Source organism: Dama dama, chromosome 26, assembly GCF_033118175.1.
Source record: "Dama dama isolate Ldn47 chromosome 26, ASM3311817v1, whole genome shotgun sequence".
NCBI lineage: Eukaryota > Metazoa > Chordata > Mammalia > Artiodactyla > Cervidae > Dama > Dama dama.
In genome coordinates, this window is record NC_083706.1 from 48,416,646 (window position 1) to 48,526,929 (window position 110,284).

Genomic DNA, 110,284 nt, shown 5'->3' on the forward strand with positions numbered 1-110,284 from the left:
CTCAGTGGTAAAGAATCTGCCAGCAATGCAGGAGATGTGGGTTCAATCCCCGGGTTGGGACATCCCCCTGGAGGAGGAACTGGCAGGCTGCTCCAGGATGGGCAGAGGAGCCTGGTGGGCCACAGTCCATGGGGTCCCAACAAGTTGGACGTGACTGAGCGACTAACAAACATGATGATAATAGCTGTAGCCCACACAAAAATTCACAGAAAACGCTTTAGTACCCTATCCATTTAACACCTCTTTGTAGAAGGTGACCAGTTAAATTTCTAGAGATCAAATAGAATATTTTCGAGAGGACAAAATTTGACATGAACTGTACCGCTTTCCTCGCTTGAAGATGATTTCTGATAGTTGCCTCTTTTATGAGGTACATATCCCCGTGATAAAATAAAATGCACTGCAATAATATTTCCATCAAGAGATGTCTTTCAGTCACATCTCTCGTACTTGAGTGAAAATCTTGCTATTCAATTTAATTAATTCATTTATTATTGATAACAAAGGCCACACATCCAACTCTGAAGAAAAATGTTTTGACAAGAAACATGGAAATTTTTAAGGCTTCTAAAATTCCTATTTCGGGAAACCTGTTGGGTCTCTCCCAAACCTCTGGGGCCCGGAGGAGTTTTTTTTAATTTATGGGGAGTCCAGAAGGAAGTTAACGGGACGCCTCAGAACGAAAGCCCAGAAGCTCCGGGCCCCGGACCACAGCCCGCCGGCAGCTCCAGGCGGGCGGCGGGTCTTCCGTGAAGGGCCAAGTGGACCTGGAAGCCATTGCTCCGATCCGTGCCGGCTGCGTTCTCCACACTCATTTCACTTAGCCCCGAGCACGACCGGCCCCACAGCCACGCCGACGCGGGACAAAGATCCCGTCCGCGACTCGAGCCCGTCCAGGGGGACGCTGTTGTATCTCCACAGCGAAACACTTCAGTCGCGGTGACCGGCTGAAGGGCCGCTCGGGACTCGGCTCCCCCGGCAGGCGCTCCTCATAAGCGTGTCCCTCACTCCCGTCCACCGTCCCCACGGCGGGCGGCCAGGCGGGACGCGGTCGGTGGGTGGGGGGACCGTGATCCGGCCCGACCCCGGCCGCCGCTCGGGGGACGCGGCCCCAAGCTCTGCGACAAAGGGCGCCGGCGGCGCGGCCCGAGGCGAAGGCTCCGGGCGGGGGTGGAAAGTGGGAGAGGAGGCCGGGCCGGCCGAGAGCACCGGGCGCGCTTCCGCCGGCCGCGCCGCGCACGCCGCGGTAGATGGGAGGCTCGGCCGGCGGGGGCGGGGGCCGCGCAGCCGGGGAGTTTCAGGAACTGGAGGAGCGGGGCGGCGGCTGGAGTCGCCCAGAGCCGAGACTCGGGGCCGGGGCGGAGCCGCCGCCGCCGCCGCGCCGGGGCCCAGCCGTAGCCGCCGCCGCCGCCGCCCTCGCTTTCGTCCGGCCGCCTGGGGCCGATAGCCGCGGCGCGGGAGAGGAGCCGACCGTCCCGGGCCGAGGGCGGGGGGGAGATCCGCCCGCCATGGCCACCAAGGTGAGGGGAGCGCGGCCCAGGCCCCGGGCCGGCCGCTCGGCCCTGCGGCGGCGCGGGGGAGGGTCGCGGCCGGGGGGGGCGCGGGCGGCAGCGCCGCCGGGGAGGCCGAGGGGTCGCGCCGGGGCCCACCCGGCCCCTGCCGGGCTCGGGGCAAGCGGGGCGGACGAGGGGCCGGGGCCGGGGCCGGGGCCGGGGCGCGCGGGGGCTCGGCTGGGGGGCGCGGGGCGGGACTCCGGCCGCTCGCAGCGCCGTCTGCAAAGTTTGCGCCTGAGCGTGTGGGCCGCGGCCGGGCGAGAGGGAGGGAAAGTTCCCGCAGCTCCCCGGCGCCCGCCCCGAGGAGCCGCCCGCCCGCCTGCCTGCCGGGAGAGCCCCCGACTCGGTCCCGAGTGGAGTCCACTCTCCGCCGCTCCGCGCGTCCGGCCGCCGCCGCGGGAGCAGCGTTCCCTCCTCCCTCCGTAGAGGGTGGGACCCCCCCCGGCGCCGCGGGCCGCTTTCGGGGGTCCGACCCGCGCCCAGCCCGACTGGGAATTTAAAATGCAGGCCAGAGAGTCAAGGCTCCTGAGGAGGGGAAAAAAACGCCAGTGAAACGTCCCGCGCGCTTCCACTTCCCTCAATTTTCTTGTGTTTTTTTTTTTTTTTTTTTTCCTCTTTTGTTTTGCTACCTTTTCGATTTGAATGTTATTTCCAGCATGAATATAATACCAAGAGGCTGCTTTCAATTACCTTGTTTGCTTAAAAAAAAAAAAAAAAAAGGTCCAGGCCCGAATTACGTGGTGGAACTTTGACTCGCGCTTGGTTAATTGGCCAGGAGCGGTGGTTTGCTTATTTTACAGTATTGTCGGCGAAATTACCGTTCACCCTTCGCCACCTTCCTCCTCCAGCTCCCTGGGGCTGGAGCGTTTCGTTCTCTTTGGCCACTGAAATGGGAAAGCCACGTTCCCATCCAGGAGCCAGGGGTGGGGTTTGAGTTGACTTTTTGTTTGATTTTGGAAATAGTTTTAGTAATGTCCCTTTTATTAACATCAGAACCCTCTACCGTGTTTATTTTTGAAACCTCACTTCTTGGGTTGGTGAAAGCCTTAGATTTGTTGCTGTTGGGTTTTTGGTTTTGATAGAGAAAACTTAGAAAACTGATAAGTTTAAAACCCCTTTCGAAGATCATATTCATATTTCAGTCTGTGAAGTTTTGTGTTCTGTTACTGTCTAGGTGCAGTGTGTTTTTTGTTTTTGATGGAGATTCTTCTCCAGGGAACCTGTTGCCTGCTGTTACTGAAATAATTACTTTCTTGTTAATATATTATTGGCTAAGCGCTGTCTTCCCTGGTGGCTCAGCTGGTAAAGAATCTGCCTGCAATGCGGGAGAACTGGGTTCAATCCCTTTGTTGGGAAGATCGCTGGAGAAGGGAAAGGTTACCCACTCCAGTATTCTGGCCTGGAGAATTCCATGGACTGTATAGTCCATGGAGTCGCAGAGTCGGACACGACTGAGCAATTTTAAATTCACTTCAGACTCTATCTTGGTTTCCTTAGATGTGATAGAACTTTGCTACCTTTTTAACATACATTATTTCATGTTGATCTTTTTAGAAACAAAACTTAGATCAAATATTTCTAAGGAAATTTGATTTTGAGGTTTGTTGCCAAACATTTAAATTACCAATTACACGTTTTACTTTGTGCTCATCTTACAACCTTAAAAGCTGTTTATGGTAGATATCTATTCCTTTGATGGTCAGTGTTTTGCTATTTTGCACCCAGATCTACTGGCCCATATTAGACTGTCCATTCAGTGGGACTCAGCTTAGCAACTAGTGCTGGTATATATAATGAAAATTTTATTTGGTACTTAAACCTGAACTTGCATGCTCTTGTATGCTCAGTTGTGCCCTACTGTTTGCAACCCCAGGACTGTAGCCTGTCAGGCTCCTCTGTCCATGGAATTTTCCAGGCAAGAATACTGGAGTGGGTATTTTTCCGTAAAATTAGAATAGTTTTTGTGCTAAACTTGAATTGTGTATGTCCTCACAAAGCACAAGCCTTAAAGCATGGGTAAACACTTCCTACTTTATTGCCTTCGCCACTGAAGGCAGGTAACAGTCATCCTGAGTTCGTTTCTTTCACCTTTCTAATCACTATTCCACATGGTACTCCTTTCCATGTTTACATTGTGACAAACCACTTCTGGTTTCAAAAAAAAGGAGAAGCACTTATATAGGAGTCTTCCTCGGTTTTCCTACTTCCTGGTGATTCTTACATCAAACCAAAGTTTCTTTTTTTAATTGTTCCCAAATTTTGTTTCCCACTCCCTTCCATCCATACCATTACCAGCATCTGAGTAGTTTGAGGGTTTTCCTTTCCTTTCTTTAATTTTAATTGGTTAGGTTAACTTTTTAGTAAGAGTGAATAAGAATATACTTTTCAGTAAGTAATACTGTCTGACTTTTAAAAAATTGTATCAGATGGCATTCAGGTTCCTGCCACAAGCATTAAGTGATGAGAAATGAACACAATATGTGGATATTTTAGGTAGTGTCAGAAAATGCCTTCAGTTGTCTTCAGATATAATTTTCTGATGTAATGCTCTTATATGTTTTCGTGAAGATAAGTCATCTTTAAACTATCGTGCTTTTTAGAAAACTACACTGGTATATTCACAATAGAAAGAAATTATCTTTTAGAAGAAAAACTTGAATTAGCTAGTTCTTAACTGCCAAAGAAAATTAATCAGTAACTGCACACTTGAAAGAAATGATCTGTTCTTGTTTCTAATCATTATTCAGAATGTTGAATTCACCTTGAGTCCCCATCTTGTCACATTTAATAAATACAACAAAAGGCTAATATGAGTGTGTAGCCTGTACTTCTAGGAACTCCAGGTTATATTTTTACATAGTCATATGGTGGACTTAGGAATAAATTATTTAAGGGAAAGAAATTCTTTTTCTCTCTTTTTCTTCTGCTGGGATATAGCAAAAGAGACATGAAATAGTTAATGGAAGTTAGTCCATAGCTGTGTAATTTAGCTGTAATTTCCATGTCACAGTTAGCCTTTGGAACTAATCTGAATCCTTTTGTGCTTATGTAGACACCTTTTATGTTGTTATATGTTTAGTCGCTAAGTTGTGTCCAACTCTTTGCGACCCCATAGGCTGTAGCCTGCCAGACTCCTCTCTGTCCATGGAATTCTACAGGCAAGAATACTGGAATGAGTTGCCATTTCCTTCTCCAGGGGACCTTCCTGACCCAGGGATCAAACTTGCCTCTCCTGCATTCCAGGCGGATTCTTTACTGCTGAGCTACACTTTTAGGAGTAATCATTAGAACCAAATTTGAAGAATCCCTGTTTTCGGGGGTTTTTTTTTTTTTCAGTTTTGTTTTTAGTTTTTCTTTCCATCTCCAGTATCTGAAGTTGTATATTTGTTATAGTGCTTGTTTTGTTGAATGGAGTGAGGGTGTAATATTGAAATTACCGGTATTGCTCAGGACTGTTACATGATATATATTAGTGAGAAGAGTTTAGAAAGCATACTTTGTAGTCTCTCCTAAGCAAAAACCTGTTTACTGTAGAAGTTTATTGAAGAAGAGAGTAGAAATAGCTTTCGAAAGGGTCTTAAAGATTTAGTTGTTTGTGATAGTTTTTTTTTAAACAGTATGGAAAATGGTAACCATTCAGTTTTGCATGACAGTACTGTATTTTAAAATGTCTTCATAAATAGAGTATCTAGACAGTATTTGTATAGTCGCAGAAAAATTCCATGACTGTAGGAACATCAACCAATTTCTTTTTAAAGAAGGAACAGCTGAGAAAGCATAAAAATTTTGCAGAATTTCTGCTGTACCCTGCTTTTATGTTGACCATCCATCTGAAATTTTAATTGCAGTTTTAGTTTGATTGCCCACCGGAACTTTGTACCTTTGCACATGCTGTCCCTCCTTTCTGGAATGCTGTTCTCTGGCCTTCTCACTTATCTGCCTCCTTTTACACATTATATCTCAGCTCAAAGCATTACTACAGAAAGCTTTCTGATCTCCCCGACCCATACCAGGGTCACCTCATTCGTCCAGACAGGCGTTTTACATGTGTTTCTCTGCCCACTGCTCCTTTAGGGTGCTGTCAGCCCCTGGAGGCTGGACTGTGTGTTTGCTCATCTGTGTATCTTCTGTATCAGGCACAGACCAGGCTTTTAGTAAACTGTTATTCCACGAATGAATGTTGAATTTTCTTGTCTCCATTCCTCCCTCTCCAGTTTGAAAGAGCAAAAAGATTTTTCCAGTGAGATAAGTGGCTATTAAAATGATTTATCTCCACCTGTAAACTTTTTTCCTTTCAGTTGTGCATTTTAGTAACAAATTTTTAAAAGTATGCATGCACAATGGAAAATACTTATCTACAGCTTAGGTATTGGCCATGTCTTTTAAATAAAAGAAATCAGTTTTTACTAATTATTACATGAGAAATTTATTCTTATACTTTAAGGTAATTGAAACAAACTTCACACTTTTGAGATTTTAAAAAGAGATATCTTTAACCTGTGAATTGTTAGAAATGTCTGGTTTCCAAAAGTATAAGGCTTTTCTATTTATCATTTTGTTAATGATTTCAAACTTAATTTCATCATGATCAGGGAATCTGATTGATACTGATAACCATACCTGAAAATTTGCTGATGCTAACTTTATACGTAGGGTATAGTCGGGTTTTGTAAATGTTATACCTGTGCGTAAAAAGAATATATATATTCCCTAATCGATGTATATAAATGTATTTTCTATATATGTCCATACATACTTGTTAACTATGCTGTTCCCATCTGTATCCTCACTAATTCTACTTAATCTGTTGTATCTAATGTCTTTTGTCTACTTGACAGAGATGCTAAAATGGTGGATTTGAAATTTTCTCTTAAGGTTAGGATTAATATTATCTTCCAGATAAATTGAACCTTTTATTATTAGGAAGTGACCCTTTTTATAATGCATTTTTTCTTAAAGGTGATTTTTTCTGAAGTTAATGATTTCACTGGCTTTCTTTTGATAAATATTTTCCTGATACATAAAAGCCCGCAGCTGAATCTTACCTTTTCATCTCGTTTGGCAATCTTTGTGGCTAGAGGGTTTTGTTTGCCTTATTTGAGTTTATTCTGTGTTTGGATTTCTGGCTACCATATACAGATTGACTGAGGACTCCCCCCAGCCCCTCAACTTTTTAGAAGGTTTGTTCCTTACCTTCAGAAGGTTTGCTCCCATACCTTGGAGATATTGTGGGTTCAGTTCAGCCCTTCAGCCATGTCCGACTCTTTGCAACCCCATGAACTGCAGAATGCCAGGCCTCCCTGTCCATCACCAACTCCCGGAGTTTACTCAAACTCATGTCCATTAACTCAGTGATGCCATCCAACCATCTCATCCTCTGTCATCCCCTTCTCCTGCCACCTTCAATCTTTCCCAGCATCAGGGTCTTTTCCAGTGAGTCATTTCTTCCCATCAGGTGACCAGAGTATTGGAGTTTCAGCTTCAGCATCAGTCCTTCCAATGAATATTCAGGACTGATTTCATTTAGGATTGACTGGTTGAATCTTCTTGCGGTCCAAGGGACTCTCAAGAGTCTTCTCCAACACCACAGTTCAAAAGCATCAATTCTTTGGCGCTCAGCTTTCTTTATAGTCCAACTCTCACATCCATAGAGGACTACTGGAAAAATCATAGCCTTGACTAGATGGACCTTTGTTGGCAAAGTGATGTTTCTGCTTTTCAATATGCTGTCTAAGTTGGTCATAGCTTTTCTTCCAAGGAGCAAGCGTCTTTTGATTTCATGGCTGCAGTCATCATCTGCGGTGATTTTGGAGTCCAGAAAAATAAAGTCAGCCACTGTTTCCACTGTTTCCCCATCTATTTGCCATGAAGTGATGGGACTGGATGCCATGATCTTTGCTTTCTGAATGTTGAGCTTTAAGCCAACTTTTTCACTCTCTTCTTTCACTTTGATCAAGAGGCTCTTTAGTTCTTCTTCACTTTCTGCCATAAGGGTGGTGTCATCTGCATATATGAGGTTATTGATATTTCTCCTGGCAATCTTGGTTCCAGCTTATGCTTCATCCAGCCCAGTGTTTCTCATGATGTACTCTGCATATAAGTTATATAAGTAGGGTGACGTACTCCTTTCCCAGTTTGGAACCAGTCTGTTGTTCCATGTCCAGTTCTAACTGCTGCTGCTTGTCCTGCATACAGATTTCTCAGTAGGCAGTTCAGGTCGTCTGGTATTCCCATCTCTTGAAGAATTTTCCACAGTTTATTGTGATCCACAGAAAGGCTTTGGCATAGTCAGTAAAGCAGAAGTAGATGTTTTTCTGGAACTCTGTTACTTTTTTAATGATCCAGCGGATGTTGGCAATTTGATCTCTGCCTCCTCTGCCTTTTCTAAATCCAGCTTGAACGTCTAGAAGTTCACGGTTCATGCACTGTTGAAGCCTGGCTTGGAGAATTTTGAGCATTACTTTGCTAGCATGCTAGATGAGTGCAATTGTGCGGTAGTTTGAGCATTCTTTGGCATTGCTTTTCTTTGGGATTGGAATGAAAACTGACCTTTTTCAGTCCTGTGGCCAGTGCTAAGTTTTCCCAATTTGCTGGCCTATTGAGTGCAGCACTTTTACAGCATCATCTTTTAGGATTTGAAATAGCTCAACTGGAATTCCATCACTTCCACTAGCTTTGCTTGTAGTGATGCTTCCTAAGGCCCACTTGATGTCACATTCCAGGATGTCTGGCTCTACGTTGGTGATCACACCATTGTGATTATCTGGGTCGTGAAGATCTTTTTTGTACAGTTCTTCTGTGTATTCCTGCCACCTCTTAATATCTTCTGCTTCTGTTAGATCTATACCATTTCTGTCCTTTATTGTGCCCATCTTTGCATGAAATGTTCCCTGCTGCTGCTAAGTTGCGTCAGTGTGTCCAACTGTGTGCGACCCCATAGACGGCAACCCACCAGGCTCCCCCGTCTCTGGGATTCTCCAGGCAAGAACACTGGAGTGGGTTGCCATTTCCTTCTCCAATGCATGAAAGTGAAAAGTGAAAGTGAAGTCGCTCAGTCGTGTCTGACTCTTAGCGACCCCATGGACTGCAGCCTACCAGGCTCCTCCGTCCATGGGATTTTCCAGGCCAGAGTACTGAAGTGGGGTGCCATTGCCTTCTCCAGAAATGTTCCCTTGGTATCTCTAATTTTCTTAAAGAGATGTCTAGTCTTTCCCATTCTATTGTTTTCCTCTATTTCTTTGCATTGATCACTAAGGAAGGCTTTCTTATCTCCCCTTGCTATTCTTTGAAACTCTGCATTGAAAGGGTGTATCTTTCCTTTTCTCCTTTTCCTTTCGCTTCTCTTCTTTTCACAGCTATATGTAAGGCCTCCTCAGACAACCATTTTGCCTTTTTGCATTTCTTTTTCTTGGGGATAGTCTTGATCCCTGCCTCCTGTACAATGTCATGAACCTCTGTCCATATTTCTTTAGTCACTCTATCAGATCTAATCCCTTGAATCTATTTCTCACTTCCATTGTATAATTGTAAGGGATTTGGTTTAGGTCATATCTATTGTGGGTTGGTACCAGGCTAATGCCAGAGACCTTCAATTGGTAAAAAGCAAAATATCCGAACAGTGCAATAATGCAAAGCAAATAAAAGGAGGTATTCTTGTATGTCAGTTTTTTCATGTGTGTATGTCATAAACATTTATGTTACTATTTCTGCCTTAAAATAGTACTCAGTTTCATTACCCTGCTCCGGAATCACAGAGACCTCAAGAGGCCTGGCTGCAGGCATCTCTCTCAGCACGCTTTGTTGCTGCCTCGTGTTTTAGTTGTCTTTTGTACCACAAATTAGACGTTATTTTTGTTTTTTTTTTAATACAGTTAGTGTTTACTTAGATTTAATCAACTTTTATCTTTGCTTACTATTTCTTTTCACATTTCAGTTGTTTCTGGGATAATTTTCCTTTTTCCTAAAGTGACTTCTTTGGAGTTTCCATTAGGGAGAGTTTGTTATCAGTAAAAATCTCTCATGTGGGAAAATGTATTTTGGCTTGTGCTTAAAAAATAGTTTTCTAGGTGCAGAGTTCTGTTATTTCCAGTTTCTTACTGGATTTCAAAGATACTGCTCAGAAGTCAGCATTTAATATTGTTCCTGAATAGATGGTCTGACTCCTCTGTCTGCCCGTTTTTAAGACCTTCTCTGTTTCTTCAGAATTTTGTGGTACCACCTTAGTGGGTTCACGTGTGGATTTTATTTCTTTAGCTTGGGATTTATTGGGTCACTTGAATCTGAGGATGGGTATTTCGGTATTTCTGCAACAGTGCAGCACCGTAGAACTTTCTGTGATGATGGAAATGTTCTACATTGGTCCAGTCCCATGTGGTAGCCTCCTGCCACGCAAAGCTCAGGAGAACTTGAAGTGTGGTTAGTGTGACCGAGGAACTGTATTTTAAATTTTCATTTAAATAGTCACACGTGGCTACTGGCTAGCACAGTGGGGAGTGCAGCTGTAGAAAATTCAGTGACTATAGTTCAGGAATATTGCCTCTTTTCTGTTCTCTCTTTCTGGACCCCTAATTAGCATGAAGAGGTCCCACAGATGTCTGGCTTCCTGACTTTCACCTGTTGTGTTTTAGAGCCGCATCTGGATGATTTCTCTGACTCCTGCCTTCAGTTTACTGTTCTTTCTTTGCTGTTGTTCAGTGGCTCAGCCGTGTCCGACTCTGCGACTCCATGGACTGCAGCCCACCAGGCTCCTCTGCCCATGGGATTCTCCAGGCAGGAATCCTGGAGTGGGTTGCTGTGCCCTTCTCCAGGGGACCTTCCCCACCCGGGATCGAACCCACGTCTCCTGCCCTCGCAGGCGGATTCTTTACCGATGAGCCGCCCCAACCTGTTGTGTTTCTTAGTGCCTCGCTGTAGATGATTTCTCTGACTCCTGCCTTCTGTTTACTAGTCTTCCTTTCATTGGGCCTGATCTGTTCTTTTTCCCATTTGTTTTTCAATTATGTTCTGTTTTTAGAAGTTATGTTGTTTGGTTCTGTTTCAGATCTGCTTGATCATTTTTTATATCCCCTAATTGCTTATATTTTTAAGCTTCTCTTAAGCATATTACACATTGAGAGTTTGTGTCTGTTAATTCTCATCAGCCAGTCAGTTCAGTCGCTCAGTCGTGTCCGACTCTTTGCGACCCCGGGGGCAGCAATACGCCAGGCCTCCCTGTCCATCACCAACTCCCAGAGTTTACTCAAATTCATGTCCATTGCGTGATGCCATCCAACCATCTCATCCTCCGTCGTCCCCTTCTCCTCCTGCCTTCAGCCTTTCCCAGCATCAGAGTCTTTTCCAGTGAGTCATTTCTTCCCATCAGATGGCCAGAGTATTGGAGTTTCAGCTTCCGCATCAGTCCTTCCAATGAGTATTTAGGACTGATTTCCTTTAGGATGGACTGGTTGGATCTCCTTGCAGTCCAAGGGACTCTGAAGAGTCTTTTCCAACACCACAGTCCAAAAGCATCCATTCTTAATTCTGATACCTGAGGTCTAATTCAGTGATTTTCTTGTGCAGGTTGTGATTTTATTTTCTTCTGTGAGTTGCTCCTTTTCCCTGGAACTTCGCCTAAGGGTTTTGATAACTAAATTGAAGTTTCAGTCTTCTACGGAGAATTTGCCTTTGCTTATGCCAGTCTCTCAGGGATGCTGCATCCTGGAGGTCACAGTAACTTCCTGGCTTTATGTTTTTCCACCTCTACTCTATAGCATAAATATGGATCTCAGATCTCAGGGGAAATCTCCCTTATTCCCCTGCTCTCAGTCAAAGATAAGACACGTTTCCTTGCTGTTTCCTTTTGTACAGCAGGTTCCTTTTCCCTCTTGTGGAGGTCCTTTGGGGGTCCCAGTTTCAGGTTTAGTACAGGAGCCTTTATGTCTCACTTCCTGCCGCCCCAGGACAGTGTGCAGCGCCAGCTGCTGTTAAGTCGCTTCAGTCATGCCTGGCTCTTTGTGACCCCATGGACTGTAGCCCACCAGGCACCTCTGTCCATGGGATTCTCCAGGCAAGAATCCTGGAATGCGTTGCCATGCCCTCCTCCACAGGATCTTCCCGACCCAGGAAATGAACCCATGTCTCTTGCGTCTGCAGGCGGATTCTTTACTGGTAGTGCCAGACCCAAACTCTGGCTCCCCAGGGCTTGGAGGAGCCTCCTGGGGCAGAACCCTGTCTCAACATGCTTTCCTCCCAGGGTTTCTGCTCTCACGTCCTCTGACCTCTCTAGAGCCTTTCCTTTTGTGCTGACTCAGCATTGTGTTTTAAAAGGTATTTATTTGTGTGTGTGTCGGGAGGGGGTTGTCTTTAGTTTTTAATATTTTATTCAGCACTTCACTCTGGTGGCAGTTCAGGGAATCAGCCTGCCCTGAGTGCCAGAACAAAATCCAAGTCAGAACATTTTTATAACAGGCTGTGAAGTGAAGGAAGTGAGTATCTGCACACAGAGTGTTCATCTGTTCTTTGGGGGGAGAACGGTGGTAAAGCAGAGGTGTTAAGCATTTTACTTGAAACCAAACCTTAAACCATCAAAATAACAGACTGGGCATTTCACTTCCCAATTGGTATTTTCTTTTTTTTCCCTCCCCTTCTGATTATCAAAAACACATGATAGATTTAGCCCATCTTGTTCATTTTTAGGTGTTGTAAATACAGTGCCTGAGGATGTTATTCAGTATGACTCAGTTTTTCTAAGCTATTTTTAGTATCAGAAAACTGAGTCGTATAGTAAGTAGTGTTACCTGCAGAGGCAGGATTCAAAAGTCATCTGTTTGTGTCAGGTGGGACATTTAAATCAAGGGGACACAGAACTTTAGACATTAGTTAATGAAACAAAAAATGTGCTTTGTTCTGGGAACGGTCATCATTCACCGACTGCTTCCTCTGAGCGTAGAGTGAACTCCGTGCTGAGTTCTGTGCTCCACCTAGGGCGTCAGGCTGGAAGGCCTGGCCTTGCCTGGAAGTGATACTGTCTGCACATGGGGCTTCTGCAGCTTCTCAAGCCAGTAAGTCTTGCTTTCCACGTGGCGCTAATGGTAAAGAACCCACCGGTCAATGCAGGAGACATGAAAGACACGAGTTCGATCCTTGGGAAGATACCTGGAGTCGGAAATGGCAACCCACTCCAGTATTTTTGCCTGGAAAATTCCATGGACAGAGGAACCTGACGGGCTACAGTCCATGGGATCACAAAAGAGTCAGACACAGCTGAGCACACATACACGTAACTCACTCTTGAGAACTTCTTTTTCATCTTGTTTGTATTCTCAAGATTTTGAGTAATGAATATTTATTGTTTTTTGTAATAAGGAAGAAAACAAGTTAATTTTTTTTAACTTAAGAACTTATTGTCATTAACCAGAACCTCTGAAACTGACTTCCAAATTTATCCACCTTCTGTTAATTTGTTTTCAATTATGCTAAGATAAAAAAAAAGTTTTTCAGTTAATGCTTATACATAGTAAGTGGCACTTCAGTAGGAAAATGCTAATACATTCAGTATTACAAATAGAAACTTAAAATTTATTTTTCTTCCTTAAGCACCATATTTTCTTCTTCCAAAGGAGAAAAAGTATGTTTCTTAAACTTTTAAAAATGGCTAAAAATTCACTGACTAACCAGCACTGAACCTGAAGTTCTTGGAAAATTGCTCTTCTTGTTTTACCTGCCTCTCTGAACTCTTTCCCTCAGGAGCTCAAAGGACTCCTTTGTGAGTCAGCAGCAGTTTCTTCACTCCCCACCTTCGTAAGATTTGAGAGTGAAGAGCTGAATTTAAAATTTTAGTCTTTTTGTTGACATGTCAGGCTTCCTTTGTCTCATGATTGCCATTTGTGTGCAGTCACTAAGTCGTGTCCCATTCTTTGCGACCCCATGGACTATAACCCGCCAGGCTCCTCTGTCCGTGGGATTTTCCAAGCAAGAATACTGGAGTGGGTTGCCATTTCCTCTTAACAACTATTAAGTAAAGTATATTCAGTTTCTTGAAACCAGAAAACCTAGGAAACCAATAGACTTTAGACTATGAAATCTGTAGTTACATAAGATTGACCCATCTTAATCATTTAAAGCCATGATGATAGCAAAAAATTATGGGGATTGTTTTTGAAAATTCTGATATTTAAGATGGTTCTAATCTTTACTACAGTATCTATAGTATTTAAAAACCCATTCCCCTTTCTGATAAATAAAAACATCCCATGCTCTTCTTATAGTTTATATTACAAAAGTGATAGATGATTGTTCTCTAAAATGCGAGTTCTCTAATCTTTACTATGGTATCTGTAGTATTTAAAAGCCCATTCCCCTTTCTGATAAATAAAAACATCCCATACTCTTCTTATAGTTTATATTACAAAAGTGATAGATGATTGTTCTCTAAAATGCGATTGTTCTCTAATTATTTTCCCCAAAACTCCCTTCTTCTCTGACTCGGTAGGAATCTCTCCTGTAAAGAAGATGATGGCAATGGTAATAAACTTCCATCTAAGAAAGAAATTGGACTCTCACGAAAGTGCATACATATTTTATGAGTGGTGATCATGTTTAGGCATTAATGGTAGAGCTGTGGTATCTGAACTGCATCACAGCCCTCCACCTGTAATGTGAAAGTGAAAGTATTAGTCACTCAGTCGTGTCCGACTCTTTGTGACCCCATGGGCTGTAGCCCGCCAGGCCCCTCTGTCCGTGGGATTTCCCAGGCCGGAATACTGGAGTGGGTTGTCCTTTCCTTCTTCGGGGGGGAGGGGGGGTCTTCCCGCCCCAGGGGTCAAACCCGGGTCTCCTGCATCGCAGGTAGTTTCTTGACCATCTGAGCCACATGGTTCAACAAGTGTCCCCACCTGGAGAACTCCTCAGATCGCAATTGCTGTTTGATTTCTGAGTTCCTGATTCAGGAGGTGGGACCTGAACATGTGTTTCCACCAGTTCCAAGGTGATGCTGCTGCTGCTGGTCTGGGGACCGCACTTAGAGAAGCAGTGTTGCAGAAGATGGAAAAAGCAAGCAAGAACCCGGGTTCTGTCCTGGGTTCTTCTCCAGAACTGTGGACCGTAAAGTAGGTGGGCTCTAGCGTACTGTGTGCAGTAAGTGTGTGTTTCTTGCTTAAAGGATTCTAATCTGATGAGTTCAAACGAGGCTGAAAATTTTTAAATTGGTATTCTCAAAAACTGTTATGCTTCTCATCAATTTGTGGTTTTCAGTAACTTTTCAGCGTTGTACTGATTGGTTATTTGTGTTTTGTGCAAAATGGCTTCATCTGTTAGAGTCTCTGATTATTATGGTGGTGAAGTGACTGTGACTGGTTGTTACTTTTCTTGTTGCTTTTTGGTTAGCCAGAAAACATGCCATACAGTTTTGAATATCATTATAGTTCACAGTAATCCGTCCAGATTTATTTGCTTTGTATCATATGTTCCCAAAGTGGTTGTATAGTGATAATGATTTTTAATTCACTAGGGGAGATTACTATGTAAGAGGATCCTGTTTTTTAATTATTTTGTAATTGAGATTATATTTGTGTAAATACAGTTTTTTAATCTTGGGTCATGTGCACCTATACTTAATTTTGATGAATTTAAATTTCACCACATTAAACTTTTCTGTTTGTCCACGTCGATGACTCAAAAGAGATAAAGATGTTTTTAAAGTCAGAGAAAACAAAGAATATCGTCCCTAACTAGAAAAACCTACGTTTGATAATTAAGTTGGTCTAGGACCCACACGCATGAACACAAGAGTTTGCTTCAGAAGGTAGCCTGCATTCATGCAACTTGCCTATGCACCATCAACAGGAATTCGTGTATGTATATGAACAGTGCAGAAAAATGCTGTGAAATCCTTGTATTTCCAGATAATGTGAAATGGCATTTATACCATTCAGTCTTCTTGCTGGTCCATAAACAACATACACTATTAGTTATGGGAGGAATACATTTGATTTTCATATTCTGTGGTTAGCATTAGAATGTTATTGTACATAAGTATCAAGGGGTATCTCTGGGATATATTAAGTATGCTTCCAGACATCAAAAACTTGTTATTTCATTCAACAGTCTTTCTCCAGAACTTATAAATTCTGTAAGTGAACGGTGCATCCATTTTTCTACTCTCAAAGAATTTACAATCTAGTAGGGAAAGCAGACACTTGAATCTCTTCAGTTTAGAGTTCTCGTTGTTGTGGTGGAAGTGCATGCAGTGCCCAGTGATGGCACAGAATCTGGGGTTGGAAGTGAGGCCTTCCCTCTGTTCTGCTGCACTTACTGTCATTGGAAATGTAAAACTTGAGTTTATATCGGTAAAGAGGCTACAGTTTGAAAAAGTTTATGAGAAAATAAAAACTAGTGGATTACTCCGACATACATCAGTCATAATACAGATCATTTCTCTGCTTGAGATGAGGTTAAATAAGTGAGAACACATTTATTTTGAGGTCCTTTAAACAGTTCCTTATTAGAGCAACTGCTCTTGCAGGACAGAGTACTTGTCAAAGAAGGCCTGCATTTCCAGCATGCCTAGTTGTGACCTCAGTTTTATCTGGGACTAGACAATAAGCCACTTTTGCAGTCCAGTGAACAACATGTGCCCTGCAGATAATCTTTTTCTGTGACTCGGCCCCTTCTAAATCCCTAATGGCCTTGGACACAGCATCTCCCAACGGTTAAAACGGATCTGCTCCTTTTGATTTCCACGCTAGCAGATCAGTTAAAATACTTAGAGTGTTCATGTGCCTGCTTTGCATCACCTAGAGTTTATTCTAGATTAGAGATTCCCAACTGGTGAGTTTTCAGGAAAGTGAAGAAGGTGTTAGTTGCTCAGTCGTGTCAGACTCTCTGCAACCCCATGAACTGTAGCCCTCCAGGCTCATCTGTCCATAGGATTCTTCAGGCAGGCATACTGGAGTGGGTTGCCATTCCCTTCTCCAGGGATCTTCCCAGCCCAGGGATTGAACCTAGATCTCCTGCATCGCAGGCAGATTCTTTACCATCTGAGCCACCAGGGAAGCCCATATGTATGTGTGTATGTATATATGTAATGAATTGATCTTGAGGTTGTTGGCATTTCTCTATGATTGAAGTTAGCTAGTACATAAAAAGGTAATTGCTAACAGCTTATTGCCCTTTGATTTCCCTTGAATATTATCTTTAGAAGAGACATTGTGTCATGTCTCCTATTAGAGATGCAGTGAATGAAAAATGAGTTCTATGTGATTGTGAAATTTATGTATTTCACTGTAGTATTGGTGGAACAGCAGAGAGATTGGGAGGCTGGGTTCAAATCCCAATCAGATCCACCTGTATTACTCTGGAAAGTTCCTTAATGTTTCATTTTCTTATCTGTAACATACAAGTAATAATAGGAACTCAGGTGTGAGTTCCATTGCACGATCCAGGTAGGGGAAAAAAGCAGAACTTCATTTCTCTGTAATAATTTACAACCATTTATGTCCCCATCCTACTGGGAGATTCAGCTATAATGTAATCCGTAGCTCACATTCTTCTCCTCTTGCCCAGGGTTAGGTGTAATTTGAAGGTGGAAATCTTCCAGTATTCTTGGGCTTCCCTGGTGGCTGAGTCAGTGAAGAGTCTGCCTGCAAGGCAGGAGACCTGTGTTCAATCCCTGGGTTGGGAAGATCTCCTGGAGAAGGGAAATGGCAACCCACTCCAGCATTCTTGCCTGGAGAATTCCATGGACAGAAGAGCTGGTGATTCTTTTTGCCATTGCCTTGGTGTACCTTGTTATTTCTAGTCAATTACCTTGCATATGTGAACATAAGACAAAACAAGGCAGGATGTTAGAGGCTTAGAGAACAAAAGTGTGAATGAGATTATAAAGACTTCCCTTGCTGGAAAGTCTGTTATAAAACCACTGCATGTGTTTAGCAGATCTGTTTACTAAGTTCACAGATAGTACATCTCATTGGATCCTCATGTGGTACATCATTGGGTTATTTTATTACCTTCAGTAAATCGTTGAGTACCAGCCATGGGCCAGAAACGGTTGGAGCATTAGGAATACAACATTAGAGAGACTAATTTTTTAAGTGTCTGTGCTCAGACAAAAAAAATCCCCGCTCTCCTGGGCCTTGCATGCTAATGGAGGAGATGTCAGTTAAAAAAAAAAAAAAAATCAGAAAAATTCAACTGGGAGAAAAGAACTTGCTGAGTGGTGAGAGCATGTGCGTGTGTGTGCACACAGTGTGGGGTGGGGTGACCGAGGAAGCCTCTAGGAAGGTGACCCTCAAGTCCAGATCCCAGGGAAGGCTCGAAATTTCCATCTCTAAAGGAAAAGGCATTACCCTTGAGGAGAGTGTACCCAGAGGTCCGGGAGGTCACGTGGCCAGCTGAGCCGCGGGCGTGGCCCAGACCCTCAGGTCGCTGAGTGAGTGAGTGATGAGGAGGGCTTTGGCATGCATTCTGAGAGGTGAAACCACAGGAGGGTTTTCAGCACTTCAGGAACAGCTAGCTGACTTTTCTCTTTTCCTCTCTCTCCCTCCTTGCCACTCTTTCTCTCTCTCTTCTTTCCTTCTCTCTCTTTCAGTTGAGCTTGCCTTTTTGAGGGCTTCCCATGCGGCTCAGGGGCAGAGTCTGCCTGCCAATGCAGGTTTGATCCCTGAGTTGGGAAGATCCCCTGGAGGAGGAAATGGCAACCCACTCGAGTATTCTTGCCTGGGAGATCCCATGGACAGAGGAGCCTGGCAGGCTACAGTCCGTGGGGTCACCAAGAGTCGGACATGACTGAGCATGCATGCCGCATGCCTTTATTAAGCCCAAAGCATACTGTAGGGAGTTAATGCCTTGTTCACTTTTATATTGGACTTAGGTCTTACTTGATCCCCTCTCTAAGCTGTATTGACTTTATCTAATTAAAGTCATACTAGGAGAATCCTATGCTCCACTTAAGCCAATCAGTGCACGGGAGAATCCGGGGATTACCCTTTTCTATATGTGTGTGGACTATCCCAATCCCGTCGCCTGAAAATAATTTTGAAAGAAAATTTAAAGCATCTCTAACCTACTGAAATTTCCGTTCTGTCTTTTCTCCTGGATATGCTGAAAGTAAATGCATACCCTTCTCAGACCATGTGCCCCTTTGGGCTATGAAACAGTGGGTTTGGCTGTCACCATCCTGTGGACTTGACTGGTGTTCACCCAGAGAGTAAGTAAAATAGCTCCAGACTGGCAGATTATAAACAGATGTAGAAATATTTATGACCAATTACAGCCGACTTCATTCCTTTTCTAATTGGAATCACTGCTTGCTAAAGCAGTTTCTTATGTAAACTTCCTGAAGCCTCAGCAGTTTTGAGAACAGTAGTGTAAGAAAGCAACTGGTACACTGAGAATTGGGTCAGAATGTTCTCATGGGCTTAGACGAAACAGAGTCAGCCCTGCCTAGGAGCTTGAGATTCGGTAAATCTTTATTCTTTTTCTGGTTCCGTTGTGTGTTTTTGTTTTTTGTGATTCTTTTTTTTCTTTCTGGTGTGCAATATATTAATGAAATTTCATATTATTTGGGCTTAAACTCCACATCTGGCTGATTCATGTCAATGTATGGCAGTAAAATTTAAATTAAAAAAAAAAAAACCTCACATCTGAGAGTTTTTAAGATACTATCTAAATAGTTTGGTATAATTCTTTATTTTTAAATTTTTATTTATGAAAATCCCAAACATAGGCAAAAGAAGAGTAGTATATAAACCCCCTATGTATGTATTGGCAGCCACAGCAATTACCAGCTCCTGGCCAATTTTGTTTCCTTTAGCCTTCCTGTCCCATTTTCCCTTTCCTCGATTATTTATTTTTTTAATTGGAGAATAATTGCCTCCCTGATTATTTTGAAGCAAATTCCAGACATACTGTCTCATGATAAATATTTCAGTGTATACCTCCAAAATGAGATTTTAAAAACATATAACAATTCCTAGTATTCTATTTAAAAATTCAGAATAAATCTTTAACATCTTGAGATATCCAGTCTGATGGTATGCCGTGTAAACACGTTCATAAATTGTCTGCTAGTAATCATTAAGATGAGGACAGTGCCATCTAGTTTAGCTAGATGCTTAGGTGATGATATTTAAAGCTATCACTGATTGGCATTTGTGTGACTCTGCCAGTGTTAATTTAAAATGGATTTTGCCATAGGTAGTGTGACTAACCCTAACGCAAACGTTTCGGGATAGGTATGTTGCTTTCCTCTTGTCAGCGCCACGCGTCACAGAATCCTCAGCAGACGGGCCCCCTGCAGCCTGTGTGTCCACTGTGGGTGGTGCAGGCCCCAGGAGGCTGCCCAGGACTAGCGCTGAGAACAGTGGGGTTACACACACATTTATCAGGGGTGAGAAAGACAGGCCTGGCCTTCAGCCTCCAGATGGTACCTGTAGTTGATTGAAAAGTGGGTGAAAATAAGATTGAAAAGGAAATACTAACCATCTTATTGTAACTTAAAATATTTAAATATCCATTTATTTGCCAGCCCTTTGATAGAAAGCCAGGGTCTTTTCTTGGGAGTATGTGCCTCTGATTATAGTTCCAAGTGATCCATCTTGTATAAGTGGTCCATCTTCTTTTGAAGAACTTGAAGAGTTCCAAAGCAATTTCAGAGTATTGTGAATTCAGAAATTTTAGATTTTTAAAAATTGTTACTTCCCATTTAACTGTTGTTTCTGATGTGCTTGCTTTGACAGAAAGCTTTCTAACAGCTTTTTTTAAAATCAAGGCTCCTCCTTCAACTTCGTTTTCTTAGAAATACTCTTTTTTTCTTGTTTCATTAGCTTATGTAATAATTCGGTTGCTTATCTACAGGTACAGCTTCAGCTGGTGGGGTCAGAACAGCCCCTGTATCTTAGGGAGTAGCCTTTCAGGGCAAGAGTTCATTCAGCATGCCCTGTGTTTGGGGCTTCCCACGTGGCGCTGGTGGTAAAGATCCCACCTATCGGTGCAGGGGACGTGAGAGAGGTGAGTTTGATCCCTGGGTCGGGAAGATCCCCTAGGGGAGGGCATGGCACCCACTCCAGTATTCTTGCCTGGAGAATCTCGTGGACAGAGGAAGCTGGTGGGGTCTCCCTGGGGTCACAGAGTCAGACATGACCTAAGTGACTTAGCATGCACACACGTCCTATGTTTTATACAGAGCACATCAGTAAACCTGGTAGATTGGTCCTGTGGAACACAAGCTGCATGGTACTCTTATTAATAAGTCAGATTGTTAAGATTTGTGGCTGGTTACTTGGGATTGCTTAGGTTAGACTATGGATCTCATGGACCCGTCACACTTTGAGGAGAATTGATGGTGGGTGAGGAGGAGAATTGATGGTAGTAATAAGTTCAGTATTTTTTTTTTTTTAATACTACTTTAACTTGATCAGCTACCTTTAGTAAATCAGTATCCTAGTGCCATATCAGGATTTAAACAATTATCAGAAGTGCTTTTCAGTATCGTTTTCAAAGAAAATAGATTTTAGACAATTATCTAATAAATAACAAAAGTGTAGTTTACTTAAGTAATGTACCATTTTCTCTTTTACCAAGAAAATGGTATCATAACTCTTTAAATTTAGAGGATCTTAAAAGTATGGGGAACTTAGTAATTAGTTTCTGCATTAGTCTTTCCTTCTACTCTAGAAGTAGGGAAGACTTAATCCTTTGGAAAAAATATTCTGCTGATGGCGATGGGACATGATCTTTCTTGGCATTTTGGTTTTGCTGGTGTACAGTGCTTAAAATAATTTGCAACTGAGGTAATTAGGTTTACCGCAGAGGATATGAAAGAAGTAAAGACATACAGCTTCTGTTCTTGAGGCCCTCGTGCCTTTATGGATCACAGCCTCGTCGAGGTGAAGGGGCTTGCGTAACTCAGTGATGCTATGAGCCATGCCACACAGGGCCACCCAAGATAGACGGGTCATAGCAAAGAGTTCGGGCAAACGTGGTCCACTGGAGGGGGAGATGGCAAACCACTCCAATACCCTTGCCACGAGAACCTCATGAATAGGATACAAGACCATACTCATTGGGAAAACGAAAGATACTGATCAAATTACAAAGGCCCAGCATCCTCTCTGATTCTTCGGTAACCTTTGGTCTTTCCCACTAGCCTTTGAGGGCGGCAGCTTGTTTTCATAGCCTCTGGGAATGGATCTGTTGTGGATGTTCAGTGGATGACTTCCTGAGTGAGAGCTGGGAGCCTGCTGGGTGTCCTGGAGAGGACAATCCTGGGTTGCACTTCCAGCTTTGCTACTTTCTAGCTCCGTAACTGTAAGCAAATTAGTCATGCTGGGCTGTTGGTTCCCCCTCTGTAATTGTGCATGTCTTATCCCTCACTTGTATGGGGAAGCTTTTTATGACTTCCAGGGTCATCACAGTATAGAGAATTGTCCTCCCCTTGCCCAGCATTAACTGTACCACTATTAAGAAATACTGGGTCCTTGGTTCATCAGGCCTAGATCAGTACCTGGAGCCAGACATGGGGTTACCTTACCTGGCTCACAAGAGGGTGGGATGAAAACTTGAACAAAGTGGTGGGGGGGGGGGTGTAACCCTCAGTGAAGAGGGGCGAGGAGGGCATGAATGTTGTGAGCACTCCACAGTGCTGATTCCAGCGACGCCTTCTGTGTGAGAGAAGAAAGGTGATTGGACAGGACTTGGTGTTGTGGAGTGGGGGACAGGACTAGATTTTTAGGGTGGTGTTAGATGTTGGAGGATGGTAAACACTAGGGAAATGGATCTGAGCTTGATTGCAGGGAACAGGGTGTTATTGGGACTTTTTGATATGTGATGCGATGCTGGTTTTACCGAGAGGGCCTCTGGCAGCAGTGAGCTGGGTTGACTGGCTGAGAAGAAAGATGGGGGTAGGAAGATCCCACCTGCTGCAGGGTAACTGACATCATGGAAGGCGCGGGGCAAAGAGCTGGTTAAAACTCTAGTTCATTGGTCAGGCGTTTTGCCTCAGGGCAGGTTACTTGATGTATGTAGTTGGTATGAGCTGCTGTTTCTCCTGCAGAGCTGAGTAGTACCACCATTGGGGGTTGTTTTGAAAATTAAGGAAGGACACATGTGAAGTGCATCCCACCTAGAAACAGTTCCACTTCACCTTTCCTCATCTGCTTGGTTTCCTCTTTTTGTAGGGGCTTTTAGTTGCATGAAGGACCAACTAGAAAGAGAAAAGAGGATGCTGACAAAAACTTGGTTGGAGGTCCATTTCCTGTGTTGTAGGAGGTGTCTGGTTAGGACCCACCAGGGAATTTTTCTGGCTTCTCCATCTTTGCATGTGATGACTCCCTCATTCTGAATTTTTCCGTCTCTTGGTCCCTGTTTAGTCTAAATCTCTTATTTGACTAAGTATGATTCATTCTTCCGTTTTTTGGTGTGTGTGTTTTTTTTTGGGGGGGGGGTGTAATAAACATTGTCAGCTCTTCAAATTATATTGTATTTCCCTAACGTAATTCTGTTTGCTAATCTTACTTTACTGTATCTTTAACTTTATACTTCTGATACGATAAACAGTAGTTGTATTTCTATGATGAGTTATAGTAGCTATATGAATTTAGAAGAGAAAGTGCCCTAAAGAGGAACCACCGATAAAAATAAATCATAGTTAAGAGTACTGGCCTTCATCCAAGTGTCAGTTTAAAACGGCCATCCCTTCTCTTCCTGTAACCCTGTTGTGTGTGTATTTATGTAGATGGCTTTAAGGAGAAACGTCATTTTTGAGTAAAGATGTATACATTTCACTTAAGTATAGTGCTTGCGTGCATGCTCAGTCACTCAGTTGTGTCTGACTCTTTGCGACCCCATGGACTATAGCCCAGCAGGTTCCTCTGTCTGTGAGATCTCCTAGGCAAGAAAACTGGAGTGGGTAGACATTCCCTTCTCCAGGGGATCTTCCTGACCCAGAGATCGAACCCACCTCTCCTGCATTGGCAAGCGGATTCTTTACCACTGAGTCACATTAAGGAAAGTCCATCCTTAAGTATAGTAACATCTGTTAGCATCATTTAAATAGATTAATGTAAGATATGACAAATCTAGACAGTGTATTAAAAAGTCGAGATATCACTTTGCTGACAAATCTCCATATGGTCAAAGCTCTGGTTTTTTTGGAAGTCATGTACCAGTGTGAGAGTTGGACCATAAAGAAGTCTGAGCGCCAAAGAATTGATGCTTTCAAATTGGAGAAGACTGTTGAGAGTCCCTTAGATAGCAAGGAGACCTAACCAGTCAATCCTAAAGGAAATCAGCCCCGAATATTCATTACAAGGACTGATGCTGAAGCTCCAATACTTTGGTTTCCTGATGCAAAGAACCGACTCATTGGAAAAGACCCTGTTTCTGGGAAAGATTGGGAGCAGGAGGAGACAGCCGCGGATGAGATCGTTGGATGGCATCATCAAGTTAATGGACATGAGTTTGAGTAAAACTCCAGGGATAGTGAAGGACAGGAAAGCCTGGTGTGCTGCAGTCCATGGGGTCGCAAAGAGGTGGACACTACTTAGTGACTGAACAACAACAGTGTAAGATAATTGATTTAAATTCTTTAAATAGGCCCAAAGGGACTTGCAGGTCATGCTATCATTTTTTCATGTGTGACTAGTGTGGTCTAGAAATCAAGTATCTGACATCTTTTATCTTATCCAGTAATACATAGTTATGATGGAATTATGCTTTTAGGGCAGTCTTTTTGAGACCAGGAAAACGTGTCATACTTATTAAAGCAGTACCATGAGGCATATATTCTATAGGAGTTTTCTAACAAAATTTTTTTAAAAAATTTATCCATTTTGGGACTTCCCTGGTAGTCCAGTGGTTTTTCATGCCTCCACTATAGGAGACACGGGTTCAATCCCTGGTCAGGGAACTAAGATCCTGCAAGTGTGGCCCCCCCAAAAAAGTTACCCATTTTGATTATTGCACTTTTAGGACAGAGATGATAGGCAGAGCCTGCTAGGAGGGCACTGCTGAGAGGGACTGCGGCTGTGTACAGACCGTGCTGGTCGATTAGTCATTTCTACCACGGGCCCAGGAAGGAGGCGGGAGGCCTGCATAATACACTATACAGCTGCTGCTCTAGTCTCAGTAGTGCTTAATTCCTGTAGCTCATTTTCAGCCTGTTTTATTCATAGGTTATATAAGTAATATGCTCTTTTTTCTTTTTTTCTCCTGAATGCTAGTTTATAGACACAGTGGAGAAGCCCTGCTAAAAAGAAGGCTTGATTTTTTAAAACTGTTTTCGTAAATGTACCTTTGTATTATTTGACCTCCAGTTTGTACTTTGACACTGAGCTTTGCACGGCGCTTCCTCTGGGCCTTCGCCCTTGCTCCTTCTGCCATAGCTGGCCTTGCGTCCTCCCCCAGCCCTGCTTGCCACACACTGGCGCCCGCATTCACAGGTGTCAGCTCAGATGTTGTTGTCCAGTTGCTCAGTCAGGTCCGACTCTGCGACCCCATCGATTGCAGCACACCAGGCCTCCCTGGCCTTCCTATCTCCCATCATGCCTCCTCAAAGTGACCTTCCCCAACAACCCCTTTCAAAGTAGCTGCCACCAGTCCATTACTCTGTCACATCAGCTGACTGAGCTCTTTACCAGCGCCTCCACCACCTGCTTCCCAGGTGGCTCAGTGGTAAAGAATCTTCTGCCTGCCATGCAGGAGAAAAGGGTTCCATCCCTGGTTCGGAAAGCTCCCCTGGAGAAGGAAATGGCAGCCCACTCCAATATTGTTGCCTAGAGAATTCCATGGACAGAGGAGTCTGGAAGGCTGCAGTCCATGGTGGCACAAAAGAGCTGGACATGAATTAGCGACTAAACCACCACCACCACCTCCTAAAACAAACACTTCTGAGGGAATGCAGCCACCTTTATGCTTTTCACCACTGTGTCCACCTAGGACGGAGCCCTGCAGTAGTAACTGCCTGTTACATATTTTGTTGACGAATGAGTGTGTGTCTGCCCCCTAGCTTTGGTCTAGAATCTGGTCATCCGCTCTAGTAACCACAGAGGATCCCAGGGGAGTGCAGACTTTAAATATGGTCTCTGATGGGTTTAAGCAGAAAAGCCTAGAATGCTGTGGGGAAATTCTCGCCCCACAGTCACAGTAGAGATTCAGGAAAAGTATAATTAAGAAATGTTCGGGATAAGCGTTGGCACTTTGCGAAACAGCTTTAGCTTATACACATAAGAGATGCATGATTGCCTATTAAATGGTTTTTGATTCTTTAGCTGGGGCAGTAAACCTAGACTAAACGAAGTTTTTCCATATCAAGAGAACTACTTTCTATAACTGCAAAACTGAAATAGGTGAGATTTATTGGAAATGGCAATGAATTCATTAACTTGAGCATCAAACAGCTGTTATGTCGTAGATACCAAACTGTGCAGTACATTGATTAATCATTCATTCCTTTAACAAACATGTATTTGAGTGCTTGCTGTGTCAGGCACTGTGCTGAGCACAATAGAGAAGGAACTTAGAGTTCAGTAGAAGATGCACCACAGGTCACAAGCAGGAATAACACTGTGTAAGTACCACAATGGGGAAGTACAGTGTAGGCCCAGAGGCAGGCTGGGGGAGACCCAGCAGGTTTCGGGGGTCACAGGATGTTTCCCACAAGTGAAATCTCTGCATTAAGGGGCTCGAAAGACTCGCAGGATTTGATCAAGTCAAGGAAGAGGGGAGGTGTGTTCAGATGTGGGATTCATCAGGATAAAGATGGCAGGGGAAGTTGTCAGGGCGACTGTCACCTAGGGAAAGTATGTCCAGTGAGAAGAGCACCGGATCCTGGGAACGTGAGCTTTTTACTGGGTGACCTGCCTCCGAAAAGAAGCCTAAGAAAGGAGAGAAGACAGTCAGAAGAGGTCCCACATGGTGAAGCAAAGGGAGGAGTGTTTCAAGAAGGAGGAAGTGGGAGGCAGCGTGAGCTGAGGGCCCTGCAGGGCCACTAGTTTCCCTGCAGGAGGGTTGCTCTCGGCCTTGACAGAGCCATTCCAGTGTCATTACATGAGCAAAGCTCAGCTACTGTGGGTTGAAGAGTGAGTAGCAAAGGAGGTAGACACAGTGAACCTGAACAACTTGTCTTAAAATTTAAATTTCTTTAGAATGGATAAAGAAGATGTGGTACATATATACAGTGGGATACTACTCAGCCATGAAAAAGAATGAAATAATGCCGTTTACAGCAGCTTAAATGGACGTAGAGATTGTCACACTAAGTGAAGTGAGAAAGACAAATATTATAGACTATCACTTATATGTGGAATCTAAAGTAAGACACGAATGAACTAGCCTATGAAACAAAAACCAACTCACAGACCTAGAGAGTAGACTTGCGGTTGCCAGGGTTGGGGGAGATGGATTGGGAGTTTGGGGTTAGCAGATGCCAACTATTGCATATAGGATGGATAAACAACAAAGTCCTACTGTGTTAGCACAGGGAACTGTATCCAGTATCCTGTGATAAATCATACTGGAAAAGAATATAGAAAAGATTATCTATATAACTGGATCAATTTTCTATGCAGCAGACATAGATTTAATACTGTAAATCCAGCTATACTTCAGTAAGAAAGTAAATTGATTAAAGTAGTAAATTCATATTTCTTAGAGAAGTTAAGAGAAGGCATTGGTCAGAGGGTCAGAGGAGTATTTGGAGTTGAGGCTTCCCAGGTGGCACAGTGGTAAAGAATCTGCCTGCCAATACAGGAGACCTGGGTTCGATCCCTGGGTTGGGAAGATCCCCTGGAAGAGGAAATGGCAACCCACTCCCGAATTCTTGCCTGGAGACTTCCATGGACAGAGGAGCCTGACAGAATACAGTTCATGGGGTCACAAAGAGTCAGACACGACTTAGGGTGCATGCACAATAATTTCAAATTTCTTAGAGATGTTAAGAGAAGACATTGGTCCAAGGAGTATTTGGGGTTGAAGTAGGAATTCTCTAAAGAGTGGTTTAAATGCTAAGGAGAAGGAGAGAGCAGAGAAGTTTAATAAAATCATGGAATAGTTAGAAAGCGTAACTGGCTAAGAGCCTCTGAGCATATAGCGTAGGGGGCGGTTATCTTTGTAGTCTGTGAGAGTTTTCTCCTGGCCTCTCCTCTCTCTTCCTTCCTTCCTTTCATTTTTTTTTTTTCCACACTGCAGCTTGTAGGATCTCGGGTCTCATAGGGACTGAACCCGCCCCCTCACCAGTGAGAGAATCCAAACCACTGCATCTCCAGGGAAGTCCCTGTTTTTTGAAATTACAGCTGAGGTCATGTATTTACATGTAAACCCCCAAAAGTGCCCTAAAGCAAAAAAATTTAAAGTGGTTTTACAGTGTGAAGCTCATCACGTCTGCTTTGTATGCTTGGTATCCACGCTGAAAGAATTTTACTTTAACACTTCTGGCAGGCCACTTTTGAGAGCATATCTTTGTTTTCTTTGACTTTTAAACCCACATTACTGCTAGCTTGCTGGTGGCTGTCCGTGTGTTAGGGGGTGTACCATCAGCCACAGAAAGCTAATTCCATAGAAGGAACACAGTGCAATTAGGGTAACATTAGTTGTGTTCCCCTCCCCCCACAATTGTACTATTTATTTGCATGGACTTTTAAAAATCATGGTAAAATATATGTAACATAAACTTACCGTTTTCCAGGCAAGCATAAATGTCTTGATTTTATAAACTGAAGTCGATTTTGCAAAACTCTAACGTGTATCCTACGTATCTCTTAATAACACCCTTCCAGGTTGTCCTGCCTGCTCCTTGGGTGGTTCTTCCTTGGGCGGTTTTCTTGCTGCACACGCTGATCAGTTCTCAGGCGTTGACCCCGAGAGATGGTCTCCCCGCAGGTCTCCAGGGAGGGCTGTGTGCCCTTTGCTCTCCCACACTCTGGCCTGTGAACCTCGCCTTCAGCGCCTTCCCACTCTCACATCGTGACGACCTCACGGCCGAGAGGTCGACAGCCTCTGCCTGGTTTCCCGTCCCCAGTTCTTGGGCTCGTCCTCACTCTCTCCGGGATCTCTCTCCAGAGCTGCCACTGCTGATTCTTGGATTTTGGTCAGCGTTTGACTTGTTTGAAGTTGGAGAGTAAACCCAGTACCTGGTGTACCATTTTTTTTTTTTCTGACGTTGAAGTTTGCCTACTATGTATTGTGAAATTCTCGTCTACTTTCTGAAATACATATATTCTGTTAAACTGGCCTTTTCCCAGGACCAGTTGTCTTCAGAAGAAAAGGGCCCCGGTATCTTCCTTCCCTGTTTCTTGTGGCGGGAGGAGTTTTGTGGTGACACCTACCTGCCCGCTTCCTCCACGCACACCCAGCGTCAGGTCGTCAAGGCGCTCGGGGATCCTGACTCTTGGTTCTCTTCCGCCTGGTGACTCAGTCCTGCGGGGACGTCTGTGTGCGTGTCCTTCTGCACCCCGTCCCGTGTCTTTCTGTGAGCCGGGGCCCTGCAGTAGTGCTGCTGTCTCCTCTTACCTTTCACACCTTTACTTCCAAGTCTTTTGTCTCTTGAAGTGCATTTCTCATAGATGGCATGTCTGCGTATCTTTTTTCCATTTACCTCACTGCGGTGGCGTCTCGTTGCAGAACAGGAGCTCTTGAGCCATGGGCTCAGTAGTTGTGCTGCATGGACTTTGTTGTTCCACAGCACGTGTGATCTTCCCAGACCAGGGATTGAGCCCGGTGTCCCCTGCATCGGCAGACGATTCTTATCCACTATACGACCAGGGAAGCCCAGGGTCTTACTTTTTATCAAGTTGACAATCTGTTTTTTAATTGGAGTATTTATTTTCTTCCATCCATCCATCCATCCGTGATTGCCCTCAGGTTCACCGTATACATTGGTATCTTAACACATTTCTAACTTCAAATAACAATACAGCACTTCACATACTATGAGAACCTAGTACATTTCTATATCTCCTTCCTGACCTTTGTGCTGTTTCCTGTTGTACATTTTATTTCTCAGTTTTATAAACCCCACAATACACTGTGGTTATTCTTGTTTCAAAAGTCAGTTATCTTTTAGGGAAATTAAACAATGAGGTTTTTTTGGGGTGAGGGGAGGCCTACATATCATTTCTGACGCTCTTCTTTCTTTGGTGTAAATTCAGGTGTTTGGTATCATTTTCCTTCTGGTTAAACAGCTTCCTTTAATATTTCTGGTAGTGTTGGTTTGCTGGTGACAAATTTAGCTCTCGTCTGGAAATGTCTTTATATCATCTTTAGTTTTGAAGGATGTTTTTGATGGGCATAGAATTCTGTTGACAGTTTCTGTTTTGTTTGGTTTTGTTTCACTGCTTCACAGGTGGATTTTGATTATATTGTTGCCAGTAAGAAATCTGCAGTCATTCTTTGTTCCTTGTGTGTCATATGTCTAGCTCCTGCCCCCATCTTTGGCTGCATTTAAGATATTTCTCTTTATGGGTGATGTTGCATCAGTTCCTTTCTTTAAAGGGTAACTTCTGAGTGTGTTGAGTCCAAGGTAACCTTTAGCCCTAGCCTGCATGGGGTCACTACCTTGAAGGCTTTGGGTGTCTTCAGTGGAATTTCCCTCTCTGGCTAGTCAGAGCTCTAGTATCTTCTGGTTCTGCCTGACCTCTGATGGTTTTTTGACCCTGCAGCTCCCAAGAGTTGACCTTTGCCGGGCCTTAAAGCAGTTTGCCCAGTTGTGTGCAGTTCAGTATTTATCAACCGGCTCAAGGAGACCTTTGTGCAGGTTTCTGGAGCTTTTTCCCTGAGTAACTCCTTTCTGGTAGTTTGTCCTCAGATTTCAGCCGCCTTAGCCTCCTGGAAGTTTGGTCTCTGTCTCTTCAACTTCGCAGGACCTGTGCTTCCTGCCTGGGGCTCTCGGCTTCTCCCAGCACTTGGTCAGAAAGTGCCCACCACCACAAAGCCAGAGCCTTCTTAGGACTCGGCTCCCCTTTCCTTTCTCTCTGAGTTCTCTCTCTTGTGCAGTCCTTTTGTGGAGTCTCTGGAAACTGTTACTTTGTATATTTTGTCCAGTTTTCTAGGTGTTTTTGTCAGTATGTGGTAACAGAGCAAATCTAATACCAGTTACTCCTTTGTTGCTTTTTGCTATTTGATTGGCTGATTTTCTTTTTTTCTTGGCCCTGCTGTGAGGCTTATGGGATCTTAGTTCCTCTCCCAGGGGTTGAACCCCAGGCCATTGGCAGTGAAAGAGCAGAGTCCTAACCACTGGGCCTCCAGGGAGTTTCCTTGATTAGTTGTTTTCACTACTAGATTTTGATGTATCAATTACTCACTTTATGTTCTAGTTTCTCTCCCTTTATTAAAAAATTTTACTTGGTCTATACTGTAGTTTTTTTAGTCTCTCCTTTTAGTAGGTTTATCCTAAAAGGCCTTGGGTTGATTCAGGTTCTACCAGAAAAATGATGACGTCCCAGGGGACAAGTTTATTTATTTATTTATTTATTTTTTGCAATTTCGCGTATGATCAGTGTTTCACAGCTGATCCATGAGGTCTCCAAACAGCAGAGAGGACTGCACCACAGCTTGGGTCCCCTTTCCTATGCTTTCCCCAGCACTCAAGTGGGCACTCTGAAACTCTCTGTATTTGAAAAATATACAGATTGAGGGGAAATTTCAGTCCCTGTAAGGAATTTGAAGCACTGAGTATAATAGAATATTTTGATAGATTCCTTTGTGAGAACTTGTTTCTCTTAACTTTTAAGAGATAATGTGTTTTTTTCCTAAATGGGGTTGTTGGTTATTCAGTACAGAATAGTCAGTGTAGTAAAGCGCTCAGTGGTCCTTGCTGGTAATCACTAGCATTAAGACACAAGAGGCTAACAGCTGAAGCAGGAACTTGTTTAAGGGACAGTCTTTCAACCTAATGAGGAAAATAAATACTTTAAAGTACTTTGTGCCATTTTGGAAACTAGGCTGAGTTTATATTAGAGGCAGATGAAAATGTTAAAAGTTTTGAACATACTCTCTGGCTGTTGATTTTTGTTCATGGCCTTAAAGTGCTAAAGGTGAAGTTTGGTCATTTTTGGTTTTTCAAGTCATGGTATGTTTCAGGTACCCTTTTTTAAAGTGAGCAGAGTACTTTGGGACAAGTTCATTCACAATTTCTCAAAAAGAAGTCTTCTTGGAATGTTAGATGAAAAGTTGTTATATTTATAGCTAGGCATCTCTATGGTGTTTTACCTTTGTTCTCAGGAACACGGTGTGATGTATTGAAAAGATTTTCTTTACTAAGGCTCTTCATGCATTTGGTTATGGCTTCTGCTTGGTATTTTGTTTTTTGCTGTTGTTGCTCTTGGGAATAACTCCCAATTATCTTTGTATACATACATTAAAAAAAAAATCAAGTGACTGTGTACAGAGAAACTTGATTTTTTTGCCAGTTTATTTTAAAATTGGTCTCCTGATTAATTTTCATCATTCTAGTACTGTTTCAAATGATCAGGGTTGAGGAATTCCCTGCGGACCACCATCAGCCTTGCTGGGTTACCCCTTACCTTCGTCACAAACTCCACGGTGGGGGCGGGTAGCCCTCTGGTTGCCCTCCCTGAGGTGGTCTGGTTCTCCTTCAATCAGGTGAAGTAACAGGCTCTAGAACTTCCTTTTGTGTGAATCAGTAACCTGGCACTGGCTGTTTGCCTTGTGTGGCGGCAAGTTTTTTTAGCACATGAAGGATGTATGTATGATATTCAGGAAAAACACCGGAGGTCATGATAGCTAACGTTAATTGAGCCCTTTATGCCAATCACTGTTCTGAGCACCTTACTACAGCCATGACTTCCCTGATCATTTGTGTCACGAGACACATACTGTTGGCCTTATCACATTGTTGAGGAATTTGAGCCGGAGACTCTGAGGAATTCAGTCAAGTTTACAAAGCTGTGAAACAGTAGAATGGGGAGTTGGACTCATGGTCTGGCTCTGAAGCCAGCTCATAATCACTACGTTGCCAGTAATTACAGTTCATCCCCCTTTTGGGGGGAGAAATGAAAAACATTGTCAAGACATGCCGGGGGGCAGGAGTGGCGCGGACAGACCACTGTTACTGGGAACGTATATGTTTTCTACTCACTGTCTGTGAAGTTTGAGACTTGGGGTACTGTTTGCTGGTAAACCTTTATCTTTTTTTTCCATAATGCACATGTCATTTTGTAATCAGGAAACACAGTTCAGCTATCTGAATTTGGAGTGGGGTGCAGTTTTTTTCTTAACCACAGGTAAGTAGGTTTTCCTGGGCTTTGCCCTGGAGGTTGAGTGGTGGATTAGTAGCCTTGCAGCTCAGATAAAGAGCAGGGTAGATGTGCTGATATGAAGAGTCCGAAGACTAGATGAAACATGAAATGCAGAGGCGTACAGTGGTTCTGATTGGGTGTGCGTATAAGTGTGTGTGTGCGGGTGCACACATACACGCTTGTCAAATGCAGAACATTCTGAAGGGTACTTTCAAATCTATTAGCGCTTGTGCCCTTTGAGGAGAAGAGGAACATTTTCTAGCTTTTCCTTTTTTAGCTTCATTGTATTGCATTTGTTGTTGTTGTTGTAAAAGTGCCTTTTTACACACACACACACACACAGAAATGGCACACAGAATGAGAACTCCAGGAGCGTGTAGACTTTAACACAGACTCTGACTGCCTTCCAGTCATTCTTTGAGTTAAACTTTGGAGCGTTTCATGTTTTGTCGTACCTGGGAAACATTCTCGAATAGACTATGGTAATTTCAGCAAGATTATGAGCTTCCTGGGTTAGGGGTATAAGACAGTGCTTCTGATTTGTCATTTTTTTGACTGAACAGTAAGTTCGTATTAAAAACAACAACAACACTTAAAACGGTACATAAAGATAACACTGGAAATCTCTCCCATCCTTCCTTCAGCCAGCTGTCTTCTCTTACAGGCAGTGTTACTTCTGTATATCTTTACAGAGATAAGCAGATGCATTTTCTTTCTTTCTTTTTTTTTTTTTTTTTGACACAGTGGTGTACTTTGCTTTATTTTCTCATTTAATATATACACTTTAGAGATGATTCCACATGTGAAAAATAAGCAAGCCCTCCTTTTTTTTGGCTGGACTACTTGATATTCCCTTCCATGGCAGAGCCCTACTTGGCTAACCAATCCCTAGTTTCAGGCTGGCCTGGGCCTTTGCTCTGGTAAACAGACCTGCAGTGAATAACCTTTTGCAAATGTGTGAATATTTCTGGAGGAAAAATTCCTGGAGGTTGAGTTGGATTTTGATAGGCACTCCCAGGCTGCCTCTTACTGCCAGCAGCACTACGTAATTCCTCTTTCCCTGCCCCTACACCGTCACCCACGCGATGTTGTGATCAAAGGTTTTTGTTTTGTTTTGCCCGTCGATAGTGAGAAAATAATATTTGTATAGTTTTATAAGTGAGGTGTTACATTTTTGAGAGCCTTTTGTTTCTTACTGATTCGTAGTTACCCTCATAGAGTAGGAGAGCCAACCGTTAGTCTGTGATAAAAGTCACAAATATTTTTCCAGTCTTGTCATTTGTTTTTGTTTTTTTGTTTTTATCTTGTTGATAATGGCTTTTGCCAGGCAAGGTAGGTATGTGTTATTTTGGGAGAAGAGAAATTTTTCTCTCTTCAGGATTTCTATTCCGTACTTGAAGTCCTCCTCCACTGCAAGATTATTTTAGAAATTCACCTAAGATGTCCTTTGGTGCTTTTCATGGTTTTCTGTAAACTTAATGACTTAAAACAGCATGTTATTCCCTGTCCCTCTGCAGGTTGGCTGGGAGTGCTTCTTGTGGCCTGAAAAGCCTGACCCGGCCTTGGTGGCAGTGGTTGGCCTCGGCCACGTGCTGGGGTCTCGCCTTGTGCAGCTGGGATGGCTGGGGTGCGGCGGTGGGCCCTCCTCTGCAGAGGCTGACATGGGCGTGGAGGTGATCCTGGCAGCCGGGAGGGCAGGCCCCACCCGGCGCGGTGGGTTCATGCCTCTGCTTGTAGCACAGTTGCTGTTACCCTGTCGGCCACGGCAAGCGCATGAACGAGTCCAGAGTCCAGAGGTGGAAAGAGAGCCTTCCCTTAACGTACCGGGAGGAGTGGCAGAGTCCCCTCGCAGCGGGGGTAGGAAGATTTATTGTGGCTGTTTTTGCAAGCACTGTGCCAGACTTCTCAGTTCTTCCCATTTTCTGTGTCTTTCAGGAATGTTGTACAGTTTTTCCTTACACATCTCCCTACTTTATTCCTAACTAGTTTATCTTTTGCTGATTCTATAAATGATGTCGCCGCCCCCCACCCCCCCATCTTCATTTAGAATTCTCGGCCAGGTGATACATGTACCCAGTTAAAATGATATGAAAAGAAGTAAACAGAAATGTCACTATTCTTACCTGCTCATTTTCCTCTCCCATCTCTACAGGCAACCAGTTTTAAAATAATTTCTTTTAATTATCTAGTGCTTCTTTATGAAAGTACTGGCAAATATAAGTATTCTTCTGCCTATGAAAAAAAGTAGCATACTACATGCCCTCTTGTGCAGCTAGCTAGCTCTCCTCAGTTAATGATACAGTAGTTGTGTCAGTACATAGAGATTGTTCTCATTCTTTTATCGCTACATATTTTCTTGTGATGATATACCGTGGTTTATGTAACAAATTCCCTTTTAGCAGCTACTAGGGTGGAAAAGACCCTAATGCTGGGAGGGATTGGGGGCAGGAAGAGAAGGGGATGACAGAGGATGAGATGGCTGGATGGCATCACCGACTCGATGGGCATGAGTTTGAGTAAAGTCCGGGAGTTTGTGATGGACAGGGAGGCCTGGCATGCTGCAATTCATGGGGTCGCAAAGAGTCGGACACGACTGAGCAACTGAACTGAACTGAAGGGTGGTCTGTGGTCTTTTCATATTGGAAACAGTGCTGCACTAAATGACTTGGTATACACATGCATGTAGAGAATGGATTCTCAAAATGAGACTTCTGGATCTACGGGTAAATTGATCTTGAAAACTGTATTGAGGCAAAATTTCTCACTTATCAGATGAACAGAAATACAAAGATTGGGTGATTGATTCTGTTTGTGAAGCTGGGGAGAACCATTTCTTTCATATTGCCAGCAGAGGTTTAAATAGTACAGTCCCCAACGAAGGGAAATCTGGCTACATCTTCCGGGTTAACTTGTCTTCCTTTATGTGTGGAATTGAGCATTTTTTCCCCACACATAAATGGTATAAGGACCATTTATTTTTTTCTGTGAACTGTGTGTTTCTCTGCCCATTTTTCTGGTGGGTTGCTGGTCTTTTTCTTGAGTTCTAGATGCTCTTTAAAAACCTTTTGATGTGAATTGCAAAGTTCTTTCCCTGGTAGCTTATGTTTTATATGTTAGTGATTGGGGTAATAGTGATGCTATGTGTGATATGGCCAGTTTGATGCCACCACATCCAAGAACTGTTCAGACGCTTTCATCTGATTGTTCTGTACACCACATAAAGAAGCTTTGATCTGGGCGAGTCTGGGTAGAAAGTCTGTTAGAGTCACCCCAGCCTCCAGCGGTTTGGTCGCAACACGGCCCTGGGATTCCCTTGGTCCAAGTATCTGCAGAATCGTCGTGCATGAGTGGAGTGGAGGCTGGGCGGGGTGACCCGGAAGTGGATGATACAGTCTGCTTGGTTTAGTCTTAAGTATTCTGAAGGATTTCTTCCCCCGCGTGATTGTATAATTGCCTTTTGTTACACAGAGACTTAAGATCATTCTATTCATTTCTTGGAAACATATTCCTACACAATGAATTTCTGTTTACTTTTCTCTTCATCTTGGAAGTTTCTCAAGCTGCAGTGCTTGTCTGTTTGGCCAGTTAGAACTCTCCAGGTGCACCATATGTTTCAGGAGAACACACCTCAACCCGTTTTAGGAAAAACATTTTTAAAAGCAGGTATCAATTTTATTGGTAGTCTATTCTTAAAAAATTACATAAGAAAATTAATTTTGGAGCCATTCTCGATGGCTGCTACCAATTCTGACTGACCAGGAACTGTGGAAATTTAGCCCTTGAAATGCTTGGAGTTGTTTGCTAAAAGTACAGCTACCCCTGGAAGAGGCAGTGAGAAAAACCACCTTTTCTTTCAACAACCACATCAAAAATAGTCGGCAGCTTGGCAGTTGAGGTCAAGGTCAGCATCTTTACCTGCGTGGATCCTGTAGTGGTCGCGAAGGCGGGAAGGTGAGGAGAGCCGGAGGCTGAGAGAAGCCGGGAGAGGAGTGGGTGTTGGCGGGCTTCCAGTCTGCGCTAAACCTGCTCACCTAGAGCAACCGAGTTGCTCTTCTCAGCTCAGTGACCTTGTTTGTTTTTTTTCTTTTCCTGTTGACATTTATGCTCATTTGGGGATGTGCTTTTTAAATCTTCCCCAAAGTTAGTCTCAGTTATAATTCTTAAGAAGCATCTCTAAGTTTAAAAAAAAAAAAAAAGTCCTAAGTCAATGTTTAAAATAAACCTACAGTGTTTATAGACATTTTCCGTGGGTAGATGTTCAGTAATATTTAAATGTGTAGGGGAGTTTCCATTTTTTTATTTTTGACTTGTTTCACATTCTGTTTCACCAAGTTGTTACGTTTAGTAAACGAGAGGCTTCTGGTATTCTATATCTGAGGGTTGGTAGGATTTAACTGAATCAAGAAAATCGTCCATGGATGCTCAAGGAGCAGGATCAAAACAGTGGGTTCTCGTCTGGCTCTTGTCCTGGGGGTGCGTCCTGGCCTGGGGAGCCCCCTTCTCCCTCCTCAGGCCTTTATCTCCCATCTGCCCTCATTGTGTGAGGGATTGAGGTTGGTTTGACATGTTTTTAAAAACATGTTTCGGTCCCCAAGAGGACAAGCCGAATTCTGTCTCCTTTTGCAGCTGCCCGAGGAAAATACCTCAGCCCGGGGTCGCTGTCCTCTGTAGTGACCTCAGGAAGACAGTGACACTTGCAGAATTCTCACTCTACCTGAGCCTGGCTCTCAGTCTCCCTTCCCAGTGTATAAAAGTAAAGGATCTGATGCCGTACACTACTGTTCGTTTCTTTCCAACATTTTATTATGAAAAATTTCAAGCATGTAGAAAAGTTGAACTCATTTTCCACTGGACACCATAAACCCACTATCCAGATTCCATAAATAAGTTTACTTACTATACCTGCTTTATCGCATTTCTCCACCAGTTCATCTTACTATTTTTGATGTATTTCAAAGTAGATTAGTATTTGGGATATTTTCCCCTAATCTTTTACCACTGGATGTGAATCCTGGGTCCCTGTAAGAAGCGTTGCAGGCATCCTTAAGCAGGTGTGGAGAAGGCACTGGTCAGCACACTTCTCGCCACGTGGTCGGTGTGCAGCAAATGTGTGTTAAAGGAATGTAGTCCCACTAGTTCTAGTTGATGCACCCTGTAGGCAGACTTAGCTCTGCCTCTTAGGACAATTACTTTTTTATATATAATTCTGTGTATTTATTTATATTCATTGTTTGGTCTCCATTGCCGCGTGGGCTTTCTCTAGCTGCGGAAAGCGAGGGCCACTCTTCGTTGCGGTGTGCAGGCTGCTCCTTGTGGCGGCTTCTCTTGTCGCTCTTGGAGCTGGGGCTCCAGGCGCAGGGGCTGTAGTAGCTGTTGCTCACGGCTCCGAGCACAGGCTCAGCAGTTGTGCACACGGGCTTAGTTGCTCCGCGGCATGTGGATCCTCCCTGACCAGGGCTCGAACCCACGTCTCCTGCTTTGGCAGGCGGATTCTTTACCACTAAGCCACCGGGGAAGCACCAGGATAAGTTTAAAACAAACCATGTTTCCTAGGTACATGTGGTCTCCAACTTGTAAGATGGACTTCCTTCTATAAGACAATCCATGAAAAGACAATTATTTAGAATTTGAGACGGATTAAATGCACATATTATAAAAGTATATGTATAAAGTATATGTATTTTTTACAACAGTGGTTGTCTCTCTTGGAATACGTGCATGGCAGTTATTACAAGGAACCCACGTCTCAGGGTTGGTGCCTCAAGCATCTGCTTGAGGAAGGGCCTGAAACAGCAGCTTTCGCATCAACCACATCAGCCTCACATCAGCCAGAGCAGCTTCCCTTTAGTCTATTTTCTGTGAGATTCAGATGCCATGGCAAGAAAAATTTTGAAAATCACAGCTGCTCAGGTTACCTGACCCAAGTATCAGAGCCCTAGATAAGTCTTGGTATGGTTCAGATGGTAAAGCATCTGCCTGCAATGCAGGAGACCTGGCTTCAGTCCCTGGGTCAGGAAGATCCCCTGGAGAAGGGAATGACTACCCACTCCAGTATTCTGGCCTGGAGAATCCCATGGACAGAAAGGCCCGGTGGGCTAGAGTCCATGGGGTCGCAGAGAGTCGGGCACGACCGAGCAACCAACACTTTATTCTTCTTAGTAGGAAGTATTCTAGTAGAAGAGTATGAATATGTCTTGCACACAGCTCAGATGTCTGTGTTTTTAGTTGGCTAGGGTTGCTGCCCCATCAAAATTTACCCTAGGTAAAGAACAGTGAGAGTTTTAATAGCAGGAGGTTCATCTAAAGACTGTGCATCTCATATGTGTACATACTTACACGGAGATCCCTCAGTCCCTGAGAGTCGGTGTGCCCACAGTGAACAGTGTCTGTATTTCCACTTCTTAGCTCCTGCAAGGAAGGCCATGTGTGCTCTTTTCCCCTTACTGAAATGGGTTTATTCTGAGTTCTTCGGGGCCGATCTCTAAGTACAGTGTGGGCAGCGACCAGAAACCTCCCTCGTCCCAGAGCAGAGCAGGGCTCTCACTCTTGGTGCTGTTCTTCTTCACAAACAGGGCTGATGAATCATTTTGATCCGACGTCTTCCTTTGTTCCAAAACAACCGCAACCACGGTCATGACATGTTGTTCACAAAGTGAGCAGTATAGGTGGTTTTTTTTTTTTTTACTGTTACGTTTACATTTGTAACTTCCTCTTTTTACTTCCAATAGGCTCGGGTTATGTATGATTTTTCTGCTGAACCTGGAAATAATGAACTGACAGTTAATGAAGGTGAAATCATCACAATTACAAATCCGGTAAGAGAAGTGTTACGTTTAAATTGGTCTCTTAAGGATTATGTTTAAGGTTTTATTTTTTTAACAGGCTGATCTTTCAAACCCACATGAATTCCTTTCCTGTTGCTTGTGCAATACTGATGGTTAAAAAAAGAATTGCTGGTTAGAAAAAATATATGTAGTTTTATATAGTATTCCAGGTGTGTATAAGTAAATAGGTTCTATTTTTAATCATAGAAGACATGAAAGCTTATATTTACTGTTTTTTTTTATTTTTTTTAATGAAGAAGCACTCTTAATTTCTCGGTAAAATAGTATTTAAATTGCTGTTGTGGTCAAGAAATGGACAAAGTCACTTAAAATGACTTTTTAAAAGAATATATTATCTAGATTCAGGTGGATGTTAACTAATTAGGGTATGGTTTATGAATTTAAGATAGCCCTTATTATTTTAAAGGGAAGCAGTAGGATTTTTCAAAGGTAACATTAAAAATTGGGAATCCTGGCATCGAGTACGTTACTGTTTAGTTTATTAACATTATTTATCTAGGAGCGCTCAGGAAGGTTGGGCCAGTTAGTTTTCCTAAATAACAGGCAATCCCAAAGCTCAGTGGCTTAAACAAGTAGTCGATCGTTGTTGCTTGGGGATCCACAAGCCAGCCGAGTGGTTCTCCTGACCTGGGCTCATCCATGGGTGTGCATCGCCCAGCACGGGGCTAGGGCAGAGCAGGCCACCATGACCTCGTCTGTCTGGCATTTCTCCTGCTGAGGGTCGGGTGGCTTTGGGTGGGCCAACAGGGAGACGGAGCCTTGTCTCTGTCATCATCTGATAACCCAAATGCCAGCTCTTTTGGGAAAAAAAAAATGTGAACTAAAGTGTGCAGAGCCTCTTGAGGCCGGCTCTGTATTCACCCCGTGTCATCTCCACCTTAGTCTGTTGGCCGAAGAGGTCACAAAGCGTAGCGCAGGTTCTGGAAGTGGGGTGCATTCTGCCCCTTGACAGTCGGAGCTGCAAGCCATTTTTTCAGTCTACCACAGACCAGTCAGCAGAAAGAAATTACAAAATCTTGGATTCTGTTTCTCTCTCTCTGATCAATTATTGTTGAGGTTTGATTTTTCTCATTTTTAAATTATTTCCTTTTCTGGAATAAAGAGAAAGCTTAAGAATTTGACATTTTTAATAGCGTTAGCCCTGTACGAATGAAAAGGTTAATGGGTTAATTACCTTTTTAATTTCCCAGAGCCAAATTTCTGCAGGAAATTCCAACTGTAGTCTTTTTTTTTCCTTTTAACTTTTTGAGGATGTTGGTGGAGGATGGCTGGAAGGAAGAAACAGCCGAGGAGAACGAGGGCTTGTTCCAACAGACTATGTGGAGGTAAGAAGTTACTCTCGTTTATCAGTTAAACCTGGTCTTTGTCATCTGTGTTTTTATGAGTTATCAACTTAAAGGACAAGAATGAAAGATAGCTTTATTTTTAATGAAAAAAATTCCATTGTAAAAATAATACATGCTGATTATATAAAATGTAGAAAATTCATTGGAGTAGAACCAAGAAGAAATATTACCTACAGACTTATATGCCAAAGAGTGACTCCAAATACTTAGCTGAAGTTCTGTCCAAGGATAGCACCTTTTAGTTTTTCTGAATAAAAGTCTCTGTTTCCCCTTTACTGATTCTGTGTAGAAGCTGCTGCCTGCCGTACTGTTTACCGTAGAGTAGATTCACAGTGTAAGTAGCAGGCTGTCCGAGGTCGCTTTCTTCTCCCTGCGCTAATCTAGGACCTTTGTCAGCTCCTTCTCCCATTCTCAAAGACCCAGGGTCTTGAGTGAGCTGTTGCCGGGTGTAAGCTCTGTAGTGATAAATGCCAAGGATGGTGTGGGGACACACCCCACCCAGCTGACCAGCGCTCTCTGAGTCAGCCTCCTGGCGCCCCCTGCTGGCTGTCTGTAGGTCACACAGGACGGAGCCCTGGGTCCGTGATGAGCTTGCCTCTCTTCCCAGGTGATAGCAAGAAACTGAGGCTGCCTGCCTGGTGGCCTGTGAGTAAAACTGGAGTGACGCTCAGGAACAGAGTTGCCTTGGGTTCCCCTCCAGTAGAGAGATCACGTGCCCTGGGAGGGTGTGTGCTGGGCGCTGCCTGCAAAATGGAAAGGCTGGCTGTTGTCCCTGACTGAGAGTTCAGTGGGGTGTTTTGAGAGCTCCAGACAATACTGATGAAATTGCTGAAATGTTAGGTTGGCCAGAAAGTTCGTTTGGGTTTTTCTAGAACATCTTTTCTGGAAAAACCCAAATGAAGTCTTTGGCCAGCCCGACATGTGCACGGGCAGGCACCCCACCTTTTCAGACAGCTTCAGAGGATTCACAGGTCCCCGAACCCAGCCCACATGTCTCATGTTATGTCGTATTTGATGTCTGTACATCGTGCGCTCAGGATCCTAAAAACTGACGAGAATGAGAAAAATATGATAAGCTGATCCTGGTATTAGTTGCGTTTTTCTAAAGAATTCTGCATACTTGCAGAAAGGAATCATTAGGGCAGATGTTCTTGAGCTCATACCTTTTATGAATAGAAACCTTTTGATAGTTTACTTGCCATCAGGGATTCTAACTCTGAAATAAATCTGTAGTCTATGAAAGTAAGTAACTGTGGTCCTTCCTAATGTTCAGATTTTGCCCAGTGATGGAAAAGATCAGTTTGCTTGTGGAAATTCAGTGGCCGACCAAGCCTTCCTCGACTCCCTGTCAGCAAGTACAGCCCAAGCCAACGCATCAGCCACCAACAGTAACAACCAGGTAAATCGTTCTCTGGCTTGACAGAACAGAGCACACGTGTGAAAGCTTGTGATGCGTCAAGCTCGTGCCATTCCCTGAAAGCACGAATAAAATAGCTGTTAGGTCTGTGTGTGGCACTCTTTTGCTGGGTTCTAACAAAGACCTTGCCTCTTAAGCCTGCTGCAGACTATTTTTATAGCATTGATTATTAGTGAGAAGGCAGGGTGTTCATTAAGAGTTGCTTATGAAAGTCTGGCAAAAAAAAAAAAAAAGAAAGTCTGGCATGTTGAACACCGACCCCTTAAGCCGGAAATATCCTCGCAAGTGAGGGCGAGGAAGGAAAAGGGTCCTCTTTTGAGGCAAGGCAGTCAGTGTCAAAGCTCTGGCTGGAGCAGGACCTTAGGTGACCTTGGCTCATGACTTGCACTTTCAGCGTGAGCCCCCTCCTCTTGCAGGTGCAGTGCATGTGAAGGTGGCCACAGATCCAGCAGTTGGTACTGTTATCGTACTGTTTCTAGAAAACTTGGAAAAGTGGAATAATTTGAGAATAATGTACTAAAATTTTAATATTAATTTTAATGAATTCGACCAATTTGGTGACTGCCTGGTTCAGTTCAGTTCAGTCACTCAGTCGTGTCTGACTCTTTGCGACCCCATGGACTGCAGCACGCCATTCTTCCCTGTCCATCACCAACTCCCGGAGCTTACTCAAACTCCTGTCCATCGAATTGGTACTGCCATCCAACTCTCTCATCCTCTGTCATCCCCTTCTCCTCCTGCCTTCAATCTCTCCCAGCATCAGGGCCTTTTCTAATGATTCAGTTCTTCACATCAAGTGGCCAAAGTATCGGAGCTTGGATGGCAAGGAAATGAAACCAGTCAGTCCTAAAGGAAATCAACCCTGAATATTTTCTCGAAGGGCTGATGCTGAAGCTGAAGCTCCAGTACTTTGACCTGGTTCAGTTATTGCTAAATGATTATCTGATTATTTCAGATGGATCTGAAAATGTTACTGCTTCCTACCTCTTTAGAAATGAATGAGCTTTAGGAGATATCTCTTGATATTTTTAACTGCATAAAAGGCTTTAAATAGTGTAAAGCCTAATAACCATCTCATTCACAGTTATCTGCTTATAGGATATTTATATCTTAACCTTTTAAGAGAGTTTTTCAAAGTACTGTTGCTAAATGTTAATTGCAGATTTTATACATTTTAAAATAGCATTTGTGGACATCCTGAACTACAAATTAGCCTGGCTCAGATATTTAAAATTTGGAGGTGAAGTTATCACCGTAGTTGAACATTCTCATATATTTTGTTAATCTATAATACCTGAGAATGTTGGCCAGTTAAAGTTTGCTCAAGATAAAATGTGAAGAAATAGTAGTTAAATCTTGTTGTTGTTTAGTTGCTAAATTGCATCCGACTCTTTTGTGACCCCATACCCTGCAGCCTCCTCTGTCCATGGAATTCTCCAGGCAAGAATACTGGAGTGGGTTGCCATTTCCTTCTCCAGGGCATCGTCCCAACCCAGGGATCGAATTCACATCTCCAGTGTCTCCTCCGTTGGCAGGCAGGTTCTTTACCACTGAGACACCAGGGAAGCCCAGTTAAACGTTACTTGACGTTTTACCAGGGATTCTTAGCCTGGGTGCTGTTAACATTTGGGGCCTGACACTTCCTCACTGTAATAACCAGCGGCATCTCTGGCCTGTAGCACCGCCCTCACCACAGTCACCAAAACTGGCTCCAAATGTTGCCAGGTGGGCAAAGTCAACCCAGCTGAGAGTCACTGAATTATACTGAATTATACAAAAATACCAGTGAAACTATTAATAAGTAAAGGACAGCATTTCAATAAAGGGGAATTATATTGAGATGATCATAAAATAAGTGAAGGAAACAAAACATAGAGCTATTTATCATATTTTAATTCAGGGACCTGTCTCAACCATTAGCTCAGGATCGGCTAAAGCAGTTTAATTCATAAACACAAATTTAAAATCAATCTCAAATTTTGTTATATTATGAAGATTTCTCACTTCTTAAGTGTAGTATAAACTGGTCAGTGTAAGTCTAATTTTTTTCATCCACGTTGGTTAGAAGAAAATATAACCAACTTATAAAGGTTGGATTTTTCTAGTCCAATCTGACATTAAATCTAATCAGATCCTTTGAAAGCAAAGAAAAAATAAGCTGAAACCAGGAGTAACAAAATACAGAATGCATGACCATAATTAATTAATTTGAGCATTTGGATTTACTTAAATAGGGTAAAAATATTTTCAACAGCCATTTATGGTCTCAGTTATCCGGGATGTAAGGACAATTTAAATGGGCCAAGATTGTGGTGTGTTTTATAAATACCGTTGTTAATTGGTAGCTTTGGAAAACGTTGCTGTCAGGTTTTTCCATTATTTCATTTTCTGAATGTTGATAAGAAAATACTATTTTTGTTCCAGGGATATGCCTCTTGGGCTTTTCTAGTGATGCTGGCGTTGCCTTCTCCCCCAGAGGACAGTTTGTTTGGAGGCAAGGGTGTCAGAGGAGGGCGTCCCTCGTGGCTCAGCTGGTAAAGAATCTGCCTGCCGTGCGTCAGAGGAAGGAGCCAGCCCTCTCCTCTGCCCGTGGGTCTGGCAGGCCGCCCCCTGCCCTCGGCTCAGTACACCACCCTCTTCCTAATCAGTGTCCTTTTAGTCTTTTCAGCACCACTTGTTTTGAATTTGGCTTTCTTCCCACACAGGCAGGTTAAAGCCACACAGCTGCTGCTGCTTATCCATCTTTCTGACTGTTGTGTCTTTCTTTTAAATCATATTTTTAGAAAGATCTCTCTAAAAGGTAACATTCCACCTGCAGATGTTCGTAAATTTGAGCCTACTGTTAGGCTCAAAGGCTTACTTTGAGCCTACTGTTTTTTAATTTATCTGAACCCTCCTTTTGAAGCTATACTGCCTTTCAGAGTAGTTAGTTCACACGTTTATAACTTAGTATGTAAAATAGCACTTCCTTTTGTTTTTCTTAAAACTCCTAATTTCAGGTTGTTGGGGCCCCTTCTGGTTCTAGCTTCTTACTGAGCAAGCAGAGGTAAGTGCAGTGACTGGCGTAGTGGTGGATAATGTTCCGGCAGCAGCCCCACAACCCACTGTGACCTTTTTCTTTCTTGCCTAGAACGTGAGGGAACTCCTTACCTGTAAAACACAGACTCACTGCCTGACTGTGGTATAGACTAGACTGTAAATGTCAAGGGAATTCAGTGCATTATTCTTTAAATGTGTTGGAACAATTTAATTTGGACAATGATAGAGCTGTTTATTAAGTACTTGGAAAAAATATAGGCAACATTTTTTTTTATAACCTTGTAATATAGAAGGTGTTTCTAAACACAACACAATTTATAGCAACCATAGAACTGGTACATTTAAATAAAAAAGTAATATTCACCTAGGAAAAGAATTTGTAACATGCCAGAGGTACCAGGTAATTCTGTTAATAGAGAACTCTCAAATCTACAGGGAAACGATGAACAGCTCAGAAAAAGAAAAGGGCGAAGGGGGTAAACAGATTTTTTCATTGGAAAGAAGTACAAAGAGCCAGTCAACATAGAAAAATGCTCATTTTGAAATTCTTTTTATCAAATTAGCAGAGGATTAAAGTGTTTTAAGTGAGGAAAGGCTGGCCAGGGAGACTGCAGGACAGCTGCCCCGCGGGAAGCCAGGGATGCTGGTAGGAGAGCGAGGGTAGCTTCAGATGTGCAGACGTGGATGCTGCCGCTGCTGCTGAGGCGCTTCAGTCGTGTCCGGCTCTGTGCGACCCCATAGACGGCACCCCACCAGGCTCTCCAGGCAAGAACGCTGGAGTGGGTTGCCATTTCCTTCTCCAATGCGTGAAAGTGAAGTCGCTCAGTCGAGCCTGACGCTTTGCAACCCCGTGGACTGCATGCAGCCTACCATGCTTCTCCGTCCATGGGATTTTCCAGGCAAGAGGACTGGAGCGGGGTGCCATTGCCTTCTCCGATACAGACGTGGATGATCAGGCCTTTAAAAAGGCCTATCCCTATGGGTAGTGTTACCTTTCTTGTATTTAAATATATACCCGGACGGGGGAGTTTGATGAAAATGGTAATGATGACTGCACATCATTGACAGTGTAATTAATGCCATGAACCTGTGTGCTTAAAAATGGTTACAGTGGGAACTCTTACATTACATTTCAGCACAATAAAAATTTTAAAAATAAAATAAATACATGCATACCACAAAATACATACATACACATACACACACACACACACACACACACACACACCACAGTTGCAAACTGTGTAGAAAACTTACTGAAGGATATTTAAGAAATGAATTAGATTCTTGTTTTCTTTTTCTAGTACAGATTTTAAGGTGGATGAGGACAGCTATTGCAATACCTTTAAAAAAGAATAGTTTTTAGTGGTTATTGGTGGTTTCATTATTAGTTAGTTATCTGGTATTTTACAGATTCAGGAGCACTTCCTATTAGTAGCTGTGCCTCCAGAATGTGTTAGCCTGCTAGTGAAAGTGAATCTCAGATATCATTACAAAACATGTGTTAATAGTTGTCCTCATGTTGGTTTTCACCCAGTTATTAGTGTTTAAATTATATAATTGATTAAAAAGATTCTCAGTATAGATCTTTTTAAAAACTTTTCAATCACTGCCTCTTTACAGAACTTACTTTTGAGAAATTAATGAGACGTTTTTGTTTGTACTTTTTAAAGAACAGTGGTGCTTAAACACTAGTTGAAAGATGTATAAAGCTAGATGTTTTATATGAAGACTTTTGACTTGAGGGGTTTTAGTTTTCTAAACCCCTTATTTTAATAACCCCCTTTTGAAGGGTTTATTTTTCTATCCTTTTTAAATATTAGAAAGAGATGCGTACTTGGAATAAACTACTTCTCCTTTTGTTAAAATTCTTGCTTTTTATCACACTGAATCCCATTTCCCCATGGATGTCTGTTCTTCTGTTCCCTGGTTTTCCACCCCATCCTTCCTCCGTTCGACGCAGGTTGGTGTGGTGGGAAGTCTGGTGTAAGGTTTGACATTAGAGCTGGGTTGACAATCTGGCTCCACTTCACAAGAGTCGAGGCTGCTTCCGGAACTGTCCGAGGACCAGGTCACTGGTGTAAGTGGTGTCGGACTCACGGGAGATGTTTAAGAAATACTCTCCTTTTTTCATCTCTTCCCTCTCCAGGGAATAGCCTCATCCCACTTATCCTTTTTTGTTCCAGCCATCTCCTACCCTCTCTAACTGGGCAGAGGATTCCCTTACAAATAGCCCTCAATCCTGAATTTTCTCTGTAGTTTACTCAACGTCCAGCTTCTTGTTGAGTATTTCTATCTGCCTGTCTCCCCTGTATCTCAAACTCTGCTTGAACAGAATCACTCTTTATTTCCCCACAAATCTAGTTTCTTCTCCTGACTTTCCCATTTCTGTTTCTCTGAAATGTTGTTTATTTCTATCCTCTCTTTTTCATTCCACTTTTAAAACTCTGAGTGCCTTTGCGAGCTGTAGTTAGGACAGGAGTGTCCTGCATCCTTCAGATGTGTGAGGCCAGGAACACACTCGGTTTGATCCCAGACCTTTCCTGGATTTTATTCCCAGATCACATCCTTACTGTGTGACTCAGGGTGACTATCTTAGCTTCCGTGTGCCTCAGTTTCCTTCTGTGTAAAGACCTCATAGAATTGCTGGAAAGAGTAAATGGAAAAAAGTTCTAGAGTGTTTAGAACTATACATGGTACTTAGTAGGGGTTCAGTTATATTTAGCAGTTTGGATATTAAACAAGTCAAACCAGTCAGTCCTAAAGGAAACAACCCTGAATATTCATTGGAAGGACTGATGCTGAAGCTCCAATACTTTGGCCACCTGATGCGAAGAGCCAACTCATTGGAAAAGACGCCTGATTCTGGAAGGATTGAGGGCAGGAGGAGAAGGGGATGACGGAGGATGAGATGGTTGGATGGCATCACCGACTCAATAGACATGAGTTTGAGCAAGCTCCAGGAGGTGGTGAAAGACAGGGAAGCTTGGTGTGCTGCAGTCCATGGGGTCATAAAGAATCAGACGTGACTTAGTGACTGAACAGTAAGCTATTTAAGCGTGGAGGGGGTAATTTCCAGTCAGTAGTACTGATGTGACTGGCTACAAATGGATTTAGAATGTTGTTGTGATCTAGCCTTATTTTTAAAAGAACGTGTAAATTTTTATATTTCTATAGATGGCTTTTTTAAATCAGTAGAGGTTCATCTGTAGAATTCAATGATGTCCTTTTAGCAAAAGATCTATAAAGAACAAAATGGGAAATTTTACAAGTTCTATCTGTATTTTTAGCTGAAATGATTAGGCTTTTTACATAAGACAGTTTTATACCTTCTGTGGGCTTTTTTGAGAAAGAGAATTAAACCTTTATCAGAAACTGATTGAAATATTCTTGGCTTATAAATGAATCACATTATTTGTTTACTATCCCCATTTCCTGACACAATTGGCACATGGTTATTAAACATCTGATGAACGAGAAATGTCAGATAAAACATTTTGCCTCAATCAGACAGGTGAGTTACAAAAAGCAAGCCGAAACACCATAACCTCGGCTTTCACAAACCCAGTTAATTTCTGTTCACTTCTGTTGTATGCCCCTGGACAAAGTCTTCCTCAGGAAGTTCCTTCCTTCCTTCTGTCCTTCCAAGCAGGAGACCGTACGTTAGGGTGTGAGCGGCCGTGACAACATGACCAGTAGGGTGTAGACCTGTGTGACCGAGGCACACACGAGAATTTCCTTGCGTGGTAAGGTGGACCTACGAATGCTTCCAAAACCTTTGCCCCAGGATGATAACACACAAGGTGGTGAGCTCCTGGTAACTGACCCTTCTTACCTGGTAGATTTGTCAAACTGAATGAGCCGTGTTGACCTGTACTGAACTTTGCGCATCCTCTGTGAGGAACCAGGTGGGCAGCGGGAGCTCTGCTCACTGGTCAGCGTCTGTTGAACCTTTCTGTATTCTTCGTACTCTTGTTCGCTAGTTTGGTAGAAAGCCAGGCAGAAAGCAACCATAATGAAATATAATTTACCTTTTTCACTAATTCTCAGACCTCGGTTATGAGGTCTGACCTAGTTCAGGTGGACACAGAGAAGGACGGGCATCCGTTGCCTGTTTCTCTGTCTTCTCCCCGCCTCTCGCAGCGCTGGCAGTCTCGTGATCTGGGCAGTGAAGAGCGTTCTTCCTAGACCATGTCTTGAACAGGAAAACCAGTTGAACCAGAACACCTGATTTCCTCTGAGTCCAGAAGAACATACTGGGAAACCAGTGAGTCAAGTCAGTCATGCTGTGGTTTTCTAAACAGGCCCTTGCCCATGTTCACCGACGCCTGTTGTTAGAAGTAAGAGTTTGATTCTTACTCCTCCTGGTGGCCCAAAAATGTCATCTAAGAAGCAAAGTACAGCTAAGTAGCAAAATATAACAAAACCAGAACCTGTTTTTTTTGTGGCCAGCAGTTGCAGACTAGAGGGGGGTTTTGTTTGTTTGTTTTTCTTTAAAAAGAAAGTTATTTAGGAAACAGTTTAATTCTTCCAATATAAGCTTCTTAGGGTGGGGCCAGAGCAGTCTAGGGATATTTTTGCCTCTCTCTCTCTGGAGGCAAAAGCCTTTGCAGTTCTGTAGCTGGTATCACACCCTGTGAATCCTGAACCCTGAGGTTTTCAGTGCTGGCTGGTGAGACCTGCCCTCCTGAGAGGTTGATACTTAACCCTCCATATGGTCGCGTCCTCGGATGTGTGTACTGGTCAGTACTCAGCCTAAGACCTGGATCCCGTCCCCACCCCTTCACCCCATCTCTGGGGCCTCTGTCTGCTCTCTCCTTCTCACTGCTCTGCCCCAGACTCCCAGCTGTGTCTCCTCAACTCACAGAGACCAGGGTCTTTGTGTGGATCCCCCATCCCTAACCTGAGGCCTGGAAAGTCTCTCTAGGTAGGTGTCAGGTCCCCTATTGCCTGTTGGCCAGTGATTTGAAGACAGTTTCATATGTAACGTCTCTCTTAGTTTTAAGTGGAAGCATAAACTGGATCCCAGTTACTCCATCATGATTGTCTTCTTTGTGTATTATTAGTTGATTTCCAAAACCAAATTTATTTACATTTACAAAATGGAAATCATACCACCACTTTCTTCAGAAGAAAGTTATACCTGGGAAGTGTTCTCGAACACTATATAAATGTCAATAGTCATGACTTCCCTACGAGATAGTTGTGGAGCTGGGATTCGAAGCCTGGAAGTTGGTCTCCAAGTTGTCCTCCTCATAGCAATGCTGACTTGGCCACTGCCTAGCTCCAGGGAGCGTATCGGTTATCTCTTCTCAAGTCAACTCTGCACACCAAGGTGGTCAGCAGCTCAGGAGCTCACAGAGTTCACGGCCTGGCGGGTTGTTCTATGCTCTTAGCCGGTCCTGGCTCGGTTCTTTGTGGCTCTCAGGTTCCAGGAAGCTTTGCTCATCTCACATGTCTGGTGGCTGTGAAAGCACTAGTTCAACATCCTGACATTCTTTAAAGCTTGGCATTGTTTTTCCTCTGGAGTTCTTTTTCTGTGAGTGTATGACTTGCATGATATTTGTTCCATTCCGTCTGTGCTGCTTATAATTACTTTCAGTACGTCAGTGATACTGTGAGTGATACAGTCTTTAGAATACATATTAATGCACGGAGGATAACCCACTACTCTACAGTAGGGGCTTTGGTTTCTGCATGTAATGTTTGTGCATGAGTGGCATGCTGGAATTTTCTGCTGAACTTAGCCCTGCTATGCATTTGCTGTTTTTAGCTTCGGTATACTCTTTTTTTTCCCCACCCTTCATTTACGGAGTACCTTTTTTTATTTTAAGGTGGATATTTTGGCTCAGATTGGTTGTCTTGAAAGTCTCAGCCAATCACCACCTTCTTCATCTTCTCCTTCTCCTTCTCCTTCCATAAATAAGGTAAAATTCAATTTGAAACCCTTAGAACAAATCCTTTTTCCCCAAGCAAGGTATTGTTTCTGGTTAAGTATCTAACTAAATACAGGTTTTCTTGGGAACATGGCAGCATAGAAAGTGGGACATATAGGAACTGAAAGGGTGATTGAGATTTAAGCCTTGGAGACCTTTCAGCTAAGACTTTCAATGAGACTTATTGATGAATTTATTCCACGGACAGTGAGGTCTAATGAAGGATTTTTAACCATAGAGTTGACCGTCTGGATGGCTTTGATGCTGTAAGGGGGGGCGGCCCGGAAGAGAATGATGACTCAGTAGAAAGGAGAGAGAAGGAAGGGCTGGGAGCAAGGGAAAGGAGAGGCCCCTCGAGACCTTAGCGGAGGAGCAGAATGCATTATCGTGCCGCCAGGCGTCTGCAGGTGAGGGACGGAAGGGGTTCTTGGAATTGGGAGCAAAGAAGTCAGAGGCCAAAGGATCATTAAACCGCTTGTTCTATAGCCCAGTTCGTTGAAGCTGGGGTGAGGCTTTGAAGAAAAGCAAGATCTCAGCATTCAGCGCACAGAAAATGTGCCAGGAACCCCAAGAATCAAAAGTTGCTTTTGAACTTTATGGCAAAACATTTCTGTCTTCTTTCTCCTTCTTATATGTATCTGAAGGAAACAAATCTTTGGCTAGAATAGAAAGTATTTTAAGTGCCTATAATCACCTATTTAATTAAAAGTTTCTCTATTAATATGATCTGGAATTGATTTGAAAATATAATTGATGGTCTTTTCCTCTAAAGTGTAAACTAATGGGGATTTACTCAAAGATTACCAGTCATCAGGCTTTTCTTTATGTTCTAAATGAGCCCCCAGGTAGTAAGATGACCTCTGCTGAATTTGTGCTATGTGCTAGATAGATACTCTGTGAGATGTTTTATATGCATTATGTCATTTAATCCTTACAAAAGTCCTGTGAGGAAGTTAATGCTGTTATACCCATTCAGTAAATATGGAAACTAAGAGAGATGGAGTAAATGGCCAAGTTCATACAGCTAGTAAGCGGCAAAGCTGGGTCAAACCCAGATAGACAGCTCTAGAGCTTAAATTCTTAACCACTGCACCCACCAAAAGTTTACTTGAGTCAAATCGCTACAGTTTCATAAAGGGATGTAACATTCAACCTGTGGGCTGTTTACTTGAGTCAGATTGCTACAGTTTCATAAAGTAAAGTGAAAGTGGCTCCGTCCTGTCCGGCTGTTTGTGACCCCTTGGACTGTACAGTCCATGAAATTCTCCAGGCCAGAATACTAGAGTGGGTAACCTTTCCCTTCTCCAGGGGTCTTTCCAACCCAGGGATCGAACCCTGGTCTCCTGCACAGTTTCATAAGGGGATTTAAAATTCACCCAGTGGGCCAGTGATCTCGTCCTTGCACCCCTTTACATGTATTTATGAGATGCACAGCTTTCCTGCAGGCTCGGCACACAGGTGGAGAGCAGAGCGTGAGCAAAGGGAAGCATGTGGGAAAGTCTGGGAAACTGCAGGTTGACGCATAGAGTGAGGATCAGTGGCGACTAGTGAGGATGGGGAAGTCGTGGAGGGAAAAGGTAGGATTTTGATCAATGGACTGAGGAGCTTAGAATCCATCCTGTGGTCAGTGAGGTCTAGTGAAAGGTCTTGAAATAATGCACTTGAGTTGGTGGGGAGGGGGGGTGTTACCATGAAGGGAGGGAAAAGAAAAGGACGAAGCCCTCGCTGGGCTGAAAGAGGAAGGAAAGCTAGCAGAAAGCAGAGGAGAGGCTTGGGTAGTCGTGTGACCCGATGCCTGCAGTCAAGGGACAGGAGTGTTACTGGGAGTGGAGAGCAGAGGAGCCAGAGGCCAAATTACAGGGAGGGCAGGTCCGGGGGGAAGCAGACCCCGGCAGGCTTGTGAGCTGGTTGTTTGTTCCTGCTGTTAGAGGAGGGGCCCCGAGGACAGTAAAGGTCCCCGAGAGACCGAGTGAGTGATGAGTCAGTGATAGAACCTGGGGAGACTTCTAGTCGGTCGGGTTTGAAAGATTTATCAGCAGAAGTCAAGTTGAAACTAGAAGGACTATTCCCTGAGTGAGGGGGGTTGGGGGCGGGGACAAAAGCAAACTGATTTGCCAACAAGTATTTCATCACCTAGGTAGAGAGCTAAGATCCTGCACATGACCCAGTTGTAATGCAGTGATTATAAACAGTTTATTAATGAAGTAGTTTTTCAAAGAGTATCATGTTATGTGTTTCAGTTTTTTAGGGTACTTGCTGTGAATTTCGTGTCCCATTTGATCCTCGTGTTGATAGAGTGCCTTTCTCTGACGGTTTGCCAACAGTCTTACTCTGCAGCGGGGCTGGACTTTCACTCTTCTGTTCTAGTTTGTAACTCCTCTGTTCCTCTTCCTCATAGTTTATAGAGATGCCAGACGAGTATCTGTACCTACTGTCAGGTTACCATCCAGAATTTGCATACCTTTTGAAGTTTTTATTGTAAAACAAAACCTCCAGGTTTAGAGTCTGGAGAGCACAGGGTATCTGTTTCCCCGCCCCCCAGAAAGCTGTGGAAGAAGGGATTCTCCTAACTGAGGAGTGACTGGCCGGCTCTCAGCACGACAGCCTTCTTTTCTAGTCTCCACTAGAGTGGCTTGAGAGGAGCTCCTTGTCAGCCGTGTGTTTGAGAAATTGATAGTCATACAGATGAAATGTCTTTCTGCTATTAATATTTGACGTTGAGCAAAATCATTAGTAATGTCATCTTTTTTTCTTGAAGTTAGAAGAGATATTAGAATGCAATCACATTTCCTCTTGTAAAACGTGTCCTCTGTTGTTGACGCTTCTGGTAGGTGGCTGGCAGTTATCCCCCCATATGTCAATTGGTGAAGAGCAAGAAAAAACCCAATCATGGAGGCATTCTAAAACATTAGAGAGGCATATGAGGCCATTTGGGTAATTTTCTTGCAAACCTTTGCCTCTGCCTTTAATGTCAGGTTTGTTTCATTTTGTTTTGTTTATGTGAGAAGGAAGACTTTTCTATTCCATGTCCTTGAATTAATAGATTTCAGCGTTGAAAAAAAATTTTTAAGGCACTATTTGTTTTCCCTAAATTTATCTACAAATTTAAAGTTCAAATGAAATCAGATTTTTTAAGCTTGACATGTTGTTGTTTAGTCACTAAGTTGTGTCCCACTTTTTTGTGACCCCACAGACTTGTAGCCCGCCAGGTTCCTCTGTCCATGGGATTCTCCAGGAAAGGGTACTGGAGTGGGTTGCCACTTCCTTCTCCAGGGGATCTTCCTGACCCAGGGATCAAACCTGCATCTCCTGCATTGTTGGGTGGATTCTTTACCACTGACATACTAATCCTAAAACTGAAGGTTGTTTTAGTTTTAAAAACAGAAAGCTGATGCTGCAGTTCACTGTAAAAATAATAAAAGATGTTATGGTAAAGTACAAAGTTTACCATGTGGTATTTTTTCTAGTGGGCTCCAAAGTAGTTTGGTACTAGAGGAATAGACTATTAGGAAAGAGATCCAGAAATAGTCCCAAGTCCAGGGTATGGTAAAGGCAAATTTCAAATCAGTGAAGGGAGAATGGATTATTCACTAAATGATGTTAGGGCAACAGACCGACTACAGGAAAAAATTAAGCTGGATTCCTATATTATTTCTTATACTGAAGTCAATTCCATGCAGGTTGAAGATTTAAAATTTAAAAATCTAGGATGGAAAAAAAAAAATCTAGGATGAACCTAGAGCCCATTATACAGAGTGAAATAAGTCAGAAAGAGAAAAATGTCGTATATTAATGCATATGTATGGACTCTAGGAAAATGGTACTGATGAGCCAATTTGCAGGGCAGCAGTGGAGACACAGACACAGAGAACAGGTTTGTGGGCTTAGTGGGGGAAGGAAGCAGAGAGGAGCATGGAAGCTACCATATGTAAAATAGATCGCCAGTGGGAATTTGCCATATGACTCAGAGCTCAAACTGGCGCTCTGGGACAACCTAGAGAGGTGGGAAAAGAGGCAGAAAGAGGTTCAAGAGGGAGGGGACATGTGTATACCTGTGACTGATTCATGTTGATGTATGGCAGAAGCCAACAGTGTTGTAAAGCAGTTATCCTTCAATTATAAGTAAATAAATTTTTTTAAAAATTGAGGAAACAAAAAACCGTGGTTGCCTCCAGTCACTCTTACTGCAGTATTCCTCGAAATAGGGTGCCATGTATTGCCTATTTGAAAATTTTGTTTATAACACTAATAATCTATAAAATTATGCAAAAGAATAATGGGAGAACATATTTTAAAAACAACTTGGCATGATAGCCCCATTTTATGCAAGATGCCACCCCTTGGCATGTAGTAGGAGTGTAGGAATGTAACCATACAATCTCTTTCTAAAGTAGTTTGACAAAATCTTATCAATTTTATTAATAAATGCATGCTTTCATTAGCCCAGTAATTTTTCTTCTGGAAGTTTCACATAGATCTGTTGGACATGTGAGGAAAGATGTATAAGGATGTACACTGCAGCGTTATTAACAGTAGCAAAACAAACTGCAAACAAGTTAAGTGAGCATCAGCAAATGCTCTTTAGATGATGGGAAGCAAATACAAAGGAATTCTATGGAGTCGCGTAGAAGAATGTCATCATCCACGTGCTGATGTATTACTACCTAGGAGAATGTTTCAGGCTATTGAATGGAAAAACAAAAGAGAAATGCAGAGTAGAAAATGTAATTGGGGCTCACTTAGAACATGTTTAAGGAATCTCTCTGCATGGCATGTGTGAGTAAGTATGTACAAAGGACTTTGTTAGGAGTCGTCGTCTCTGAGAGAATGACTGGCATCTTAAGCTGGTAGGAATGCTTTTATATTTCATATCCTTTTATTCTTTTGATTTTTTAATTTTAACTGAGAACATAATACCTTTTGAAATAAAAATTAAAACAGTTAAAAATACAACTGATTATTATCAAGCAATTAAGGTCAATAAAGCATATTATTAGCATATATAATCTCAAAAACACAATATTAAGTGGGAAAAAAGCTTGCAAAGAGATACAGACAACACAGTGTTGTTCAGGTCAGCCTTGAAAATAGAAAATAGTTGTTATTTATGAATATGTCACATATTCTGTTACACAGTGGGAGTGTCAGAACATGCATGGGAACGAGAGCAGGTTCAGAAAAGCCCTTACTTGGGGGAAGGGGAAAAAAGAGAGCTTCTCTGCTAACAGTTGTCAAGTTCCTCAGCAAACACGGCAGATTGCTAGCAGTAAAATTCGATTGATGCTGCTTTTTGTGCTTGCCTACTTGTTTCTAAAATTTTGTTTTTTTAATTATTTTACATTTCTATCAGTTTTTTTCAGCACTCCTATTCAATTGCTTCCTACTGAATTGAGTAGTGCTTTCTAGAAGTCACAATTACCCTTTCCTTTTTTTACCCCTAACAACAGGTCAGCAGTGGCAGTGACCCCTGGTCAGCCTGGAATGCTTCCAAACCTACAAACTGGGAAAGCTCGGACAGCTGGGGAGCCAAGCCGGAGGGGGCCGCAGCCCAGAGAAGCGCTGCCAACAACTGGGACTCGGCCTTCGGTCATCCCCAGGCCTACCAAGGACCAGGTGAGGGAGGGGCTGCCCTTAGAGGGCATCCTAGTAGAAGCGGGTTTAATCACAGGAAGTGTGGTCTCGATCAGTAATGGTAAACTTCGCGTTCTGAATCTGAGGAAGGTTTTCGTTATACTCTTTCGTCCACTGTCGGTTCCCTGTCCAGGAGAACCTTGTCACACATGCAGACGGTTGCAGGGACCAGGTTCATAACGTGAGCCAACAGATCAAGCCGGAGGCTGCAGAGGACGGAGGTGGGCCGTGGGTTGATGCCGCCGCAGGAAGGCTGAGCTGGTGCTCCTGGACCACCACAGCTCCAGAGAAGCTGGAAATCTCCATCTTTATGTCGTCTCCCCACTTTAGAATCCTTGCTACTAACACACATTTGTTTTTAAATCTTGGGCCAAAAAAAATGTGCACATGGATTGACTGTGGTTTATCACCTGCTGGTTTATGACCTCTGACGTAGCTGTTCTATCATTTCCTGAACTACCTGTTTGACTCCCAGGTGCTTAGTGGAAACACTGAAGCAAAGGAAGACTTTCTAAAAGGAGAAACAGTTCAGGAATTAAGAAAGGTTATTTATGTCTGTTCTGAAATTAAGAGACCCGCCCATGATTTTTTAATGACCCCTGTCTGAGCGCATTGTGCCCAGAACTGAGTGTGCTGAATGGAGGGACGTGGGTCAGGAGCCTGGAGGGGCGCAGGTGCTGCTTCCCGGCTCCCACTCGTGGGGCCGGCACTGGGCTGCCGGCCGGCCCGGGAGTCGGGGGCTGGGTCCAGACCAGACTGCTGACATCGCTTCTGCAGTGACTTGGCGTCGCTCCAGGAATCCTGGCCCAGATCCTTCTGATACTTTCTAGTCTTCTCTTTTTCCTTTTGACATTTGTCTCTGGGCTTCTCATGGTAGCGCACTCAGGGAGGAGATCCCAGGGCACTTTGCTGCCTGATGCTAAGGGGACACCTCAGGCCTCCAGAGGTGGGAGACAGAGGCACAGAACAGCGGTGGAGGGCGGGCGGGAGGAAAGCTGGCAGCACCCCATCTGACAGGGAGAGGATTATTAGAATGGTGGGCTGCCAGCGCTGGTTTAGTCGCTCCTTGTCCCTTCTTTCTTTCTCTTTCTCCTCCATCCCCTTGTCCTTCTCTGGCCTGCGTTATTATTCAGTTCAGTTCAGTTCAGTTCAGTGGCTCAGTCGTGTCCGACTCTTTGCGACCCCATGAATCGCAGCACGCCAGGCCTCCCTGTCCATCACCAACTCCCAGAGTTTACTCAAACTCATACCCATCGAGTTGGTGATGCCATCCAACCATCTCATCCTCTGTCGTCCCCTTCTCCTCCTGCCCCCAATCCCTCCCAGCATCAGGGTCTTTTCCAGTGAGTCAACTCTTCGCATGAGGTGGCCAAAGTATTGGAGTTTCAGCCTCAAAATCAGTCCTTCCAATGAACACCCAGGACTGATCTCCTTTAGGATGGACTGGTTGGATCTCCTTGCAGTCCATTATTATCAGTGTTACACAATTCTTTTTCAAAGATCTGTCACCCTTTTGTCCTCCCCCGTCTCTTGGCTTAAAGGGTATTTGACCTGTTTATTTGCAAATTTCTAAAGCTAGATTTATCAATGTATAGGTGGCCCAGTGGCAAAGAATCCACCTGCCCATGCAGGAAATACAGGAAACATGGATTAGATACCTGGGTTGGGAAGATTCCCTGGAGAAGGGAAGGGCTACCCACTCCAGTATTCTTGCCTGGAGAATCCCATGGACAGAGGAGCATGGTGGGCTACAGTCCATGGCGTTGCAGAGAGCCAGACACGACTGAGTGCAGGACAGCAGAGCCAGCCTCTGGAAGATCTTCCCTACACACCACCGAGGTTTTGCTTGGCATCTTTTGGCCACACCACATGGCAAGTGGGATCTTCATTCCTGACCAGGGGTTGAACCTGAGCCCCCTGCATTGGAAGCACGGAATCTTAACCGCGGGACCACCAGTGAAGGCCCTCCAGAGTGTTTTTATCGTTGACATTTATCTGAAGTTACTTGGACCACCAGCCCTCTTTAAGTTGCTTCTAACTTGTCTTTTGTGCTGAAAGACAGAATCCTCAAGACTCACAACTGTAACTCATAAGCGTAACAATAGAGCCTGTACTCTTTGCATCTTTATTGTAATCCTGACCGTGTACCCTTTTTTTCTTCTTTAAAAAATTGGTTAACCCAGTTGGTAGCTGTTACCAGAAAATTAAGTTACCCCGTCTTTATTTGGTCTCTCTTCACCGACAATCTTCTGTTCTCACCCCCAGCAACTGGTGATGACGATGACTGGGACGAAGACTGGGATGAGCCCAAGTCATCTCCCTACTTCAAAGATTCAGAGTCTGCAGAAGCAGGAGGTGCTCAGCGAGGAAACAGCCGGGCCAGCAGCTCTTCCATGAAGCTGCCACTTAACAAGTAGGTGTAAGAGCTGGGGGAACGAGGGCTCTCGTATGAGAGACTGTGATGAGACAGAGAGGCTGTTTCTCTTTCCAGTGATCACGAAGTTTGGGGCGTGATTTGATCGTGTCTATTTATTTATTTGGCTCTTAGCTTGGAAGCTTTTTTTTTTTTTTCATTTTAAAGTGAAATATATGTTCCATTTAATGATCTGCCAAAGACTCTTTTTTACCTTTATCAACTCATGACACATTGTTTCATTGCTGATGTCACAGGAAAGCTAAAAATAATAATGATGACTTTCTTTTGAACGTTTTACCGTGTGTTGGTCTTTTACCATGACCAGGCTTTGTGCGGAGCAGCTTGTGTGTTTTCTCTCATGGTGCTCTCACTTCCGTTTTTGGTACATGTGATCTCTTTTACTCTCGGAGAAACGGAACCCCAGAGAGGTTAAGTAACTGCCCGCGTTCACAAGGTGGGAAGTGATCTAGTTGGGATTCCAGTCCAGCCCCTCAGCTGCCTGAGCAGACCCTCAGCGACTGTGCCTAATGTGTGCAACACTTTGTTTTCACTTAGATTATCCTTGTTTTTTTGTTTTTTAAGTGTTTTGAGCAGTTCTTGTAGAAACACTGCTTAGCAGGAAAGCTTGAGGGAAAAGATGAACATGGACACAGAATGAAGGAAACGATATGGCCCCTGTGAGCATCACATTGGCCTTTAGCTTGGTTTAGGAATGAAATCAGATGTAATACAGCTGGTTTTTGTAGAAATACGATTTCTTTTCCTATTTTAGGTGTTTTGCTTTCTGAGCATTTTTACCCCCTGTTTGTTTAAAAAAAAAAAAAAAATTCTGAAATTCAATCTTGTCTTCTTCAGAAGTTGCACTTTGGGTGGGTATACATTGATTCCACCTTTTCTTCCATTTTAGAATTTTGCTTTGGGTGTAGACTTAATTTCTGGAAATAGCCAAGTTTATTATGTTTGAGGTCTCTTAAGAAGACAGGTTCCTAAGACAATTTCCAAAGAAAATGGCACAAGTACTTATGAACAGTGGGAGTTTCTTTGGGGTAATTGGGCCTCCCTAGGGAGAATGTGGAAAAGCACCTTCAAGTTGGGTGTAAAATGCTATTGTGTGGCCTTCGCCCCATGGAGTCATCTCAAATTGTTATGCTCAGTACTTTCTTTCTACCTCTGTACCTGGGGGGTATTTTCTAGTCTGCCCTTTGGTCTTCATGTGGTGATAGAGTGTCTCGGATCAAGCAAGTCGAGTACCGGTAAATATCACACCTTCTGGAGTCAAACTGTCCTCTTACCAGATAAAGCTTAATTAAATGACTAATTGGCTGTTGAACAATGTGATTACTTCAGGTTTCATTTACCTTAGTTTCCTAGTTCCAGTACATCTGAAAGACAGAACAAGTTCAAACTGTTGTATTAAGTAAATGTGGATGAGAGCTATAGAATTTTTACAAGGAAAAGGATAAGACTCACGAGCATTTGTCCTCATGATTAGATTTCCTGGATTTGCAAAACCTGGGATGGAACAGTATTTGTTGGCCAAGCAACTGGCAAAACCCAAAGAGAAAATTCCTATCATTGTAAGTTTGTTTATTTTTTATTTTTTGCTTTGTTTCTAATTAAGCTCTTGTACAGTATCTTAAAGAAGGTTATTAGTCATTTAGAAAGTATTCTTAAACACATTTAATGCTCCAAGTAAGTAACTGACAGTATATTAAGAGTATAAAAAATAGCATAAATTAATGCCCATTATTGTCTAGGCATTCTTTATTTTTACCTTTTCAGACTACCAGTAATTGAACAAATGCCCATAGTATATATGTGTTTTTTATAATATTTCTTTTTCTGAAGTGTCTTGAAGTTACCTTTTACATGCTGTTTTTCTACTAGCCAAACATATTTAGCTAATAAACGCAATTCAAATATTTAGGTTTCTACCTTGGCAGAGTGCATGCATGTTATCAGAATAAGTTCCCTTTTCCTCCGTGTTGGTAATAGTTTTCTTTCACTAAATCAATCGTCCAGTTCATGGTAAGGAGCTAGCAAATGAAAGCTGGCAGTTAGTGACACCGTTGAGAATATCCATCTTTGAACGGCTTGCTCATAGGATGACACGGCTCCATGGTTTCACCCAAATGTTAACTGTGGATAGATTTTCTAAGTGTTACCTATCTGTATGTTTCCAGATAAAATTTTAGAAAAGAACTGTAGCTATCTTCTGACCCTGATGATTTAGTCATGTAACTGTAAGTTGGGAGTAGGGCAGGAGGGCAAGGCGCCTTGAGTTTAATCACCATGGAGTCAAATAAGGAAGAAATATCTAGTCTTATTCTATAATCTTTGGGTCTTAGGAAAACTCAATAATAATGCAAGAATGACACTGTATTTTTTATATTACTTGTTCCTACTTCTTTGGAATGCTTGAAATCCTGGAAAACTCTAGAGAGAAGGGCTGTGACTAGAGCACTTTTTAACTTCTTCCCTGAAAGCAAACTTGGGGTGATTATCTTTTGAATAGTTAGGTTAAAGATTTTTTTTTCTTCAGACGTTTTTGTAAATACTGAACATGTATCCTGTTTTTTTCATTAAATTTAAAACTCCGCAGAATCAGGAGCCCATGGCCACCTTGCCCCTCAGATTCTCGTAAGCATGAGACTTTGTCGTAAGCATGAGAGTATTGGAACAGAGCTCCAGGACCCCTGCATATGAGTTGTCCCACGCATTTTAGGCAGGCCTGCCTGTGTGGGCTTCTTGTGTGGAAAAGGAAGTGAGGAAAGCCATAGAGGCCTCAGAAAACCAAGAAAAAGCAGAGACCTGGTCCTTTGGTTTTTAAGGTGCAGCATCCTGACCCACTGGTAAAATATGACCTCATGGATGTTGGGCCCTGGTTGGTCAGAGTCTCCTCTCTCGGGCCCCATCACTGAGGGAAGTTCCCCAAGGCTCCTCTCAGAGGTTCCTGCCCTGCAACTTCAGGAGGGTTTTCTGGATCTGGGTCCCTCTTGGAGAATCATAATATTAATCACTTGTTGTCAGAGACCTTTAGTCCCTCATTAAAGCTCTATAGGCTCCAGTCACCATCCTGACCTAGTAGCCTCTGAACTTTCATACCTCACCTCACTTTTTCCTCCTTTCACCTTGAAAAAGAATTAGGGGATACAGAAGATGAGAGTAAGTGTTGAGGAAGTTTGATGGCAGTTTGACATTGCTGAGATAGCCAAGTGCATCATTTTATATTTCACAGAACTATTAGTCTGCAGTAGATTTGAAACTTTTAAAAGCTAGCCCTTCATTACATGTAACTGGGACAGCTGGGCTGGAGAGAGATTGTGTCCCGCCCAGCATCCTCTCAAGGAAAGGCAGCTCAGCCCCTCTCCATGGCCTGAGACGCCCACACGGGAGCAGAAGGGCCTCTCGATTAAATGTGTTCTTCAAATAGAACCTTAGTTCTTAGTTCTTAGTGAGAACAGAGAGCATTTATGTAAATGACTTCTCAAAGAAAAGCAAGAATGACTCTCCTAAGGACTTCTAGTCCTAGAAAGAATCACTTGGTTGATTTATATCAATTGCGTTAACTGATTTTCCATGTAACAAAATTGCCTCTCCCTGCGATGTGTAGGTTGGAGATTATGGCCCGATGTGGGTTTACCCTACCTCTACGTTTGACTGTGTGGTAGCAGACCCCAGGAAAGGCTCCAAAATGTACGGTCTGAAGAGCTACATTGAGTATCAGTTAACCCCTACCGTAAGTATTCAGGTTATCAAAACAGAACCGTGCTTACATCGCTAGGAACGGCTTGCTTTTTTCTTCATTTTCTGTAGTTGATATTGGTAACTTTTTTTCTCTTTGTTTCTCTTGTAGAACACTAATAGATCAGTAAACCACAGGTATAAACACTTTGACTGGTTATATGAGCGTCTACTGGTTAAATTTGGGTCAGCCATTCCAATCCCTTCTCTTCCAGACAAGCAAGTCACAGGTGAGTATGTTTGTGACAGAACTCAAAAGAAGTGAAAAGACTCCAGTTAGAATATTCTAACGCAAATCAGAAATGGCACTTTCCATCCTCTAGTGGAACAAGATGTGGGAATCTGGAAACAGCAGCTAACTGCAGCCATAAATACACACACAGACATACACACACATAGTTCACACACATACACACACATATATATTGGGTTTCATAAAATTTTCTGTCCCAATTCCTATGTATATATGTGTCTTGAGTTCTGACGAAGTCACTGTGTCTTTAATGCTAACCCTTTCCCATAAAAGAAATATAAGCCTTTTTTGTGTGTGAAAAATGATACCTGGGAGAAACAGGAATGATTCTGATAGTCTAAGGGAGAAATTGAACTATATGACCCAGATAACGTGAGCGCATGGCACAGTCCGGCTGCGTTGTTTTCATTGGCGGTGCTGCGCTCAGTCCTGTTGGGACTCTTTGGAACCCCGTGGACTGCAGCCCGCCAGGCTCCCTTGTCCATGGGATTTCCCAGGCAAGAATACTGGAGCAGATGACCATTTTCTCCTCCAGGGGATCTTCCCAACCCAGGGATCAAACCCACATCTCTTGTATCATCTGCATTGGCAGACAGGTTCTTTTAACACTGCACTACCTGGGAAGCCCTTGTCATCTTCATCCAAGTCTGTCAACACCAGATGTAGGCGCCGCAGTTTCTAAGTGTTAATGTAGGAAGTTACCAAGTTTTCTACTGTTATTTTGGTGACTACTGATATTTAAATATTTTTATTTATCATTGATAATCACCCTCTCCCTTTTCTTATTTATTTAAATGTCATTTTCCCCCCACCCCCACCCCCAAGTAATCTTCTAGTAAATAATCCACAATGCTACCAGAGCCCCTTGTAAATGTACAGTCAGAGGATATTTTTCCTATGTCTGTTTTGAGAACAATCAGTGATTTTTTTTTTTTTTTAACTCTTTCACCTGATCTAGAAACTGGAATGTTAGTACGCAGGAGTCCGTGTGTTTGTCTTGGAATAGAAGTTTGTAAAGAAGCTGAACTTCATGTAGACATTAGAGTCTCCATGTATAGCTAGAAAATATTGCAATACATGAAACTCTTAAGTAGAGAGAGAGAGAAGGATCAAAGACGAGAGTAAGACTTGAAATCTGGAAGCTGGAACGATGCAGGAGGAACGGACAGGCTCACCTGGGCCCATGAGGAGCGTGGAGGGGGAGCAGGGTCCCAGAGGCCTGGGGGGCTGGAGAGGATTCGGTCCTCACTCAGCAGGAGTGAAATAAAGACGAGACAGGGGCTGAGGGCTCGCACCCGCCCAGGGCAGAGCCCGCTCGGGTGGCCCAGCCTGCAGGGGGTTGGTCCCGACGTGCCAGGCCTTACATGTGCCCTGGCCCCTCACGCACAGGTGCTGTCAGCTCAGACACGCACAGGTGCCACCCAGAGGTGCTGAGAAGGGACGTGATGTGATTCCAGAGCTCACTCCGTGAGACGTGGACTAACTAATCCTCAGCTAGAACCAGTGGCCTTAAGAGAAGGAAGTTATTCTCCTTAAAGTGTGGCTTTTTGCTTTGCTTTGTTCAATGTGTATGCTTCTCTGAAATTTTTTGAAGAGATGGAAGCCATTTCTAAAGAAATTTTTTTGATTTTGGGGGAAAATCTCAAAAATTTCACATTGACCTAGCAGAACGGAGGAGTGGGCCTGCATGGCCCTCCGGGGGGCAACATCCAGGCAGCCCCTCGAGGCGCCGGGGTGGCAGGTTAGATGTGTGGCTGCTTCCTCCAGCTCAGACGTGTCGCCCACCGCAGTCCTCACCCACTGCGTATCCTCACTGTCCCTCCTTTCTGTCATCCATATTGTTTTAATCACAGCTTTCTTTCTAAAAATTTAGATTTCTTTCCATGAAAACTTGAGTTCTGCCTTTCTCTACATCTTCAGGTTTGAATTTTAAACTCTCCTTTATCAACTTGGTTAGCATAATATGTTCTCCATGGTGTTGAAATAAATGGATTCATGAGCTATCTTAGAGCTGTGGGAGTTTCTCTTATTTTTTTCAGTTTTAATACACGGTTTATTCAGAATCAGATAACCCATGGCGTAGCCTAAAGCATCATGGAGTCACGGTTCTCCCATAGTAAGGATTTTTTTTGGGGGGGGAAAAAAAGAGGTCAGGCCTGAAGCCAGGGGATGTCAGAGAAAAGCACAGAAGCAACAGCCCCTCAGTCTGAAGAAAGTTGGGCTTTGATTCCCTGACTGGGCCGCGTGCCGAGGAAACTGGAAGGCACAGAAGCCGTTCTATTTTCCCCTTCTCTCGTCTGCGTCCTGCCTGAGATGCCCACAGCATCATTATTGTATAAACTCCCTTCCCTTAAATCCTGGAGAAGAGAAAAAGGAATACCAAGTAGATGATGTCATGACATTTCTGTGGACTTGATAATCCGTCCAGGAAAAGCTTAGAGCTAAGATTTTTCTAATTTGTTTATGGATTTTATTTTTTATGGAATAACATTGAATGAATCTGGTTTTATTTCTGGGGGCCAAACTGGCATATTAACATTATTCATGAAAACCTAGGTCAGGGTCATAGGAAATGGGCAGATGGAAATCCCTCCTCTCCTTTTTCTGAATTTTCTGGAACCTGGTAAGAATATCCTCACAAGAACAAGATAATAGCTGAAGTCACAGTTTGTAAATAGACCAGTTGTGTCAGAAAAAAAATGTTAAGAGAAATAAGAATGACTATTTAATTCCAACCAATGAGTAGGTTATAAACTCTTGTATAGTTGACTTGCTCATAACGCGGAATTCAGCATAGCCCTTAGGTCTGTGCTGACTTCCAGGGTCTCTTCTGTTCGTGAGGTGGGTCATCGTCTGCACGGTGTACAGGTTTCTGCAGTACTTATTAATCTCTGCTCCTAGTACGTGCAGAATTTGAAGTGTTTTAATATACAGGAGGGGGGTCTAGTTTTGTAGTCTTCAGTTTAACATCTAGGTCTAGGGTTTATTTTGAGTTAAGGTTTGCATAAAGTGTGAGGTGGTGGAGGTTTATGTTGTAAATCCGGTCATCTAGTGGTTCTCGGACTATCTGTTGAAGAGAGGATCCTTTCTCTGTTGAGTTTCCTTTGCGTTTTTGTCAAAAAATCAATTGAACATATTTGTGCAGGTTTATTTCTGGACTCTATTCAGTTCCATTGATTTATGTGTCCATCCTTTTGCCAATACCACACCATCTTGGTTACTGTAGCCTTATAATATAGAAAGTCTTGAAGTCAGGTATATAAATCCTCCAGCTTGGTTCCGTTTCAAAATTGTTTTTGGCTATTCTTTTTCTTTTGCCTTTCCATGTAAAGTTAAGAGTCAGCATGATTCTTTTATAGTCAGATACCTATAAACAATCATGCTAGGGTTTTTATTGGAATTGCATTAATTCTGTAGACCAATTTTCGGAGAACTTAAATCTCTCTTTTTTTTTTTCACTGTCACCAACAGCACTGTGCAGTTTTATTAACCATTCAAGTACAGTAGCGTCTGTAAGATCGGGACAGAATTGGGATTTAAAAGTGAACAGATATCCAGCATCTAACAATTTGAAAGAAGCCACTACATACTCTTTGCAGACATGTTTTCATGGAGCCAATATAGTGCCAGCCATTAACCCAGCACAGCATACTGAGGTAGAAAAGATGCAACGAGAAACATAGCTACATTAGGAAGACGTCAACACTTTAGAGAAGGAGTAAAACACTTTTCGTTTCTCCCCCCTTTAGCCCCTAAAAGAACAACATACCGTCTGGATCTACCTATACAGCCCTACACCAGCTTGTGGAATATGTTTGTCAGGAGGGCAAAAGTAAAATGACACTGGCCAGTACAGCCTTTGGATCTTTAGGAAGGGGAGGGGGAGAAAGTCAGTTCTCAGGACAGATGAGTCGGCCTCAGTCTCATCAGCGGGATCTTTGGACCCTTTGTTCTTCCACACTTCCTCAGCGTGCCTGTCCTCTCGCAAACGCTCCTGTTTGGCAGCCACTTGCACCTCTCGGTTCTCTTTGCTGGCTTCCGTCTTCTGGGTCAGCTTCTCTTCCGCCATCATCCTAACGTCGTTCTCCTCTGTCGCTTTCTGAAGCACTTCTTTCCCGTGCTCTCTTTTCTCAGCGAGCTGCTTCATGGGACTTGCATCTTTCTTCTGCAGCTCCTAATCTCTTCTGAATTTCCTCCAGGGAAAGATCCTTCTTCTTAGGAGGGGCAAGGGGGCTTCCTGGGACACATTCTTTTGGTCAAAGGGTGAGAATCAGCTCAAAAGCGTGGCCTGAGGCACACTTCTCTAGTTCCTGCACCTCGTATCAGAAGAGACCGTGGTGAAGAGGAGACAGGAGCCCGGCAGCGTACTCTGCAGGGTTCACTGGCAACGAAAGCACTGTTCAGTCAGTCCCAGCTGCCTGCCACCCTCTGAGAATTGAAATCTTAGCATGTAGTCTTCCAATGCAGGAACTTAGATATGTCATACTTGATTTTCATGTAGGGTTTTATATGTTTCAGCTACAGATTCTGCGCATATTTTCATAGATTAATATGTAAGACTTTCATGGGGTGGGTTCTATTGTAGAGGAAATAGAATGGAGTGCAGAGATGGGGTGCAACCCCAGGCCAGAGCACCCCAGAACCCCCTCTTCTGGCCTGAAGGTCAACGGTTGGGGAGCATAAACCCTTCTCACAGGCTGTATGCCTCTGGTTGATTTCCACAGCACTTAGTTTTTGTGGCTTTTTTTCGGCTTTCTAGTTGCTTTTCAGGACCAGGATTAGCTAATTATCAAATGCATCTATAGCCAGAATTTCCATCTCCAGAAACCTTTTAACTGATACTGATTTTATTAGGCTTATAAGAATTCTGTACTCACTTGATGTTTGGTATGTAAGGTTTGTTAAACTGATTTTCTACTTTTAAAACAGAAATATCAACCATTAAGCTCCTGTTTTATGATGGTCTTAAGTTCTGGGATAGCAGCTTTCATTATGGCATTCATGGAAAAATTACTTTTTCTAATTTTCATTTAAGTAGTTGAAAAAGCAAAACGGGAAAAAAAAAAAAAACCACAGTTTTGAGTTACTTTTCATAAAGAGTATAATTCTGTATATCTGAGATTATATTGTATTTAGACACATTTTTATAAATATAGAAATTTCACCTTCTTGGTAAGAATTGCTTATTAATTTCCATATTATCACCCCTTTCTTGCCTGTAAGGCTTCACATGATCATACAGGCACTGGCATGTTAGTTAATAAGAAAGAGAAAGTTTTTCATATGGAGATAAAATTTGCTTTCAGGTTTGTTGAGTACCTTTCCTGTGGGTCTTTGAACAGCCACTGTGTTGCTTGTTTTAACATTGTTGAAAAATTACCATGGTTTACCTTTTACTGAGTAACTCTGCCAGTAGCCAGTAGCCGTATGAGCAGCGTTTCCGCCTGGGTACGCCTGGGTAACAATGATTCCTCCTGGGCAGAGTCGCACGTCACTCTTGGCTTGTCTCTTGCAGGTCGCTTTGAAGAAGAGTTTATCAAAATGCGCATGGAGCGGCTTCAGGCCTGGATGACCAGGATGTGTCGTCACCCGGTAATCTCAGAGAGTGAGGTCTTCCAGCAATTTCTAAATTTCCGAGATGAGAAGGTAGGACATTTTATTATAATCCTGGAGGATATTGAGAATTGTCACATTCACACCAAGGATGTTAAATCACATTGATTAGTTGGCTATTTCTAAGTAATAGTAAAGTAGTCACAGTGTGTGAGCAAGGAGTTTGCCAGAATGATTTTCTGCAAACCGGGAACCAGTTGGCCCAGTGAGGACAGGGGTGAAGGGATGTGATAGGATGAGGGGCTTTTTCCTCAATACTGTTAAATATAGGATAGACCCCAAGCTGTGTAGGATATTTTCAGCGTGAAGTTAGAGAAATAGTGTGAATGATTTCTTAGGATCATATTTTGACCTTACAGTGTAAATAGTGTAATGAAAAGTAGATTCATAAGTGAAACTGCTTTCTCAAAGCCACCTTGTTTTTCCAGAACTGTTGTTGTCTGTCCAGGTCTCTCTCTGCCCCGTGGGCAGTGATTCTGCCTGCAGTCACTGTTCTCGTTTGAAAATCAAGAAGAAATTGGCTGCTTGTCATCTCACTATTGTTGTCTGCTTTGGAAATAGCTGTGTGTCACCTTAGTTCTCCATTGTATGCAATCATTTGTTTGGTCATGCTTTGTATAACTTATAGGTTAGAGATCATTCTATTTAAATATTTGTAGTCTTTTTGCATTTCATGCTGAATGCTTACATGTCAAAATGTAATATATAGCAGTTACAAAAACTATGTGGAACCCCCTCCAAGTTGGTGCCTTACTGCTTGCCACAGGACTTTAACAAGGGCTTGTTTGATCTGTCTAGGATTCTGTTGAGGAAGCATTTCTAGAGAATTCCCTGGTGATTCAGTGATTAGACTCCATGCTCTTACTGCCGAGCGCCCGGGTTCAGTTCTTGGTTGGGGAACTGACGTACCATCAGCTGCCTGGCATGGCCAAAAAACCCCAAAACAAACAAAAAAACAGGAAGCATTTATAAAGGTTATGCTTTATGCAAATTTTAGGCTTTTTTCTTTTTTTGGTGGTTTTGATGTAAGAGAAACAAGAAAGAACCTGGGGCCAGGGCACTTGGTTTTGGTCTTGGCTCTGCTTCTGACCACCTCCATGACCTTGACCGAAACATGAATTTCTTTGGGCCACAATTTCCTCACCTGCTAAATGACAGCATTAAACTAGAAAATTATTAAAAATTGTGATTCTCTGGGCAAGAGTAGTTCATATAGATGGTTGGACATAGAAAACCCAAAAGAACCTACAGAAAAATGTAAATCTACATTAAAAACCATGAAACACTGCTGAGAGAAATAAAAAGAAGACCTCAATAAGTGTTCCAGCACTATGTTTTTTGAATTGAAGAACTGAAAAGATGTTCTCCATAGAAAATTTAAGCTCCAAGAATAGCCAAGATACTCTTTAAAATAAAGATGAAATGGGAGGAAGCCTTTCCTGGATGTTGAGACTCATTATAAAGCTAAAATATTTTAAAAGCAGATCAATAGAATAGAATGGGCCCTTGATTGATGACAAGAATGATTCTGAGGATGGGGGTGGGGGATGGGCAGTCTTTCCTATCAGTGGTGCTCCGTTGGATGGCATCTCTATTAGATGGCATCTCCATTGGATGGCATCTCTGGGAAAAATAAATGTGGTCACTGCCTCACAACAAGCTGTTGATTTTGTTAGGTTTGATGTTGGTATTTTGGTAATGTTTTTAAGACATGGCCCTTATCTGTTAAAGATACACAGTGAAGTATTTACAGGTGAAATGATATTCTATCTGAGATTTCCGTTAAAATAAACAAGAAATAAAAGTAGGATGGAGGAGACCAGATAAAACAAGTTTGGTGAAAAGTTGATAATTTTTGAAGCTGAATCTATAGGGGTTTATTAAAATATTTTTCTTTCTACTTTTATCTGGTTGAAAGTTTCCACCATATTGAGTCTAAAAAAAATTAACTCCTGATGGTTTACAAGTTTAAATGTGAAAGACAACACAATAAAGCTTCTAAAAGGTAACATAGAAAATTTTCGTACCCCTAGGGTAGGGAAGGATTTCTGAAATAAGACACATACAGGAAGAGACTGACAAATTTGCAGGAAGAGACTGACAAATTTGACTACCCTAAAAAAAAGAACTTTGGTTTATCAGAAGTTATTAAAAGGAAAATTCGAAGATATGAACGTGTATAGTCAACAAAGGGCTGGATTTTAGAATATGGGGAAACCCATACAAATTGATAAGCAAGATAAACCAGTAGACAAATGGGAGATTTGGTAATGTCCCTCACAAAGCTGGCTTAAAACTCAACATTCAGAAAACTAAGATCGCGGCTTAGATGAGGCGTCTAGTCTCATCACTTCATGGCAAATAGATGGAGAAACAATGGAAACAGTGACAGACTCTTGGGCTCCAAAATCACTGCAGATGGTGACTGCAGCCATGAAATTAAAAGACACTTGCTTCTTGGAACAAAAGCTATGACAAACCTAGGAAGCATATTAAAAAGCAGAGACATTACTTTGCCTACAAAGGTCCGACTAGTCAAAGCTATGGTTTTCCCAGTAGTCATGAACTGATGTGATAGCTAGACAGTAGGAAAGGCAGAGCGCCGAAGAATTGATGCTTTCAAACTGTGGAGAAGACTCTTGAGAGTCCCTTGGACAGCAAGGAGATTAAACCAATCAATCCTAAAGAAAATCAACCCTGAATATTCACTGGAAGGACTGATGCTAAAGCTGAAACTACAATACTTTGGCCACCTGATGTGAAGAGCCAACTCATTGGAAAAGACCCTGATGCTGGGAAAGATTGAGGGCAAGAGGAAAAGGAAGGATAGGATGAGATGGTTGGATGGCATCACCAACTCAGTGGACATGAGTTTGAGCAAGCTCTGGGAGTTGGTGATGGACAGGGAAGCCTGGCGTGCTGCAGTCACTGGGGTCACAAAGAGTTAGACACAACTGAGCGACTGAACAACAACTCACTAAAGAAAATATCTGAATCGTCAGTAGTGTATAGAAAAGCACTTAGTCTTATGAGTAATAAGAAACGCAAATTCAAGCCACAGTGAATAAACTTACCAGAAGGCTGAAATTAGAAAGACCAAGATGCCATGTGTCTTCTTGGTGAGATAAGGAGCTTCTGAAACTCACACACTGCTGGTGGGTGTGGAAGCTGGTGAGACCAGTTTGGAAAACAGTTTGGCATTATCTACTTGAACAACTTTCCACGCCTGGTTATATCCCCACAGAAGTGCATGTGCACACGCACCAGGAGATGTGTACACAGCAGCTTTATCCATAACTCGCCAGGGCCACTGATGGCTACCCGTGGTACAATGGGGTCAATAAACTGGGCACCAGTCACTCGAGGGAATGTTACACAGCCATGAAATGAGTGAAGTCCAGCTGTAACAACAGTGTGCGTGTGACTTCTTAGCATAGGTTGAGCAACTAAGGCCAGACACAGGAGAATGCCGAGTGTTGTGTTCTCAGCTAGTTCACAGAAGTAGCAAAACCATGGTGTAGGGACTTCGGTGGTGAAACTGTATGAAGTGAGGAATTGAAAACCATAAAAGAGTGGGTGGTCATGGTTACCCCTGGAGGGGGAGGGAAGGGGTAGTGACGGGGAAAGGACAAGAAGGGGGCTTCCAGAAGTCCAGCTCTCATTCTGTCTCTTGCCCTTGGAAGCAGTTACACAGGAATTGACTGTATGAGAATTTGTTGTACTGTGTATTTTTGCTTTGGGCACTTTCTGTGGGTGTGTTACATACACACGGTGGTTTGGTTGCTAAGTCGTGTCTGACTCTTGCAACCCCACGGACTGTAGCCTTGCCAGGCTCCTCTGTCCTTGAGATTGTCCAGGCAAGAATTCTAGAGTGGGTTGCCATTTCCTTCTCCAGGGGATCTTCCCGACCCAGGAATTGAACCCAGGTCTCCTGCATTGTAGGCAGATTCTTTACCAACTGGCCTACAAGGGAAGCCCATATATATTTGATTTGTAGTGATTTTTAATAGTTTATAATATTGTTTCCTATATTTAGAAAGGCTTTAATCTTTTCAAGAAAACAACCTAAAATTTTGAGGTCCTTTGTCAGATTCCTCGGGTGTGTTTGTACAGGTGGGTGGGCCTTGGGAAAGGACAAGTCCTGGGTCACCTCACTCCGAGAGGATTTGAGCTCTTAAGGACCGTTCGGCACAGCGGCACTGTTCACACTGCTCACGTGTGGGATGGAGTTGGAGATGCAGGGGTGCGGAGGGAGACAGCATGGGCACTGCCTCCCGAAAGTTAGAAGGATAAAGACAGTCAGTGAGCCGACGCTAGGATAGGATTTTGAAAGAGCTGTTTGGCTCCGCTCCCCACTTTAACGTCATAACGTTCCTCTTGACAGGAATGGAAAACCGGGAAGAGGAAGGCTGAGAAAGATGAGCTGGTCGGAGTTATGATATTCTCCACCATGGAGCCAGAGGCACCTGACCTGGACTTAGTGGAAATGTAAGAGATCCTGCCAGCCGCCCCCGCTTCCCAGACCGGGTCCACCTCCTCTGCTCGCAGGCCTTGGCCCGTCTGACCACACCTGGAATTCACATAGTCAGATGAGAGGGTGTGAAATGAGTGGGGTTTGTGGTCAGAAGTCATGGAGAGCATCTCTTGTACTTGAAACACTGTCTTTCTAACCATAACATCAGTTAAAGTCCGCTTCCTTTTTACCTTGAAGTCAGTGATTTCATAGTTGACACAGTGGTTAGTAGTTATTAATAATAAAGTATGAGGACACGGCATGGCACTGAGCCAGCTGACACCCACGGATCAGCCCACGGGCCAGAAATCTCTTTGAACATAGCCTTGAAGAGAGCAATCTCAGGCCTGTTTTTCCAGTGTTGTTTTAATCTCTTGTTTTTAATCTTGTCATCTTTTTAATGGAGGCTTAGTTGAAAGTCTGGAGTAGTTCCTTTTCTATATAAAGATTAATAAGAAATCTTGTGTTTGTTCATAGTAATAATTTTAAGCAGCCTTTTTTCTTAATGTATAACCATTGCTTATATTTTATCCAGTATATAGACAGTCTTCTAACTACACAGAGAGGAAATCGGTGTTAATATGTTGACTTAGGTCTGTGTTCTTCCAGACCCTACTCTGTACACTGTATCTGAAGGGAAAATGGTTGTGTAAACAAAAGTGACCTCATGTTACACAGTCTCTATTATAACCTCCTCTTTCATTTAAAAGTATATTGTGATAATCTTTTTCAAGTCAGGAAAAGCTTTTTAATCCTGAAGGAACTGGTATCTTCTGTATCACTTAGATGCTGTGTGTGTAGGTTTATCTTCTCTGATTCATTAAAGTATTTGTTGGAATGAGTGAACAACTACCACCAGCAGCCCATACTATAGAGTCACCAGTACCTGCAGTGATTGAATTTCACTCAGTAAGATATTCAAGAAACGAAGATTTTATTTACTTTAGAACAATTTTAGTTAGAATTCACAAGGAATGGAGGGCGAAAGAAAGCAGTTAAAATATAAGTGGCAGATGTTGAAGCAGTTCTTTAAAAACCTGAATCCAGCCGGTTTTTAAGACTGATTTAGTTACAGCACAGTTGCTAGAATGCACAGCACAAGTACCCGAGGTCAGGCTTGCTGTGAGCTCCCCTGACCACGTTGGACTTTACTCCTCTTACACCTCACGCTGTCTGGACGTTGGGTAGTGAAGTCAGGGACGCAACCTCCTCGTGTTTTTGCCCCACAGAGAACAGAAGTGTGATGCTGTCGGCAAGTTCACCAAAGCCATGGACGACGGCGTGAAGGAGCTGCTGAACGTGGGCCAGGAGCACTGGAAGCGGTGCACCGGACGTAAGTGCGGCCCCGGGGCAGCGCCACAGCCACGGCGCTCTGTGGAACCTCACCTGCCAACCCGGTTACAGCACGGGAGACTGCCTTGGCCAAAGCGGGTTCAAGAACCCCCGTAAAAAGCATTACATTCACTTAAATATTTCCAGTTATGTGGGGTTTGTAATCTATGGAAGAGTCACCCTTTCTGCCTGCAGAGAAAGTGCCCATGGTTATTTTTAATCCCAGGATCTTACTTTTTAATAGTCATCCCTTTAGTGAGTTGTGTGTTTGACTAAAGCTCTAATCTTAGGAAAGCCCGGTGGCGGGTGGTAGCAGAAAGCCCGGAGCCTGGGTCAGACCCGAGAAGTGCCGCTGTCCCCTCCGCTCTCTGCCTGCTGCGCTGCACCCTCCCTTCCCTTTCTCTGCTGAACCGTTTTCCTGTATGCCCCAGACCCAGGCCGCCCTGCCGTCCAGCAGCCAAGGAGAGAAACACAGTCCAGTGTCAGCTGTGGGGATCACACCTTGGCTGCTGTGGTGTGAAGAATGGCCGAGTTGAGTACTTTCAGCAGAAACCTCCAGCCCAACAAAGCCTAAAATGTTTCCTGTCTTGCCCTTTGCAGGAAAAAAGCAGGCCTTACAATGGCCCTCCACCATTCACGTGATATTTTATATCAACAGAACCGTTGTCATGTACCAGCTGTTTATGCTTGAGGGGCAGACGCCAGGAGCAATAACACTGGTTCCTTTTCCCATGGCAAAGAAATGCTGAAAATAGAACTAAGCCTGAAAACATAACCTATACAAATGCAGCATCAGAAAATAAAATCTGTTTCAGGCCTTTGGTCACAGGGAATAACTCATGAGCCAAAAAGGGAGTGATACTTCTCTAAAACGTAAATGAAATAATTTAATTGTTAAAATAATTAACTGTAAATTCAGCTGTTTCCCCCTTTTAAAGAAAATTTTAAATGAGTACAAATCTTAAAGTTTTTAAGGATATCACAAAAGTCTGGGATTATGGCTTCTATTAAAAAATCAAATCCCTTATGTCTAACATCTGGTCAACTCCATGTCCTGTAAAATCCACAGACCAAGATTAGGAAATACTAATAGTATTAGGCTGCTCTCTTTTGGGGGAACAGGAGGTTGAAGTGTTTTGTTTAGAATTTGATTCAGCCATAGTTTCTTTCCTCTCACAAGAGAGTTTTTAAAAATTCCTAATCTATGAAGTGAGAAGTCTAGGACACACTCCACACGATGAAACACACAGCAAGTATTTTTAATCCCTGGTGTAAAGGCAAAAACTGAGTTACAAAAGGGTGAACAATTTATTAAAATTAACTAAGCTAATATAATTTGAATTCTTGTTTCCTCTTTCTTATAGCTTGTAGACCATATGTCAAATTTCCTTGTCCTGGACCTTTTTTTTAAAGAAACATGTGAATCATTTTTCTTTATAATAGTCTCTTCAAATGTGAGTAATTGTTTCTTTTGAAGGCAGCAGTTGTGTTTCAGGAAACTGTACAGATTGCAAATGAAAGTAGCCTGAGATGCAAAGACTCTTCTCTGGAGAGATCTCCAGAGTGACCCTAGAAGCCTAGGATTTAGCACTAGAGGAGCATCGGAGATGATTTAATTAATCTTATTATTATACAGATGAGAAAGCTAAAATCCCTCCTCCCTGGCCCTGTGAGGTTCCACTGCCGTTCTTCTCCACACCCCGTTGCTTTTGGTCGTGTTTTGTTTTGTAAATAATCACTCACAGGTACATGGCAGAGTGAGAAAAGCAGCAGGTTAGGAATAACAGGCACCAGATTCTCCACTTACTAGCCATGTGACCCCAGCGTTCCTAACCCAGGAAGGGGAGATGGTGCATCTGCATTGGTAGAGGGGTGGTTATGATGGTCAGGTTGGTGTTGTATATATGAAAGGACTCAAATCTAGAAATGATCTTCTAAATGAGCTTCCGGTTCGCTTTGATTTCATTCAGTGAATGAGAGTGTGGGCACTGGTGGTGGTGTTCATAATAATAGTGTCCACTACTTATTGAATAGTTGATTAATTAAAAACTGAAGAAAAATTAATTTGTAAAAACAAACCTTCTTTATGGATATTCTGTTAAAGAATACAGACTTATTTTGAATCATTTGAGAAAATAGTTGGATCATTTAATTTTGCTCCACTTAGTGAATGACTTATTCCTTTTTCTCTTTCAGCATTACCCAAGGAGTATCAGAAGATAGGGAAGGCCTTGCAGAGCTTAGCCACAGTCTTCAGCTCTAGTGGTTATCAAGGTACACCTTCCTTTATTTGTTCTTGGGGCCCTGGGTGTCTCAACACAACAGACTGGCCTCCTCAGGCTCTTATAGACAAGCAATAACTGCAGTGAAGCACCCCATCAGTGACGTTTAAACTGGATGCACGGCTCCACTGAGGACTTTCACCGCCTCACCTTACTAGTTTTGAGAAAAGTGGTGGGTGGTAATAGTTTGGATTTCCTGGCTAGCGTCTTTGCCTTTCCTGTGCTCAGATACAGCTCTTGTGTTTTACTGAAGCAGGCGGGTATGGTATGTGACACTCTGCCCTGCTTTCATTTCTCTGCCAAACTCTGAAGCCGAGTCTGACTGTCACGAGCCAGATCTTACCAGGGACATTTGGAGGGAAAAATCTTGACTGAGTAACAAGTTCATATTGCCTTATGTCTCTTGCTAACTCATTATTGTTTTCAGCTTATCCCATATTGTATATCCACTTGTGGTATTTTGAGTTCATCATGCATTTCCATGGACAACACTTACAAGTTAGCCATTTTCTTTTATATCTTGGTTTGTTTTCTTAGTTTGGCATGTGGAGCTGGTAGGAAGTAAAAGTATTTGCCAGGTGAGTGGCACCTATTCAATTTGAGGACGTTCTATCACTTATAGAAATGATAGGCTTGGTACTATCACCGTGGCATTATTCTGATACCCAGGGAGGGTCGGTCTTTGGAGGTCAATGTCTGAGTATTTCCAGGTATAAGAAATTAGTCTTTTACCAAAATGTAAGACCTGTGGCTCCCGTATTTGAATATTTCTTGTTGGCCTGGCTGAATTGTTTCTTTTAGTTAAAACTTTTAGCTTGGGCAGGAGTTTTGAGGATTCGTTGGTCTGGCCCCCATTTTTTTAGATGAAGAACCAAAGGTCTTCGAAGATAAGCATCTTGTGGCCAAGACACCCCAAAAAGGTGCTCAACATCGCCAGCTAGAGAAATGCAAATCAAAACTGCAGTGAGGTATCACACCACTCAGAATGACCATCATCAAAAAGTATACAAATAATAAATGCTGGAGAAGATGTGGAGAACAGGGAGCCCTCCTACACTGTTGGTGGGAATTTAAATTGACGCATCCACCATGGAGAACAGTATGGGGGTTCCTTGAAAAAACTAAATATAGAGCTACCGTGTAATCCAGCAATCCTATTCCTGGGCATAGATCTAAAAATTATGAGAAGATGAAATTTCTAATTCAAAAAGATACAGGCACCCAGTATTCACAGCAGCACTTCATACAGTAGCCAAGACATGGAAGCAACGAGATGTCCATCAACAGATGAATGGATAAAGAGGATGTGGTATTTATATAAATGGAATATTACCCAGCCATAAAAAAGAATGAAATGATGCCATTTTCAGTGACATGGATGGGCCTAGAGATTATCATACTAAGGGAAGTCAGAGAAAGACAAATATCATATGATACCACCTACACGTGGAATCTAAAAACGTGATAAAAATAAACTTATTTACAAAACAGAAACAGACTCACACACATAGGGAAAAAAAAAAAACAACTTAGTTACCGAAGGGGGAAGGTGAGAAAAATAAGTTAGAAATTTGGAATTAACAGATACACACTTGGCTCTGTTCACTGAAAAGACCTAGAACTAGTTATCAAGTCCAGTAACAAGAACTCCCAGCATCACCCACATGGCGATTTTGAAATATTGTTTGCCTGAAATAATCCAGAGCTCGGAGGGAAAGAACCTGGATGCCAATCTGAAGAACCTTCCACTGTCCTATGAAGCGAAAATTTGAGCTTAGTGAAGATAATGATTGCTATGAAATGAAGCATATCAACTTTAATCCAGACTTGCAGTGATATTCTTAAAAAGTTAATCTCAGTCAGCTTTGGAGGATGGAATAGAATCAGCTTATAATTCTGAAAACTATAAAAAGAAGGAAGCATTTAACCTGTTCTTCCTGTCCCCATAGCTCAAGGTAACAAAAAGCTGATAAAGGAAAGTTTCTCTATATAAAAGTATTTCAGCTAATAAAGGAACAGTGACAGAAGTAATATAGCACCAATTTGCAAACCTAAAATACTAAATAAATACTAAAATGAAAGGTCTAGACAGTACAAGAAACAGAAGACTGTTGTCACCACCGAGACTCACTCAACAGAACCCGACTGTGGGACCAAGGCACACAGCCTGGTTTCTTCAACACTTCCCCAAAAGAAATTTGCAAGAAAAACACACAGAGGAGAAAGAACCTCTGTAGGAAACATGTCAGCTCTGTGCCACGTGGACGGTCTTTGCATCCTGACTCAAGCAGCCAACTTGATTGGAGACACCGGGCAGCTACACACTGGCTGGACAGTTCATATCAGGAACAATGGTCTTTTCTCAGGTGTGAGATTGGGGTTGTCTCTATTTCTTAAAGAGCCCTTGTCTGTTAGGTAAAATGTATGAATGAAGTGTTAAATGACCAGTAAAAGGGAGAGGAAGGGAGGGGACTGAAAGATTGGACATAGGCTGTTAGTTGGGGGTGATGGGTAGATGAGGATTCATTCTATTGTATAGTTTTCAAAGTTTGAAGTTTGCTATAATAACATTTTAGAAGTAATGAAAAGGAAATATAAGTTGTAACACGCATATAACTGTCTTGATTCTCAGGTGAAACAGACCTCAATGATGCGATAACTGAAGCAGGAAAGACTTATGAAGAAATTGCCAGCCTTGTGGCAGAACAGGTATATTAACACAGCCACATGGTTCCAGTGAAGATTTTATGCTGCCTAATCCACATGTTTTATTTAAAACCCGTTTTAAGACAAGCTTTCCAAATGGCTGTTCTCTTCTGTCCCAACGCATCTTTATTAATTACACCAAGTAGTAGTATTTCTTAGGCCTAGCTAAAGTAATGGATAATTCATCATCAGGAAGCTTCAACAGCTCCCAGCGCCGATGGTCTGGATCCATCTCAGCCACCAGGGGATTAGAACATACAGGGAAGAGCTTCACTCTTCCTGTTTGGAGTCTTGCTCAGCCTCTTGGAGCAGAGGTTTCCTGGTCTGTAAATAGCGATGGAAGCACCTGCCTGGGAGTGGGCTGAGGATCAACAGCTAATAAAGAGAAAGCCCTGCTCAAATTCCTGGCAGGAAGCAGATTTCGTTGTAGCCACCTGGCTTTTATTGGAGTCTTTAGTAGCCTGATTTCAGTTATGTTCATAGATACCAGATAATGTTTCCTTAAGGGGACTAACCGTTGAGGTTGTTTCAAACCCTTAAATTAAAAAAAAAAAATTTTTTTGAAGATGACAACTTGAAATATATATTTGTATACCCATACATTCATGTGGTCATTAACTATTCTCCTGATACTTGTAAAAAAAAAAAAAGAAATTTATTTTTAGAATCGTGCACACCAAAACTTTAAATATTATCATAGAACAAATGGAAAAATGTATAGCTGCCACATTTAATGATTACCAGATTTTTAGCAATTTTTTTATTTTCTGCTAAAATTTGTACATTAAGCTATAACATCTTATTTGCTTCTGTGTAAACACATGGTGTTAACTAGTTTTTTTTTTTATTTTGTTCACAGTGTTGTATCTTGGGCCACTTCAAAATAGCTAATTTTACCAACCAACCTAAAAATCCACAGTTTTATCGTTTTTTCACAGCCTACAATGACAGTATAGAGTTCTTGGGGATTATTTTCTTATAAGAAAACTAGGTTGACTGCTTCACACTCAGTAACTTCATGTCATGCCTGGCAGATTTGCCTGATACAGCCCTTAATTGTAACCATTTTCTCTTCGATTGTCTGAATTCTTCCACCAATAATAGCCAATCTTTCTTGTTACAGCCAAAGAAAGATCTCCATTTCCTGATGGAATGTAATCATGAATATAAAGGTTTCCTTGGCTGCTTCCCTGACATTCTTGGTGCTCACAAGGTAACTTGATCCTAGGTGTTCACAGATGAGGTCCCGGCCGGGTCAGGACCCAGATGCAGGGCCTGCTGCGGGATTCGCCTTTCAGCGCCCCCCCAGTCAGGAGCTCCTCTCCAAAACCAGCCGGGGCGGCTCGGCGGGCTTACAGAGTGAGGGCGTCACGTTCAGATACCTGAGTGGTGGTTCAGTTTCTTTTATTCTGTAGAAAGATTATTTGGAGGGAACTAAAAGGATGATAGCTGTTCCTTTATGGATATACTTAGGGCAGGTCGCAGATGTAATAATCATGGTGTCTGGTGGTCAAGTCGGTGCCAGGAATGGCACTTGCCCTCATCGGCGGGACCCTCCCTGCGCACTGCGTGGGCGAGTCCTCCCAGGGCCTTTCCTGTCCAGATGAAATCAGATGTCCTGTCCCCCAGCCTAATGCAGTCTGTCCTAATTAAGTTCAGAGTGGCCAATGTCAATTTTATTTGTTTACATTAATAAAAAGGAAACTATATAGTTCCCATCATAAAGGTTCTTTTTTAAAACTAAATAAAGATTGGTTTGGAGTGTCCTCAGATTTTGATTCTGGTTAATTTTTCTCTCTTTCAAAATCTGCACATTACCTCATTACTGTGGGTGTTTAATCAGCCGTTGTACTCTAGGGTATTGTGATGTGCTTGGGTTTATTTTGAGACAGTGGTTTTGTTTTCTTTGGGTATATACTCACAGGTGGAACTGCTGGGAGAGTAGATATTAAAAATTCTCATCACAGGAAGAAAATAGTTTATAACTCACTGAGGTGATGGATCTTACATACTTATGGTAGTAATCATTTTGCTTTATACACACACACACATGTCTCAAATTCATTATGTTGTACACCTTAAACTAATATAATGTTATCTGTCAGTTACCTTGCTGTAATGGGTGTGGGTGGGAATAAAAAAATTAAAATCTCAAAAAAGAAAAAAAACCCTCAGAACAGTTAGCTTGTTGTAGGAATTTGTGCCTGCCTTGACAGTTCTAGGTGGGGAACCTGATTTATACACAGGCATAGAGTTCTTCCCAGACAGCACCCATGAGCTGTGTGATGACACGAGTGTGGGAAATGTTTGGCAGCTTTTACAGCTGTTTCTATCTCAGTATTAATTTGAAGTTAGTCCGAGCTTCTCACAGAAATCACAGTAAAGCTTATGATCACAGTGAGGTACCAGCTTATGAAATACTCTGCAAGAGTGCCCAGGCACATACGCTAGACTGTCCTGGATCAAATGACTTCCTGGACCTAGGTGCCTGTTTTCCAATCATGTACCGCTCTCACCTGAAAATGACTTATTCATATTACAGGAAAAGAGTGCTATTTAGTTTTCAGCCTTGTTGCAGCATAAAAGTGTAGGTTTCAGCTTAGCTATATTTTACAAGAATAGCAGCATTTTTGTTTCCAAGCGACTTACAGGAAGTTACAGTGAGATGCATTCCTCATGTTCTCATTTTGTGGAGGCATTTTCCTATTCAGTAGCAAGACAATTATAGAATGTGTTGGCTTTGTTACATTTTAAACTAATGACTAATCCTTTCAGATTTATTAATACCACTGCATTTTGTATTTCACAGGGAGCAATAGAAAAAGTGAAAGAAAGTGATAAACTGGTTGCAACTAGTAAGATCACCCCACAGGACAAACAGAACATGGTGAAGCGTGTTGGGACAATGTCTTACGCTTTGCAAGGTAAGAACGATAAGGTCTGTGTGTAACTAGTGGAGATTTTTTTCCAAAAAAATTTTCTATTTTCCTTGTTGGAGAGAAATTCCAGTATGAACAGCAGTTAAGTTAATAAGAACTGATTCAAAATATCTTCATAAGCCTGTTGTTTGTAGGATCCCAGTGTTAAAAGCTGTAATATTTACATTTAGTTTTTCGTACATTTACCTGATGTAACTACGAATGACAACATGATTGATTAAACCTGTACGTTTTTATTTCTTCTTGGAGACCCTGAAGATTCCTTTCATAACCTTCAATAGCAGGCCCTATCCAGACTAGATTCCCAAATCCGGCTTTTAGCAGCATGTAACCTGCAGGTCTCAAGACTATAGAATGTGAAGGGAGTTTGGACATAGCATTTTTGGCATGGTTTGACTATTACTAAAAAGAAAATATTGAATTTTTTGAGTGTTTTCCAGCAGGTAGGAGCAGTGAATGGATTTTTCATGTTTTGGCGGATGGATGGAATACATGGGCCAAGGAGGGAGCGGAAGGATGTTCTAGTGGGAACACAGAACAGAACGGGACCAGATTATGTCATTGGCCTTCGGGATAAAACCCATTTGCAGGTTATGAGGGGGAGACTTTGGAGATTCTGGAGGGCCTCAAAAGCCAGGCAGAAGAGTCTAGACTTGCTGTGGGCGTTAGGAAGCTATGAAAAGGTTTCGATGGAAAAACAAACAGAAAAAACCCTGCTAAGGAAGAGGATCTGCCTAGTGACGGAGGTGGGGGTGAAAATCGGAGGCTGACGTTAGACAGCCCAGCTGGAGACCTGGCTCCTGCCGTCTGAGGTGTTTGAGGACCCAAAGAAGATGAGGTGCTGGGGAAGAGAATGAAGGGTACTTAATGGGCTTTTCCAAAGGATCCTTCAGAACTAAAGAGAAAGTAGGAGAAGAGAAGAATGTGTGAAAGGTTTCCAGAACGAGGACAGTTCCGGGCAGAAACAGGGAGGACTGACTGAAGCTTGGGGCTTGGAAGGGAAAGTTGGTCTTGACCTTGTGTTTGGAGTTATCCCAATAGATGAGTGAAAGCATTGTACAACTTCAGATAACAACCTAAAACCCAGAACAATGAGCTTTTTATGCCCGCAGCGGTTGGCTTTGTAGGTGTGGCATGTAGGGAAAAGACAGAGGTGATATGGGGCCTGGTGAGGAAGGCCTCTCGGATACTGGTGATGGATGGGGGCGGCACTCAGAGGCAGAGTTGGAGAAGGGGTCCGTTTGCCGAGTCGAGACATTCAGCAAACAGAGGCTGGGCGTCCGGCCCTCTGCCTGGAAGAGGCTGAGTTCTGGCAGTGCTGGCGCTCGGCGGCATCAGGCATCAGCTGCCCTGAAGAGGGCCTTCCTCACGTCTCGCCTCTGCCCACGCTGTCAGAGGCGCCTGGGCAGTCACTGTGCAGCAGAGGACATGGCACCTCGCAGGGGCCCCCATGAGCAGACTCGACATTCTTCACTGAGGTCGCCGGCAGCCCGTGGGCCCAAGCTGGTTTCTTACTCAAACAAGAGCCGTCATTTGTGTGATCATGTTGGGCTTTATGAGATTTAACATGCAAAAAAAATATTTAACATGCATGGAGAAGGCAATGGCAGCCCACTCCAGTATTCTTGCCTAGAAAATTCCATGGACAGAGGAGCCTGGCGGGCTGCAGTCCATGGGGTAACGAGTTGGTCACAACTGAGCATGTGTGCGTGAACACACACACACACACACACACACACACACACACACACTGTTTTGAAAGATATTAAAGTTAAATAAATGTAAGGGAATAATTTATTAAAAAAAAAGATTTAACATGCAAATTGACAGTAATCATCCAACTATGGAGAAGTGTTTTTGCCGTTACCTGTTCAAATTGTTTTTCTAGCCTCTTTGTGGCATTTTTGTCAGGAACTGGCACAGGCCAGCCTGGCTGATGATGAATCATGACTGGGCCAGAGACACAGCTGTGTTTGTTTGCAGTCCAGGGGGCACTGACCGATGTCTTGGTCTTGGTTGCAGCCGAGATGAATCATTTCCACAGTAACCGGATCTACGACTACAACAGCGTCATCCGCCTGTACCTGGAGCAGCAGGTGCAGTTCTACGAGACGGTGAGTCAGCCTGTCCCCGGGGCTCCCCGCGTCCCGCCAGGGCTTCCTGTGAAGCTGGGCACCTGTGGTTTTTAACCCTAACCAGTGAGGCAACTAATGGGCTTCCCTGGTGGCTCAGAGGGTAAAGTGTCTGCCTGCAACATGGGAGACCCAGGTTCAATCCCCGGGTTCAAAAGAATCCCCTGGAGAAGGAAATGGCAACCCACTCCAGTATTCTTGCCTGTAAAATTCCATGGACAGAGGAGCCTGGTAAGCTACAGTCCATGGAATCGCAGGGAGTCCCACATGACTGAACAACTTCACTTCTCAGTAAGCCAAAGGAGGCTAAATACTGAGCAGGGATTTTTTTTCCAATCTCTTAACCATACCTGCATTTTCCTTTTGAGGAACACTGGGCTAAAGAGGGGTTTTTTTTTTCAAGAAGGAAGGGTGCGGGGTGCTGGTCCGGTGCCCGCCGCTCCGTGCACAGGGGATGCTGTGAGATGAGGTCACCCTGCCGGCCCAGCTGGGGAAGGCGCCTGGCACCGCGCGGGACCGCACAGGCCGGCTTTGTGTGTGAGCGAGGGTTTCGCAGTGTGCAGAGGGATTTCAGAAGGAAAACAAAAGCAAGAGGGGGAGTGAAGCCTTAGATGGTTCCATTCAGGAACCGGTAATGAAAATGTAGACGTTCACACCTCTGCAGAGCAATTTTGTTATTCACCAGGATGTACAGAAAACAAAGATCTAGCCCATAAATGGAAACTCAGACCTCAAAGACAAGTTCTGTAACTTATTACGACTGACCACGTGTTGGCTGCCATATTTCTTCCTAAGCTTTCCACTGTTTCCATGGGGTCATCTCCTGTATGTTCAGGGATCGGCAGGCCCCAGACTCATGTCCACACACACGTCCTCTGGTCTGTGGGTGGACACTGCCACTCGCGTGTCCGCCGCAGGGGTTCTTGGAAGGGAGCCGTGGCCCACGTGCTCCATGCATACTGTCCATGTGTATTGGAAACAGGTGGTTTCAGAGACAAGCGGAAGGTGCAGCCTGTCTCCACATGTGTAGCAGCAGCAGGGCCTGTCTCAGGAGGTCACAGGTGTCCGGGAAGGCAGGGGAGTCTGGGCCCAGCACAGAGACCGGATCCCGGGAGGATAGGCTGATGGTCTAGAAATGACGCCATGTGGTTGGAAGGAGCCTGGCTTCCTGTGAGCTGGGCACCGTGGCCAGCAGTCCCATCTGGGAATTTCAGAATTCCCTGCCAAGTGGCGCTGGTGGTAAAGAGCCCACCTGCCAGTGCAGGAGACATAAGAGACGTGAGTTTGATCCCTGGGTCAAGAAGATCCCCTGGAGAAGGGAATGGCAACCCAGTCCAGTATTCTTCCCTAGAGAATCTCACGGACAGAGGAGCCTGGCAGGTTACGGTCCATAAGGTTTCGAAGAGTTGGACACAACTGAAGCAACTTAGCAGGCACTCTGCTGCCCGGACACTTTCACTTTTATAGGGCTTCCCTGGGGGCTCAGACAGTAAAGAATCTGCCTGCAATACAGGAGACCTGGGTTTGATCCCTGGGTCAGGAAGATCCCCTGGAGAGGGGAATGGCACCCCACTCCAATATTCTTGCCTGGAGAATCCCACAGACAGAGGAGCCTGGCGGGCTACCAGTCCATGGGGTCGCAAAGAGTCGGACACCATTGAGCAACTGACACTTGCCCTTTCCACTGCTCAGAGGCTGAGCTGGGGCTGGGAGAGACTAGGAGCATCTACCAGTGACGGGGTTTGAAATGTTTGGAGTGTTTGAGAAGAGATGGAAATAATAGAGAACCACGGGGTCACCGTGGGAGACATCTCACGTTGTTCTGTTTCTCACCAGATCGCGGAAAAGCTGAGGCAGGCCCTCGGCCGCTTCCCGGTGATGTAGGACAGATGGAACGAACGTGAAGAAACGCCGAAGTGCTTCCTTCTGACTTGGGACGACGCAATTTGATTCTTTTTTTTTTTTTTCCCCATCATCCAAAAAGAAACAAAAAGAAAACCAAAAAAAAAGGAGAGTTGGGAAAAAAAACTTCATTTCCTTTATTAAGCACCTAAATGCATCAGTTTTTTAGGAATAGTCTTGTTCATCCCCACATCCATTATTTAAACCAATGGAAATTGTCTATTTTTGGAAAGTACTTAAAGTTACCAGAATTTTGAATGGAAAATTAGGGATTTGCCCCCCCCAATATTTTGCATAAAATCGTAATTTATGAGTCAGCCACAGTTCTGTTGCCGCCCAACGTCAGATAATTACTAATTGCTTTCTTAAAAAATGCAAAATATGCCAGAGTAAAAAACATAATATGTTTGTATATTTTTATAACTCCTTTCCACCCTTTGAGAGTCCTATCTATTTAGGATACTCTGCACGCCTCCCACTGAGATGTTTATAACTCAGATGCTCAGTTTTCTTGACAGAGGAAGCAAGCAGGGGCTCCCGCGGCTCCCGCCCCTCACGTGGCCCTGCCGCACGCGTCCCTCCAGAGGACCAGCTCGGAAGAACCCCCGGATCAGAGCCCCCGCGCCCACCGCCCTAAAGTGCCGTCTGCCTCGCGTTCCCTTCTGAGCCCGGGTGAGGCTGGAAGGGTTCGCCGAGAAAGCCCCGGGGTCTCGGGGGAGGCGCTCTGGCTCGGTTCCTGGGGAAGGAGCAGCCACGTCTCTGGGCAAACACTCCTCCCAGGCTTTCCGCTGGCCTCGCAGTCTTGAACTGCTCAAGGAGGCACCGTGAGCAGTGCTAGGGAAAGCGTGATTTTGCCACTCGATTGGGATTTTAGACGAGTGGGCCGGTGGGGGTTATCTGAAACGATGAAGCACAGGTGAGCGAGCCTCTCCCGGCCCCACCAGATGGGAAGGTTTTAAGGGGCTGACGAGGGTGCTAAGTCTCGTAACATGAAGCCCTCCCCAAGCTTTTACGTGCGAGAAGAAAAAGTTCAGAGCGATGTATCCTGCCTGTATCCTAAACTTCAGACAGAATTTTGTCATCACTAGTAGTTCACTTAATGGCATAAGCAAAACAGGGTCTTGGCGAACCGTCAGCTTTAACCTGGGACGCTCGCAGACACGGTCTCAGCCCCGCAGACCGCGCCGCCCTCCACGGCTGCCTTACCGTCCGCTCGCATCGCTCTCCCTCTTCTGACCTGATAGTTACATGATAGGGAATGGAAGTTTTGGGCCAGCACAAATAAAGTGAAACCAAAAAATAAATAGAAGAGGAAATCAAATGAACACGAATATGAGAACTTCTTGTTCTTCAATATCACGGGTTTTTTTTTTTTTTTTTGTTAATGTTTTATAAGTAATTTTCCCTACTTGATTTTTCTTTTATAAAATCTCATAGAACAGTGTTTATGATACAGCCATTTAATATATGTACAAATTGTAAAGAATATGTATAAAGGTTTTACACAAATGCAAGAGCATGTAGAAGCCAACATATAAATAAATTGTTTAAAAAAAATGTACAGTAAATTCTCAAGCACTTTTTCAAAACACTTTTTGGTGTTTTTGTGTGATTTTTTTTTTTTTTTTTTTTTTTTTTTTGATCATTGTTTCATGTTGCCAGCTGCAAGACAGAGTCCAGGTGATGAGTTTTGCCCCAGAATTTATTTCTCCTAACATGAATTAATAATGCTAATTCCTTAAATGAGTGTTATCAATCCAGGAAACTTGTCATAGTTACCCGGAGAGGCAGTAAGAACAAATACCGATGCCCAGTGTGTTAGGGTTCTCCAGGGAAACGGAACCTACAGGGAGTGTGTGTGCATCCCTTAAGAGAGGCTTCCTCCCCTTGATACCTCAGGTCTTACTTCTCTGGTGAGCAGCCCGTCGCCTTGTCCTTCCGGCGTGCCCAGGGAGAGGCTGTGGTGCTGCAGCTGTCCACTGGAGGGCGGCATCCGCACGTCGGGCAGGAGCCCGGGGAAACCCCGCGCAGACTTCTCTCCCTCTGCGGCCTCTGGTGGAGAGCTCCCCGTGGGCCGTAGATGCGGGCGCGGGGGGAAGGCAGTGTCGCGGGAGTGGGGGCCTTGGTGTCCGGGCCACGTCCTCGTGTAACGTGAGCCTGCAGTGCTCTTCCCATTCAGTGAGGGAGCGCCGCTGTGCACACTCGGCCTTACGGCTGGTGGCCAGGTAACACCCAATCCTGATGGGCAGCTCAGGTCTCATGGTGACTTGCTGGCCCGTGGGTAAGCATTCCGTCCGTTTCAGGCCAAGAGCTGTTTCTCAGAAGGAGAGTGGCCGTCTGTGGAGGATGGCAGGGAGGTGCTCCAAACCCCGAGGCCTGCACCGAGATGCTTCCACCAAAGGCTCCAGACAGCATCCCTTTCTGCCACTGATGCTTTGGGTGCCGCTGGATCACGTGACCCAAGCCGCAGAGCAGGTCACACGGTGGCCTGATCGTGAGGAGCTTTCTCTTGTTTTGGGGCCCAAGTGGCCTAGTCAGTATTAACATAAATACATTGATTGTCTGAGGAAGGAACCATGAAAATGAAAAAGGATTCTAAGAAAAAGAGATGACATAGGACACTCGAAATAATGTTAGCTGACTGTGACCCAGGAAAGGTAACTTGAAAGGCAGTGAAAAATGTGTCCATTGGATGTTGGTATTTGGAAGATTCTCCTGGAAGTTGCAAAATTTTAAAAACCTAATGAAACTCCAGTACTTTGGCCACCTGATGTGAAGAACTGACTTGTGGGAAAAGACCCTGATGCCGGGAAAGATTGAAGGGGGGAGGAGAAGGGGACAACAGAGGATGAGATGGTTGGATGGTATCACCGACTTGATGGACATAAGTTTGAGTAAACTCCGGAAGTTGGTGATGCAGTCCAGAGGGTCGCAAAGAGTCAGACACAAGTGAGCAACTGAACTGACTGAATGTATATTTCATCCTCTGGCTTCACACACATTGTGCGGTTCATATAGGATATGTTGGTGTTCTGATTTTTAATTGTATCAACCTTTAGCTATTGCAAAAGATAGAAAATTTATGATTTTTATAAATCTTGACAATGTAAACATTGTAGCTAAGTATCTGGAGAGGAATGGTAAAGGCATGGTGGAGAAGGTCTGTCTACTTGTCAAGCATGTGACTCTGGTTGCCTGTCTCCAGAAGCAGCAGGTCCAGGAAGTTGGCCCCCTGTGGGGTTGGCAGGTGTTGGAGTCCATAAAAGACACAACTCATAATGCACTGGATGGAACGAACATAAAGAGGGAGATCAACTTCAAAAATGAGTGTTAGTCCCAACAACCAGTGAGAGGTGGTCTGCACCCACCCCTATTGTGCAGCAGGGAAGAGACCCTGAACCTTCTTGCCTGGGAACAGAGGTTGCAGTGGGATTGACCAGGCGCTTAAGCAGAACAAAGAAATACATGTCAAACCCAGAACAGGGTGAGATAGTCCTGAATAGAGAGATAGGCCCACACAGGCCATAAGAGTAACTCTATAAAGAGAGATCCCAGGCTTGAGACCCCTTTTGTGGCTGTGCAGGGGTGAAAAGACTGAGCCCCTGAGACTGCCTTTCCCAACACTCCTGGTCTACAGCCTCAGTGGAGAGTTTCAAGTGATCCTGTCTAAAGGTTGGGAATCCAAGCTATTAATGTCCTTTATTTAAAGTAGTAAAAGTACTCAAGTAACTTTCTATGGTTGAATAATTGCCAAGTGGAACTAATGATAATAATGAGGGAGGAAGGTATTTTTTTCTGATGTATGTTTCTTTTTTCAACCTGTTTTGATTTTTTCAATCTTTTCTCCAAGAAAGTAAGGAGAATTTGAACTCCTCTCCCAAGGGTCTTTCATGCTTCAGCTGACCTTGTTCAGCTGTGCCAAGAATACAGAGTCCTTACGCTTTTACCCAGGCTGATTCTCAGCCTGTTTGCAGCAAATGTCCTTGATGAGGTAAGGTCTTCTGATAAGAAGAACAGGCGTGTTTATTGCTTGCTATAAAATGCAGGTTTCCCAAGCTCCAGTTTCCTTGCTTGTCACACAACCCACTGCATGAGCAGGCGTCCCTCTAGCGCCCCCCAGTTGCCACCGATGGACTTGCAGGTGAATAGAAGATAAACGCCATGATGATTTGTATGTGTATATTTGCAAAAGATAACCAAGGTTAGTGAACACGTCCATCACCTCACATAGTTATAATTTTGTGTGGATGAGACGAGAAGTTTTAAGATCTACTCTCTTGGTATAGCTTTCATGTGTATGTAGCACAGTATTTTTAGCTGGAGTCCCTGTGCTGTCTAAATGCTGCTGACAGTTCAAAGGCCAACAACAGGCCAGATTATCCGAAGGCCACTAAACCTCTGTAGAGAAGATTGTTTAGCTTCTGAGTCAAGACTAAGTTCAAAGGTCTTTAAGAATACACATCCATATCTTAAGTCAAAGAAAGTTGTAAAGTTCAATTAAGCAATCCCTTTATAGGCTTTGCAGAACTCTGGGGGTGGGGGCGCCGGGGGGGCGGAGAGAAAGAGAAAAACGTGTATACCAGGAACCTGGGCGAGGCATAAGTTTGAAGCACTTTTTTTTTTTTTCTTAATGATGAGGGCCTTTCACCTGGCTCATCCCCAGGAGCTGCTCTGATGAATTAGGGAGGCCCAGGAGGTGGGTTGGTGGTGAATCGTCAATTCCAGAGAAAAGCCACTGACATCACCAAAAATGATGTTGCTTCACCAGGAAGCCGGAGTCACGCACTTCTCCAGGTGTAAGACAGTGTCAGGGATGTGGTGGTGAGGAGGACACGGCGGCCACCCACAGTCAGATGCCTGGGGTCACAGGGCACACACAGCCCCATCACTTGCCCTGAGAGCATCGGCTCAGCCAGAGGTAACCTTGTCCTCGGGAGACACAGTAGGGACGTTTACTGAGGACAGACTGTCATCTGGTGGGTAGGAGCCAAGAGGCTGCTCAGCATCCTCCAATGCACAGAAGAGGCCCCACGAAAAATTATCCACCCTAAGTGTCTCTCTCTCTCTCTCTCTAGTCGCTAAGTCGTGTCCAACTCTTGAGATCCCATGGACTGTAGCCCGCCAGGCTCCTCTGTCCATGGGATTCTCCAGGCAAGAATACTGGAGCGGGGTGACGTTTCCTCCTCCAGGTGTTTTTCCCGACCCAGGATCTCCTGCATTGCAGGCAGATTCTTTACCAACTGAGCTCTGGGTGAAGTGTCAGTAGCACCCAAACTGAGAAATCGTTTGGGACTTCACTGGTGATCAGTGGCTAAGACTCCACGCTCCCAATGCAGGGGGCCTGGGTTTGATCCCTGGCCAGAGAACTAGATCCCACATGCCCCAACTAAATGATGCCTTGTGCCACAACTAAGAACCAGACAGCCAAATAAATAAAAACAAATACTAAACTAATAACTTGGGATGGGGGGGGAAGCAAACAGACAATTGCAGTTTGCCTGGGGATCAGTAAGTGTTTTCAGGGACATACAGAAGTCATTCAACAAATGACTGTGGATGAGGATAAAAAGCTGGCATCAGTGAAATCTAGATTTGGGCTCTGGTCCCAAATCTAGCAGCACTTGGACCAGGAAGCAGGACATGAGCTAAGACTGAGCCCCTCCAGAGGTTCTTTGGGGGTAAGATGATGAGTGATCTTTATATAAAATTATATTTTTCTGAATTTTTTAGCAATGAGTTTGTTCATAATTTTAAAAAATCTAATGTACAAATGGTGACTCTAGCTAACATTGCTGGATGATGTATAGGAAAGTTTTTAAGAGTAAATCCAGAGGATTTTCATCACAAGGAGAAAATTTTTTTCCTCTTTTCTCCTTTTCTTTTTATTGTATCCATATGAGATGATGGATGTTAATTGAACCCATTATAATCATTTCTTAATATGTGTAAATCATGCTGTACACTTTGAACTTATATAGTGATGTAGATCAACTATTTTTCTATAAAAATGGGAAAATTTATAAAAATATATTTGACATCACTAAAAATGTTTTTCAAAGCTATTGGAATGATCTAGTTTCACAAACCATCTCTTTCCTGGGCGTTATTAGTACTGACCATAAACTAGACTGATTGCCTCTGCACGTACAGACCTCGGTTCATCTGCTGGTTCACCCCTGTGAAATGGGAATCATCAAAATTTGAAGACCTTCCCTCCAGTGAAGAAACCCTTGGCAATGTGGAGAGGTCTGAATTGTGAGTGGGAGCCCTGGGCTCTGGTCCCAAGTCTGATACCAATAGTCTTTCACCTTCAACAAGTCATGTGAGCTCTCTGGATCTCGGTCCCCTCAGCCCCGGGGTGGCCCAGCGGAGCGCAGGTGTGTCCAGAGCCCTGACCAGCCCTGGGGCCTCCCCAAGGCGCTCACACGAGAGCAGGCAGCTGGGTGCAAGCCCACCGCTCATGGCTTCAGTGCGGGCAGCGCTGCCTCCCGAGGGACCCTAGGGGACCCGGCTCCAGTGCGTTTAAGGGCAGGGCGGAGCGTGTTGCAGACTGCCTGCGTTCCTTACTCCTCCACCCTGCCGATTCAAAAGCTGGACTGGCTCCGACTTCCACCTGCTGCTCTGGGCCCGTCCCAGCCAGCAGGAGACAAAGGCGAGCTCACCAGGAGATGTGATCCAAGCTGAGCGTCCAGAAACCCTCTTTTTCCTACAGACCTTCTTAATCTCAGTGGTCAGCGGGTGCCAATCGACTCCCCAGCAGTTGGTGCGGGGCAGTGCGGATACCGAGTCTCTTTTCCGTAATGATCACCCCGTCCCTGCAGTCACAGTGGGGGAACCAAGGCGGGGCTGATGCCCCCACCCCGGGAGGGACACCCCCACCCCCGCTGCACAGCTGCCGGGCACCAAGTTCAGAGCCTCAGTCAGCACTCACTCATGCCCCTCAGCTTGACAAGCGCTGACCCTTCACAAAATGATGAGCCTCTAAAGTAACAGGGGGGGACCTCCGTGATGGTCCAGTGGTTAAGACTGCGGGCTACCAATGCAGGGGGTGTGGGTTCGATCCCTGTTCGGGGAACTAAGATCCCACGTGCCTCGGGGCCAAAAACCCAAGACATAAGATAGAAGCAAAATTGTAATAAATTTGATAAAGACTTTTTAAAAAACTAGTCTACATTAAAAAGCAACTTTAAAAACAGAATTTAAAAATACAATCTTAAAACCCAGCAAGTTTCTGTGATCTTTCTGCCAACCAGCATGGGCATTAGGAGAAGAGACGCGTCATCTCCAAGGCTTTTGAAGTTACTGCCGCCGCTTTGGCAGGCATCTTCCTCTGGCACAGGCTCGCAGCAAAGTCCAAAATGGCTGAGACTCTGTGAGCTTCTTATTTGAACATTAAGTCCAATATCACGTGATGCACTTTGTCTGGATGGTGAAGCACGCAACAGGCTGAGAGGGAGGCCCGGAGCCTTGTTGAAATTGAGCCCTGGTGCTGGGCGCAGGGCCACCCGCCCTCCGGGCTGAGGGGCAGTCCCCCACTTCCCACCCCCACCCCACCCAAGGAAGATTACTCTGCAAGGCCCTGCGGTTGTCTGGGTGCACGCATGGTCAGTCACTACGTCCTGTCCGACTCTGCAACCTGATGGACTGCAGCCCGCCAGGCTCCTCTGTCCATGGGCTCTCCCAGGCAAGAATAGGGGAGTGGGTTGTCATTTCCTGCCCCAGGGGATCTTCCCGACCCAGGGACCGAACTTGTGTCTTCCTGCATCTCCTGCGTTGGCAGGCGGGTTTCTTTCCCACTAGTGCCACCTGGGAAGCCTTCTCCAAGAGACACCCAGGTATTTTTGGCCATCAGATACTAACAGTGGATTTCTGTTCTGTTTCTTAGCCATCAGATGTAACTGATGAATGGGTGAAGTGGGGAAGGGAGGGTTCATAACAGAAGTTTTGAGCTCAGGACTGCACCTAGAATGGCACGTTAAGTGCTCCTCCGTCCAGGTTACCCTGCTCACCGGGTCCTTCCCAGCTGGGTACGGAAACCTCAGGCTGCATTCACTCCTTCACTTAATAACACTGACTGATGATTATTGCTTCACCTGGATTCCCAAGGAGACGCCATGACTTAGTTACCGAGGACCTCGCTCAGCCCAGAGGATAGCAAGCAGAAAGGCCAGGGGTGGGAAGAGGGGGCTGGACGCATAGAACAGAAAGGCGGTGAGCAGGAGAGACGGTTCCCTTCAGTCCAGGCAGGAGACTGGGCTCGTGGGGGGGGGACACACGTGAGCCCCCTCTGGAGGGACGCCTTTCTGAGATCCCCCAGTAGCCTGCAGCAGGTTGTCTTCCCGCTCTGGCTGGCGGCTCTGTGACGTATTCCCAGCCCTCTGTGAGTCCTGGGAATTGATTTCTGCTGGTTCTATCACTGTCCTCCCGCAGTGACCTCATAGGGATGCATGGGGCAATCTTCAGCCAAAGCCTTGTCTCCAGGGGACTCAGGTGCAGCGCTCTAGAAGATGACCAGCCCTTCCTTTAGCTCCCTTCTCTCCTGATTTCTGCCCATCTCATCCTAGCCACCTTCATCTCCCCAAACTCTGATCTGTCTCTTCAACTCAGGGAGACCACAAAACTCTATGTGGCTCCCCCTTCCCGGTTCTGGGCCTGGAATCAGCATTCAGGCAACATCTGGAGACACCATGGGCCTCACCTGTTCCGCTTCTCGCAGTGATCAAGGTCCTGTCGAAAGTCTGAACCCATTTTTCCTATATTCTCTTTTTCTCTTTGTGGAAGGAGAGGTAACCTCCCCTCTGTTACCCCGTCAAGGATAACAGAGGAGGTGGAACTCCTATCACTTATTTTTAAAGTCTGAAGGTGGTGGTAGTTTTCCGTCCACAGAGAACATCCGGGCACACCTCCCTCAACATGCACTTTCCAGCCACATTCTCGGGGTCCCTGCGGCAGATGTTCTAACTTCATCATTTGGTTCAGCTTCCCTGGTGGCTCAGCTGGTAAAGCATCGGCCTATAATGCGGGAGACTTGGTTCGATCCCTGGGTTGGGAAGATCCCCTAGAGAAGGGAAAGGCTACCCACTCTGGTATTCTGGCCTGGAGAATCCCATGGACTGTATTAGTCCATGGGGTTGCAAAGAGTTGGACACGACTAAGCAACTTTCACTTTCATTTCATCATCATTTGGTTCTCGACTGACTCTGTGCCCACCGAAGGATCAGGCTTCCCCATCTCCCTAGAATTAGGCATCACGGTGTAACTTGCTTTAACCAAAGAAATATCGCTGGAAGCATCCTGTATGCTTCCTACTGCTCCTCTCTCAGCCCATTTTCCATTATGCAGTGATAGTGTGGATGTAAGGGGGCTGGAGAGCTGAAGCGCATAGATCAGAGGTGGCCTGGAGGGTGGTGGGGACCTTCAGCAGGATTTGCACCCACGAGGAGAAGGCTCCTGCCACGGTGAGTCACTGGGGCCTGAAGTTGTTTCTTACGAGGTGTGAACTACGCCACCCTGAGTCTGAATGAGTTCACCTGACCCTAGACACCCGTCTACAAACAGGTTGGTTTAATGAAGCAGGAGTTTTTGAAAATATACCATAAGAAAAGCTATCAATCCACCAGAAAAATGAGGAGCAGGAAGAAGCAAAACTTTACAGAAGTAAACAAACCATTTTTTTGTGTGTGATTGAGTTCTTTTGTTGATGTGTTTGAATCGCTTCCAGAAGGATCAGTCCATTGTCATTCAGAAGGATTTATACTTGCCTTGTCTTGAAACTAAACAGAATGGAAAACAACTTAGCATCAATGGGAGATATTTGTCTCGAACAGGAGACTTGACCCTGGTAAACTGAAATTTTTCTGTGAGGAGCCATCATTCCTCCATCCTCTTCTATTACATGAGGTTAGCTTTGCTTTTTTTCAGTGCCAGAGGAAATGCTTTTGTGGTTAAGATTTATATCCCAGCCACCTGTGGAGGTGTTTTATTGAAATGTAATTGGCATATAACATTGTATGAGTTTAAGGTGTATAGTAGAATGACTGACATACGTGTATATTGTGAAATGATCACAATACACTAACATACATCACCTCACATAGTTACAAATTTCATTTTTCTTTTTTGTGTGATGAGACCTTTCAAGAGGTACTTTGGGGGCTTCCCTGGTATCTCAGTGGTAAAGAATCCACCTGCCAATGCAGGGGACACAGGTTTGATCCCTGGTCCAGGAGAATCCCACAGGCCATGGGGCCATTAAACCCATGTACCACAACTACAAAGCTAGTGGAGGTGATGGAATTCCAGTTGTTCAAATCCTAAAAGATGATGCTGTTAAAGTGCTGCACTCAATAGGCCAGCAAATTGGGAAAACTCAGCAGTGGCCACAGGACTGGAAAAGGGCAGTTTTCTTTCCAATCCCAAAGAAAGGCAATGCCAAAGAATGTTCAAACTACCACACAATTGCACTCATCTCACATGCTAGCAAAGTAATGCTCAAAATCCTCCAAGCCAGGCTTCAACAGTACGGAACCGTAAACTTCCAGATGGATTTACTTCCAACTGCCAGATGGAAGTTCCAGATGGAACTTCCAACACTTCAAGCTGGATTTAGAAAAGGCAGAGGAACCAGAGATCAAATTGCCAATATCCGCTGGATCATCAAAAAAGCAAGAGAGTTCCAGAAAAACATCTACTTCTGCTTTATTGATTATGCCAAAGCATTTGACTGTGTGGATCACAACAAACTGTGGAAAATTCTCCAAGAGATGGGAATATCAGACCACCTGACCTGCCTCCTGAGAAATCTGTAGGCAGATCAAGAAGCAGCAGTTAGAACTGGACACGGAATAACAGACTGGTTCCAAATTGGGAAAGGAGTACGCCCAGGCTGTATATTGTCACCCTACTTAATTAACTTCTTTGCAGAATACATCATGAGAAACGCTGGACTGGATGAAGCACAAGCTGGAATCAAGATTGCTGGGAGAAATATCAATAACCTCAGATATGCAGATGACACCACACTTAAGGCAGAAAGCAAAGAAGAACTAAAGAGATTCTTGATGAAAGTGAAAGAGGAGAGTGAAAAAGTTGGCTTAAAACTCAACATTCAAAAAATGAAGATCATGGCTTTCGGTCTCATCACTTCATGGCAAATATATGGGAAAACAATGGAAACAGTGAGAGACTTTTTTGGGGGCTCCAAAATCACTGCAGATGGTGACTGCAGCCATGAAATTAAAAGATGCTTGCTGCTTGGAAGAAAAGCTATGACCAACCTAGACAGCATATTAAAAAGCAGAGATATTATTTTGCCAGCAAAGGCCCATCTAGTCAAAGCTATGGTTTTTCCAGGAGTCATGTATGGATGTGAGAATTGGACCATAAAGAAAGCTGAGCACCAAAGAATTGATGCTTTTGAACTGTGGTATTGGAGAAGACTCTTGAGAGTCCCTTGGACTGCAAGGAGATCCAACCAGTCCATCCTACAGGAAATCAGTCTTGAATATTCATTGGAAGGACTGATGCTGAAGCTGAAACTCCAATACTTTAGCCACCCGATGCGAAGAACCGACTCATTGGAAAAGACCCTGATGCTGGGAAAGATTGAAGGCGGGAGGAGAAGGGGACGACAGAGGATGATATGGTTAGATGGCATCACCGACTCAATGGACATGAGTTTGAGTAATCTCTGGGATTTGGTGATGAACAGGGAGGCCTGGCGTGCTGCATGCAGTGCATGGGGTCTCAAAGAGTCAGACACAACTGAGCGACTGAACCACTGAACTGAACCACAACTATCAAGCCTGTGCTCTAGAGCCTGGGAGCTACGGCTATTGAGGCTGCATGCTTGGAACCCGCACTCTGCAACACGAGAAGCCACCACAATGAGAAGCTCGTGCTCTGCAACTAGAGAGCAGCCCCCACTCACCACAAGGTAACAAGAGAAAGCCCATGAAGCGACAAAGACCCAGCAGAGCAATAAACAAATAAATAAAAATAAAAACAGCAATATAAAAAAGAGGTACTTTTGATAGCAGCTTCTTCTAACTTGCTTCCAAAAGAGGAATTCTTAACCTATGGTCCATATATTACTAGGGGATGTGTAACAATGAATCACAAGGAATTGCAAACAAATTATATGCATATTTTACATTTTTTTCTGGGAAAAGGGATTTGCACCTTTCATCAGATTCTTAGATGTCTGGATGACTCACTTTAAAGACAGTCAGTTTCCTCACCTAACAAGACTCTCATCTCACATTTCATCAGCCGAGTCCTATTCTTTTTCTCGTAATTGCTTCTCCTTCTTTTTCCTTTTTCTTATAATATGGACACTGAAGAAATGCCCTGAGAGGGAGGGCTGAGTAATTTCACAAGTGGATGGGTGGTAGTCTCCACTTAGCCCTGGAGGTCCTGGGTAATCACCCAGGTCAGCTGTCTGAACTGGATACTGGATTTTGATTCAGCAGTCTTTATGCAAAATCCCCAGGGGCCCTTCAGGCTCAGAACCAGCTTGTTTTTTTTTTTTTTTTTTCAGAACCAGCTTGTTAAGTGATGGCAGAGCAAAGACCTACTGTCATCCTTGGCCAAGGGAGGATGAAATGGAAAATCATCCAGCCTTGAGGAGAAAGGAAAGTCCTTCCCTTCACAGCTTCCTTCAGTGTGGCGTTTTGGATTTTTGTATAAAGGGTGTTGGGATGGGCAGGACATGTGGCAGAGAGAATGAAAAGTGAGGGGAAAGCAAGCTCTGAGTATATCCTCACTACCTCCTGGGGAGTCCTGGCACCGAGAGGCAGAGAAAGCTTATTTAACTCACTGTGAGCAAACTTCCGGATATGGAGAGACAAACAAACCTGGCTGTCGAGTCAACACTGCTGTCTAAATAAATGCATGTGAGCCCCTGGGGGTTGCCTGGGTATTGAGAAGCAAGTCAAGCTGAAAATAGCCACCGTGACTGGAGACCCTCTGCTCCCTAGAGGCTACTTGGGAGCTGGGCGTGGAGTCTCGGTTCATGCATCACAAATATAGCTCAAAACCACAAACTGTGAGACTTTTTTTAGTGCAAAAGCCATGTCCTCATGGAGAATCAAGCAGAGTACCTCTTCTAACTTTAAACTCATATAATGTTATATGTCAATTACATCTCAGTAAAATTGGAGAGAAAAAGGTGATTGGGAAGCTTAACTACTAAGACATTTCCATGGGCACTGAAAAACGCAAAGCTAACCAAGTGTAAAAGAAGAGAATCAAAGATAGATGGTGCGTCACAGAAAAACTTCAATTCACCAGTGAGCCACAGAAGTGAGGACTCATAAGGTGGATGTGAGCCAGGTGACCTGAGGTAACAGCTCCTTTATTCTTTTTATTGTGCTCACTAGACTGTGGAGATCCTTTTTTTTTTGGCTATGCCACTGGGCATGCGGGATCTTCCCCAACTAGGAATTGAAACTGCGCCCTCTGCAGTGGAAGTTCAGTGTCTTAAGCACTGGACCACCAGGGGAGTCCCAGATCCTCTTTTGTCAGAAAAGTTATTTCTTGTTCACTCTTGTGGTTGAAATAGTCACATAGCTTGATCTGCAAAAATGCTGTAACATTGTTTTGGTGACTGTCAGCTTTTTATCTGACGATTTTTCTTCCACCCTCCCTGTGGAAACATGTCCACTGGGACAGCAACATGTTGGCCTCCTAATTCCAGAGCTAAGTTGAAAATACCAGTGATCTGTATATTTGTTAGCAGAGGAGGAAAGCCATGTGAGCCTGCTGAGTTTGTTAGCACCCCAGTGAAAAAACAAATTCTGTCAAATAGATAAAATATCAAATTAAAGGGTCAGAAGGCAGTGTCACCAACAGAAAAAACGGCTGAGGAGACATTTGGAGAACCTGGTATCTAATAAGTCCTATCGGGGCTTTAGCATTCAATGAGCAAGTCAGAGATCCTTTCTATCCTCTCTATTTCACCATGATTGCTTTGGGAGGAGATACATGACATCAGGAACAGTTAAAATAATTTGTAACTGTAGGCAGCATTAAGCCTTATGCTAAAACAACCAGGTGATCAGATGCTGGCTGTGTTAGGCACAAGCCCATTCATTCCCAACCCCTTTCTCCTTGTCCATTTCAACTGAAGAGAGTGGGAAAGTCTCTAATGGGGGTCATGTGACACAATTTGTTAGGGGCTTCTGGGGAAGCTTTTTAGATATCACTGACCTAGATTCCTCTCTTCTTTCTACCTTGGATATTAGTGTGATGCCTGGAGCTGAAGCAGCCATTTCGTGGTCATGAGTCAAACGGGCCTCTGTGTTAAGAATGAAGGAAAAGAAAGAAGGACCTCACCTTGATCTTTGACAACATTGCTGAGCTGCTACCCTAACTCTAGATACTCTACCTTGAGACTTCTTGTTTAAGATTTTTATAGGTGAGTTTTCTGTTACTTCCAGCCAAAGCATTCCTAAGTACCTCTGATACATTAGCTATAATATGCTGTTACTGAATTTTTAAGTTGAAAGAGCACTGTTTATTTTAGAGGTACATTTTATTTGTAAAATTTGTAGTTTATTTAAAATTTATATTATTTTAAATTCCATTAAAATTTATATTTTGAAACTTCAAACATACAGAAAAACAGAAACATAAAGTTTCTCCTTTCTTACATACCCACAAGATGGGGTCAGCATCCAGCCTCTGGCCTGCATCTGTCCAAAGATGGGGAGCTTACTTCTATACAGGCAGCCCCCCATTTTTAAACTATAACACATATCTAATTGCTAAAAAGTTCTTCTGGATGTGGAACCGAAACTCACCCCTCTGCAACTTTTTTCTCCACGCTCTTGGAGTGACGAGGTACAGGCCTTATTATTAAACACTTGGCATTTTCCTCCATGGATGAGTCTTGTAACTCCCTCAGGAAAAGGGTATTTCTGGAGAAGAGTTAATGATAGAAGGGAAACAGGCATCCCCATACTGAAATGGGAGCACCGTTGGGAGGCCTGCTCTTCCTCTTTGGCAGGAATGCTTCGGGGGAGGGGCTGGGCAGCTGACCCTCCCCCACCCCTCCCCCACCCCTGCACCCCACCCACGTACTGGCCCAGCTCTTATGCAGGGCGTGGAATGGCCGGGGGTGGGGAGAGGGGGCAGACCTTTACTGGCAGAGCTTCTTCGGTTAACTGAACAGCCAGATTCCACTCTGAAAATCACCCGGCCCCTGGAAAAGGCTCTCCTTGAGTGTGGAACTGAACTGAACGATGGACAAGCAGGTCCAGCTGTTCCTGGCTTGAGAAAGGCCCCGCCCCCCCACCTGTGACAGGTGTTCCTCGGGTTGTTTTTCCAGTCATGATGCTGGGCGGGGCCCAAGGTTGGACTGGCAGCGGGCACACCTGTGTGTGGAGCGGTCTTGGCCAGAGCTGCGAATACAGCTCCCCTGGCTCCCGGGGCCCACAGGCGCCCCCACAGACCCGTCGGCCTCAGGGGTCACTGGCTTTCAGAAGGAGACCCGGGGGGAGGGCAGGGGCCACACAAACCCGCCTGAGACCCTGCGTCACGCGGGCTCCAGGAGCACCACGGCTGCGGGGTGGCCGAGGCGCCAGGCACCCTGACGGGGTTCAGTCTGTGTCTGGGAGGCTCTGAGAGGTCACGCTCTTGGGTTGCAAGGAAAACTAATGAGAGCCCGGACGCAGGTATCCCTGCCTGAGGTCATAGGTCCAGTCGTGTCTGTGTGTGTCTGTGCACAGATCAGTGCCTCATGCTCCCTGTTTACAAAAGATAATAACGTAATAAAATGAACCGGCAAGCAACCCCTCCTATTAACGATGTCCAACCCCCGCCCCACAGCCACGGCCAGCAGAGCGAGGCACGCTCTCCCGGAGACCTGAGCCAAGCGACCCCAGACCTCACCTGCACGGCAAGGCTTCCCAATCCCAGTGGGTGGACGGTGGCCAAGACACACGGCCATGTCTAGGGAGGCGACACCAGGGAGCTAGAAGGACCTCGTGGTTGGACAGCCAGCGGGGGCTGCCTGCGATGGAGAACCAGACTGACCTCCCACTTCTCCTACGGCTGCAGCTGCTCCATCCTTCTCTCGTGTATTCCAGTTCTAGCCTCTAGCAATGAAACATGAAGGCCTGTATCATCTGAGCTGCCATTGGCCCAGTGTCTACGTGAGAGGCTCGGCTTCCAGGCCAGTTCCACGCGGGTGTGCACGTGTCCTTCATTCCTTCACTCAACAAGGACTCCAGGATGCCAGGCGCTGGGTGTCTAGTGATAACTGTACAGACATGGCCCTGAAACGTTCAGACGTGTACAGTGGGTGGAAGCAGGGATGGCTGACACCAGCGTATTGCTACTGTGGGGCAGGCACTGTTCCACACGCTGTGTGTGTGTGTGTGTGTGTGTGTGTGTGTGTGCACGAGCATGCATGCTCAGCCATGTCTGACTCTTTGTGACCCATGGACTGCAGCCCACCAGGCTCCTCCGTCCGTGGCATTTCCCAGGCAAGAACAATGGAATGGGTTGCCATTTCCTTCTCCAGGGGAACTTCCTGACCCAGGGATCGAACCCGCGTCTCCTGCACCTCCTGCAGTTGGGTTCTTTACTACTGCGCCGCCTATCTCAATGCTCACAGCCTCCTTAATTCTCACGTACAAAAGGTTCGGAGTCAGCGGCAGCCAAGTTCAGCTCGTTGCTCGAGGTTGCCCCACACGGACAGTGCGGCTCTAGGATTCAAACCCAGCGACAGGCTGCTGAGTTCCTGTATTTACATTTTACTTGATTCTGTCTGAGTGAGGGTGACCGAGTGAAGCACAGATGTGAGGGAAACAACAGGGACACGTAGAAGGGTAGGACACAGTGTGGTGGGCTCCCTCTGAGGGGTCTCGTGTGGGAAGGAAGCAAGCTGAGCAGGACGCAGCCAGCGGACGACGGTTCACACTGGCACCCTGAGCTGGGACCTGGCTTGTCGGGGACTGAGGGAGGGCAGCGAGCCTGGAACTTGGGGGGTGGGTAGAAGGACAGTGGGGGCAGAAAGGGGGCCACGCCCGAGTAACAAGGGGTGCCACGCCTTGCCCTCCGTGCTGTGGGGCAAGGTGCAGAAACAGGCCAGTTACTGCAAGTCCAGAGAAGGGCGGATGCAGTGATCAGGAGAGGTGGTCAGGAGGAGAGGTGGTCAGGAGGAGAGGTGGGCCCAAGAAAGGCTTACCAGGCGAGTGTGATGCGGAATTAACAGCCCTGGATGGACAGCTCCAGCTTGCCTCCAACACCCCCAAATCCCACAGACTAGCTTCATTTCAAGTTTATGATCTCTGAGAAGTGCCATGGGGAACAGGGTGGGTGGAGGGTCTCCCCCTTATAATGGGAGGTCCTGGAGCACATTTGGACCCTGTGGGGCATGATCCAGGAGAGAGGGGGGTTCGGTGACCCAGACGGTGGGGCTAAGGGAAGGGACGGAGTTCCTGGGAAGGAAGGGGGACAGGGGTCTGAGCACGTGGCAGGGAGCAGGATTGGTATCAATGCAGAAGCTTGAGTCTCTCCCCAGGAGAGTGGTTTGTTGGAAGCTGTTCTTGAAGCTGTTTGAAGTTTGTGTCTTTTTCCAGACTGCAGAGCTTACACAAAAGTGCCGGAGAACCTTCATGGTCAAGTTTTCCTCCCTGTCATTGCAGAAAAAGAAGAGGATCTGGGAGCTTCAGGGATGGAAAGTGAGGTCTCCTCTTTCTCAGGGAAGTGTGAGGCCAGTAAATTGCTGAGAGCAGGGGGTGGAGGAGATGGGGTGGGAGGAAGGAGCAGCTTCAGTTAATTGTCTTAGAGAAAATGAGCTTAACTGGGTAAAACGGGCCTGGATTAATATGCAGACAGGTTCTGAGACCATGAGTTTAAAATTTCTAAATGACCAAATGTGGTCTTCAAATATAGTTTTCCACCAAAGAGAATCAGGGCTTCTCAAAGAAATGATTAATTCCTGCTCTTAAGAGCAGAAAATGTACAAGATGAGCTTGATATTTCATTCTAGAAGGCAAGGAAACAATCAAGGACTTTTGGGGTCCTGTCAAGAGGACCCTGGAGCCAACTTAAAGATGCTTCCTGTGGCCAAAGAGGGAACATTTTGAGCATCAATAAGGATAACACTGCAATGGACTGGAACACATCAAGTCTATTTAAACTCACATAGGAGTTCATAATGAAAGTGAAAAAAATAACTAACTGGTCACTATTGGAGGATGTTAATGGACCAATTCACTGAGTTCAAAGTAACTCATTATTTTGAACTCTAGTAAATAAAGGAAAAGAATCTTGTTTGACCTCTTTTGTTTGTGTTGCTATCAGGAAACAAATAGTAGATGGGAATTTTCTGGTTTTTTAGAAGAATTTTAGCTACTAATGGGGGCTTCCCAGGTAACTCAGTGGTGAAGAACTGCCTGCCAATGTAGGAGACCCAGGTTCCATCTCTGGGTTGGGAAGATCCCCTGAAGAAGGAAGTGGCAACCTTGCTCCCGTATTTTTGCCTGGGAAATTCCAAGGGCAGAGAAGACTGGTGAGCTACCGCCCATAGGGTGACAAAAGAGTTGGGCACGACTGAGCAGCTAAACAAAAAGGCTACAGATGAAGAAAGCAATATAATAGCACATAACTGGTTTGCAAGGACGACAGCATTGAAGCTCAATGGCTGCTACACCACAAAGGGAAGCAATCAGACCTGTGCTTCCTATGGGAAGAACACATCTAACCAGGAAATAGAATCTGCTAGAGCTTCTGTATCCAACCACTGAGCTATATTACAGGTCATCCACAGAGCAAGGGGACATGCTAAACGACACCACAGGGACCCTTAGCAAAAGGCAGTCTGTGAGGGCTGCTGGGCATGCAAGCTAGTTTTTTCAACGAGTAAATTGCAAGGGAAAAAAGAAATGGAAGGGAAAACTGTGTATCTGAAGAGGGTTAAGAGGACTTTCCTGGTGATCCGGTGGTTAAGAATTCCCCTGCCAATGCAGGGGGACGGGTTCGATCCCTGGTGCAGGAAGATCCCACGTGCCAAGGATCAACTAAGCCCACGTGCCACAACGGTTGAGCCCAAGCACTGCACCTACTGACTCTGGAGAGCCCCGGAGCCCATGCCCCAGGAGAGAGGCCACTGCAAAGAATAAAAATAAAAAGCTAAAGGGGGTTTAGAGACGCATCAGTCACACTGTGTCAACATTACTTGTGCAATTCACACAGACTGTGCAAAGTGACTAATGACACAAGACACTCAGAAATGTGAAGACCAACACTATCCGAGGATATTAAGTAATTATTGTTTAGAAAAATGACACCAGTCTGCAAGGTTATGCAATTTCTTTGGTGACTAAACAAGTTTATGGGAGATTGCAATCTGGGTAAATGAATGAATCGGTTAATTAACGACTTGAGAATAGTAGTTTTTAGCTTTAAATATCCACAGTGTTGTTAATGGCTAATTAAATATTGCATAGGAAAAGTACTTTGAAAGACTTTCAAGTTTTATCCAAAAGTTAGGGCTAGAAATCTTTTAAAGCCAGCCAGTCAGTACACACAGGGACTCGATAAAGCTCATCTAGGCCGGGCTGAGTCGTTTGGCCAGTATATCATGGTGATCACATTCTTCTCAACTCCCTAAAAGGGCCCATGGTCTAGACAAAAGGGTATCTTCTAATCTGTGAATGCATTTAGATGCAAACTTTTATTAAGGTATGAAAGTTAAGTCATAATTTGTTGTACGTTTAATGAAGCCCTTTTAAAGGGAGTACAAAGGTACATGAAATTGAAACAAATCCAATGAAAACTGGATCGTGTGCCACGTGAGACAGAGCCTTATCAGACAGTTGCGTCCAGCGTGCGCACCACACATTTCCAGGCGAGGAAACTGGAAGACCGACCCAGGGTAATTTTGCGTTTCGCGAGGAGAAGCTGAGGGGATTCAGAATGACGGTCTCCAAGTGTGTTGCATGATTTCAATCACCTGAGTCGATACCTAGATGCCTGGTTACACAGAGGGTCAGGGAAGAAGAAACCGGCTGTAAAAAAGAGCTCCCTGTACCCCCTCCCATGTCCCCAAACTGCTCTCCTAAAGGGACAAAAGTCAAAGGACCAGTCCTGTCCTGGACCCAGAGTGGCCTTTGCATCCTTCACTGCCGTCTGCTCCTTGGGATGATTCCTCCCTTTGGATCCTAGGACGGGTGACTGCTGGTGGTCCCCTACCCCGTGGGCTTCCTCCTTGCCCTCAGCACCCCGACCAGAGTGCCCCTAGGCTCAGCTCCCGCTCCTCCCTCTCTGACCAGCACTCAGCCCTTGGTCAACTCATCCAGACACCCTGGGGATGCTCACAGCCTTCATATTTACTCCTTTGCCCGAACCTCCCCCTGGACTCCAACTTACATAACCAACTGCCCACTCGACACCTTCACCTGGATTTTTAACAGGCATCTCAAACTTTTGTTGCTGCTTGCTGTTGTGTCCGAATTAACATGCCCCAATCTGCCTGCCTGTTCAGCCACCTGCTCCCCCCACAGCCATCTTTTTCTCAGCTTGGTTAAGTCACTCAGCCGTGTCTGACTCTTTGCGACCCCATGGACTGCAGCACGCCAGGCTTCCCTGTCTATCACCAGGTCCCGAAGCTTGCTCAAACTCATGTCCATCAAGTCAGTGATGCCATCCAACCATCTCATCTTTATCTTACCTCATGGCAATTTCATCTTTCCAGGTGATGTGGCCAAAAATATCAATGGTATCACCAAACTCCTGCCTCTCCTCTTATTCCACGTCCACTCTAACAGCATATCCCATGGGCTCACAGAATTCAAAGAACTTCCCCAAACCCGACCGTTTCTCTCCACCCACTCCCAACGCCCACGACCACACATACCTGCACCCCTGGAATGTCACAGTTGCTTCCTCTCTGGTCCCACTGCTTCCTCAAGTTGCAACTCAGGAGCCAAGATGATCCAATGAAAACATCATCTGAGCAGGCCTGGCCTGTCTTAGAACGGTCTCTTGTCCCCTCTTGTCCCCTCTGCCCACCGTCCTGTTTGTGTTTTTCCCAGGCAGATTTCCAAAGTCAGCAAACTATGCTAATAGCCCCCGTTTCTTCCTTAATTCTCCCCCGAGAACGCTACATTTCAGGAGTGGGATGTGCCCGAACATTCCCCAGACGGGTCCACTGGTGTTCTCAGGTTGCACTCGTGGTTTATGGGTCAGAGCTGACCTTTTTCTTGAATGTATTAGGATCTCTTACTTTCTCCATCTGCTAAATGGGCCAGTGTCTAGGTGACCCTCAGCCTATCAAGGAAGCATGTATCAAAGGGCAGGGCTTCGTTTACTGTCCCTGTGGACCCATCCCACTCCAAACCAGAGGGCAGTGATCTGAAAACACAGCCTGCACTTGGCTCATTCAGCCAGTTCTCAGAGGTAGGGCAACAGCCATTACTGGCATCTAAGATGCACATTATCACAGCTGAAATCAGGGCATTGTAATGATTTCATTATGTAGTTTAATTGGCAACATTTTTTTCCTTCTCAGTGGTACATGAAATAGTAGTTCATCTTACAGTTGATTCTGTCTGAGAGTGTCTAAGCTGTGAAGCTAAAGTGCTGGCCTGGACTATAGGAAAGTTTCTAAAATGTGTTCAGCACCTCACCGGGCAGAGCCACGAACTATGTGACACATGGAAAGGCAGGAAAGAGAAGGAGAGAGAAAATTTTAAATCAATGGCTGATTCATGTCAATGTATGGCAAAAACTACCACAATATTGTAAAGTAATTAGCCTCCAACTAATAAAAATAAATAAATAAATAAATAAAAGACTTGATCCCCTTCCGCAGACCTTACAACCTAATTTGGGAAACAACACTAAGAAAAAAGAACTCTACAAACACTTCTCAAGCAACATGTGAGCAGGTGAGAGCCAGAGTGGACATCTGTGAGTGTGAGGGGTTATCTGGAACCTCCGCATCACAGGAAGGCTTCCTGGAAGAACAGAACTTAGAGTTTAAAAGGAAAGGAAACCTGGGCCAGAGGCTACTCTGTCTCATTCAAGGGATTTCTTGTTCTCAGGCAGAAACAATGTCTCCATTTTACAAATGTTTGGATAACTTATGAGCATCCTTTTGGGGACTTTCATCATGTCATAATGGGATATGTGAGCAAGGGGGCAGAATGCTCAGGAACGACTTGAATCTCTGCTGTTGTTCACATTTCTGTCATTCCCCGAATCACACCTGGGAAAGGTCTACAGAGGATGGACTACCTGGACGGTCATTGCTGGTCGATCCAGAATGTCTGCAAGGGCATGGTCATCCCGCTTGGCACCCGGGCGCTTTACACCTTCTGGAACATGCCTGAGATATAAATGACTTGACCCACAGTCTTCACCATGTGAGCAGAAAGGGGGTGTGGGGGGGTGGGAGAGGAATCAACTGGATTCGGGGTCTGATGAGAACACCCGGATGAAGGTCTGGAGCCGACGTCTCCACACTCACTATAAGGAAAGGAAATGAAACCTCCACACTCACCCAACGGGTGTCTCCAGGTAAGCCCTCTCCCCTGCAGACCAGTCCCAACACCTGGGCTAAAACCCAGCGCCAAGAGGGGCGTACTTCCAGTTCCTTAGCTGCCAGGTCATCCTAGATGGGCCACGTGTTCTAATGGGGGATGCACGATGCACGGATACATGCTGGTGTCCACACTGCCCAAGTACACACTGGCTGATTGAAGTATCCGCCATGAAGTCAGGGGCGGTACACTCAGCTGAGTGGGAGGAGGGGTTGCAAGTCGGAGGGAAAAGGCCCTTCACCCTCACTGCTGCAACCATCGGCACCTCACAGTTTGCCCTGCGCGTCACTCCCAGAGCGTTCAGCTCCTCTGAATGATGATTCCACGCCCATCCCGCCAGCCTCTGGGGCAGGTACCCTCACCATCAGAAAAGAGAGAAAAGCAGGTTCGGAGAAGTCAAAGTCCTACAGTAAGCGGCAGGTCCAGAGATCAGGGGCTCGGAGCTCTCAGGGACAACCCACCTTTGACTCCCCGCTACCCAAATTCTGCCTGGTGGGGACAATGGGCCGTAGGACCCTCTGAACAGAAAGGGAGTAAAAGGCACCATGGATGGAGCACTTTCCGCTCTCCAGGCGTGTGCACCAAGCCCTTTTGTCCGAATTAACTCCATCCTGCCCCGCAACGTTATGAAGCAAGTACTCTTCCTAATCCCGCTTTACCCGTAAGGGCCACTGAGTCACAGAGGACAAGCCCAGGGTCGCAGAAGCAAGCCAGAGAGAGAGGCGCAGCGCCTTGGACGGGACTGGGGAGGACGCCGGAGCGCTGCAGGGGGCCCGGGCCGAGCAGTTTGTAGGTGAGTGGCGCCGGCCAGGCCGCGGCGGGCCCATATAAGGCCGCGGGGCTTCCGTAAAGTTGCAGGAGCTTCAGGGCGCCCCGCGGACGGCAGCCTCCTCCGCGCCCAGG

At 44.3% G+C, this 110,284-nt stretch overlaps 1 protein-coding gene, 1 long non-coding RNA gene and 1 pseudogene across 2 annotated transcripts; 1 reads left to right on the plus strand and 2 right to left on the minus strand.

Moving 5' to 3' along the window:
* Nucleotides 1-1,385: 1,385 nt before the first annotated feature.
* Nucleotides 1,386-88,419, plus strand: SNX9 (sorting nexin 9). The gene is made up of 18 exons (XM_061130197.1): nucleotides 1,386-1,520; nucleotides 39,511-39,597; nucleotides 40,878-40,952; nucleotides 42,247-42,372; nucleotides 56,813-56,978; nucleotides 59,262-59,409; nucleotides 60,905-60,989; nucleotides 63,026-63,151; nucleotides 63,269-63,386; nucleotides 68,925-69,055; nucleotides 73,407-73,510; nucleotides 74,765-74,868; nucleotides 77,064-77,141; nucleotides 79,782-79,858; nucleotides 80,979-81,068; nucleotides 82,665-82,779; nucleotides 84,817-84,908; nucleotides 86,763-88,419. The coding sequence occupies exons 1-18, from the start codon at nucleotides 1,509-1,511 to the stop codon at nucleotides 86,808-86,810; spliced, it is 1,782 nt and encodes a 593-aa protein (XP_060986180.1). The 5' UTR covers nucleotides 1,386-1,508; the 3' UTR covers nucleotides 86,811-88,419.
* Nucleotides 64,581-68,661, minus strand: LOC133047041 (stathmin-like; annotated as a pseudogene).
* A 5,994-nt stretch (nucleotides 88,420-94,413) lies between the features above and the next one.
* Nucleotides 94,414-102,051, minus strand: LOC133047074 (uncharacterized). Its single transcript, XR_009690652.1, has 3 exons — nucleotides 101,966-102,051; nucleotides 101,630-101,746; nucleotides 94,414-96,601 (listed from the first exon to the last, which is right to left on the minus strand). It is a non-coding gene; the product is annotated as an uncharacterized LOC133047074 (long non-coding RNA).
* Between the last annotated feature and the right edge of the window lie 8,233 nt (nucleotides 102,052-110,284).

Coding starts and splice junctions, on each gene's coding strand:
- SNX9 (XM_061130197.1), top strand. Junction 56,979..59,261: donor CCAGGCCTACCAAGGACCAG/GTGAGGGAGGGG, acceptor TCTCACCCCCAG/CAACTGGTGATGACGATGAC. Junction 79,859..80,978: donor CCAGCCTTGTGGCAGAACAG/GTATATTAACAC, acceptor TTCTTGTTACAG/CCAAAGAAAGATCTCCATTT.